The sequence below is a fragment of the Cupressus sempervirens genome, chromosome 5 (genome assembly GCF_028749045.1).
Source record: "Cupressus sempervirens isolate cs-2001-9-10 chromosome 5, ASM2874904v1, whole genome shotgun sequence".
Classification (NCBI taxonomy): Eukaryota; Viridiplantae; Streptophyta; class Pinopsida; order Cupressales; family Cupressaceae; genus Cupressus; species Cupressus sempervirens.
In genome coordinates, this window is record NC_143122.1 from 505,089,554 (window position 1) to 505,233,732 (window position 144,179).

Here is a 144,179-nt window from a genome sequence, read left to right on the forward strand (position 1 = left end):
TGAATGTCGTAAAAGAGCTGGCAAAGGAACATGCAAAATGGCTTTTGAGATTCACCAATATACATGTGCCCAATCATGAGGAGCTAATTCCAATCATAGTTGTCGCCAAGTCACATAGAGCAAAAACAGAAAAGGGGAAGAAGCCTAAATGATTCATGCGATGCCCTCTTTTTATTTTCTTTTGTAATTTTGTAATATGAAAAATTGGCACCTTGCCATTTGTCGCCTTCAAAAGATGAACCGATTAAACTTCCATTGTAATGGTCATCTCAAAAATTGTATATGTATGAATCGAAAAGATTAATGAAAGGTTGGCAAATTTTTGGTGTGAAGTCCTTTATGTTGCAAAGACAATTGAATGGTATTTTATGTCAATCATTTTCTATTCTAGTAAGCATTGTATTTAGTTCATGTTTTCTCTTTCATTTAACTTGGAATAAGGGAAGAACAGAGCTTTACATCCCCTATTTTGAGGCAACAGATGAAGATGATAAGTATTGCTACAATTCATTTGATGAAGAGATTCTACTAGTATTTCCAATTTATTAGTTATAGTTTAGATTTGAATTTTCTTAGTTCATCATCCATTAGTTATATGGATAGAATTTATGGATTCATAAGATATGTGGATGCATGAATCTGTTTCAGTGTTGAGAAGCTTTATCTGCCTGAGTTGGATTTTATCTAGGTCTAGCTTGATTATCCCTCTACTATTTTCATGTCAAGAACATACCCCAAAGTAGTTTAGGGAGAAAAAAAAATTCATTTCAAATCTATTTTAGGGAGCTATACCTACCAATTCAAAGGAAAGCTAAAATATCAATAAAGAGCTTTCCAACTGTTTATGATTAGATATTGTTCCGAATTGGGCATTAAAGAGTAATAATCTGAAAGAACAAATCTATTTACCAACAAAATAAAGATTTTCTTTATTAATATAATGTATTTGCATCTCTTTGTAAAAGGCTAGGTATTTTATTTACTTCTACCCTAAGTTTGTGAAGAATAAAATACATGTGGAGTATAGGTGATGTCTCTCTTGATATTTAATAAAGTACTATCAAATTTGATTTAGGGTAATATTTTCATTCTAAAAATTATGTACTTTTACCCTAAATTAGAAAGTCAATATTAAAATCTCATTATATTCTCCATAAGCAATATTTTAAGGTCAAATATTTTTAAAGTGCTTATATATGGGAGAGAGCTTTTCAAAAACCTAAATTAAATGCAAGACTATAATTTATTTACTTATTAAAGTCTCTCATAGATGATTTCTTGTGTGAGGTTTATTAATCAAAAGATAATCATTATGGAGCAAGAAGTATTAAGGAGATCAAAGAGGCACTAAAGATTAATTATTTTGTTAGCCTTTGCATTGTAAATAAAGTGTTCACTTACATTTAGGTAATCATTAGGAAGCATCACGATGATTTGAAGCTTGTATGCATCCTTTGAATTTCTATAAAGGATACCAAGATCATTGAATATCAGAATCATTCACGATCACCATAATTATAACATATATTGTCAATTGAGATCAGGGGAATCTTTTAATCATTCTGGATTCTATTGTTATCTGTATGCACCAACAACAAAATTTTGTGGTGAATAATATCAAAAGCAATACAAGGATTTGATATGCTTGTTTGATCTTTTGGTGATATTATCTATCTATTATTTGATTTGTTCCTTAGATAAAATCTAGAATTTTCTTTAATTGCCTTCATATGTATATGCATGTGTTAAAGTTCTTCAATATTTGTTAAACAAAGTTATTGTGTTGATTGTTCAATCTATATCTTTCTCTTATTGGGTTCTTGAGGGGAATTAAATTCAGTAGGACTTCGTATTGAAGCTATTTTTATCTATAAGTCAATTTGAAGCATTAAAGTGATAATAGTTATCTTAAAGTGATTAGTGATTGTCTCTAAGGGTTACTTTAACATTTCAAGTAATTGATAGTAATATGATAAATATTCCATCAATTAAGGTACTCATCTATCAATTATTGGTTGACTTTTCATGTTGATTATAGAAAGGGAAAAGATCCAGTGATGAAGATCCATGATCATTGCACATCACACATATATATACACCTGCAAACTTGTATTCACCGTTAACCTTCATTTATATTTTTAATCAACACCCAAGATTCGCAAGTTATCTTCTCTAAAAAAGCCTCTAGGGTGTGAGGTATAGGCCTACCAGCCTTGGTTCTGCAGAGCTAGAATTAAAGAGGTTCACATTCATTTGAGTAGAAACTATCAGTTGGAAAAATTGCAATTAGGAATTCCCATAATTGGATCATCATTCCATAGGAAACCTAATCTATCAATTTGGTCCACCAACAAGAGGAACGCATACCACATGCATTTATAGTTGTAGACTTAGTATAGAATGCACTTTTGGCATTATGTGATTTTAATGAACTAGTTGTACACTCAAAAGGTGTCACATTCTAAACTCTTCTATCTAAGTGATTCCGTGAATAAGAATGCTTGGATGTTGGCTTAGAGCTCCCTATCCATGGAGTGCAAGTATATGAGGGCTCTCAATTGAGTCTTAGAGATAGTTTTTTTGCTAATAAACCATGCAATGAGAGGTTTCATTGAGACAAGATGCAAGAATTCAAGTGTCAATAATGAGTTCCTCAAATATGAAATGCAAGCATGAATCTACACTAGAATGAAATGAAAAATGTAGCTAGATTAAGAAAATGAGATGTGTTACAAAACTAGCCTAGTTATGTAATGTGAGCTAGATTATAGTAAAGTAAACTAAGCTATCATGCAATATGATTTTTAAGCTAAAATAGTATGGATTTTAGAAAGTAGACAAGAAGTAGAAGTTCTCCACAAAAGCTCTCAAGAATTTGAATGGTAAACCTGCAAAATAATAGTACTCAAGAGTGTGGATCCTTTAATAAGGGGAGAACTCTTTCTTTTAAATATGTATGGATGGTGGAGATCAAGATCAAATGATGGATGATCAAGGATGGAGTTTGAAAATGGGATTGATCCATGTGCACACACACTAGTCAACCAATAAACAAAGAGTTGACTTTGCATGTGAGACAAAAAGAGTCTTTTCCTTTAGTTTGCAAAATAGAAATAATGCTTTATGTCTACACATTGAGTGGGTTAGAAGAATGGGGGTTTTTATTTAATTAAAAGGGGACATGTTCTTTTAATCAAATAATGAACTTAGGATAGTATAGCCAAACTATAGGTTATAATAAAATTAATTAATGTATAGCAATTTGGTCTAGGTAAATTATTAATTAATTAAGCCAAAATTTTGAGAAGGGGGCTAATAGTCTAGGTGACCATTTTTAGGTGATTAAATTTTCTCCTCTTTCTCCTCTTTCATTTTTAGGTGACCATTTTTAGGGGGCTAATAGTCTAGATTGATCTAGGAACACATTATGTCAAAGAAAACATAAGCCAAGTAGGCAGCAATAGATAGAGATATCTAATTCTAAAGAATGAAATACTGAAAAAGATAGCAAATATTGAGTGTACAGACTAATAGTGGTAATATTGAACACTAGGAAAGAGATGAAGTCAGAACTCAAGAAGAATTCTAACACCAAACAAATTAGATAGATCAAAATCAAATGAAAAGATCAAACATATGCTCCTAAGAAATAGATAATTGTAGCAAGCAATGATAGAGTATTTTTGCCCCCTAAGGATCGAAATCAAAATGAGATAAGGGGAATGCAAAAATGAGTTATATATGAGAAAATTGAGATATAGAAATTTCAATGATGACAGATGGATGATTAAGACCAAAGAGTGACCATAAGGAAATGATAGAATGCCCCAGTTTGACTAGAGTTGACCATGAAGGATGAAGCATAAAAATTATGTCAAATCAAGTAGAAAGGTGATTTAGACATGAAAATGTGAATTGGAGTAGATATGAAGTGTAGAAATGATGAAGACATGAAGAAATCAAGATGCCCCTATGAAGATTCAAAGATTAGACCTTAAGAGGTTAGCTAACTATACAAAAGAAGGTAGAATTTTAAAAAGAAATTTTGACTATCAAAATGAACTTTGATTTTGATTTTGATCCTAAAAATGGACCTAGGGTGTTGAAATTAGCTAGGGGTGCAATTTTTGCAAAATTCCAAGAAGTTTGAAAAATGGGTCAAAATTAGGTCAAAAGACTATATAAGGGGTCCAAGTGTCATTTTCAAATCATTTTTTCTTTTGTGAATTTGGAGAGCCTAAAGTGAGTTTGAGAGAGAAAATGGCTTTAGATAACATTCCAACCCATCGACTATTTTGAGTGTAGTCGATTGCACAACTGGCCTCCTAGCTACGAGGTGTGGATAAGTCATTAAGATTTTTTTGCTTTTAGTGTATTTATGATATTTTTTTGCATGTTTTAAAGGTTTAAACATGGCATATCATGTGATATTTCTAAAGTATCACATGGGTACTTTGAGAACTATTGCACGATATTTCACATAAGAAATTGTCTCGCACCTTTGAAAAACTATGTTGTATCGTCCATACCCAAATCTCACATTGGCTAGTGCAAAATATCGCCCAGGCAAAAAGTATTGCCTGAGTACTATGAAAAGTATCGCATGACACTTAGACAGAAAAAAGTATCACCTGTGTATAGAAAAAAGTATCTCATGGCCTATATTTTGAGCATTTCATTTAGATTTTGCTTTTTTGAGCATTGTTTTTTGATTATACTAATGCTTCCTTGTCATTTTTTTATAGAACATGTTCCCCACATTGCTTATTAGGGCTTCCAAAGTGGTGGGGTTGCACATTATGGTATGCCTTACTAATGGTGAGACAAGCACCATATCGAGTATGGGGTTGAAGTGGGTCACACAGATGCCCCATATCCATGCAAACCATGGGTTGTTGACTACAATGGCAAAGTGAGTACAACACCTTTCATCTGCCTACTAGAGAGGTGACTATCACTTTAGAGGATGTGTATCACATCCTTCGAGTGCCATGGTGATCTGATGAGTTCTAATGTTTTGATCTCTCATTTGTGTTTGTAAGCTTTTGATATCTGTGTGAGACATACTGAGGCAAGGTTGTTTATGTGTCACATGTGTACTATGATTAGACCCCGACAGAGGGTAGACCAACAATGCAAGATATGTTCCAAGATGTCACCATCTTAGATCAGCATTTGAGTTGGGAGTGACTCATTGATGAGTACGGTGATCAGTATCCTCTACAATGTTTGGTATGTTCTCTAGTTTCTCAAGCTCTAGTTACCGATAGGGGCCAGAAGGGCTTCCCAATTGGATAAGGCAGGTTAGTAGTGGACCTAATTGAGTGGCCATGGAGGATGGCCTGGGGATGGCCATTCTTTTCTACATGTATCATGAGTTGCATGAGATAGTATACCATGAGGCACACTCTTTGGCATGCGAGGTAGTGTTAGCATATATATGGGCTTGGTATCACATTATTGTGATCCGATGATGGGTGCAGCCACTAGAGCATAGGTAGCCCTAGATTTTTAGATATACCATAGACCCATAGTGGAGATCTAACATATTATTAGTGGATTTTAGATGATCTCACATCCTTTGTATGGTGGTCATATCAATAGTTTCATAAGTAGTCAAACTCTTGGGAGCTAGGGTATATGTGTTATAGTCAGCCCCTACTCAGTAGGCATGCAAATATTGTTGAGAAGTTTGTGATTAGCCAAGTATGGTGGAAATTTTCAAAGTGGTAGGTGGTCTCAGTGGAGATGACCTCCTATGTGGGTTCCACAGAGAGGAGTCACAAGGTTGGCTTCCTATGCTAGACTATCAAACAGCCCTCTAGGAGACAGTAGCATTGGTACATGAGCCTTGAGATTATAGGCCAGAGGTAGTAGATGTAGGTGCAAACCCAACATACCTATATGAGATGCAGACACATCCTTTTTTGAGGTTTACATGGTTGAATGCCCCACTTGTAGTAGTAGGATAGGGAGGATGCAAGAGATGGTGGCAAAGGCAGAGTTAGAAGCAAACAGATGGAAGTCGAGAGCAGTTCTCGATCCAAGAGGAGGCGGATGTGGGCCCAAGCCATGAGGGAGGAGGAGGAGGGAAGAGAGCATCCACTAAGATGTAGGAGACTTGAGTGGGTGAAGGTATAGATAGAGAAGCCAGCTATAGATGAAGATCAATATGTTATATTACGAGCCATGGAAGCAAAGTTGTAGGTATCTCGAGTGACTATTGTTGTATGGGACCGACAATTAGTGGATGTGCAGGCAGAGGCAGACAGGTGAGAGCAAGCTTTGAGACATGATTTAGCAAAGGCTCGGCAAGAGGTGGAAAGATAGATAGCTAAGAAAGCCTACTATAAATTGGTATACATTGATGTAGTTATTGTAGATTGATGGGTACCTATGTACTTGGAGAGGGCTAGTAGATTAGATCAGCCACCATTAAATGCACTAGTGGCTTCTCCCCTAGCACAACCAACTCATAAGGGGGGAAGTCATTCTTAGGTCAAGGTTGATGTGTCATGATAGTTTTTGTTTGTACCTCATGTATTTTGAGACAGATATCCAAATTTTGGATCTCACATTGTATATGTATTGTGACATATGATTTGATTGATAGTCTCGTGTACTTGTCTCATTTTTATTCAGCATTTTAAGTTTCCATGTGATATTTCAGCTTCTTGCTCATGTATGTGATGTTTTATGCTTATGTTGACATGCTTATGGATCTCTCTCATGTATGTTTTTAGCTCTTGTGTGTATAATATAGACTTATGTTTTGAAAGATGTAACACTTGGATAGATTAGATGTGATTTCTAGATTAACCCCTTCTGATGATAGGATATCAAAGAAACAAAGTGAAAGATCAAGAAGATGAAAAGAAATGATTAAGAAGAAATCAAAGAAGGTATAAAAATAGTTAGTTGACATGTCTGAAAAAATGATGAAGAGAGAGCTCTCCCCATATGCAAGAATGCAAGACTAAGCTAGAAAATGAACCTAAAATGCAAACTAAAAGTGGTTTACCAGCAAGAAATGTATAACATTTAGACTCTAATTTCATCATTGAGAATTTTTTAGGGGCATCATTAGATCATTCAACCATCACTAGTATAACTATGAGGATATGAATATGATCAATATAAGATAGGAATATGAAAATCCAATCTAAGCATCAAAGATATGTAATTCAATATGGCTACACAATTATATTCCCTAAGTCTAATATAGAAATATTACACTTGTATCAAGGGATAAGTGCCAGGATAACCCTCGAATATGGTCTTGTGAAAATAGTCAAGGATGATACATTGTGAGTCAAAGTGTCAAGTAGGACAAGCATGAATGCTCTAAACACTATAGACTGAAAAAGTATACCACAAGAAGAAAGCAAGTAAACATGCCCCATGCCCCCAGTCTTCTAGTCTATGACATCCTCAAAAGACTATTAGGGAGGGAACACATAGCAAAAAAATCATCATAGACAGCACACAAAGTAGATAAAGTTCATCATACTCAGTTAGTTAAATGTTTAGTGCATGTGTCTAAGTCACTTGGTCGTTTCTTCAAGACTTGATTTTGATAGGGATAAATATCTCAACATCAAAGACTATAGGTAGACTATCTAAAAAGTGTCGAGAAACACTTAATGTCAAAGGGGGTAGTGTTGAGAAATATTGTTTTGTGAGTTTTGAAAGAAACCCTAATGCATAAGGAGACCTCAATAGGCTAAGAATTCGTGCCCTCGAGATGAGGACAAGGAACAATTCCAAGCTAAAAGATGTGTTGCAAAGTGGATGATTGAGACTGATAGACATAGGTACATGGGTCTCAAGTAGCACCTATTTCCAAGCTTTCACCACTTGGCAAATTTTTTTAGGACTTTTTCAATTCTTTTTATTTTTTTATTTTTTTATTATTATTTTTTTGATGATACATCAAAGTGCCTATTGCTAGGTTTTCACTAAGATGATCATTTTTCAGGATATTTTTCTAATTTTTAGGATTTTTAAGGATCAATAAATATGTACCAATAGTTGAGCGGGGAGCCTTTAAGCATACAACTTCTTTAGATGAGGGACAATGAAAGGCTCTGCCATTTTTTCCCCTTTAGGAGTAGAAAATCAATAAGCACCAGACCCAAATGTTGTTGTGATAATGTAAGGGCCCAACTAGTTAGGTTCAAACTTCCCTTTTTGTTCTCTATTCTTCTAATTTTTAGGGTTTTCTTTGCATACAAGCTCAACCACTTGAAACTCATGGGGATTAACTTTCTTGTTATACTAAGTAGACATGTGCTTTTGATAAGACCTCATATGATCAAAAATAACCTTGTGGTGTTCATCAAGAGTTTCTAGTTCATGTACTCTCATAGCCGTATGGTCTTCATCGATTATCAACCCATGTATGGAGACTTGAAATGAGGGGATCTCAACTTCTAAAGGGAGGACAACCTCAGAGCCATAGACTAAAGAAAAGGGTGTAACCCTTGTATGAGTATGTATAGTAGTTCTATAGGCCCATGGTGTCAGATTAATCTGGAAGTGCTAGTCCTTCCCTGATTTGTGAACTATTATGTGAAAGATCTTCAGTAATGTTTTGTTAGAGACCTCAACTTGGTTATTCCTGTGAGGATAGTACATGGAGGACCAATGTTGTTTGATTCTAAATTTCTTGAATAGTTGTTTGAGGTCCTTATTCTTGAATTGTCCTGGATTGTTAGTAACGATGGAGGAAGGAATGTTGTAGTGACAAATGATGTACTTTATTATAAAAAGGGAAACATGTTTTTTTGTTGTATAAGATAGTGGCATAGCCTCAACCTATTGGTGAAATACTTAGTCATTGTGATAATGAACTTGTGGCCACAAGATGAACTTGGATGAATTTTGTCTACCAAGTCAAAGGCCCATTGCTAAAATGGTCAGTATGTCATAGAGGGTATAAGCTCATGTCCAGGAGCATGAATCAAGTTTCCATGAAGTTAACATTTCTTACAAGACTTAGCATAACAAACAATGTCAGCTTGTATGGTGGGCTAGTAATAACCTACCCTAATAAATTTCTAAGCAAGTGTAAGTCCATTTGAATATACCCCACAAATATCATCATGGACTTCAGCTAGTGCCTTTTTGGACTCTTGTAGTTCTAAACACCCAAGCAACATTCTATCTAGACTCTTCCTATACAAGCCACTAGAGACCAAAGTGTAATATTGCGAAGGAGTTGGCATTTTTGGTTGCACATGAGGGTTTCAAGAATAACTTGATCAGTAGGTAGGAGAAGGCAGTAAATCATGACCTATAATGGTGTAGATCACATGTTTATCTGAGGAATCATAAGTAGGATGATGTAATTCTTCTACAAGGAACTCAAGTCATAATTCATGTTCTTGCAACTAGAGGATAGATGCTAGAGTAGTCATAGCATCGACAGCCTTATTTTTTGCTCTAGGAATTTGTTGGAATGTCACAAAAGTGAAATAGTTCCTTAGAGAATCAATCAAATTCTTGTAATGTATCAACTTGTCATCTTTAGTTTGATATTCATTTTTGACTTGATTGGTGACAAGTTGGAAATCTCCATAGATATGCAATTCTATGATTCTCCATTCAAGAGCCATTTTGATCCCATTTTTTAAGGCCTCATATTCCACAATTTTGTTAGTGCAAGGGAGTAGGAGTTTGTAGGATTTTGAGATTATTTAACCATGAGGTGAGATAAATAGGATGCCTTCCCCAGTCCCATTTTGTGTATGAGAACCATAAAAAAACATTTTCCAAGTTCTCCTAGTGATGTACATAATTGAGGCATCTGGAAACTCAATATGCATAGGTGTTGTATCTTCTAGTGGAAAATTAGCCAATTGGTTAGTTATAGCCTACCCCTTGATAGCTTTTCATTTGACATACTGAATCTCAAATTCTAAAAGAATCATCATCCATTTAGCTAGATGGCAAATAAGCGTAGCTTTACTTAACAATTATTTTAAGGGATCAATTTTAGCAATCAAGTGAACTATATGTGCCAATATATAATGTATGAGTTTTTGAGAAGCAAAGACCACTGCAAGGAAAGATTTCTTAATGTTGATGCAGTTCATCTCATAGGCCACCAAAGTGTGACTAATGTACTATACTGCACGTTCTTTTCCAGTCTCATCATTGTATGCCAATAATGCTCCTAGAGAGGAAGTTGTGGCTAAGCTATACAAAATCAAATTTTTCCTAGTATGGGTGGCATTGATATGAGAGGTTTAGCCTAGTACCCTTTGATTTGGTCTATACTTTATTGATAATCTTCATTCCAGATATGAGTAGAGCTTTTATGCAAATTCTTGTTAAAAGATTGAGCTTTATCATCCAACTGAGAAATTAATCTTGTAATAGATTACAGACTTCTAAGTTGACTAATATTTCTTGGAGGAGGCATTTCCATGATGATTTGTACCTTTTTAGGATCAACCTTAATGTATTTTTATGTTATAATGTAGCCTAGCAATTTTCTAGATGTGACACCAAAGGCACACTTTTTTGGATTCAACCTAAGTTGAAATTGTTCCATACTGTCCAATATCAAACTAAAGTCATCAAGATGTGTGTTTCATTTTTTATATTTTTCTAGTGTGTCATCAATGTAATCTTTCATATTTTTATGTTTAATATCGTGGAAGATGGTGGTCATTTCTCATTGATAGGTAGTGCCAACATTTTTGAGCCCAAAGGGCATGACATTCCAGTAGAAGGTACCCCATGCACATGTAAAGGCTATCTTTTCTTGATCAACATGAGCAATTTTAATTTGGTTATACTCAAAAAAGTTGTCCATTAAGGAGTACATTTCATAACCCGTTGTCATATCCACTATCATGAGTAGTGGAAAGTCATCCTTATGGAATGCTTTGTTTAGGTTTCTAAAATTAATACATACCCAAATGGATTTGTCATGCTTAGACACAAGTAAAATATTGGAAATCCACTCCACATAATCAATAGCTCTGATAAAGTTTGCACTTAGGAGTTTTTCCAACTTTTCTTTGACCAAGAGCGCTACATGTGGATGCATCTTTCTCAGTTTTTGATTAACAGGTTTTACATTAAGAGAGATAGATAAATGATGCATAATTATATCTATGTCAAGCCCTAGCATATCTAAGTAGGTCCATGAAAAATTGATCTTCTTGTCTTAAAAGAACTTGACAAAACTCTCCCTTTCTTCAATTGATAATGACTGAGCCACATGGATAATTTTAGGAGATTCCTCGGTCCCCAAGTTGATAGGTTATGTAGGTTCAATGAGAACTAAAGATCTATTTTGAAAATAGTTTAGAAGACTACCAAGTACCTCATCTGTAGGCACCTCAAGAAGGTTTTCACCATTGGATACATCTTTATTTTTACTTTTTTTAGATTCAGATACCGCCACAAAGTGATTTTCACCATCTGGCTGCTTATTTTTTCTTTTAAGTTTGTGACTAAGGTACTTGATATCTGATTTGATCATGTTAACCATAGGTTCACTGGTGGAATAAGTCATGAGTTCAATGTTATTTAGGTAAAAAATGATCTCATAGTCATTCTAAAAAGATGGTATTTCAAGTCTTTGATGTTGAACCAATGAATCTATGAGATCTGGGTGAATCAAGGAGAGGGATATGGAAGCTTCAATGTTATTGATACGAAAGGAGTCATCTCTAGTGACATGAGAAGTTGAGCCTATAGAGAAATTTGCAAAGGAATCCATATCAGGAATAGACCTAGATGGACCAACATGGTCCACTAAAGTAGTTTGTGAACGAAACTCGTCTGACCCTACACCAGACTCTTTGACTACATTTGGTTCAGTTGCATAGGTGTGAATGACATCCACCCCTAATTCACAAGATGTGTTTGATAGGATTTTCCATTCATACTCATGAGAGTCTTTACTCTGATCCCTAGCAATTAAGTGAGCAATATTTTTTCTAATTTGTCCTCTATTTATGTCTTCATGGTCAAACTCATCTTGTTCTCGTTGTCTAGAAGTAGAAGCTTTAGCATCATTGTGGGTAGTTAGTGTTTCTTCTCCCCAAAGGAGAGAAGTGAGAGGCATCAAATCCTCATCTTGCAAAGTGGTAGTAACAAAGGGAGGACCATCATCTTGTGATTCGCTAGACATGGGAGCTCTTATGTCAAATGTCAGTATTTCATCTTCTAGCCCAAAACCTAGGCCAATAGTATCTTCAGTGTTGCGACCCTTAGTATGACTTAAAGGTTCTATTAGAGCTTTTTTGTTAGCAGTTAAGGACCCATGGCCCTGACAGCCCATTTTTGCAAGAAGTTTATATCCTTTGTCATAGCATTTAGGAGATATGAGAGTAGTGATAGTGACTTTCCCCTCACCTTCATCTTCACCATATATCCAATCTTTGATTGCTTGTTCTTCTTTTTCTGCTTCTAAGGGAACTGAGGATTGAACAAAGGTGCCAAAAATAGTCATTACAGAAGCTTAAGGCTTCATTTTTGTAGAATGTTTCCCATAAAACTGAAGGAAAAAAGGTAAAGCATCAATAGAGTCAAGAGTGTATTCACCCATGCCTAGGCTCATCATTTTTAGTTTCTATTCACAATTTGTAAAGGATGGTGTCAGTTCAGAGAAAAGCAATTATGTGAAGGCAATGTTTCTACAAAAGATAGTGTAATGATAGAAATTGAGTTCTCTTTGAGGACAACTATCTCATTACCATTGAAAGGGAACTTGATACACTAATGATACATGGAAGGTATTGCTTGCATGTCATGGATCCATGGTCATCCCAGCAATAAATTTCATGTGAGTGGTATGTCTAGGACTTGGAAAATTACATCTTTTTCAACTGGACCAACTCAAATTGGAAGCACAATGAGACCTTTGGAAGGTCTTTCGACCTCATCATAGGCTTTGATAGTAATCTTACACCTAGGGTTAATGGAAAATTTAGACATGCCTAATTGTTGGATGATGTTCAATCCTGCACCATTGTCTATCAAGACTTGGTGTACAAGTATGGAATTTTTGGACTTCAATGTCGAGTGTAAAATTATGGGGATGACTGGAAGCTCTGTCATCTTCTTCAAAAAAGGTGAGATAGTGAGGTAAAGAAATATGGTTCACCATAGCCTGAAATCACTCTACGTCAATATCTATGGGAATGTTAGTAGAACACAAGGATTTTTCAAGGATGTCCTTGTGCATAGAGGATAATTCTAAAAATTCAAAAATGGATATTTGAGTCAGGGTACATTGTAGCTGGTTGACAAGGTCATAATTACAGATTGTTGAGGTAGTTGCTTGTTTGGATGATGAAGTGTTCTTAGGATCATGAAAAAATTTTAGAACAACTTTAGATTGCCCCCTAGTGATAGCATTAGGTAACTCATTTGAGGAGGAGGAAGATTCTGACACTCAAAGGACCACCTTAGTTTGGGTATTCTTATGTATTTGAGGATCATTTCTTTTTTTGAGAACAACCTTAGGTCTTTCATCCTCGGCATCACAATTGGATTGATTGTCAAAATTAGAATTCATTATGCAAATATACTCAATAGGTTCAATCATGTTTATAGCATCATCAATGTTAGCGTAGGCATAGTTAATCTTAGCATCATGATTGTTCTTAGGAGCCTTGGAGGATTCATCTTTCTCATTTTTAGGTAAGGGTTGCTTAAAATCTTTGTGTTCATAATTTTTTGTGAGGCCATCTGTGTCAACTTTACCAGCCTCTATCATATCTTGAATAATGTCTTTGAGCTTAAAATTATGTCCAGTGTTGTGAGCTTTGCTTCTATGATAGCTGCAAATATGATCCTCTCGCCACTAAGGGGGTCTAACAAGTGGGTCATACGAAAGGGAATTGTTTGGTAACATCACCAATTTGTTTACAATTAAGGTCTTTGAGACCACTTCATAAGTTTCAACCATTGGTGTATAAACACATCATTTTTTAGTAAACTTGGTGTTCTTGTCAGATGTTTGTGGTTTCGAACCTTCTTGTTGTTTTATAGAATAAATAGCATTGGAAAGATTAAACACGGGCTCCTTGGTCTTAGGAACATCCACTATTCCATCATTGACAACATATTTGTTTTTGTTCCAAGGTTTGTTTTGTCCTTGTCATTTTTGTTGCCATTTGTATCTTTGTTCACAACAATATCGCCCCTCTTGATAGCAACATCCTCAATATGATATGCACTCTCAACCATTGCATTGAAGGATGTGAACAACTATTTTCTTAAGCCAAAGTATAGTTCTGGTACAAGTGCATTGACAAAGATGTCAATTCTTTCAACCTCAGGAACTTGTCGAGAGTATCTAGAGTATAAGGAAAAATTTCTCCCTTTTTTTTTGATGTTGCACAAGTCCAACACAATTATGGGATGTTGAATGTTATAAGAGTATTGTTGGATAAAATTTTGTGCAAGCTCGTCAAATTTTTTGAGAGGGGGATTCAATTTTGTGAACCACTCCATAGCTTGCCCTCTTAGACTCCTAGGAAACAATTTCATAAGATAGGTGTCTTCATGCATGAAATCCATGCTAATAACATAAAAATACCTTACATGATTGTGAGGGTCACCATTTCCATCATAGTTTTCATGCTTAGGAACCTCTGTATCCTTAGGAAATGGAATCATGTATAAAATCCTATCAAATAGGAGAGCACATTTTGATTCAACAAATGAAGTTTTAGGTGGCTCTTTGGAAGTTTGTAATTGTAAAAGTTGTTTCCTCAATCCTTACATTTCTTCCCTCGAGATTTCAGCCTATGTGGACTCTCACTTTTTTATTATTCATTGCACATCAAAATCTTAAGGGAGTTTCCATCCCTTTGTTGTCATATACTAGAAGTATTGGTCTCCATTTTGCTCCAAGGCCTTGAGCATCAATTTTTGAGTGAGCTCGTATTGTTGAAATCTAATGACATCTTCATTAGTGATCTCATCATCACTTTCATGATGTGATTGTGATTGTCTCTAGGTGGTGATGGGCATGCTCTCAAGTTGACTCTAGGAGTCCTTGGAGGTGTGTGGTTTCAATCATTGCCACTAAGGGGAATGTGATCAAATGGATTTCAATAATAACCTCTTCTACTTTCCTCATTGTGTGTATGAGTGTTATGCTCAGCTTGTTGATCATCTCTTTCTCTAATGTGGATGGCTTCCATAAGTCTTTCATTTTCACGTGCTTGCTCTTCTAAGTGCCATTTGATTTATTTAGGATGCATGTTGGTCAAAATGTTTTCACCCATGGGTGTATCAAAGGGTGTACCAAATGGGTTTCCAAAGCTATAAAGAGAATTGTGTTAGATGTTGGTTGCTTGTGTTTGATTAGAATCAGGATCCTGCAAACAAGGTTGTCTGTGAGGGTGCCTAGGTGGAGTCTCTAATTGTGCAAAAACAAAAGAGGGACAACTATCATTACCAACCTGGAACCTAGTTGTGACCAGCATGTAAGGATGTGTCTTTTCTTAATAGGAAGACAGAAGTGTTTCAAATTTGAAGCTCATATAATCAAGAATAATCATTTGTCAAAGTAAAAAAGATGGCTTGTGAAAAGTGTTCAAGGATTTACAACACTAGTGACTCAAGCTGAGAGAGCGAGCAAGAAGCCTAGTAGCAAATAGCTAGCATAGAATAGTAATAGGATTTTGACAAGTGATCATCAATGACATTTTGAGACTTACATCTGATGGACTAAACTCATCTTATCAACTTAGGACAGTACCTAACATATAGATTTGAGACCAGACCTAGGAAGGAATGAAGCAACAAGACCCTAGATAAGTTAAAATGCATTGTAGACTCTATTTTGATAGTAAAATGACCCTGGCGATATTTTTCCAGAAGCCCAACGATAGTAGGATAGAAATTGTATGACAAAGTTTATAGTAACTGGGTGACACTTTTCTCTCAGGCAACAGTTTTCCTAAATTAGGGCCAAAAAACTTAGTATAACCAAGTGATAGACCTTAAAGTAGCTAGGAGATACAATTTTAGAAAAAAAAAAGTATCACGTGATATTCCTCCACAGACCGTGCAATAGTCTGCCAGTGAAATGTGAAAAAAGATAGTTTCAACTCAAAAAAATTGTGTTTTAGTTGGTCAATCAAGTAGTTTTCAAATCAGACAATTTAGGACTTCAGTTCGTGTCAAAGAATAGCAAGGTTTGCAAATAGTAAGGATATTTAGCATGTCTCAAACAATTGAAAGAGGGTCAAAACAACCTTTCCAATATGCATTTGTGATATCAATAAGACCTTCCTTCCAATTTTATCGAGATGTTTGATTTGTGAGAATGTTTACATAGGTCAATACATTCAAAAGTACTTTTTAAGCAATCTACCTAAAAGTCATGGTTCATTACTCAACAACTTGGCCCATGCTAAGTGCTCCTTCACCTCACACTAGGTGATTTCCCACAAGAGATATTGGCTTTGTCATGGAAGTTCCATAAGCACAACCAAGGGAACATAGATGGTGAGTGTAAAATCCTGAGGTGATTTGAGTAGTCCACTAGGATTGATCCTTGCACCAAGAAGTTAAGAAACAAAAAAGGGTAGCTACTAACTTAGAGTGTTTAGAAAGGGCTTTTGTTTGTAATGTTCCTCGTGCACCCAATTAAGGGACACCCCACCTCGCAATGGGTAACAGACGTTGCAGCCACAAGAGCACCTTAAGCGATCTTGCTTAGCATTTTCCTCATGGTCCCAATCCCACAAGTAATCCCACTAAGCAAAGAGAAACAATACATCTACCAAGGTTTTCTGTCCTTGATAGTCTTGAGTTTATAGTGAGTTGGAATAGTCGGGTTCACTTATCCCCACTTGGGTCATTCCTTTTGGTTGCCCAAGAGCAAGCCCTCTAAAGGATTCTAACTAAAAATAGATTGGATCCACTTTCAAGAATCAAGATTTCTGATTCATCACGAGGGTGAAGAGCATACTCTCATATCTTGATAATTTCCCCCAACCACTCCAAGAAGTTTCAATTACCCTCTTGCTTTCAAAATCCAAAGGCAAGTCAAGATTTTTGGTTCACCACAAGGGTGAAGAGCATACTCTCCTATCACCAAAGAATCCCAATCACAAGTTTAATGTGCCTACGAAATGAAAACAACTAGTAGAGTGTCACACATGGAATAAAAGAAAATAAGAAAGTTTGGTTTTTATGCTTTGGGCAGCGCTACAAACAAGTGTTAGTAGCCCTTGTGCATTTGGAGCTTTGACATGCATTCTTTTCAAAGTAATTATGTAAGCATTTCAAGGAGACAACCTACAAACACAACCGTTAGTCTCACAAGTTAGTCACAAAATAGCCTAAAATTTGTAAATAAACCTCTGTCAAATAGCCACAGACCTATAGAATCCAACAAACATCAAGTAGAAACTGAGTGTAATCACCTAAAAATGGTCATCTAGACTATTAGCCCCCTTTCCAACATTTTGGGTAAATTAATTTAATCATTTACCTCGACCAAATTGCTAATAATCAATTTATTTGATTATAACCTATAGTTTGACTATGCTATCCTAAGTTCATTATTTGATTAAAAGAACATGTCCCCTTTTAATTAAATAAAAGAACCCATTCTTCTAACCCACTTAAAGTGCACACATAAAGTCCTTTTTCTATTTTGCAATTAAAAGAAAAGGCTTTGTGACTTTTGTCTTATATGGCAAGTCAACTTATATTCTATTGGTTGACTTGTGTGTGCACATGGATCACTCCTCTTTTCAAATTCTACCGTTGATCATCCACCATCTTCATCTTGATCTCTACCATTCGTACGACTTTAAAAGGGAGAGATTTTTCCCCCTCAAAGCATCCTTTTTTTTGAGTATTGTTATGCAGCAGGTTTTCTAACAGGTTTCTTTGGAGCTTTGTGAAGAATTTCTCACTTCTTGTGTACATTATCTCATTCCATCATATTAGCATAAGATCATATGGCAACTTAGCATAGTTGCATGTTAGTTTAGCTTTCATTTATGCAATAATCTCACATAGCTTAATAGTTGGTTTTGTAACACTCTCATACATGTTTTAGCATCATTCTAGTGTAATCTTCATATTTGCATTTGTATCCTTGATGGATTCATTGTAGACACTGTATTCTTGCATCTTGTCTTTGGAACCTCCCATTACATGGTTTACTAGCAGGAAAAATATTCCTAAGGCTCAGCTGAGAGCCCTTGAAATTGAAATACACTCTCTTGCACTCCATGGATAGGGAGCTCTAAGATGGCATCCAAGCATTCCAAACTCATGGAATCGTTGGGATAGAAGGGTTTAGAGTGGGACACTTTTGAGTGTACATTTTTGGCGTCCACCATGGGGCTTGAATCAAGTTTCTAGCTTCATTTTTTTTTATTTTTTATCTCTGATTTTTTACAGTAGCATATTGGATCTAATCAAGTGCTTTTGTATAATTATCACTTTGGTTTTAAGGCCAACCCATAAGTAGATTGGTTTGAAGGCCAAAAATCTAGTCGGTTTAAAGATCTGATCATATCTTTTAAACTGCTTGGAGTTTGGTTCTAAAAAAAAAAATTTAAGGTTGGGTATGTGTCCAAAATGTCTCAGTCTGATTTTTAGATTATTTTGATATGATTTGCAAAAGTTATGATTTTTTCTTTATTTTTCATAGAAAGTTGTTTCTGATCACAAATCAGCGTATTTTTCAAAAAAAATTACATTTTGAAAAAAAAAATTGAATTCTAAGGGAGGTACTTTATTTGTGTTTTGACTTTTGAGATCTTATTAGGGATCAAAAACTCGATTTGATAAATTTGGCATGTTTTGACAAAATGGGTCTCTAGGGCACAAATGAAGAGATTTTTTTGAATTTCTTGCATTTTTCAAAAGCTCTCTAGTTGATAGTAGGGGTCTCTTATTTCCATTTCTATTTTTGGGTCCAAAATCATAGCAAACAAGTCCAATATTGTTGACTAGGTCAAAATCAAAGAGTAAAAATGAGAGCATTTGTGATTAACTTGCACTTTCTTTGCATGCACTTGGTTGGAGATAAATTGGATTTTTTAAGCAACTAACCACTTTTTATTGCAGATTTTTGTGTTATTTCACACTAACTTTTGGTGCTAAAAAGTTGTGATTTCAGGTTGCCATCCTTGTGTAAAAATTGAAACATTGCATAAAAAGAATGCATGTCAAAGCTTCAAATGCACAAGGGCTACTAACAATTGTTTCCAGGGCTGCCCAACGCATAAAAACTCAATTTTTCTTGTTCTTTACTTTTACATGTGTGGCATATACTAGTTGTTTATTTTTAAGCACATTAAAACTTACAATTGAGATCTTTTGGTGATAAGAGAGTATGCTCTTCACCCTTGTGGTGAATCAGAAATCTTGACTTACCATTTGGTTTCAAGAGTAAGAGACAACTGAATCTTCTTGCGTGTTTGGGAGAAAATGATTGGAATAGGAGAGTATGCTCTTTATCCTTGTGGTGAATCAAAAATCTTGACTTCCAAAAGTTGATCCACTCTTTGTGTAGTTTAGAATCCTTTAGAGGGCTTGCTCTCAGACAACCTGAGAGGAACGACCCAAGTGGGGACAAGAAGATTACTCAACTCTTCCAACCCACTATAAACTCAAGGCTATCAAGGACACAAAACCTTGGTAGACATAGTATTTGTCTTTGCCTAGTGTGATCGCTTATTGGATTTTGACCATAGGAAGATCACTAGGCAAGAATGCTTAAGGTACTCTTGTGGTTGCAAGATCGGTTACTCATTGCAAGGTGAGGTTTCCTATAATTGGGAGCAAGAGGAACACTATGAATGGAAGCCCTATCTAAACTCCCTAAGTTAGTAACTAACCTTTTTAGCCGCTCAACTTTTTGGTGCCAGGATCGATTCTAGTGGACTACCTGGATCACCCCAAGATTTTACACTCACCATATGTGTTTCCTTGGTTGTGCTTATCGCATTTCCATGAAAAAGACAATATCTCTTGTGGGAAACCACTTGGTGTGAGGCAAAGGAGCATCAAGTGTAGGCCAAGTTGTTGAGTAATGAAAAATGACTTCTAGGTAGATATTGCTTGATGTGTTCTCGAATGTGCTAGACCTATGAAAATCTTTTGAACATACAAATGACGATAGTTCTAGGGATTTCTTTTAAGATCATGCAAGGTTTCTTTGTCTCTTGCTTGATTGTTTGAAGACTACTCCATGTGTCACTATCTTTCTTGGAAAGAAATTATTTTTGAACATCAAATTTTCTATGCTATCAACTATTGTCAAACTTTGTCAACCAAGTCAAAGCATCAAGTCTTAACATGTTTCTTGTGTTTCTTGCTAAGGGGAGTCTCATCATTTGATTTTTATTTTCTATGTCTCTAGTTCTTGAACATGCTTAAAGTGGCTCTTTGGTCTTAGTGCTCTTGGTCTTCTTGTCTTCATGGTCTATGTCCGCTTGCTAGTTATCCTTTTACTGAAATGGTTACCTTGATTTCTTGACTGCACTCTTAGGTTTGGAAATTTGTTCACTTGTCACCCCACTTGCTCTATCTACTTGGCTATTGGCTTCTTGCCTAGCTCTTGACTTGAGTCACTAGTGTCGTAAGTAACTTCAACACTTTCTTGACAAGTCACTTTACTCTATCTTTACTATATTGGCAAGTGAATAATCTACCTCTCTAGTTTGGACATCAAGTTATCTTGTGTCACCTTATTAGCTTTCTCTAGTCTCCTTCATGCTTGATTATCTATTTACCACTATGGAATTCAAAGCTTGTGCTACCAAACCTCAACCAAATCTAGATGATCATGATATCCTCCATGTCATTAAAGAGTTTCAAAATCTATATGCACAATACAAAGAACTAGAAGAGACAAATGATCTTTCTTACCTTCATCTCTCTAAGCGCATGACAGAAATAAAGTCTAAACTTGAGAAAAGGTTAGAGGAGAAGATTGCATCATTATGTGAATCTTCCTTAAGGTCTTTACATGCATGTGAGTCACCTTCTTTGAGGTCATCCTCTTCTTCTAGGTCTACATGCTCTACTTCAAGACATCAAATGTCTTCATCTTCTAGCTCTAAAGACCTCTTTAGAGAACAAGCAAGTGATACCTCCTTTGAGCCTATGCTATAATTTCATGATGGACCTATATTTGACCAAGATAATGATGAAGACATGGATGCATAGCATTCACTTGAGAAACAACAAAAGGACTCTAGACATACTTCTAATAGAACTTTTTCTCCCTTGGAAGATTCTTATGATGACACTTTGCAAAAACTTCTTAGCAATAAGATCATCATGCTACCTAAGTCTAGCTCATATGGAAACCCATTCTTGGATATCTATTGTGCTTATCATGAACATAATGAGCATAGTACTTCAGATTCCATTGAGCTAAAACATAAAATCCAAGATCTTATTGATAATGGAATTATTGATACCTCTAATGATTCATGTGATGAGGATACTTTTCTTGAGAAAGATCATATTAATGAACCTATGTCTAGTGATGGTTTCCTTGATACCTCCACTTCTTCCAACACTCGTGCATCTCCCAACACTTCAAAGCTTTCCAACAAGCCTCCATCAAATAAAGAACCTAATGCTTTCCACATTGACTACATGTATCCTCAAGGGCTACCTCTAAAAGAAACTCAAGCTAACCTTCACTTGGCTACAAAGCTTTTCCATGCTACTAATCCTAAACATTCTCAACCTTCATGCACTACTATGCCTAATCCAAGAACTACTCCATTCACTCTTCATTCTCCCTTGTCCTTAGAAGTGGCTCCATGTCAAGAGGACTCTCAAAAAGAAAAAGCTGTAAATGTCAAGAAAGATCAAGATCAAGCACCCTTTCATCTCTTTCAAGATTTTTCCCCTCCATATCCTATATCTTGTCCACCTCCTAAGTATGATGAAGATACAACTTCCATTATCTCCCTTGAGCTTACTGAAAATTATGAGAAAAGTTCTCTTCATATGCTATCCAAAGCTACTTGTCAAGATCAAAGCATCCCCTCATGTTCTACTTCTCCACATCCACTTCAAAATTGTGCTCAAGCTTCAAGTGCTTCTATTAAAAATGTTGTTCCTATCAAAGGTATTCATGAGTCTATTGATGACTTTGACCATGTTGCTCACTCTAATGATGTTGATATCTCTTCCCACTATCCCTTTGCATCTTCTAAATCTATCCTTGGTCCTTATCCATCTAAGCTAAAGCATTCAAACCTTCCATCCATATTGGGGCCTTATGTTCCTCCATCTCCTGCATTCACTCCTAGCTCATTCCCTAGCTCTCCTATAATACCTCAAGATCAACAAAGACACTCATCCTTGATGACTTTTCACCCATCTATACATCTAAACCAGTCATATCATCCTTATTCACCCACAAATCCAAAGTCCTTTGGAAGTGAGAATAAACATAAGAATCCATTGAAAAAGAAAGATCACTATGTCCCATCTAATCGACATGTGAATGCTAAGAAGGAGAATGCACAAAAGAGATCGCAAAGGTCCACTATTAAAAAAGCTAAATCAAAGAAAATATGGGTTCCTAAACCCATTATTGAAGAAATGTGTTTTAAAGTATCCAAAGGAAAATCTAAAGCTATATGGATTCCCAAGTCTCTTTTAAAAGACTTGAATATTGAAAATACTTCAAAGTTGACATTCAAGCTTCCAAAGGCTTCCATTCCATCTTCTTCCAAAAATCTTTCTAAAAATATTCCAAAGCCTTCCACTCCACTTTTTTCCAAATCTCTTCTAACACCTCATGCATCTAAACCTCAAGCTATTTCATCCATGATTCCTCCATCATTCCAATACCCTTCAAGGTGTGTGTCAACGTTGATCTTGTCCAATATTTTAGCTACCCTCATGAAATCCTCTAAAGCTTACACTTATTTTCTATGCATGTACTCTTATCCTCAATATATTCTTCCTACTACCATTTCTCTTCCATCACCCTATCAACATCTTTGAGCATACATTTCTATGGTCTTGTCTTATCATGACTTATCTTTCCTATAGGAGCACTATCTACATTCAAAAAGCTTGAGCTCTTTCTAAAAATGAAAAAAAAAAAAAAAATGAAAATGTGCCTTGGTGAAAACCACTTCTTGTGGCACCTTGGATAAGTACCATGATGAAAACCTAGCAAATAGGTGTCATGCGTAATTCTTCCATCATCCATCTATCCCCTCTTCTCTCTTTGATCTTGACAATGTTGAGCTATCTTTGCATATTGGCTATCTTATCCACAAGATTTTCTATTGTGCACTCCCATTCACTCATAGCCTCTATCTTGAGCTTTATTCTTATTTCTCTATCCCATTACTATACTATCTAGTTGACCCCTGAGTCTTGATCACAATAAATAAAACATGGTTCTCATAGGCCTCTTGACATGTCTACTCTCTTGGATTGCATGCTTTCATGTTATCTTTCTCATTGGCTTCCACTACTTATCCTACATGCTATCTTACTCATTGGCTTCCATCGCTTATCTTATATGCTATCACACTTGTTGTCTATAGTGTTGTAAGAATTTATGCTTGACATATTCAACATTTTGACTTACAAATGTATCATCCTTGACTGTTTCGCAAGACCGCACTTTGGGTTTATCATAGCACTTATGCCTCGATATAGGTGTAATCTTGTTAAATTTAAATTAGGGAATCTAATCACGTAGTTATCTTGACTTACATGTCTTTGATGCTTAGATTGGATTTCCACATACCTATCTAATATTGATCATATTCATATCCTCATAGTTATACTAGTGATGGTTGTATGATCTCATGATGTCCCAAATAAATGCTCAATTATGAAATTAAGAGTCTAAATGACTTTTCATATTAGCTTGCATTTTAGGTTCATTTTCTACCTTAGTCTTGCATTCTTGCATATGGGGAGAGCTCTCTCTTCATCTTTTTGCAGACATATCGGCTAACTCCTTTCATATATTTCTTTACTTTCTTCTTGTTCATGTATTTTCACCTTCTTAATCTTTCACTTCATCTCTTTTCTATCTTATCATCACATTATATAAATTTTTGACCTCTTAAATAATTTCAATGTCCTAGATTCATTTTCGGGATCGAAATCCAAATTTGAGTTCATCTTGATGGTCAAAATTGTCTTTTAAAGTTCTACTTTCTTCTGAGCAGTTAGCTGACCTTTTGAGGTCTAATCTCCAAATCATCACTGGGGCATCTTCATTTCTTCATGTCTTCATCATTTTCATACTTCATATCTACTTCAATTCACTGTTTCATGTTTAAAATCACCTTTTTACTCATTTTGACCTAATTTTTATGCTATATCCTTCAAGGTCAACTCTAGTCGAACTGGGGCATTTTATCAGTCTCTTATAGTCATTCTTGGGTTCTAATCATCTATCTGTCATCTTGGACATTGCTATATTCTAATTTTCTCATGTCTAGCCAATTTCTACATCCCCTTACCTCATTTCAATTTCGATCCTGAGGGGGCAGAAATACTCTATCACTGATTGCTACAGCTATCTATTTCTTAGGAGCATTTGTTTGATCTTCTCACTTGTTCTCGATCTATCTACTTTGCTAAGTGTTAGCATTCTTCTTGAATTCTAACATCATCTTTTCCTAGTGTTCAATACTACCACTATCAAGCTGTACATTTAGGACTTGCTATCTTTTTCTACATTTCGTTCTTCAAAATCAGATATCTATATCTATCACCGCCTACTTGGCTTTCTATTTTCTTTGACATAATGTGTTCCCAGATCGATCACGCATTAGTCAAAGAGGGGAAAATGTAATCACCTAAAAATGGTCATCTAGACTATTAGCCCCCTTTTCAACAATTTGGCTAAATTAATTTAATCATTTACCTAGACCAAATTACTAATAACCAATTTATTTTTTGACTATGTTATCCTAAGTTCATTATTTGATTAAAAGAACATGTCCCCTTTTAATTAAATAAAAGAACCCATTCTTCTAACCCACTTAAAGTGCACACATAAAGTCCTTTTTCTATTTTGCAATTAAAAGAAAAGGCTTTGTGACTTTTTTCTTATATGACAAGTCAACTTATATTCTATTGGTTGACTTGTGTGTGCACATGGATCACTCCTCTTTTCAAATTTCACCGTTGATCATCGACCATCTTCATCTTGATCTCTACCGTCTGTACGACTTTAAAAGGGAGAGAGCTTTCTCCCTCAAAGCATCCATTTTTTTGAGTATTGTTATGTTGCAAGTTTTCTAACAGGTTTCTTTGGAGCTTTGTGAAGAACTTCTCACTTCTTGTCTACATTCTCTCATTCCATCACATTAGCATAAAATCATATGGCATTCTTAGCATAGTTGCATGTTAGTTTAGCTTTCATTTTTGCAATAATCTCGCATAGATTAATAGTTGGTTTTGTAACACTCTCATACATGTTTTAGCATCATTCTAGTGTAATCTTCATATTTGCATTTGTATCCTTGAGGGATTCATTGTAGACACTTGCATTCTTGCATCTTGTCTTTGGAACCTCCCATTGCATGGTTTACTAGCAAGAAGAGTATTCCTAAGGCTCAGCTGAGAGCCCTTGAACTTGAAATACACTCTCTTGCACTCCATGGATAGGGAGCTCTAAGCTGGCATCCAAGAATTCCAAACTCATGGAATCATTTGGATAGAAGGGTTTAGAGTGGCACACTTTTGAGTGTACATTGATAAACTGACCGAAACACCCAAACAACAAGCAAATCCAAGCCAAGCGATAGCTTTTTGCTAGAAGACTATCATACGATACTTTTCAATATACCTGTGTTATAGTTTTCCTTCGTGTGATATTTCTACTTAAGTCGGGTGATAAAAATTACTATGCTAAGGCAATAAAGTATAGTAAGAGTGTATGATACTTTTACTAGAAAATTATCACATGACAGTAGAAACAAATTTTTCCGGATACTAGAATAGTATCACCCAAAATCTACAACTATAAAAAAAAATGCAGACAAAATGCAAAAAATGCAAAAAATGTAGCAAGATAAAGAGAAAAACTAGGACGTTCTGCCCCATGGTGGGTGCCAAAAATGTACATTCAAAAGGTGTCACACTCTAAAGCCTTCTATCCAAGTGCTTCCATAAATTGGAATGCTTGGATGTTAGCTTAGAGCTCCCTATCCACAGAGTGGAAGAAAGTATATTACAAGTATATGAGGGCTCTCAGTTGAGCCTTAGAGGTATTTTTCTTGCTAGTAAACCATGCAATAGGAGGTTTCTTTGAGACAATATGCAAGAATGCAAGTGTCAATAATGAGTTCCTCAAATATGCAATCCAAGCATGAATCTACACTAGAATGAAATGAACAAATGCAGCTAGATTAAACAAATGAGATGTGTTACAAAACAAGCTTAGTTATGCTATGTGAGTTAGATTATAGTAAAGGAAACTAAGCTATCATGCAATATGATTTTTAAGTTAAAATGGTATGGATGCTAGAAAGTAGACAAGAAGTAGAAGTTCTCCACAAAAGCACTCAAGAATTCAAATGGTAAACCTACAGCATAACAATACTCAACAGTGTGGATCCTTTGACAAGGGGAGAGCTCTTTCTTTTAAAGATGTATGAACGGTGGCGATCAAGATCAAATGATGGATGATCAAAGGTGGAGTTTGAAAATGGGATTGATCCATGTGCACACACAAGTCAACCAATAAACAAAGAGTTGACTTTTCATGTGAGACAAAAAGAATCTTTTCCTTTAATTAGCAAAATAGAAATAATGCTTTATGTTTGCACATTGAGTAGGTTAGAAGAATGGGGACTTTTATTTAGTTAAAAGGGGACACGTTCTATTGATCAAATGATGAACTTAGAATAGTATAGTCAAACTATAGGTTATAATCAAATTAATTGATTTTTAGTAATGTGGTGTAGGTAAATGATTAATTAATTTAGCCAAAATGCTGAGAAGGGGGCTAATAGTCTAGATGACCATTTTTAGGTGATTACACTAGTATATTATTTAACATTTTAACATTCAAATAAACTTGGAAAAGACTATAGTTAGATATCAGTAATATTCTACACAAGCTTACAAAATTGTAATACTCTATTGGACTCACCTATATTATCCTAAAGTTTTTTCCTTTGGTTCTTATGTCACTTAGCCTTATACTAGATCATGTGCACCAAGAAAACATTTCTTTTGACTCCAATATAATTGCACACCTTTAATAAATTGAAAAAGTGTCTTTTATTTGTGTTCAATTTTGTTGTTCTAAACAACAATCATTATTGAGATATGAATCCATGCATCAAGATATGTTATTGGGAATATTACTATATAATATTGTCTCCCCATTACCTATAACTAAAATACTCATTAATACCATGTGACATTAGTGTACTATGAATAAGAATTTTATATAATTGGTCAAGTTATTAAATAGTATGAAATCATCAATTATTCTGACTAATACCTGCTACAACTCACTGAATAAGAAGTTTGACAATGGGTGGCATATGAAGTGGATAGCCTATCTACAACAAATTATCTTAGTGATAAATTATTGAAGAAATGATAGTAAGAATTTGTTTGTTTGGTGGAACTCAAAGGGACTTGGAATTTTTTAATGTTGGAATTTACATTTTCAATGATTATTTCTAAAAAATGAAAATGGAATACATTTTTGTGTATTAAAATTCTACCCCAAAACTAGCATTATTATCTTGCACCCTAAAGTTGGAAAAAAAAATTCAATTCCAATCAAATGTCTAGTGAAATTCTTCCAATAACCAAGTTTCTAGGACTCCAAAATGCATAGGTAAGAAACCCCCAAGTAGAATAATGGACACTTGTAAAGACAAGTTTCACAACCCTTGTTTGCATCCTTCCCCCCATGCTATTATAGAAGCTTTCAAAAGAAGTGTATGTACGTACTTAAAAGTATAGAGAAGAAAAAATTTGTCAAAAGTTATATCATCGTCCAACTTGATATTTGTGCATAGATTATTTAGACTATACACAAGGTCGCAAATGCTATGAGAAAATTCAATCAAGATGAGTCATTTTAAAGGCATTAGAGGATAGAATATTTTCTATGGCACATGCATAGAAACTTTGCAAGCATATGCACTCCTAAAAAATACTTCACAAAATTTATTTGAGAATTATTGTTTCATTTAGTTCCAATGGTCATTGGATATGAATGAAATATATTTGAGTGTAACAACTTAGAAAGTCTCAAGAAAATAAAATTTACAAGTGTTCTACCAAATTCTACAACCTTCTCCAATTGTCATATATTTGTGTTGAAATGGGAGCTCTATGATAGTATATGACATAACACTCGGGTCCTTAAATCACAAGCCACACTACTCTCATTCTCAATCTCTCATGTTCACATAGGTATGACCTAACCTTGTTCCTTCTCTCTATTATTTGTTTTATTTATTATTATATTTTAACTACTGGATTAAGGAAGAGAATTGGGAATCTTCGACTCACTCATCTTCCAAGTTAACCAAATAGGTTCCAGATATATTTCAAAATTTATTTTATTAGATTTAAAACTTTTATGAGTTTCAAATTCCAATATTTGTAAATACTAGCATTCTTATTTTCCAAAAAACAAATTAACCCTAGGTAGCCATCTCTATAGCTCAATAGTTGGTCCACACATTCACCACCATATTAGAATCATGTAGATAATTTTTAAATGGGACCACTAAACACAATAAAAAAGGATTTCTTGTAACCATTTATATGATATGCATCGAAATTCTCTACATAGCCTTAATATATGCAAAGGAATTCACACTAAGCTTCACCATCTTCATATAGCATTGGGCATGCCTTAGCAACATGTAATCTAGGAAAACAAATTTTCACAATAGAGAGAAATTTTGGAATTGCCAATACCACAAAAATATCATACATTCCTAACTAGGCATGTACAGTAAGCGGTACATCAAATATCACATGCCCAATTGCATTGTTAAGCCTCAAAAAAAGGCCTTGGGACTTCGTACTCCCTTAATGATACCTTTTCACTATTGGTAGTCGAACAACATTTTTCTACTCAATAGTTTTCCAACCACCAAATCTAGAATGGTCATGTATTTGTTCTGGTTGAAAAGCTCTCAACAATAGTTATCATGGTCGCTTGCAAGAAAACCATCATTGTGCTAGATGGTTAACCATGTTTGGCTTCATTTTTGGCTTCCACATCCATTTCTCAAAATATGACCCAAGATTTAACAACTTTTAGCTTACATGAAACCATTTTTAGTCCACATTTAGTTTTATCTACAACTTTTTTCACCCATGAACTAACACATAAACCAAATTGACAACCACACGGCAGTTCACATCATACACAATCATAAAGTGCACATCTATGTACATAGCATGACAACCTAATATACATCCATCCTTCTTAAAACATAGCTCTAAATGTGTCTAGTAGTATAGATATCTTAAACAAATGTCGATAGATATCAATTATAAAATACTTAATATAAAGATGAAAAATTGTTATAATATAAAGGTAAAAATTTGTTTTATATATATGTATATGTATATGTATATGTATATGTATATGTATATGTATATGTATATGTATATGTATATATGTATATATATGTATATGTATATGTATATATATATGTATATATATGTATATGTATATGTATATATGTATATATGTATATGTGTATATATGTATATATGTATATATATATGTATATATGTATATATATATGTATATACGTATATATATATATATGTATATATATGTATATATGTATATATATATATATGTATATATGTATGTATATATGTATATATGTATGTATATATGTATATATATGTATATATGTATATATGTATGTATATATGTATATATGTATGTATATATGTATATATGTATGTATATATGTATGTATATATGTATATATGTATGTATATATGTATATATATGTATATATACATACATATATATATATATGTATATATATACATACATATATATATATGTACATATATACATATATATATATATACATATATATATATATATATATATATGTATGTATATATATATGTATGTATATATATATATATATATATGTATATATGTATATATATATATATGTATATATATATATATATATGTATATATATATATATATATATATATATATATATATATATATATATGTATATGTTATTATTATTTTTTAAATTACACTTTTTAGTTGTTTATCTAAAATTTAGAAATCACTTAGATAATTAATCTCAGAATAATTCAATTGAGTTTATTTGATTATAACTTTGTATTTTAATATATATCTAATAAAATAAATCTCTCTTTAGTTAAAAATTAATTATTCATACTCTTAAACATGCATTAATTACTATTTTTAATTATTTATTTAGAATAGAGAATTCATTAAATAATTTTTTTGGTCTACCAATAAAATTTAATTTATTATACTCAATATTTATATTTCGTTGTATCTATATATTTTTGGACTAGCTTAAGTTTTTTATCTTAATATTTTAAAAAATAATTATTTATATCTTCAAGATTAATAATTTTAGTAAATCTTATCTTTGTCTATATTTTTTATGTGGTGTTAATTAAGTTGTTTTTTTTTAAATATTATGTTTATAATAAATAATAAAATTTTGTTGTGTAGATGGTTGTTAAATTTCAGCTAAAAATTTAATTGATAACAATAATATGCTCACACTATCATAGTCCACCCTTCCTGCCATTGTAGAATGCCTATCGGCATTAACAAATCATGTCTTCAGTTTCAACCAATCACACCCCACATCTCCTATAATGCACCATCATCAACTAAAATATTTACCAAAGAATGAGAAGTGGATAAAGTGCATTGATTCGTTGAACATTTTTTTAAATGTCAACAATAGCAATGCAAGTATTATGACACACAAAAAGTCAAAGGCAAAAGCATTGTCAGAAGGTGCCCAATCATGAGATAAGATAGAAAGTTGGCTTTAAGAAAGGTGCCATCTCACATGTAGGTGGAAAAATTTTACACATGGCAATGGGAACTTGGTAGATCTAGTTATGCACATTGAACATTTAGAAGTTAAAATGTGAGAGTAACCTCCAAATGCATGTGCTAGCAGTGAGAAATAGATCATTGGCGGACAATAACAAGGCCCTAAAAGTACAAGTTACAACACTACAAGAAACACTTTGGACAGGAAAGCTAGAATCGAAAAGCATGAAAGGAGAATGGTAGAAAATGAAGGTTGAATAACAGATCTTGAAAGATGCATGGACAGTGAACAAAGTAATAACTAATCTTGAAATAGCCCACAACAAGGAGAAACTGATATATCATGGTAATTTGCAAGAAAAAAGAGAGGTTGAAGAAAGCAAAAAGAATTTCTCAGAGGTTACTAAAGCATGCGATAAACATAACAAATATTCAAATCAAGAAGAGATAGAAACAAATAAAGATCTAAGTAATGCACACAATAAGGAAGTTAGAGAAAGGAAAATTAAGGCAGCAAATATAATCATAAAAGGGGTAAAAGACTATGGCAAAGGGGAACACACTTTTGAGCTAAGGGGCTTCTTAAAAGAAGTGATGCTCTAGAAAGGCCAAATCTTCCAAGCTTGGTGGCTTGGTAAGATATTTGAGGAAAGGGATAGACCAATCAAAGTAGTTATGCCTAGTATTCAAGACAAACAAAATATCTTCGAGTAAAATCAGATCTTGAGGGGTGCTCCCTTCTTCTTGGAGGAGGATCTAACGATGAGACAACAAGAAGAGAAAAGTGGGGAAATAACAAAAATCAAAGCCAGTAGAGAGGAAAGAAAAAGAGCTTGGATGTTCAAGGGAAAAGTAGTCATTGTTCATTTTGGTCACTTGCCCAATGTAGAGAAGCAAGAAGGCAGGAAAGACTTTGCAAAAAATTATGCTTTAGGCATCCATGCAACAAGTTTCATAGTCGTTTCGAGGTATAAAAACCTAACCTCGAACCTCACATATGAAAACAAATAGCAATCAATTTCAACATGGGTCATCATAAGTATAGTTTGCTAGAACTGCAATGGGTGTCCTTGGAGGCGCAGCCCTAGGTTAGGAACTATTGTGGAAGGAAATGGCATTATTTGTTTAATACAAACACATGAACACGAGGAGAGGATAGACTCTTTTGTTTGAAGAATACTAGAAGGCATCAGTTTGGAATGAGGTAGCAAGCAATGGTAAGGGTCGTAGAGGAATCATGATTCTAGTAAAAGAAACAATAGGATGCATCATCCAATTGGAAAAATATAGTAACAAGCATTTCATATGGTTCAAAGTCATGGAAAAAACAATCTTCTTAGGATCATTCCATGTTACGTTGCTCTACAAGTTTCGAATATCTATAAGAAGTGTGGTTTGGATCATAAAGAGCCCTATAATACACTAAAGAAAGATGTAGCAATATTTTCGCAGCAAAGGGGATGTTCCTATTAGGGATTTAAATGCTAGAACAACAAATTACTAGGCTAGCATATTTAGCCACAGTGCTTCCGATTTGACTCACATAAAAGAGTAAATACCAATGGGAAAGAGTATCAGATGAGGCTAGAGGCTACAACCATTTTGGAGAGGAATTGATTACCCTATGTGGTTCTTTTGATTTAATAGTTTGCAAGGGAGTGGCTAGATGGTCAAAATTGGGCATTTTCACTTGCAATACCTACAACAGGGCAAGTATTATTGATTATGCTATTTGTTCGCATAATTTATATGATAAAATTATGGACTTGGTGATTAGGGAACCCATGTGGGATCTTAATTCAAATCATAGACCATTGTACATAAATTTGAGGTGGACATGGGTTGGGCAACCTAAGACAAAAGGTCATTGTTCTCTTCAGCCACCCTCATAGGGGCAAAATTTTATTGACTCTTGAAAACAAGGACATCTTTTAGACTACACTTGAGGGATTGTACAAGGCGAAGGGAAGGCATGTGCATGGCATCAATAACCAATCATTATCTAATCTCATTCGTATGGCTCTCCCCAAGTACAAAAGAACAAAGCAGCAAAACTCTGACACAAATTATTTTCTAGCCAAAACGTGGATTGATCAGGAATGCAAAGTGGTCAGGAGAAAGCTAGAGAGTCTAACAAAACAAGCCTTGACATTCAAGTCTACAAGAATACTCTAAAGTAGGAAAAAATTGAGTTTATTATCACAATGAGAGAAGAGTTAATCTTTCTTAGTAAAAATAATCCCAAACTTTTTTCGAGAGAATTTCAACCAAGAAAGTAACACACTGAAAATAATATTACAGTCACTCAATGGTTTGAGTATGCCAAGCAACTTAATGAAAAGGATGATGGTGTGGACTCACCACCCTTGATCAAAAATATGGATTCTTTTGTTACTATACATGAGGTTGAGAGCGGTATTAAGAAGTTAGGCATCGATAAGGCAAAGGACGTGGCGGAGCCTTACCGTACCCATCTACAAGAGTGGTGAGGTTAATAATAACTCTTATTACAAGACCATAATGATCAACCCCCTATTTACAAAACTTTTTGGCAGCATGGCAAAAAGCAAAATCAACAAATGAGTTGTGAGGAGAACCACAGACATGCTACTGGTCAAGCAAGTTCTAGACCAAAGCCTTCAACTATTGGCCATGGCATCACCCTAAAGCATGGAAGGAAAAGGATGAGGTTTTCTACTTTTTTGTTGACTTTAAAAAGACTTTTGATAGTTGTCCCTAGGGAGAAGCTTTGGACCAAGATGGAAGAATTGGGTTATCCCTGTAAATCTCAGAGTTATTCATAAGATGTATGAAGAAGTGAGTTAAAACCAGAACTTGAAAAGGCATTTCAGAGTGTTTTAAAAGTGACATTGGGTTCAAGCAAGGTTGCCTGCTTTCACCAACTTTGTTCAGCATATACATTGGAAAACTTGAAGAGTGGTTAGAGATGCAAAATGGTGAAGGTATCCAATCAGGTAAGTTTGTGATAAGGTTGCTCCTATATGAAAATGATCTCATTTTGGTTGTCAAATTTGTTTGTGGTTTACAAGATCATTTGCTTTTGCTTGAGGACTTCTGCAAAATGGTTGGGATGCAAGTTAACATCAACAAAACTAAAGTTATGATTTTTTCTAAAAGCAAAAAACATCAGTTTAAGTTATATTTTGAGGGTAGCATCCTTGAGGAGGTTACGAAGTATTAATACCTCGAGATCAACTTCAACAAAAATCTAAGCTAGAAAGGTCGCAGAAGAAAAGTGTTTTGGGAGGTTGGAAGGCACTCTATGCTCTACCAGATAGGTATCGTGATGTTGAGGTTTGGGACTAGAAAATCAATCAAACTTTGTTTGGGTTTCTTGTGTATCAATGTTTCTATATGGCTATGAAATTTGGACCATTAGTATTTTAATCCTACAATGGAGACAAATTGAGATGATCCAATAGTGTTATATTACAAGAAAGTTTAAAATTAAAAGCACAGTCCAATATGATATCATGCTTTGTAAAGTGGGAGCTATTGAGGCCCATGCTATGACCCACCTCATTAGCTATCTTTAAAAATTTGAAAAAATTGATGCAAGTAGATGGCCTAGAGTGGTCTTTAATGATATTTTGCATAAACATAAAAAGACTCGGATGCAAGAAAACATCAAGTGGGTGAGCTAATAGGATATCCATTTCAACATGTGTCCCACAAACAACAAAAGAAGAAAAGAATTTGTTACGAAAATTTACATGAGAGAAATTGGAGAAAAGGGCTTGGTAGGAAAAAGATTTACTACCTTAGTGAATTCAATCCCACATGTGATCAATGCCAAAAGGAGTATGCAAATGCCAACATACCCTAGAGACCTGAGACTCTTATTGCACTACTAAGGATCAACTCTCATTGACTCCGATGTGAGACCGATCGGTAGAAGAGACCAAAAGAGCGTTGGGAAGAGAATCTACACATTTTCCAATTTCGAAAAGGTGGAAACTGAACAATACTTCATTTTAGAATGTGAAGCATATAGGGAGAGTAGGGTCAAGTTTGTGGATTTCCTATCTGACAACTCATAGTACAACCTATTTGACAAGGAGAACATTGAGGAGTTTGATGCATTCATCATCAATCTACACAAAAAGCGAACCGAAATGATAAAATTGGTGTAGTGAGAAAAGTGTCCCATAAACTATGTTCAGTCTCATAGACATTAAAATCCCATCCATCTATCTTAAAAACATGTTGCATATACTTATTAAGAACAAGTCTGCGGTCTTCATTACAGAATCAAACATTGGCATGTAATTGATGAGAACACCTTAAATGTGATGTTTCATGGTATTTCAGCTTAATTGCCATCTTCTAATACGGACCTACACCAAGCCCTGATTTCGTCAATTCCTTTGTATAGTGCAATGGAGACGACCGCTTCTCATAAGCGTGAAATGAGCACAGCCTAGTTGAGCTACTGGCCTCTAGCATGTCTTATGCACGTGTATTCCCTTGGTGAAACCCAATCCTTAGTTCAATTTTATCCATCGTTAATACTTCATACACAAGTAAAAATTTTACGTACATTTCATTGCTATTCGTCACTTTATTTCAGTCCTCGGCATGAATGAATCTACTTATACTCCCATCTTTATTCATTCAAGTTCGTATGTTTATAACAAGTAGCCTCAACTGCACTCTTTATCATGCCAAACTATTGATGCCATTAACATTTAAAATTTGACACTCCTCATCTATTCACATGGAAGGTGGATACACACAACACCTTTCAACATATTGTTAAGGACTTAGTTGATGGCAACCTGTATGAATTTAGTAACTCCATACCAAATTCAAATAACCATCTGGCCACCTACTCGACTACACAATTCATCATATAATATGTATTCTGTGTCTCGAAAAAATTTGCCTTCTGCAGACGTGCATTTGTTTCCTATTTTAAAGTTTCTAGTTCCATACTCCGCAATTTATACATGCTTGAAAATTTTGCCCTTAGTTTGCATTAATATCGAATCAGTTTGGGTGTGGAGTACGGTATAATCCAGTCACAGCTAAAATCATTGTCGTATAAAATGAAACACTCAATCAAAATTTCATTAAAATTTCCCTCAATCAAAATTGGATTACAATTACCAATAGACATGTCAATTAAGAACTAAATACCAAAAATTTTAATCAACTATTATTAAAATTTTAATTTTAATAATAGTTGATTAAATTTTTTGTTATTTAGTTCTTAATTGGCATGTTATTAATAAAATACTATTTATTAATTTATTAATATTAATTACTAATTTTAATAATATAATAATAACAAATTTAATCAAATTTAATTTAATACTCAACGCAACTGCGGATGGGTTAAGTATCATAATAAATCACAAGTCAAAACATTGCATGCTCACATATAACAATGCATCATTATGAATATAAAATTGTCGCCAAATCATATGACATCATGAAAGCAATCACAATCACAAGCACGAATGATCATGTCATTAAACAACACATGAAATGCAATCAACTAGACAATTTATTACCGATATATCTATAATCCAACTTATGAAACAATACCATATAAATGTAAATCAAATCTCTCTAAGAATAATTAATGCATAAAATAAGCCTAAAAGAGTTTGGCAATCATAACAGAAAACTGAAGTATGGGTGAGCATTACAACTGCACCCAAAAGCTTCTTGTTCTCTATCTTAAGACTTAGCAATAGCAATCAGAAGACCCTTCTCCCCAAAATCATGCTCACAAGGATGTACAAGAACATATTTGTCGACAATTAGATTGCACAAAAGATTCAACATCTGAGTCCACTAAAAACAACTCAATTGTCAAAGCATGCAAGCAATTCAAAGGACCAAACATATTTTCTCATGCCAACAAAGGAAAGGAGCACCTATATCAGACAAAAACCTAAATGTTGCTCACTATGAAGCAATAGTGTTGCTAAGCTCTGCTACAGACTGCCTAAAATCATTAACAATTGCAACTTGTGAACAATTGGCCGGCAACAAACTGCAAGTGGTAAGCATGACCGTCGTTTCCAGATCTATGTTGAGTCCAAACAAAGCAAATAATAGGCGCCAAATAAATGTCAAATAGGTGTTGAAAAACATATAAATTGAATTTAGTTCAAGGAGAACTTGCCTAGAAAAGCCACCACAGTTACCAGCTCCTTGTGATTGATGATGTTCAACTCATTGTTCTCGTATAATAATATAGTACTTTTCTTTTATTTTAACCTGACCTATAAATTTTGTTTATAATAATTATGTACTATTAGCTTTTAAATTTAAGATTGCCCGTTATATCACATTTGTGAGTCGATATTTTTCCATCATATTAAATGCTCTACATGTAAGTGTCTACCTAGGTTTACTTATATAAAACACCCAAAGATTAAATGAAACGTGGAATTCTAATGACTTCTAGAGGGAAGCATTGCGGCATTCGTATTAGAGATCAACGTTTGAATCGAACTGCACGTCACACGTGTTAAATGCAGCAATGTTAAATTTTAAATCAATTGAACAACTACATCCGACACTTGGATGTGTTATGTACCTCGATGAAGCAAATTGTAAATCCCAGTTTGAACTTCGAAATAAGACCACCACAATTTGGCAGAAGAGATAACAGGCAAGGGACAGTACTCAACAGCAGCCCACAGAAAAACTACCAGATGAAACGAAAAGTCATCCTGAAAATAATAAATCTCACACTTTCCTGACTGCATAATTAGCAGGCAACCTCTAGCAAGATAAATGGAAACCAGACTGCTCTAGATGCTACTAATCAAAAGTATTTAAATTATAAGAGGTTCAAATTACACAAATCTTTTATCTGGTATATGTTTCTTAAAGGATGGCCACTACATATAATTGTAAAATGGCTCGACACCAAAGGCATGGGGAAAGGTCAAACTCCCATTCCAGAATCTCATATTTTTGTGGTTTATAAGCAACATATTATCATCTCATTCTGTGAGCGAATGATTTGTTTTCCTCATTTCAGGCGAACCGATCATTTGATTGTGCGCATTAGATATACCTACAAGATTGGAAATCATTTACGGCAACTAAAAGGCGGCATTGTATTAAGTAAAATCTACAATATCTTGTCTGTTCTGATCAAACCAAGCTTATGCCAACCATACTGCTTTGGAACCAAATGTCATAATGACTTGTTGCAATTGGTTTTAAACACATCCCAGATATGAAAACAAAATAATTAACAGAGCCTTGTATTGAAATATCAAAAAATTTGCTCAACGCATATTTAGACAACAATTTGCTATAAGAAGATTACAGAAGTGACCATGATTTCTGCTTTTTCACCTTGTACATATTTAAACAGATTTGCAGCATTGCACTTTTTGCTTGCAGGGGTGACAAGCGGTATACATCCGTAATTAATGAACGCATATATCCACTACATTTTATCAGATTCATGACCACTATCTTGAAAGCGCTCCCTCTAATGTCACATCCAATGTGGATCTCAAGCCAAAGAAAATATAAATTGCTCATCTCCACATCCCATCAGGGGCAACTTCAATGTAGCCGCACCCTCCAATGGGCAAAATCAAATTTGGACGACTTCGCCAAATGCATAACAAAGAAAACTTGTAGGATATGCTACATGTCAAAATGATCCAATACTTGCTCGATCAACCGTCACCATCTTCTTGTCTTATATTATCACTGATTTGACAATGGAAAGTTATTGTTCCAAAAATTACATCAGTGCAACCTTGCACATAAAAAATTTACATTTCAAACCACTTGAGCTGGTATAGTTGATGTCAAAAGTGTCCCTTTGAATCCTTCTTCCAATTGCTCATTTTCCATTTCCTGCTCTGATAGCTCCTCTGCACATGAAATCATGTAGCAAGAAGAATTAAATTATAATGCATTCCGTTGATGAAATAGTAAATTATGTCTTTTATTTCTGTCTAAGCATAAAGAAATGTATGAATTGTGTATGTTTACAAGGATGGCCCTATTAATATAGATGAACAGTTGTTGAGCCTGGTATATAACAGAGTGTGCCCACTAACCACTATTAAACTTAACAGAAATGCAGAATGTAATATGCTAACAAATCTTAAGGTGCATTTGCTTGAACCAAGTAGTGATGAGCAAATAATCATCATTAATGTATCTACCAAATATGTTATACAAGCTGCCTTGCTAAACATTCTGTGCACATATTTGCTTGGGCTCAGTAATGACGAGCAAACATTACCAGCAATATCTCGGTTTTCATAAACTTCAGTATCCATAACCCACAGACTATCCCCAGGAAAAACATTGAAGTCAGCTAAAGTAGCCAATTCGTTGACCAGTTCCGTTGTGCCTTTATGAAGTTTCTGATTTTCCTTTACCACCTGACAATAACAAATAATACATTAAACTGCACAATTATGAAGTACAGATAACTCCACTGTTACTGCAACATAATCTATAGATATTCTTAGATATTTAGATATTTCTTGCCTGAAAAATAAGTTCTGGAAGGCAATCAACCTTAGGACAAGAAAGGGAATCATAAAGATATGAAATTAAAACCACATGGATGAAAAACAAAATTAACATTGAATGTCCACAACTTTGCTCAAGTGCAAGTGAGAACTTCATTGTGCCAATAAAATGAACCTTTTGAGTGGGTTAATTGATGTTTTTGAACAATTCCTGACCATGGATGATCAACAAGACTAAATAAACTCCCAGAAACCAAAGAATACAGGTGCACATTAAAAGGCCTGGAGGCTGAAGTGACTTTATGCCAACTGTTATCATCTTGGCGGCCTGCCCAGAATCACCCAGGGAATTGCAAACACAACCAGACAAATCCAGAGTCCAAACAAGTTGGCTGCCCACACCCACAAGGAACCATGTAATCATAGCGGGAACAGATCGGACATGGATCCAGGGTTTAAAGTTGGCAAACCAGCAACTTAGCTGAGAACTACAGTCCTTGAAAGCGTCCACAGATCTATTTCTGTTCACCTCCCAAAACATTGCCAAATCTTTTTAAACACAAGAAAATGGAGAAATTTTGAAAACCACACCACCAAATAAAAATTATTTTGCAAGACAATACTAAGAGAACCATACAAGGAGTAAATCATAATGGCAATCTCCTCAAGACCTTATTGATTCTATTTCTAACTATGCCTTTATAATACACTGGGCATTCAATTTCTTCTGGAGTGAAGGACGCTCATTCAACTGTAGCATAGAAATCTTACTTGTTTGCATTAGAAAAATCCACACCACATGCTGCTGCTCAAAAATCAAAAGAATTTCCCTTTCATAGAACTAATACTAATCAGTACTTGCAGTACAATGGAATCAGTCCAGTACAAATGTTAAATATCTTATTATTCCAACAGAGTTTGCATACACGGACTTAGCAGACCAAAAAAATTCAAATCGATGCAAAAAATTATTAATTTTCTTTAAAAGCAATAAATTTGATTCAAATAGCAGTTAACAAAAATAAATCAAATGTGTCTACAAATTGCATTCCGACTTGGCAGACCAAAAAAAATTAACTCCGCAGCTTTAAAGTTTTTATTTTCTGAAAAAAAAACATAAAATTGATGCAAAATACAGTTATAAAATGAGTCCAACGAGTTAGTAATATTTGCCCAAGGCATATTTTAAATCCATGAATTTCATCAATTATTATTTATAGCTTATATATTGATTTTGAAGTGTTGCTAGAAGAAAAAAAGTGAAAATTACTTACTCCAAGGGACTCCCAGACCATCATCTTCAATTGATAAACTGTTGTGCATCCAGAAACTTTCAAGTTTATTGAGCTACCATTTGTCGATGTCTTCCGAGACCTCTTTGAAGTGCGTCGTTCCACATCAGCCAAAGACCCAGAGGAAGTTAAAAGGGACTTGGGAGGTTCTTTTCCTCGGAAAAGATGTACGCGAATCTCCTCATTTCTATATTCCAATTTACGCATAAATTCACTGCTTTCTCTGTCCTCTATACACTCTTTACAGATCTAATCAAACACCAAAGAAATCACAACCAAGATGAATATAGATCCAACCTAGACTGTCCTTCAACATCACCCAAGACACCATGAAACAGTCACCAAACTCTGTAGTCAATGAGAAAAACTAGAATAAACTAATTACGCTAATTAAACGCAAATAAACTCACCTCTGGTTGTGCTCTTATAGTATGTATTTTGCTCATCTTACACTCCTGATCATCAACATTTAATTCATCCTCAGTTATTGGTGCTTCCTTGCAGCTTCCACAACTATCATTTGATTCAGAAGCTTGAAATTCAACAAAAAAACTAATGCCTTTTTCTGCAGGTACATTCCACTCTTGGCAGAAAACCTCCCAGTCCTTTTCTGTAATTATTGTCAAAGCATCTGCCTGTACATAACAACTTAAATTAAGAAGCTTTCCTTACAAACTTAAATTGACTTACAACATCAGTAATACAATACTAAAAATGTTCAATCCCAACTAAAGAGCCATTTTAAATCACTAGAATCGTGAAAATTATCAAGTGAACTACACGAGATTCATGATTATTTGACATTTCAGATGAAGATTCCATTTAAAGGCATTGAACAAATTAAGCATTCACTGTGCTATTCCCAAAAGAGTACAAAATTTGGGTTTCCTCTCCCTTAAAATCTCCTAGTTTTCAGCACCAGTATAACAAATGAGTGTCCAATACACAAAAGAATTGTTGGTTCAAAGATAGATCATGGAGCCATCTGTCAAGGAGTAGATACTTCAAGGAAATAAGAACTCTCTTTCCTTGTATATACAACATTTGAACCTTAAATCTTGTTACGGTTAGTTTGGGGAGGGGGTCAGGTCCCCAGGGCCCGCACAAGTTTCTAGTGCTAGTGAGCCAGGTGTGCTTCCCACTAAATTTTCAGTGACAACAGCACAAAATCTTATAAATGATGACCCAAAACATTATGATTAGACTACAGATCTCAATTAATCTGTGCTAGAGTGTAGCACATTATATTTCAATTCACACCTAAAACGATAAATTGCTATAAAATTAGAGACAATTTACCCCACCGCAACATTCGCCATCACAAGCATGAGGTAAAACATCTGTCCACATGCAACAAAAAGAACATACATGCACAATAAATGGAACAAAATTCTGTTAAAAGTGCCATGATACATTATCATGAGATGATCCTTATTGATTTCTACAAGAAACTTTGAAACATATTCACAATCTATTATTAAAGAACAAAATGGCTGAGTTTCAATTATGTTTGCTTCATAGGTTTGATTAAATTTTCTAATGAAATCATAACTAATACTAAAAAACAACTCTTTAAGCAATAGCAAGAATCCATACAGCAAACTTGATTTCCATTAGTCAGTTCAAGCTTTAACCCACTCAGAAATCACATATGCCAGAATTACCTGTAAAGATCCATCTGAAATCACATATGCCAGAATTACCTGTAAAGATCTATCTAACCTCTTATTTGCATCCGCCTGAGAATGGAGTTTACAATTGATAAAGCTTATAAGTCTGTGTTTGATGGCACCAGAATTATAAACAGATTTCAAACTTGTTACTCCAGAATAAAATCACACTAGAGAGAAATTATATCAGACCAAGAAGATATACATTCACCTGGAAATCCCCAAGCCACTGAGAGAATGGAAACCCATGCAAGGTTCAGCAATCTCAAGTCCATCCATTGTGGAAACTAGACATTCCATACAGACCAAACTCAAGTATTCTTCCACTTCAAAAGCCACAGTCTTGCTTAAGGAATTCACACATTCTGAAACTACTATCTTCACTCACGGTAGGCCTGATAATTCTCACAGTGATAAGAATGTCTCCAGCCTAGCCAGAAGAAATGTCACTGGAGAACCAAGCCGTCAATAGGAATTACAGTCCACCCCAGAAATCACACAGGAAAGGGGACTTGGTTTTGCTTTGGACTGTTGCATTTATCTTTTCCCTTCGACTTTGTATTTTCTAATTCAGGAACATAAAAATTTGATGCCTATCCACAATACAGATTTCAACCTTTGGTCTATACTATTCCGCAACAATATTAATCCCCTAGGTCGAAAAAATCCTTCACGATTATCAATAATTTAATAATATATCTGCCTCCTTCATTAGTTCGTGCACAATATTGAAACATAAACAAATATATATAGCCTTCACTTCATTGGAAATAGATATCAATATCAAAGCTTCTTTCTTAGGATTTCCCAAGCTTGCATTCCCTTATGAAGTCATGCCCATACTCAGTGTGCAAATGTCTTTATTACTGCAGATTTGCCTCTATTAGACACTTCACAAATTTTGCCTCAAATGTAGACTCCATCATGACTCCAACCCTTAGGAAGAGCTAGGTTTTCATCCAGCCCTTCTGTAGAACTCCTGAGATTCTCGCATCCAAAAGTCATTAAACATGTATTAAGAAAGCTTGCAAGTGGTAAAGCTCAGGATATTGATAGTTTGCACACAATTTTTTAAATGGGGGGCAGAGCTCTTGGCTCCACACATCAAGAACATTTTTAAAAAGGCCACGCTGGGCAGCTTCCCGCTTGACTGGACCACCAGCATGGTTATACCTCTTCACATGAGCAGTGCCATCAACTTGAGGGGGTTTCTCCCCTCTTTGAAACTAGTTTTACCATAGATATTGCCCCATCACATTTGTCTTTGGAGATTGATTTTGATCGTGGTTATGTGATAAATTGTTTGTGCTTGGAGACATCTAATCTCTGAGATTTCTATTTGGGGACTTTCTTCCTCCCTCCAGTTGAGTGGTTATATGATAAATTGTTTGTGCTTGGAGACATCTAATCAATTTTCTGAGATTTCTATTTGGGGACTTTCTTCCTCCCTTCGGTTGAACATGGAATGGCTTCTTCATTATCCAGTGGATTTGTTTAGGAAGATGTGTTACTTGTAGCCTGTAGGAATTGGATCATTTTTTGTTTCCAGATATTCATCAGCATTGGAGCTTCTTTATTATTTTGGGGAGTGGGGGGCTATCTTATTGCTCTTTTGCCTTCCTATAAAAGGACAATATAAATTTATGATGTATGTAGCCCTTAGGGGATATGATTGAGTCATTCATGCATCATTTTGTTTCTTTCTTTCCTCTCTTTAGGGAAACAAGTGGTTTCTGCTTTTCTCCACTTTGTGAGAAATTTCTGTCTTCATTGCATTTGCATTGTATATGAGTACCAAAAATGGTTTTTCTGCCAGGACCCATCTTGCATTTTGCTCACTTTTGGATAATAATCTTCTCTCTAAGTTACACTTAAGGGAGTCGTTCGAGTAAATTGGCTTATCCTAATTTGCTCTTGCTTAAGCTTACCTAGGTAGATTAGTTTTTCAGTGTTTTTCCCTGTTTTGGTAGTTTCCCACTCTTGCCTTGCCTTTAGAGGCAGGCTATTATGCACTACATAAAGTCGATCATCAATTAAGCAAGCATTAATTTTGTTTTGCATCTCATTCATCATCTCATGGTTGCTTTCTCCTGTTATGAACCTGAACACTGCAGCATTGTCATAATTTAATACCATCTCCTATGGTGACAGTCCTTCTTTGTCTCGTTGCTAGCATCCATTATGAATGAAACCCATGGACTAACCACCTCACATTCCTTAAAACATGAAAAGCACAATCAAAGTGATGAAACCGCAACTAAGAACTGCCATTGTCAGTTTTTCGTCAAATGCACCTGGCCATTTGACTAAATAGGAAATTCCTTCCCCACTGCTTTCCCGTTATGCTTATCCTCTTTAAGAGCAAGTAAAACACCTATAGACATTGATGTTTTGTTCAAATTCAGATGATGTCTATGCTTTGTGGAATGAGATTCGTCAAGGCATTCAAATGGCATGAATAATAATGCCAAAAATCACCTCTGAATCAAAAAATTAAAATACTACCTAAAAATGCAATACGAGGATTTTCCAATGTGAAATTTATATTCAAATGTGTAACTTGAAAACCATTCCAGATCACCAGCAAGAAGCAAGGGGCAAATGTAGAAACTTACAATCATCATCATAAATAAAAAGCTGTCTTCAATGTTTATCAAGCATCAATGCCAGTCAAGCATCAATTCCATTCATGCTCCATTACTCACTCAAAAGCCGTCTTCAATGTTTGTCAAGCATCAATGCCAGTCGAGCATCAATTCCATTCATGTTCCACTACTCACCCATCATGTTCTTATGGTTCAAACTCTTTGGGAAACTTCATAGGCCATCATTTAATTGATCGTGATTCTTCCATGCAACCAAGTTTTTCCTACCCCTAGCTCTAACAAGTGAAAAATTATCCTATTTGGGCTAACAACTTTAAGGTGGCCGAAAAATTGTCCCTAACATTAGCTGCTTGTCAATAGCTTTACATGTTTTTATCAATTGCATGGTTTGCAAGGAGTTATTCCATGTTTTATTTATATACATATGTTTTACTTAGACAGATACAAAAGCATCGAGCAATGGTCAAGCTTCCTTAAGTATATTTCTTTAGTTTACAATTAGGAGATCCTCTGCTCTAAATGGCACTGATAATGACCATAGAATCTCCTTCCACTTGCATACTAGAAAGAGTGAACATTTTTCATTATCTATAGGCCAAGGAAAGATGATGTTTCTGCTTCATTGTTGGTTCCTTGCTTTCAATTCAATCACACCTCCCAAAAGAAATATCACTTTAAAATATCTGGTGATGCACCTACAAAAGGGGGGAACCCAACAATTCCAAATTTACAAATTCAAACTATTCAATGTGATGACAAAGACATAATATTGTATTCTAATTACATAAAGTTTGAGAATAAAATCTTCTATGGCAATAAATTAGATTTACTTCGGTTTAATGTGAAGCTAGATGGTGCCCACAATTACTTGGCTTTATAGTATGACATGATGACTAGTGGTACATATTTTGTCATATTAATGGCAATCTAAAATTAATCTAAAACAACTAATTAGATGAAAGCCAATGGCAATTTTTAATGGATTAATGACAACTAGTGATACCTTTCTACTTAAATAATAATACTAGTATGTTCTATTAATAATTTAATAGATCATAAATGACAAATACCATCAACTATTGGAATGAACTAAACCAGTGGAGTCTATACAAATATAATTATCAACAAAGCTAACTATGTGACCAGATGCACCCTCCTCCCATCTTAGATATGTGCACTGTAATTTCTGAGATGGATGGAGAAACAACCTATTGGATCTGGTCCAGAAACCTATACTGATTTGGATTCAGTGAAGTGAGGCAATTGACAGATGAAAAACAGTTGATGCAAAAATCTGAGCCATATCAAAAAAAATTATATTACTTCTTTTCATATATACTACCCATTGGTCTGGTAATACTTGAGACAGATTTGCGTAAAAGTTTAGATTCTAATTTTTTTTAACTTTCATGACAACTTTTCACATATGTTTTGTAATAACTTAAATTGGTTCATCTCAGACATATTACTTGTATGTGTAATTTTATCCACATCCACATAACTCAACTATTAGTATTCAATAAAGCAATGAACAACTTAACCTGCCATATATAAAGAAATAAAAGCTTTGCTTCTTGGTGCCAAATGATCTACAATTTGTTCTTCTCAAGTATATCCTGTCTTTGTAGTATCATAGCCTTTTTCTTGCACAATGAAAGGAACTGATTACCATCCCATAAATAAGTACTGGTTACTCTAACAATTTTTATGTATGCAAATAATATTTTAACAATCTGTGATCATATGAAGATGTGTAGGATAATACATGCCAATGGAACAATGACCATATAGCTACATTTAGATTGTTATTTCCCAGTACCCAAAGCACCATTAAATATTTAATGACTGCCACTTCTACTTTCAAAAAAAAGCCATGTCGTAAGATCCAGAAAACTGTAAATGCCAACAATTCTTTAAAAACTAGCAACTAAAATGGCTGTTTCAACACCCGTAGAGATGCCTTGAGTGGCAAAATGTTGATGTTCATAAAAATCTCCTAATTCTTTATGTCAAGAAGAATTCACCTTCAGGACACAATGAAATAGATTCCGTTGGTTCCCATATTTGGCATTTTCATTGGCCTAAAATTGGAGGCTGATGGCCTTTGTTATATACCAGAATCTGAAACTTAGAAAGAATCATGAACTTAACAAAAGAAAATTAAAAACTTTGGGGAAAACTATTCTTTATTGAAGAATAACCCCTAATAGAAATGCAAAATAAAAGTATGCAATAAATTAATAGTATCACAAGTGAAATCTAGAAAAGAATTTAGGAAACTGCATGCAATCAAACTTCTGCTCTATACAAATCCCAAACACCTCCAATAGTGCAAATAAGGAAAACAATACAACAAATAATCAAAAAAACTCGAGCATTATCTCTTAGATGGTAGAATGAGCTCTTGGATGTGGATGACAGATTGAAATGTTGAAACGTTGGTTGCTCCATGAGACATTCCCAATTCGATGACATGTACCTCTACATGATCTTTCAAGCATTTCCACATATGTCAATGTCTTTGAAATGTGGATTTATACAGAAAATTAGCTAAAGAAAAGGATGGTTGAGATCATGACTTAGATTGAACGGCTACGATTGGTTGGCACTTAGGGCTAGCTAGGATTGGTTCAAGTGGAACAATATGGTTAAATCACGTTTATGAAGCACTAGGAATATTACGAGGTAATTGGTAAATACTTGCTTATTAATAACAGAGACCGAAAGGTCAATTTATACAAAAGGAAGAGACGATGTTTCCTTAGGAAACGATCGTAAAGAATAGAAACATTCTATTCCAGAGAAAGCAAAAAACGAAAGCAAACTAAAGCTAAAGATATTTACAAGATAACCATTAACTAATAATAGACGTGTTATCTATTATTGTAATACCCTCCCTTAATGGTTAATCTATCTAACACACCAAGCTGTCCTCTGAATTTGACAAACTTATCAGGACCAAGAGGCTTGGTGAGAATGTCTGCAGTCTGATCTGAGGTAGGAACATACTGCAGATCTATAGTCCCGTCTTCAACCAGCTGTCGTATGTAATGACAATGAACATCCACATGCTTGGTTCGTTCATGGAAGACTGGATTTCGTGCTAACTTGATAACGCCTTCGTTATCAACAAACAGAGTAGTCGGTCCTGCTAGTGACATCTGCATATCCCCAAGCATCCGACGAAGCCAGACAGCTTCACATCCTGCCTTAACAGTCCCTCTATATTCAGCCTCTGTAGAAGAGAGAGAAACTGCCTGCTGCTTCTTGCTGGTCCATGTGACTGCACCGGATCCCAAACTGAACACATATCCAGATGTTGACTTTTTATCATCAACAGAGCCTGCCCAATCTGAATCTGTGAACCCACTGAGTTTAGGATTAGAACTCCGAGAATACAGAAGTCCATAATCAGAAGTGCCCTTCACATAACGAAGCACACGCTTTGCTGCCATCCAATGATCAGCCTTAGGAGCTGTCATAAAACGTGAAATATAGCTGACTGCGAAGCTGATATCAGGCCTAGTAGCAGATAGGTAGATCAACGGAAGGAGAATCAGACTTGGCTGATAACGTGAGACCTTTCTCCATAGGTGTAGATGCAGGTTTGCAATCCTGCATTCAGAATTTGTCTAACAAGGCTCTGGCATATTTGGACTGAGAGATGAATATACCAGAAGACTGTTGCCAAACTTCAACACCTAAGCAATAATGCATGAGCCCAAAGTCAGTCATATCAAAAGACTGGCATAAGTGTTGTTTGATTCCCTGAATCAAAGATGTTGAACTGCCAGTGATGATCAGATCATCCACATAGATAACCAAAAGGATGATGTCACTGTCAGTAGTCTTGATGTACAAATTTGAGTCTGAAGAACTCCTCTTGAAGCCTTGATCACTGAGGTACATATCAATCTTGATGTACCATGCCCGAGGGGCCTGCTTCAAACCATAGAGAGCTTTTACCAATCTGAGAACCTGATGGTCTTTACCAACAACCTTGAAACCAGGAGGCTGCGTCATGTAGACCTCTTCATGGAGATCACCATTCCGGAAAGCACTCTTTACGTCCATCTGATGGACCTTCCAGCCAAACTGTGCTGCCATGGCTAGGACTAATCTGATGGTGCTCATCTTTGCAGTAGGAGCAAAGGTCTCATAATCAATGCCCTGACGCTGAGAAAAGCCCTTTGCCACTAAACGAGCTTTGTACTTATCCAAAGTACCATCTGATTTGTATTTGATTTTGTAGACCCATTTGCAGCTAATGGGTTTCTTCCCTGGGGGAAGATCAGAAAGGACCCAAGTGTTGTTCTTCAGCAAGCTCTGGTGTTCAGATTGCATGGCCTGTTCCCACTCTGGAATTCCTTTAGCCTCGGAATATGTTTGAGGTTCAAACACACTGTGAATGTTGGCCATAAGAGCAAAGTTAACAGAATCTATAGTTTTGCTCTTTTTCCGAGTAGTTCTCCCATCAATGAGCTCATCATCATGAAGATCAGCAAGTGTCTTAGCCCACCACTTAGGCCGAAGAGGAGAATGACCAACAGTAGTACTAGGAGATGATTGATCAACAGGATCCTGATCAGAAGAATCTGGATCAAACTCAGGTGAAGCATCTTCAAAACGAGGTGATCCTGCAGGAGAAGCCGGAGGTGGCTGTACAGGTATCACTGGCAGGACTGGAGCTGTAGGAGCTACTAGAGCCCTCCCATCAGGTGGACCTAATGGAAGCCGAACTCCCAAATCATGAACCTGCATAGGCTGGTCTGCTGGATCAGGAACAGGAGAAACAGGCATGAATGGTCCTCGCTGCTCATCAAAGACTACATCGCGGCTGTATATGAGACGAGATGTCTCGACATCAATAAGGCGGTAGGCTTTGTGAAGACTGCTATATCCAGCAAGCATCAGTTTCTGACTTTTGGCATCCAACTTGGTGCGTGAAGCATCAGGGATCCAAACAAAAGCAAGAGAGCCAAAAACCTTCAGGTGACTGATTCTGGGCTTGCGACCTGACCAGGCCTCTTCCGGAGTTTTACCTTTGACCGCCACTGTGGGTGACCGGTTCAACAGATAAATTGCAGTGTTAACTGCTTCTGCCCAAAAACGCTTTGGAACATGTCTGTGTTCGAGCATGGAACGAGCCATCTCGGTGATTGTCCTGTTCCGACGTTCAACTACACTGTTCTGTTGTGGCGTGTGGGGTGTGGTGAACTGGCGTTGGATGCCATATGTATCCAAGAAGCTGGAGAAAACATTAGAACAAAATTCCCCCCCATTGTCTGATCTAAGAATAATAATAGATTTCCCAGACTCTTTTTCAACTAAGGGTTTAAATTTCTGAAATACAATAAATGCATCGAATTTCTTTTTAAGGAAATACACCCACATTTTTCTACTGAAATCATCTACAAACAACAGAAAATACTTGTACCCAAGAACAGAAGGAGTGGCCATAGGGCCGCAAATATCAGCATGAACAAGCTTAAGTACTTGAGAAGCTCGCCAAGAATCGCCACTGGGGAAAGGTGTGTGATGTTGCTTCCCAGCCTGACATGCGTCACAAACTCCAAGGTGTTGGGTTTGAATCTCTGGCAAACCAAGAACAAGCTCATCCCGAGCAAGTTGTGAGAGATAATGCACATTTAAGTGCCCATATCGCTGATGCCAAAGTGTGCTGATGGAAGATCGCCGAGCAGCCATAGCTAAGTCCTGAGAATCACCAGAATCGGTAAGTCTGAAAAGACCATGATCCTCAAGACCAACTGCAATAGTAGACTTAGTCGCCCGATCAGTGATGGTGCACTGATGTGAACTGAAGGTGACTGCCAAGTGTGGAGAATGTCGCAGCAACTGACTAACCGAGAGTAGATTTAGTTCCATCCCTGGAACGTAGTACACATCAAGGAATATGAGCTTCCTCCCAATAGACTGAATTTGAATGTTGCCTTTACCAACAACCGTGTACTCTTCTCCACCACCAAAGATAACAGAATTTGAATAAGGCTGGTAGTCAGTAAACCAGTCTCTGCGGTGAGTGAAATGTCGAGAGGCACCTGAATCAATGTACCAGGCAAATGACTGTACATGATCTGCAAGTCTTTTAGCCATGAAGGCATAAAAGGCAGATTCCACCTGCTCAGTGTGCTCTGCACTGTTCGCTTTGGGTTGCGAACCCGATTGCTTAGACTGGGCAGCTAAGCGTTTCCGACATGCAACCTTCATGTGACCATACTTGTGGCAATAGTTGCATTGAATGTTCTTCTTTTTGGTACCATCGGATGCTGGAGCAGAAGACTTCTGCTGAGATGGTTGCTGAAACTTGCCCTTATCCTTCTGAAAGGATTTCGCAGCAAAGGCTTGCTCAGTGGAGGTGGAACTGGAGCTGCTACCGAACTGTTGTTTCCACCGATCTTGCTGAAGTAGCAGGGTGCAGAGATCAGTGAACTTTAGATCAACACCAGTAGATGTGATGTTGAGAGTCTCGATAAAATGCTCACAGGAATTTGGTAAACTCCGAAGAGTGATTACCATAATATCCTCTTCCTCCATCTTGCGACCGATGGCAAGTAACTGATCACGGATTTCCTGAATCCGATTCAGGTGAGCCTGGAGCGAGGTGCGCTCATCCATGACAATAGAAAACAGAGTGTTTTTCAGAAAGAAGGCTCTGCTCTTGTCGGAAGTCTCATGAAGACCTTTTAGATGTGTCCAGATTTCGGCCGCTGTCTTGCCGGATGGAATCTGAGAAAGCTAGTCATCAGCTACGGAGAGTTTGAGAAGCATTACTGCCTCTCGATTGTTCAGATCCCATGTATCTTGATCAGGACCCGGAGAAGTCGGACGCTGCTTAACACCCAGAACAAGTTGATCGGTGTTTCGATATTCGAAGATTGCGATGATGCGCTGCTTCCAAGTTCCATAATTGCGACCATTGAATTTGGAATTATGCTCGAGCAAAATATTTGTCAGAGATGCCATGGCACGTTTTCCAATGAAAAACTGTGAAAATCTGTGAAGGCACGTTCTTCGAGGCAAAAATACGGAAGACCCAAAAAAATCAGAGAATGACCCAAAAGAGAGCTCGAAAAACCCAAAAGGAATCTGCTGTCGTTTTCTGAATCCGCTGGCTCGAAAATCGAGGCACAAAAATCGAGGCACCCAGAAAAACGGACGACAACCCAATTGAGCTCTCGAAAAACCCACCAAGAATTTGCAAACAAAAAAAATTTCCGACCCCAAAAATTAGGGTTTCAAAAAAAAACGGCCCTAGCTGAAAAAAGCTTGAAAAAACTTCAGATTTCTTGATGAAAAATGGTCGAATCTGCTTCCCAGAGCACGATGACAGACTGAGACGGCTAAGAGCATGAAGATTTGATACAGAAACATGCAGATTTTCACCCCAAAAACGCGAGTCTTCAAAAAATGGCCACGATTTCCATGCGATTTGCAGACCCGTAATTCGGGAATTTCTCCAAGCAGAAAAACCCTAAGTGGGTTTTGGAGAAATTAGCTGAAATAATTTTGGAAAAATTTAAACAAATAATTTCAAGAAGAAATTATAAATTTTTCCGAAAAAATTTAAGTATTTAGCTCTGATACCATATTACAAGGTAATTGGTAAATACTTGCTTATTAATAACAGAGACCGAAAGGTCAATTTATACAAAAGGAAGAGACGATGTTTCCTTAGGAAACGATCGTAAAGAATAGAAACATTCTATTCCAGAGAAAGCAAAAAACGAAAGCAAACTAAAGCTAAAGATATTTACAAGATAACCATTAACTAATAATAGACGTGTTATCTATTATTGTAATAAGGAATGACTCCTGTTGCATGGAAAGATGAGATGCAAGCAACTGGATGCTTATGATGAGTGCAAATGGATGTGAGAGACTAAGGTATCTGATGGATGGCAAAGATTTGCTTAATTTAAATGAATGGTCAAGCTGTAAAAGGTTTCTTTTCGACCTATCTAGTGAAGTGAAAATTCTTTCAATTTTATTCTGTAAGCTACCGATTCGCCCTAGCATGGTACTATGTGATTTCTGCCAATTTCTTACCCACAACTGCTGGGTTCAACCCAGAAAAATCCAAACCCAAACCGAATTTCAATCCAAATGTGTCCAGCCAGCAAATTTAGATGTTCTATTACCAAAAAAGTTGACTTTGAAAGAAAATTTTACTTTTGAAAAAAAAAAGGTTTTTTGAGGTGTTCATTTATTGTAGTGGTAAAAGTATTGTAAAAATCATGACATCAAGCAATAACCACCAGTTTGCTATGCTAGTACAAAGAATATGGAAGGTCTACTATAAATCATTAACCCTTGCATATTCAACTCTCAATCTCTAATGCTATCAAAACTGTAACAAACCATGAATCGTGTTTCTCGTAAGGACACTGGATTGTGTCTAAAAGAGCATCACAAGACTGCCTTCAGCACTCTATTGGGTATGTAGGGGTGATGATCTTTAGATAATTGTGAGCAAGCATTAGAACCATGTTAAACCCTTAAGGCCAGTTCATTACTTTAAGGATAACTTTATCCAAATCCTTGACAAACTACAAGGTCCTATAAACTCAAAATGTAGCAGTCTTTATTGTTCAATTTAGAACCAGAAATGAACTTAAGCAACTTCTCGAAATATTAAAAGCACAAGTACAGATAAACACGTGAAATGTTGTCCAGGGAAAATCGTCCAACTGGAGGGGAGAACCCCAGCCACACTTAAAAATGATTCTTCACTGAATATTCAAACGTCTAGATACGGTACTCACAAAATCTGGAATGACACTGAGAACAATCACTCATGGAATGTCCCCTTTATAATTATATATACAATACCCAGTATATACTGAATATAAAATGCCTTTCTTCACTCACGATGCCATACACCACAGAATATAAAAACATGATAATCACAGAGGTAATATCAACAAAGAATGTCTGCCGGAAAACTTGAGCACTTGCACATTATCTTTGAACCAGAATAACCCACAAATAATCACACTCACAACACAGAAATGTCCAGCCTAATAATTGCATAACCGCTGAATCCAAAGAGACCATGAATAGAGCACTTTTGAGTACCATTAGGAATGAGAGGACAGGAGTTACTACAGCGAGCCGTCACATACAAGGTGCCCCTACATAAGTTGAAGATCCTCCATCGTCTTTAATGAATTGTCCTAAAATACATCATCCTTGAATACACGATGGTGGCACTACTAATGGTATGTCCACCTCAACAGCTACATACACATCTGGCACAAAGCTGGACGACAGTTACAAAACTTGGGATACTACATTGTCTTAACCACAAACACAGCAATTACCATATCCTTGATCTCCAATGACCAACAGTAATGCAACATGCGAATCTTGGCTTACCAAAAAGCCATGCAAGAACTCTTTAATGGCCAGCTGCATATGCCCTTTCGTCTGCTGAAGACTCTTCATAGGCTTCAAAAAAATATACTTCATATAAGAAATAATTCACCATTAGACTCTTTGCAGTCTTTATTAAATAACTGGGGACCAAAATGAATGAGACTTTCAACAAGCAAACACATAAAGCATCAATGCTGATGAAGATCACATTCTCTGATAAACAAAACCATCGCAGGTAAGTAGATATCTCTCTACGGTGACCAAACTTCAACATTAATATGCTAAAAGACCTTGTCATACAGCACCAAACAAAGGCATTATCAAGAAAATGGTAGTAATCTACCAAATGATAGTGGTGTCAAAATAGAGTATTGATCTCTGAAGAGTATACTCTCCCAAATGTAGTAGTGCCGAATTAGAGATCATATTGATCCTTGAAGAGTATGCTATGTATCACAGTATTCTATAAAAAGCCATGGATATGATAGTCATCAAGTTCTTATCTATGAAAATGTTGTGTATCACAGTATTCTATAAAACGCCATGGATATGATAGTCACCAAGTTCTTATCCATGAAATGCCATCCATAGTCTATTGAGACTACAGTCTATAGAGGTCATAATCACAAATGACTGTCATGTCAAGTAAATCCAATTCCAATGGCCTACCGTACAATAGTCATCTAATATCGATGCTGATGATGATACTTGTTATGATCCATATGATATTTGATCAATTGTAAATGATAAATGATCATTGCCATTATTACTTTTTTGACTTTAAAGTTAAAATGTATATCATAACATTCTAGTTTATCAAATATTTGACTAGTACTATGGTAGCGTATTTTGCTATGTTATTTGACTAGTAATATAGTGATGTATTTTGAAATTAATTACAGCTGCAAACATGTCGTGTTCCCAATGCCTTATTATTGTTATTATTTTTTTTAACTTCAAATGTATATCATAACCTTCTATTTTAATTAATATGCTACTATAGTGATGTATTTTGAAATTAATTAATGCAGCAAATATGTGAACGTTCCTGATTTTAATATGCTTTTATATTGACAAACCCAACATAAACTCAGCCCCCGAAATGTTTTGACTGAGCCCACAAACCGAACCATTTACGGACCAATACCTTAGTTTTCTTTTAAATGTGATGAATGAGGGAAAAAAGCATTAGCCTAATTAATAACATAAGCATTTCTCAGATTAACTAGCGATGGAGAAAAGTCAGTCTAGATAAATTTAAAAAGGTTTAAATAATTAATTAGTGAAGAGAAATTAATTTAAAACTGTAACTGATTAAATAAATATGACATGACTACCGAAGGAAGGATGAAAATTAATTAAATCATCTATTCAACTAATTCGGGAAGAACTAATGTAGGACTAATGATAGTTGTTAGAGATCTGGATATGTTAGGTTAACAATTAAAATGCAAAAGCAGATTTGTACTATTTCTCTACATATGAGCAGTTACTGAAACTCATGATGATTAGTTCAAGACAAACACCTCTGCTGCCACAACTCCCATTCAATCCTTTTTTGTACATGATGTTTAGAAATTCTTTCAAGTTCAATAGCCAACATTGACCTGGGAGTGCTAACACACATTATTAAATTCTTATCCATGAGTGTGTTCCTTGCTACAAATTACACAAGCAAATACTAGGAAATGTCACAAGAAATCACAGATCCACAATATTGAATTTATAAACCTGCTCTCTAATAAATTTCTCAAAATGGAAATGATTTGAAAATAACAGTCGACAAAAATTTGCTCAAAAAGCCCCAATATTTTAGTGAAATTTACCTAATTTATCACAATATTTTTTGTCCTTTAGTTTTTCTCTAAGTTGCCAATTCAGGTTCGTGGACGGATTTGGGTTCAGGGTTCAGGCAAAAAAAAAAAATCATTTGTGTTTGTGGGTGGATTTGTGAGTATATATATATATGCAAAAAAAGAAAAACTCGCATAGTTGTAAAACTAAGTAAGTCATTTCATAGCATGAATATATCAATGTTACTTGATTATTGATCCATGCCAAATGTCAAAGATAAACATTAAATACTCACTCATTAATCTATGTTAATGTTGTAAATAAAATCATACATTGTATGCAAAATGGAATTTTAAAACATAGACTACTTCATCAGATTGATAGATAATAATTTAATTTAATAAAGTTTGAAACATGGTGATAAACTATATTCCCCCCGAGTTTCTGAAACAGAGACAGCAGGGGACAGCAGGACGGGTTTCCATAACGACCAAATTTTTTGCTGATTTTGGGGATGAGGGGAGATGGCAAATGGGGACGGCTATATAACAATAGGGAAAATTAAAATATATAGAGAAATTTAAAATATTTATAAGAAAACATGGATACAGCATGTACTTATACATAATAGAACCTTAAAATATAAGAATCAGCAAAACTCATATGCCAAATTTGTGTTACTTTTGAGAATCAAAGTCTAATTTGTTCTAGAAATCAAAGTTGAAGTCCCCTAGGTGTCCCCAAGTCTCCGAGACGTTTCCGGGATGGGGACGGCTGAAAATATGTTGGGGACGCATCCCAAGGTAACAAAGCTTATAAATGGGTCAATGACAAATGTTTAATAGTTTATCAATGATCGTAGACTCATAGTATCAAAGATGCAAATGCCCTTCAAAGGTCAAATGGGTCATCAAAATATGAGGGACAATGGCTTCATCCTCATCCATATCATTTTCCTAGAAAAAAAAAATTTATTAAAAAACTCTTCTTCTTTTTTTTTTGACCACTTTATGGCCCCACAAGCCACAGGTCCTCCCGGATTCGCCCAAGCCAGGACCCGGATGAATCTGGATCCGGACCCAAGCTCCAAGATCCGAACCCAGTAACATAGGTTTTTCTGTTTACACCCTTGCACTGCAAATTTATCCATATTATGCTTGTTCTTTCTGCAATTTTTCTATTTTAATTTTAGCATTTTTCTAGATTCAATTTTTTGCAAACATTCTAGTATTTTAGTCCAATTTGAGGGCAAATCAATCAAATCAACAACAGCTAAATTAAAATCGATGCCACCTTTGGGATTGGCACCTGAACATTCCGAATCCTGATAAGGGTTTAAAACTTGAACTATTTCTTTTTACGTGGTTGAAATACTTGCCAAGTACTTTAGCTTTTTTTTTTGCTTTTTAGACTCACTTCTTGTTCTTGCCAAGACTAACTATTCAAGGAGTTATTAGTCCCTTGCAGAACGCTACAGAAAGTTTGATGCAGTTTGTATAAAACACATTTTTGACCCTGATAATACATTGCTGTCTTTTTTTTAACTCTACATGCCCACAGCAAAAATATCACACTGGCATTTGAGCATTTTTAAATGAGTTTCTAGCAGATTCAAAGACCGAACTCGAAGAATAGATCACCTCCTGAATTTCATTAGAATTGGCAAGAAGAAAATGTAAAATCTTATAATTTGTAACTTGCATGTATATGCAATTTATGATGAATATTCTTAATGGCAATCATCATAACTTCATATTATTAAAGAGCTTGTATTTGTGTGATGATATGATTTTATACTTTTAACTGTCTTCAAATCTAATAGAAAACACTCTCCCAACATTTTATAATCTCATTTGATACATTTTGCAGTAAAAAAATTATCTCTGAAAAGAAATTTTAAATTTCTTTTAAGTTGCCAAGGTTCACCGAGCGGAATTTTTGTTCTACTATGTCCAAGTATGCAAATAGTAATTTTGAGTATCCATTTTGATAGCAGATAAATATATATATATATAAATGTTTTTGTATCGCATAACCCTAACCTTAGTTTTTAAATTTCATCAATAGTAATCGTAAAATTGAATGTTTTCTAGTGTTTAAAGGTATGATTAGGAGCTTTAAGGTTATAATTAGGATGTTTACCAAACTATAGTAAAATATGACTTTCCCTAAAACTAAATCCATTTTTAGGGCTACAGTTTTCTTTGAATGCTCGAGTATGCCCTAACCCTAACCATAAACCGTAAATTTTCCCCTACAGGCAATCCTAGCTCTGGTTGAATGGTTCAATTCACAGATTTTGACAAAATTAATCGGGGGTTTAGTTTGTTTTATGTTCATACAACCAAAATATAAAAAATCATGAATATATACATATTTACAGTTTCAGCCTAAAAACAAGAATTTAGTTCAAAATCCCACATATCACCATATACCAAACGAAACCATCAAGAAGTTAAAAAGATTACTTCAATGGTCAACAGTCAAACTCCAATGCCATGATGGATATTCAATACTCTATGTTATAATTAAAATAATACTATAAAAATGATATTATAAAACAAAAGTCTACAAATAATTAAAAAGTTGTTTTGGTCCCCCTTCTCCCATCCTATTTGGCAAATACTATTAAAAAGCTCTTCATTTACATTTCATCTATTTATTTATAACTAATAAATCAAGTCCACAGCTATGCACCCTAATAGATTTTTTTATAATGGCTATAGTACCAAGGTCAACATAAGGCTCTACCAACACCTGTATATCCTAGTCTACTAGAACCCAACCAGAAAATCACAGTAAACCTTCACCATTGCATAGCACCTGCTGAAGAACATCAAGCAGGCCCAGTGTACTGCAGGATTAAGAACACTCTATATTAGACACATTCAACACACAACTTTACACGCAACCAGTGGCATTACTCCATGGAAGAGCTCCAACAGTTGGTGAAAGAAGACAAGCCATTCACTAATCCAACAATGCACAGCTTCCAAGGCATTCATGACAGCCATAATTCCATGCTCAAATGCTTCTAAATACAACCACAGAAGATGCACAGAAAGGTCAAATGACAAATTTCTTTTACAATAGTCATCTGTTCCCCAAGCACGTTTTGCTCTGGGTACCATCGCAATTGCTTGGTTCGTGATGAATTTGTCCAACATTTCCAAGAGAAGCCCACAGTCATCTGTGAATATCTGGCAGAATCCCCTGATATTGCAAATCTGAATCCAGACTCTATATTGGAATCAGCTAATACTGGGTATAAATGAGTAGCATAGTTTTTTCCAGGGTTATTCAAGGATAGAATTTTATTGATGCTTTACTTGGTACTACACCAAACAAACATTAAAATGGAACACAAATCTCGACTTATTGTTTTTGGTTACTCTTTAGTGCAAAGACACAAATGAGATACCTGATCTACTTACATTTGGGCTCCTTTGCATGTATTCACCTCGCTTTATTACAAGGTCTGGAGGCCTATAAAGCAATCGAAAATGCTGCACATGTTACAAAACGCTTCAATCCGTTGCACGAGATAACCATGGTTGTAAAGCATAGAGAATTGTATAATTATTTAAGTAAATGTAAAGTTTACTGCTGGAGCAATCATGTCGTTTGGTATGTACAGGTTATAAGAATAATATAGACATCAAAGTTCCGTTATATACATTGAATCATAAAATAATCCGTAACGATGCCAATAGGAGGTAAAACAATTATATTTCAACTAGTCTATAAAATTTAAGTATCAGATGAGAACGAAATAAATACAATTACTTGCACCATTTATACATCATCTTTAGTGGATTTTAAGAATTAACATCAACTACTTTTGTAAATACTTTGAATGGCAAATAGTTTACTAGTAACAAGAAATAATTTAATAAATTCACATACAGAGTGTTGCCACTGATAGACAAGAATATCCATAATTATAAGAAGGCATAAAAAGTTAATGGAAAAGGCCTGTTAATGAGCCAAGATGGGTTAATCCATCATCTAATAAGGAAGTGCCTTCAAAGTGGAAGGAAATGGAGGAAGGATGGGTGAAAGTGAACTTTGATGGTGCATCTAAAGAGAATCCAGGTCCCTCGGAGCAGCGTATATTGCTAAAGATTGTAAGGGCCATGTTTCAGTGTGATTTAAACAACAATGGCCATTGGTACTAATAACAATGTCGAAGCTTGAGAAGCTCTATTGGGAACGTTAATGGCTAAATGTAAAAGTATTCACCACCTAAACTTGGAAGGAAATTATGGCATCATCATTAATGCGATTGTTTAAGGCAAAGCCAAAGATTGGCGCATTGTCAAACAAAATAAATTTATTCAAATCTACTTGTAGCGTTACGAAAATTCAAAGCCTCCTATACTCAGCACGAAGGCAACAACGAGGTGGACGCTCTATCCAACATGGCAGTGATGTCAAAAGGTGAGGAGTTGATTGAATTTCCCAAACATAATCAAGGACATGTTGGGATCATGATTTTGATGCAAGAGCAACTTGGGCTTGTGGCAATCTTGCATCGTCCAAAATTATTTCTTTTTGATTTCAATTTTGTTTTGTTTCTCGGTCGTAGTGTTTTAGGTAGCAAACCTTCAATTCGGATCTATTGATATTGTGATCTTAAGGTTACTATCTCGATGTCATGCTCTATCTATCCCTTAGATCACATCGCATTTGATTTTATCTTGATCGAGTTATGTTTGATTCTTCTCGAGTTACTAATGTTCTTGCTAGTCTCTCAACCAAATTTTGTTTTCCAATCTTGCGAAGATACTTCCTGATTGGTAATGTGTGTTGGCATTTATCTCGATGTTCTTAGATCATGTGTGCACTTATATCTTGGATCACAACAAATTACAAAACTTATATGATAAGATCCATGTAGTTTAGGTCCGACCCTAACTTGTAATATGTTTTCCTGATTCTTGGAGAATGTAACATGTTCTAGCCCAACCTGCATGTCATGAAGCCTTTATATGGATTTACTTAAACTCCCTAGGCATTGAGTAGTAACGAAAAAGGAAATAGGTCTTAAATCAAAGACCAAGAATATGACTTTTGTTGTGATCAGGCATGTTTGCCTTGAATATAAGACTACATAATGCAAATCCATTGTAATTGAATTTGTGATAATTAAAGGTTGATCATGCATATTAGTCGATTATTCCTTAATGCTTCTATTGTATAACTCATGTTGCACAATTGGACCAATCTCTTTGAGGTCTCTCTTTTCATGACTGCACCAAGCACTAAGATGTTTGAGTAGAGTATCAAATGCAAGCATAAATGCACCCACATTTATCTTGATCCTGAGTGTTTGTGTAATGTTTCCATCATAAAATAAATAAATTATTAAAGCCTTTATTTATGGGCTGGTTAATTTAGAATATTTTCCCAAGTCCATTATTTTGCAAAAGTCACTATTCTGCTAGTGTATCCAATTCTGCAAATTCAAGTAGCTAACTTTGCAAGTTTGCCAAATTTACTTGATTATTCGTCATGAGCCCTAAACGCATATTTATACTCTCCATATGAGAATCTACTAATGTCCCAAGTTTCATCTTCCCAAGTGGTCGTTTGACCTGTTTTCAAAGTCAGAACCGAATGCCCTTTTCTATTTCTGATGCTTTTGATTGCACAACAACTTGGAGGCAACTTAATTAGTTAATATTTTTTTACTGAATGATCATCATAAGGCGAGGTTTTGCATACTGAAAAAGTTTGCATCAGAGAACATGATTGCAAATGACAGGATTCAGTCGAGTTTATGTCAATTTTTAGAGCCCGCTCAGGGGCCTCGTCGCACAAAACTGCAACTTCTTATAAAAGGTCAAAAGTGAGTTTCGACTAGTTAGCCAATGATTTAATTCAAATTTAGTTCACATAGGCAGATCAATTAGAGCGTAATTTGGAAGTCAGTTGTATGAAATGCAAAAAAAATAGCCGGACCCACTCTGGGGTCCCAACTAATCTCTTCAAATTGACAAGAAACACGATTGAAGATATTTTAGGGATGAGATTACAGTGATTTTAAATCATTACAACATTTTAGCATGTGCACGTATAGTCCGAGGTCAAATCAATATATATAATTGTGTGCATAATGAACATAGAAAGGAATTGAACCTACCAAAAATGTTCCCGAAGCCAACATAGGTTGAGGTTTATTTTAGTAATGATCATGAAACTATGGCATAAGGTCGTGAGCATAGGATATGATGATATGAAATTTTCATTTGCTAGGTAGATTGAAAAGCCAAAGGGTAATTGTGCATTGGTCTTGTTCTAACCATGACCCATGAATGAGCAACATAATTTTAAAATGCAAATAGAATTTGTGTACTAATGCTTCTGGGTTGGTCGAAAATAGTTGAGTTTGATTATGAGCTCAAAGTTGATTTTTAGTTAACCATATCATCGTTGAGTGTGCGCATGAAGTTTTTCCAGAGCAAATGAATGTGTGAGATATGCATTTGAGCAGAGGCCATTTTGGCCATTTTGAGAATCAACAAGAGAAGTTGTTGCAGATGTTACCAGAGGAATACACTATTTCAAGTCGTCATAGGAGTACTCCATTTTGGAATGGGCCATGACAGTAGAGAACTAGACATGCCTGGCTAGTGTGGGTGGAAGCCAATGCAAAATGGGGATAAAAACCAGTTTGGGTATCACGAAATTGCAATATAGTGAGGGATGCCAATATGATGGGCAACTCTAGAGAATTTTGCATGATGGATATTGAGCCCAAATCCTAGATTGTTCTCAAAACTAAGAGCCTCCTCTATTGAATCCTTTCCAGTTTGCCCACGCAAGCACTTGGAGAATTAGTGGATTGCTCTAGTTGAATAGTGTTCTTGTCCAAACTGATAGAGGTACAATCACATGGATTATGGGTTACCAATGACCTTACACGTGTGAAGAGCCTACACTTAGATCAAATGAACAAATGAACAAATGAAAGCCTGATTGGAAGTTGAAGAAAGATGAAAGAACAGTTCAAAGATTGACTTAGCTCTAGTAGAAATTTGAGTGTGATTAAAAAAGGCATTGTATGAATCATTTACAAAGTAGTAAGAATGGCGTATGAATTGCAGAGTGGCACAAATTCTGAGATGAGATAGGAGGGGTTCGATGTCATAAAGAAATTCTTCAATCACAACTTGTTGCTCTGCTAAAGATTAAGCATAAACAAACACCAAAGCCCGATACCAATTGAGACATCGAAAGACAAATGCCATGATCATCCACTAATGCATTAGAGGCATGTTTTCCACCACTTACGCAAGCATTGGGGAACTTGGAAATAATGATCAAAATCGGATGCTCCTCCCAATTTGCGCAAAGCAAAGATCTAAATACTATTCAATCTTCCCATAACAGACTATAATAGCCAAATTAATCAAGAAACCCATGGAATGGAGAATCAAAGAGTGTTGGAAAAGCCTTCCGTCTCATAACTGAATAGACTTCTCCTTGATGTTCGCGAAGGGGCCTTATTTACCTAAATGCACAGAGTTGTCGTCTAGATGCCCACGGGCATGGTGAGTATGGAGATAGGACAAGTCAAGGTGAAATAGGGAATAAAACCTTGTTTTAGTTGTGAAAGGAGTTTGCGGATATGTTCTCAAGGAAACGCAAAATGCATTATCCCACATGCTTTGAGAAGAAGTAAATTTTCACTATTTTAAAGCATGAGGACACAAATATCTAGTGTGTTGAAGCAAAAGCCTTATGGACAACCACGCAAGTGTATGGTGGGGCATGTGATGAGACTTGGAGGTGTAAATAAAAAATTTGACCAATCACATCGGCGATGACAACAACTCTAACGGGCGAATCGGTGATTGCCACCTGGCATGGTGATTGCACAATCCCCAGTTGTGTGCACGGTCACAAGGTGTAAAGGTCTCTAACTACGAAATTGGTCGCGAAGTTATGCAAGTTGTTAAAAGGGTAATGGATCATAGCTTTGCAAGTTAAATCTTGCAGTTAGTGGTCAAAAGTCCTAAGGTCGTGACTAATAGCAATTAGTCACGACTTCTCCGCAATTAGTGAGCATTCAAGATAAAGGGTTGCGAGGCAAAGTTATTAGCAGATTTGCAAAACAGGGGCATTCTGAAATAGATTATTTTGTCTTTGCCTTGAAGCATCAAGTTCAGTTTTAAGAACAAACAGTCAAATGGGTTGTCTCTAGATTTAGCAAGGATGTGTCTAGCTGTGGTACTTTACTTTTAAATGTATTTGGTGGGCATTTTGGTGGGCTTTTTAGCAACATATCTAGTATTATATACCAAAGAGGTTTTCTCATCACTTCAAGTATATTTAGATCAGTTTGTTAAATCAAATGATGGGGATTTGATATTCAATTGGAAGAGGACAAAGGAGAGATGCTTTGCAACACCATGTGGAAGAACTTCAAGTGGACATTTCGCACTTCTAGATCAAATCTAGGATTCTTCTACTTTCTATATATTTCTTCTTCCTCTCATTGTAAAGGGTTGGATCTTGGTTCCAGTCTATTGAGTAAGGCTCTAGCTATGATTCCACCATTCTCTCAACATCCTCTTTGTATGAACAGCAGAAATGACAAAGGTATAGTGTTTAGTTCTAATCTATTAGGTGTTTTGTAAGTTATTTTCATGCATCTTGAATGTATTTGTGTCAAATAAATAAATACAAAGGCAACAAAAGAACTTAGTTTCATGTTGATTCTTGTCTCCTATCTATGATGTTTGCAATCTTTTGTGATCTATGGACAAAGAACATAGATCCAATTACATTTGTTTTGTGCTGTATGTCTTGATGTGTTTTGCCTTTGGTTTAAAGAATCACATAAATGCTTAATGTATCTTGGCAGGGTTGCAGATTTCACGGAAGGATCTGATGAGTATGAGATTTAGTTTGAACATTATTGTTTGATTTACAAAGTCAATGGCACTGATCAGTCATAGGATCTGCATGTTTCTTGTTGTTTTGTATGTGTGTTATGCTGATATCAATTTGTAATCAATATTATTTTCCCTTTTGTGTTGAAGAGCTGAAATGATAACTGTCACTTAGCTTGTGAGTCTCATAGGTAATGTTATTAGATATTTCATACCTTTGTTAGCATAAGTGAAGAAGATTCAAGGGTTTTTCTCTGCTTTGTCTAGATTCAGATCTATATTTTGCACTGGTCATATAGGTAAATCTAAGGTCTAGCTGCCTAGCTTTTGCTAGGCCTTGAAGTGAAGGAGTTTAGCCTTATAGTTGGCCCTGATGTCTAAACAGGTGTGTCAAGTATGGGAAGTAGCTACACCCTAAATGTATTTGTTCTTATCATTGGGTTATTCAAAACTTGTTAATTTGGGAGCCAACAGGCTGAATTGTTTAGGTATGTGATTTGGATTACTTTCTTTGCACTGCAAATTTCTGTTGGAGTTCTTTGAGGTTCGCCAATTTGAAAGTGAACGATTTTCCCTACTTGGTTGTTTTGGGTTAGGTGGGATTAAACCCTCACTACCCTATTATGAGGCTTTGTGTTACTTTGCTTCAGATCTAACACATTTGGAGCACCATTTACATTTGCAAATATAATGAGTAAATATCTTGAATATTTGTGTACGATATCCATTTTTATGGGCATTTACCCTGTGCAAATCAATGTTCTAAATACTATTTTTAATTGGTATCTCCATCGTTTCGCAATACACTCATTTCTATAGCACAAATTCAAGTTGGGGTTTATTCCAAAGGACTGAAACTAGCCATGTACCATACCCAACATATACCTTTCGTACACACACAACACATTGTTCCTTGCTAGCATACGAAACAATACCTCCAACCTTCACATTTCATCATACGATCAAAATAGGATCTCATCAATCGTACAATTACCCCCAGCTCATCTTGTGTATGATCACTCCTTGTTGTATGACATCCAACACTCCATTGTACGGACGTGTCCAGCCAACACTCATTGTACGCACCTCACTTACCATACAACCAAATCATCATTCTCCCCACACAGCTAGCCTATATCATGTGTCCACGTTGCCTCCCTCTTCTTGGACCATACAACCGATTGCTTGTCACGTACGGACTTGTCTTCACCATTGAGTGAGGGACATTATTCCTTCCCCAATTTCCATATCGTTGCATCAAGAACATTATTGTGGTATCATAGCTAGTGATCCTACCATCTATGGATAGTGAATAAAAGTTTAAAGTCGACAATGAAGAAGATCCCACTGAGTAGATAGAATGGCAAATTCGTAAGAACCCACTCCTACTAAATTTGTGGCACTACTGAGGGATCTTTCAAGGAATCAAGGACAATTCGTCTTATGGAAGACACTCTTTGGAAACTAGCTAAAAAATAAGATATCTAGCGAACAAAATGAACACAATGCCAATTCAATTTCATGAAAGGCAAATCCTCATCTCGCCCCCTCTCAACCTTCCATGCCAACTTTCCCTCCACGGATCAAGGTATTGCACGAAGGAAGGCAACCAACCTTTGAGAAAGTTCAAAAATAGTTGAAAGAAGACTAGATGAATGCAAACTTGGAAAAGAATATCCTACAAAGATTGCGCAAAATTCGAATGTGATATTCTAGAAGTAGAAACCGAGGATATTTTAACAATGATCTCAGAAGGAAGCTAAGTAAGTGAATCTATCACCATTTGATGGATCTAGATCCAGAGTTGCTCAAGCATGTGTAATGAAGGTCGATACCTACTTCCAACTCAACCAAATGGTTAAAGAAGCAGCAATTGAATTTGCAGCACTCCACTTAAAGGGACTGGCCCATGAATGGTGGCATCATGACACCATTACGCTAGGACATGATCAAGTCAATATTTATGCTGAATTCACTAAAAGGTTGAAAGATCAGTTTAATAGTAAAAACCTAGAACTTAATTTTAAGGAACTGGCACAATTAAGGCAAACAGGATCGATCAACCAATACATCACGAAATTTCATAAACTCTCTTTTGGTTACAAACATTTCCGAAAGGAGACATAGCATTTTCCATGGATGGACTAACAAAACCACTAGGGGTTGTGTAAGAGTTTCAGTCTACCACCCTCTCAGAGACTATCAAAAAAGCACAAGTATGGCATCATCATCGGCATCATCCTCTCAAGGTTTATCCCACTCCAAACCGCTATTGGTTCTCAAGGACGGAGATAACAAACCTTTGGCTAAGACGCCTTCCTTGGATGAAGTTATCTAATAGGAACTCTAAAGGAAAAAATTATGTTTCAACTATAAGGAACCATGGGAATTTGGTCATAGATGCCTCAGTAAGAGAAAATGCATTACATCAAGGTTGTATCTAATGATGAGGATGACTGGTAAAATATACCCACAGTGCAATCACCCACAAAAGGACTCCAAAATTGTCATCATTAATTATACAAAAAAGATTGCGACATTGGTACGATGTGGAGGAATCATTGCCCTAGCCAATAGCCTAAGAAGTATGGCACTCTGAGTACAAAGAACCCTTCAAGGAGAAAGGATCATTGTGATGTTGGATAGTGGAGCCACTATAAACTTTATAAACTCATCATTGGTGAAACAATGAGGTCTAGCTAGAGAGGCGCATGCAAGATTCCAAGTCAAGGTCACTAGAGGAATACACTTACCATGCACGCACCTTGTTCCCCAACAATGTATCACCATGGCTAATCACACGGTAACAGAGGATTTCTTTATAGTAGACCTAGATGATATGGAAGTCATTATGGCCATACAATACATGGATTCATTGGATGAATACACACAAAGCTTCAATCCAATGGTCTTTCACTTTATGGTCGATGGAAAGAGAGACGACTAAGGAGGGACAGAGGGAAGTCTTCAATCAGCAGATGGAGGCCATTTTTTGGCATGATGACATTTCTTGGGCTGCACATTGCTTTGTTTCGACAATACCAAGACAAAGGCAACAAGTGTCCTATCAAGATGATGAGCTATAGGCCATCTTGAATACACATGATAAAAGTTTTTGCAAGCATTCCTCCTAAAATACCACCCCCTCATAGTTTCGATCACATCATCGAATTGGAAGTTGATGCCAATCCAGATATCACTACACTGTACTGCCATCCTAGAAAATTTTAAAATTTAATTGAGAAGACAATACAAGAGTTGCTTAAGAAGGGATGTATCATCATCAATGGTCTTGGTGAAAAAGGACGAGATGTTACGCATGTGTGTGGACTATCGTGTGGTAAACAAGAAGACAATCAAAAATAGATAACCTATTCCCAGAGGATGAATGAATTGTTGGATGAGTTGCATGGTACAATTTATTTCTCTAAAATAGATCTTCCTTCCGAATACCATCAAATCTGCATGTGGGAAGACGATGTGGAAAAGACGACTTTCCTTTGTCACTACGGGCATTACGAGTTCTTGCTCATGCCATTTGGATTGACAAATGCACTAGCTACTTTTCAGTCCTACATGAATCGCATCTTCAACAAACAATTGTTGCAAGTTCTTAGTAGTATGCTTTGATGATATCCTTATTTGCAATAAAACATGTGAAAAACACTTGAAGCATTTGGATGAAATCCTTGGGATCATGGGGCTCAATCCTTGTTCGCCAAGCAATCCAAGTATGAATTTGGAATGATAGAAATATTATACCTAAGACATATTGTCAATAAATATGAACGGCAAATCTACCAAGAGAACATTCATCTCTACTTGTTGCAAGGTTTCTTTGGATTGTGTAGCACTACAAGAGGTCTGTAAGAGGTTTTCTCAGCTCGACACACCTTCAACCAATCTGATGAAGAATGGTTCGTTCCAATGGAAAGAAAAGGCACAACACATTTTTTGACAAGTTAAAAGAGAAGATGACCACTTGCCCTGTGTAATCACCTAAAAATGGTCATCTAGACTATTAGCCCCCTTTTCAACATTTTGGCTAAATTAATTTAATCACTTACCTAAGCCAAATTGCTAATAATCAATTTATTTGATTATAACCTATAGTTTGACTATGCTATCCTAAGTTCATTATTTGATTAAAAGAACATGTCCCCTTTTAATTAAATAAAAGACCCCATTCTTCTAACCCACTTAAAGTGCACACATAAAGTCCTTTTTCTATTTTGCAATTAAAAAAAAAGGCTTTGTGACTCTTGTCTTATATGACAAGTCAACTTATATTCTATTGGTTGACTTGTGTGTGCACATGGATCACTCCTCTTTTCGAATTCCACCGTTGATCATCCATCATCTTCATCTTGATCTCTACCGTCCGTACGACTTTAAAAGGGAGAGAGTTTTCCCCCTCAATCAATCCTCATTTTGAATATTGTTATGCTGCAAGTTTTCTAACAGGTTTCTTTGGAGCTTTGTGGAGAACTTCTATTTCTTGTCTATATTCTCTCATCCATGGCATCATGGCATTTTAGCTTAGCTTAGCTTTCATTTTTACATGTAGCTTAATCTCACATAGCTTAATATTTGGATTGTAACACTCTCATCCATGCTTAGAATAGCTGCACTTTTCATATTCATTCTAGTTTAATCTTTAGTTGCATTGCATTCTTGAGGAACTCCTTGGGACATTTGCATTCTTGCATCTTGTCTTTGGAACCTCCCATTGCATGGTTTACTAGCAAGAAGAGTATCTCTAAGGCTCATCTGAGAGCCTTCTTATTCTTGAAATATACTCTCTTGCACTCCGTGGATAGGGAGCTCTAAGCCGGCATTTGAACATTCCAAACTCATGGAATCGTTTGGATAGAATGGTTTAGAGTGTGACACATTCGAGTGTACACCCTGTACTTGCTTTGCTTGAGTCCATTCAACTTTTCATTCAGGAGTGTGATCCATCCAAATGAGGCATAGGCAATGTACTAATGTAGGAAAGGCACCTTGTCTATAATCCATCTATAACAAAGAGATGTTGGTCGTTGCGAAAACCATGACCAAATTTTGGGAATGTCTAGTGGGTGCTAATTTTGTCATCTATACCGATCATAATAGCTTGAGGTACTTTTTGAACAACAAGAGGCAACTAAAATGGATAAGAAAGTTTCAAGGTTTTGGCTTTGACATTGAAATATGTGCAGCGAAAGAATAATGTAGTAGTAGATGCTCTAACAAGAAAATGCACTATTTGTTCAGTCTCAATTTTTTGTTGATGGGAAAGCACACTTATTGGTAGAATACTCCAAGAACACATTTGTGTGTAAGCTAATGAATGGTGACAATCAAGACGATTGATATAAGGTGGGTGATGACATCATCTACTACAACGACAAGATTTACTTAGTACCTAAGTCCAATCTGAAGCAAAGGAAATGTATGCCTCACCATTGACCGCAGACCCTAGATTTCTCAAGACCTATAAACAACTCATAGAAAGGTTCTCATGGAAAGGACTTAAGGATGATCTACTGCAGTATGTGTGGGAATGTGTACTATGCCAACAAAATAAATTTGAGCACACCTTACCTGACAGACTATTAAAACCCAACCCTTGCCAGTACCAAATGAGAAGTAGGACAGCACCTTTGTGGATTTCATCACTGAACTTTCGAGGGTAAATGGAAGAGATTGCATTTTCATGGTTGTTGACCAATTGACTAAGTAAGCACACTTATTTGCCATCTCCACAAAGTTCTAAGCAGCCCAAGTTGCCGACCTATACTTCAAAGAAGTTTTCCACCTACACGAGCTTTCCCAAAACATTGTAACACAGATGGTCACTTTTTTCAATACCTTCTAGACAAAATTATTTCGATTAGCGTGAACAAAATTATCACCAAGTACCACCAGCTACCACCCCGAGACTGATGGACAAAGGGAAATTGTCAAAAAACCGTTGGAAGGCAACCTACAAAACTATGTTTTTTTCCCAACAGCAAGCATGGGTCAAATGGTTGCACCTCAACGAATATTGTTATAATACAATGTATCACATGTCAATTAGGATGGCTCCCTTCAAAGCACTCTACAGGTATGAGGCCCTTTCATTTGAGGACATGATTTGGGTGGCAGCCGCACACCTAAGGCAAAAGATTGGTTAAAACAAAGGGCAGGACATTCTATAGATTCTTGAAGGAGAATTTGAAGAGGACACAAAATTAACAAAGGATATATGCCAACAAACATCGAATCGAGAGAAGTTTTGTGGTGGGCAACCTAATCTAAGACTCGAGTTGTATAGATAATCATCATTTAAGGCAAAAGGAAAGGAAAAATCGAGACACCATTTTACAGTCCTTATCATGTAACTTGTTGCATCGATGAAGTTGCCTATGAACTTGAACTACTAGAGGGAATTCACATCCATAGCATCTTTCATGTATCATGACTGAAGAAAGTTGTGAGACAGAACAATACCATAACCACGGATCTTCCACCTCTCAATGAAGAAGGAAAACTTGTGTTAAAACTGCTCGAAATCATTGACGTACAAGAGAAGACACTATGGCATTGTACCATCAAGGAATACTTGGGAGGCCGGAAGCACTTATTGCTCAACGACACCACTTGGGAGGGGGAACACATTCTTAAGCATCTGACATTGCATTTTCTTCAGAACAAGTGAACTCTAGGATAGAAGGATTGTAATGTTCCCATCATAAAATAAATAAATTATTAAAAATTGTTTATGGGCCAATTGATTTAGCATATCTCAAACCCTTTTTTATTTAATTTTTTTGATAGGTATTTGGCATGCCTCCTATCGACACTTGGTTTCTCCCTCAACGAGGTATTTATGTCTGTGAGGTTGAATTGTTTAGGTATGCAATTTGGATTATTTGATGTACAGGATAAGACACTATGGCACCGTCCCATCAAGGAATACTTAGTAGGCTGGAAGCACTTATCACTCAACAACGCCACTTGGGAGGTTGAATGCATTCTTAAGCATTTGATGTTGCATGTCATTCAAAACAAGCAAACTTTGGGACAGAAGGATTGTAATGTTCCCATCATAAAATAAATAAATTATTAAAAACTGTTTATGGGCCGATTGATTTAGCATATCTTAGACCCTTTTTTACTTAATTGTTTTGATAGGTACTTGTCGTGCCTCCTATCAACACTTAGCTTCTCCCTCAACGGGGTATTTGTGTCTGTGAGGTTATATTGTTTAGGTACGCAATTTGGATTATTTTCTTTGTACTGTGAATTCCTGTTGAAGTTCTCTGAGGTTTGCCATTTCGAAAGTTAGAGATCTTCCTTACTTGGCTATACCAATTTCAATGGAATTAAACCCTCAACCTTTTTGAGGCTTTGTATTACTTGGCTTCATAAATCTGGCACATTTGAAGCACCAATTTCATCTACAAATATAATTAGCGAATATCTGGAATATCTGTGTAGCGCATCCATTTTTATCGGCATTCACCTAGTGCAAATCAATGTTCTAACTATTACTTTTAATTGGTATCCATCATCAGGCAGTACACTCATTTTTATAGCACAAATTCAAGTCAAGAGTTATTCCTAAGGACTGAAACTCGCCACATACCACACCCAACCTATACCCTTTGTACCCACACAACACATTGCTCATTGCCACCATACTAAACAATACCTCCAACCTTTACATTTACATGATACATAAATTTGAGAGTGCTTGTCTTAAAAATGGCACAGAACCAAATGAATGAATGTCAGATTTTAATAATGTCCACGAGGCTAAACCAGCCAATGGAAACAACAAATAGCACACACCCCAAAACAAGGCACCAATGCTTACAACAATTTGTAACTTCCATTTAAAATCTGCCCTTCAAGAGTGAATTTTGATCAATAGGTTTTATGTTTTGTATGGTTGTGTTTCTAGAAATGAAGTCCTTAAATTGTCCACATTAAAATATCCACATAGCTCGAACGAATGCCATTGTATACCAGAAACTTTATGACAAAATGCCACTCTATCTCCACCATGCCGATGTTGCAAAATAGGTGCATTATCTTTTCACATTCTTCCTTAAGCTTCATTCATCTACCTATCTCACACCTCGGATGGTGAGAGCTACGTCTTGGTTGAGCTACTATCATTTTCGATGTCCCTTAGCATTTTTTCCTATTTGCGTTTTTTCCTAATGGTCATATATGGGATTAAAATCTTTGATATGATAAGAGTTTTTATGGCCATTTTTTTTACCATATGATCACATTTTTTCCCTCAGACTTTTTTATTTCTTCATTGCTATTCAGACATTCTTGTATATTAAGTTATTTACATCATATTTCTTCATCCATTTGTCTTTTTGCTACGTCCATGCATTCTTTCTTTTTATCTAGTTTTTCCTCCACAATTATCTTAGGCCAACAGTGCTTTTCCATATTACGAGTCCTTTTTAGGTAACTAAACAACCAGACCAATGCTGATGCTTGTGAAGTACCTATTTCCACCAACAAGATCTCATATGGAACAGCAGTTTTAATTTTGAGATTGCTGATAACTGGATGTTTTTCAATTCTTTCTACTTCCCTTCTTTTCAAATCTGACATGCTGCTGCCCCAAATTTCACAACAGTTTTATTTGAAATACCATATGTGGACAACAAAGGGCTCAAAACAGCATATAATATCAGACCCAATGCAGAAGAAGAATATGACTTTACCATGACAAAGATAAGGTGGCTGGATTTTTATAGGGCATCTAGCACAAAGAACAAGAAAAATCATTGTCCAAATCATATTTCTGTCCATGATTCACAAGTCTGCCATATACAATAATCGTAAAGTTCTCTAAACATTTATTAAGACTCGAGTTACTCTAAAATCTTTTTAAGGCTCGGGGTACTCTAAAAGCTCAAGAAACCTAAAATTTCCTAGTATAGTAAGACCCAGGAAGAAATTGTAATACAATGGCATTTACAAAGCACTATCAAAATTATCTAATCTAATTAACTAAAACTAGAAATTTAGCTATAATCAATTAGATTGTTATCACAATTTTACCTTTCATAGGCAATTAAACTCAGTTTACAGAGTCTTGGCTATAGTTGCTTCTAATTTATAAACGCGAGTCTTTCAATGACATTATTGTTAGTCTGATAGTAGACACTTCAAACAACTGCACATCAGGATTCTGTTAAACTGTTGTTTATTCTTAGAGAACATTAATATTTAATTATTTCCAATACCTTCCTGCATAAAACAGAATCAATGCATTGCTCCAGATTTCCTGGTTCTTCTACTGTAGATGCATTCTTCCCACTTGCTGTCAAGTAGGCCTTCCATTTTGCAATCCATAATGAAGGAACCAAATAATAAACATGTCCAGGTAAAACAGCAATGCCTTTACCCAAACACAATTGTTCATGTCTTTGCCGCTGTTCGATCTTGGTTACCCTATCAGATGCGAAAAGAAGTAACTTTACTAAAACATTTGATCTGAGTACACCCTACTACTTACACACTCCTAGATAAAAAAGTGAAGATGTGTAGACTTACCTCAGACGGTCTTGTACAGTTGCAGCTGTAGATAATTCCAACTCACAAACGGCACAGGATTCTGAATTTGAATCAAAGGACACATGACCTTCAGGATTCTCAGGTTCAACTTCCTCAGCATTTTTCAAAAAATAAAACCAGATTTTCTCAGGCACTAATTGCCGTTTCGCACCAGATGCATGTTCTGGCAACAGATTCCCATGATGACATCTAAGTGATGCTGTTGGCCCAGCATCACCGTCACATGGTGCATCAACAATTTTCCGCCGCAGCCATTGCATCAACCTAAAAACATAAATAACTAAATAAAAAGAATATCATGCAATACTGTCAAACTTATGTGCTTAATCAAAATATTCAATTCATCAGGCAAGGTTTTGGGCAAAAATGGAACACAGAAAAAAACTGGATAAGCACAATGTAATTCAAATTTTGCTCTCATAATTTAAGGGTAAAAAGGAAGCAGAACAACAGTAAAAAATCAAGTCTTCAAAGACCTTGAAAAAGGCATAAAACATTGGGAAACAACTATTACCATGTTCTGGAAACATAATACAGATTTTCATCACCATAATGCCCTGATAGGGAAGCTTCCACTGCCTCTTTCATAGCTGTTCTGTTATCTCGGTAACTATTAGCCGAAGCTTCTATTTTGGCTTCTTCTTTGATGCAATCAGTACAGTAATCATTGTCTGACAACAGTGGACCTCCACCATACTACATGCATGCAATCAAAAGTTCACCACTTCAGAATATTTGCAGGATTTGAATAATGAATATTAAATAATCCAGATACTTAGAGAAATAATGACACTTAAAATTGTGTTAGATAATACTCGATATAAGACAACTAAAATTTCTACACAGGTACACATTTACTTTAAGATAAAAGTCAAAAATATGTAAAAAGAAGTATATCAAATTATGGTACATGAATTTTTTCTATCTTCCAGAGAAATCTAAATGTTTTTAGGGTAAAAATGAGAAGCGGACTATATATTGCCACATTGAGACCGCCAATATTTATAAAAAGAAGACAAAACATTTGGTTAAAAAGTTGAGAAGCACAGAATCCAAACCAAAATCCTTCAGATTCACACTGAAAATCACCAGTACAATCATTACAAATTTATAAACCCAAAATCACAGCCTAAAGTCAATCCATTACCATGTCTTATATAATCAGAGATAGAACAAGGTTAGAACACTAATAAATGCTTCGATGGCGAAGACCAAAGTAGCATTAAAAATAAACAGATTCAAAAAGAAATCAAGACATGTTTTCTTGGTGAGATGACCCATTTAGAACAGTGGTTGAAACACCTTGTTGGTGAGGCCACCACCAAGGCTCAAACCCCAACTGGGCCACTGGGCTCACAGGCCTTGTGCCTAGGCTGGGTCCCAGTAATCATAGGTTGAACCGTTGAACAACTGGTGTGTTTGGCAGCTTAAAAGGCTGCTGTCAACCAATCTAAAAAAACATGTTTTCTTGATTTTATAGTCCTGGCAGTCAAAAGCCTTCTTGAACGGTGGACCAAAATTAATCAAATCTCTCTCTAACCTCAATTATAAATTGAAGCTCTAAAAACTTAATGAAATTTTACATATCGACATTATTCTAATCTCTCTAACATTAATGCCCCACATGCTTTGATATATTCACTCAAAAATATTTTTGTGGCTTTTTCCTGAAATATATTAAGCAGTACATATTGATTTTTTACGATTTTTTGAATTCTAATTTTTATTTTTTAGTGACACTCGAAACCATGATCCAGACCAAATGCACTGAAGTTTGAAGAGTTGGTTATTTAGTGAGCAATTCTGAAAGCAAATAAAAGTATGTAATGAACTTAAAAATGGTGATCAACTTCATTGAACATAAACCAATTTCAAAATAATGGTTGAGAATAAACCTAAACCATGTAAAATTCATTGATCGTTTATTGGAGAAGACTCACTAATTATATTTTACAATTTGATGTAAGGATCTTGAGCAATCTTTCACTCTAATTCTGAATATGAGTTTATTTATACATATCTTTATCCAAATAATATTTTTTGTCTTATGTATGCAGACCTTCCTTCTACAGTGCTGATGCAGATTTATTTTTATCCACGTATATGTTTAGTGCATAATCTACAGACTGAGAGCTTTATACCTTATATTGATTTGATCTGTGGTTGTAAATGATGCATATTATATATGCACTGAGACATGATTACATAGGGGCATGACCCTCAACACATATTCATTAAGCTCCAAGAAGACACCGTTTAGAATACTAATGGTGAATATCATAACAAAACAATGAATCAGCACAACCACAATGACCGATAGTATATAAAGTATGATGCCCAATAAAATAGTGTTTCACAAAATACAATTGGTGATAACCATAATGAAAACCAATACATATTAAGTGTAATCGATATCAATACATGATGCCCAATAATCAGTAATCAGTTTATAACCGATACAAATTGATCCATTATGGTAATTTTCATACATACATATACATATGTGTGTGTTGTGTGTGTAATATGTGATATATATGTATGTGTGTGTGTGTGTGTGTGTGTGTGTGTGTGTGTTGTGTGTAATATGTGTGTGTGTGTGTGTGTGTGTGTATTACACACACACACACACACATGTATATGTATGTATGTATGTATGTATGTATGTGTATATCTATGTGTGTGTGTGTGTGTGTGTGTGTGTAATTATATATGCACACATATGTATTACAACCAGACCTACATAATTTGATCAATCATGTAAATTATCATATATTATATTTGCTTCAATTTCTTAGAAACAAATATTCTCAACAAACCAGTAGTGCCAGAGGAAATGGGAACCTTGACTATTGTGCTATTGATCAATGTAACCCGGGTGCGCGCACTCGGGTCAAAACCCCGGTGCACCCGATGCGCATAAGCACCGATGCAAGTGCGTCACACACCCGAGTACCCCCGTCAGGAGTTTTTCTGCTGCCGCACCAGTCAATCACCCGAGGGGGACGCGGTGCTTGGGTGCTTCCAGGGTGCGCGAGTGCGCGGGTGCTTCCTGGGTCCTCGTGGGGTGCTTCCTGGGTACTCACTTTGATATGGCTATGATACATTATTATTATTTCACTGTTTCATGCTATTCGGCTCATTGTCATCATGAGCATCTTTATGATATATGATATTCATAGAATCATATTTAAAGAATTAATTTTGAATCTTGCAACTTGAACTAAGTTAATTTGTTAAATGGTCATTAGTAATAGTTATGAGGTTTCAAGTTTCAAGTTTTAACTTATGGTTTGTGAATCACATTTCAATTTTCTCTATTCATTGTATTCAACTATATTTGCTATGTTAATGTTATATAATATATTGAAGTATCATTTCATAATTAGCATTTTTACTCATATATATTATATATATACTATGCAACCCCCTCCCTCCACTCCCCCTCCTCCCCTACCCCCCCACCCCCCTGTTTGGCTCCCCCACCGCTGCACCCCCGCCGTCCCCAAATTGAGGCTTATTTTTTCCCGCACCCGAAACTCGTCCCGACATCCCCCTGCACCCCCGCGCCGGGGTAACATTGCTATTGATCCAACTCTCACAAGGACGGAATAAATATGAAGCCTGAAATGTCTAAAAGACCAAATTGAAGTTACTGAGTTGAATCCTAGCTCAAAAAATATATATATAACTAAGTCCAGCAATCCCCAAACTACATAAGTTTACACACCTCCCTAAGTTGAAACTCAAACAGACTACTTCCATGTCCTCACTTTGCACACTCATTCAAATAAAATAACTCGTCAACCTACAAAAATAAAGTTTTAACAGTTGACCCAAAAAAATCAGAGTAAAAATATGCATGAGAAGTTATGGTACATATTTATGATGGGACAACTAGACTTGTCAAACATAGCAGGCAGAATGTCTCAACACACCTTTGCACATGGTACCCAATATGCTATTTGGATAAGCCTCAAAAAGGGAACTGCATTGACAGTGATGAGGTAAATCAGAGCTAGCATTTCTGTTGACAAAATGTTTATTGAGTAGACCATGGAACTTCAAAGCAATTTCTGCAGTTGTCAAAAAATAACAGTCCTCTTAACAAATCCGATGACATAAAAACAAAGAAGAATTGATACAGACCAACCCAACTACTAGTTTTCTATAACTCAAAGAAACTGGAAACTACAATGAGTCAATCTGTTGAAGTTTAGGCTGCTCAACATGTTAATAAGGCAGTCACAGATCCTTCAATTAATTAGTTGAGGCATCCCAGGCATGTTTATATCATCTCAAGGAGACCAAGCATGATACCAATGGTGACATGTTTAATTTATCTATTGCCAGACAAAACTAAAAGGAACAGTGAACAGTGAACACTGGGGTCTTGCGGCTCAGATGGTAATGCATTATTTTACAAGCAAGAGGGCACGATATTCAATTCCCGTCTGTATACTACCAGATGGTGTGTCACGGCAGCATTGCTAACCACATTAAAATCTTTAACCAGCACACTGCAGTTCATAGGAGGTTAGGCCAATTCCTATAGGCTTAAAAAAGGAACAGAGAATACAATAGAACTATCCTTTCAAGTTAGGGGGGAAGCTCCCTGAGATCAAATTAAACCTATCCAATATATAGACAGTTTACTATTATTAACACTGCAAGTTGTCAACAGGGACTCGCATTAATTGTGATTTTCTAACCTATCGTGTTTTTGCCAGTTGCCCTCAATGCATGTGTTGGATTGTAAGTCAAGCCTTGAAAATGAGATATGTTAATACAAAGGAGGATATCCAATTGACTATGATTCAAGTATTAGCAAACACAATCTCATAGTGGGTAAAGTGAAGACAACTATTTGGTTGCTAACAATGATTTGAAGTAATAAAACTAGTGAATGTTGAGCACTAGACAAATCAGCAACACATAAATTTACAACAAAGAGAAAAGTCAACCAAGGAACGCCACAGATATAAAATAAAGTGAATAAAACCCTACAATTTAGGAAGATAGACCTCTCCAATACAAAACTTCACTAAATCTATCTCCCTAATATAGCAACTTCTCATGACGACAACCACCAGATTAGGTTATGCTAGAAAAGAAAAACTTCTGGCAGATAAGCGATTTTACACAAATCTAAAGCAACTTTGACTTGGAAAATTGTCAAAACTCCTGAAAAATGGAGAACTTTTTGGAACCTTTCAGAATTGTTGAAACCAGAAATTTTACTGCAAGTCTCTGCATTTTACTTGGATTGTGATGAAACATTGATTTAAAGATAAATAAATCCTTTGTGTTTAAAAACTTGTCACACCATTTTCCAACCCTTCTGTTAATCAGTTCCAGTCAATCCATCTGGAACCTGGAGTATGATCACTGGAGGCAACACTCTGCAATCACAACCATCATCAATTATAGTTCAAAGTTCAATCTCTTTGATTGAATTCCTCTTGGTGACAATTTACTGTAGCAGGAAATTTGAAATGTAAGAAATCTCAACAAGTACCCTGCTGGAGATGAGAGACAACGCATGGAAGTGGAATTTGAATCAAGCACTAGCAATAGAAGATGAGAATTTGAACAATAAGATGACATAATGCTGAAACCCTTCACCTACAACATAAATCCTGAAGAATTTTTCAGTGGCACTTCAATCAGCCTTAATCCAATAAAGATCAGCATAAAGGTGCTTTTTTCTGCCATGAACAATATAGCGAGACTTGCTTCTGTGTTATCTGTCACCATCATTTTCATAATGTTTATCATATTCTGTGTTCTCTGCCCATGCCGTGCTCCTAAGTCATTTATATATAATGAAGAAAATTAGAATTCGCATCCTCCAGAAGGTTACATTCATCATGTTCAAAGGAATTGTCCTTAGACATTTACTGAGTGTTGCATTAAGTTTTGGCAATAGGGAGAAGTGAGGATGAGTAAAAGCATATCCCAGCACACCATGTGGCTTTGAAATCATAATACAACAAGGAATAGGTAGATTCTTTTTGCATCCATGAAAATGCACATGTTCTGTCTAGTATATAATACATGTTAAGCTAAGTTACCGGATTCGCACCCTGGAGCTCGGGTCCGGGTCCAGATTCATTCGGGTCCAGATCCAAGCCCGGGTCCGCGACCGGTCCGGGCAGGGTCCGCATTTTGGCCTGCGGGTCCTCCCGGGTCCGTGCCCCGCAGGCCAAAATGCGGACCCTGCCCGGACCGGTCGCAGACCCGGGCGAATCCGGGCGGACCCGCGGCAGGTGGGGCCAAAAAGTGGCCCAAAAAAGCAATAAAATAATATTTTTTTCATTATTTTTTTTGCCAAACCCTAAAGTAAGGCCTATTAGATGCATTTCATTCATCTAATCTCTCATTTGCTTTGTCATTTTGCTCTCTCATTTTGGTGTGGCCATTTTGCAAGTTTGAAGAGAAGGTTTTAGAGATTATTTGTGGAGTTTCAAATCCTTCAAATAATCAGTGTTGAGTGTTCCAGGCATGCATTTGATCCTTCCTTTTGCTTCTTTCATAGTTTGTTTTTAGTTTTTTTAATTTTTTATATTTATTGTTCTAAATTTTTATCAAGTTTTGTATAAGTTTTGAAATATTTTTTTAAATTTGTTTTTATAGATTGCAAGAATCCAAGAATGAGTAGTCAGGGTTCAGTGGGTGGGGTGGGATCCCAAAGATTTAAAATTGATAAAGGCTCTCCTTTGTGGAAGTATACAACAAGAATTGAGCAATGTGCTGGTGGGGGAGGGTATATATGGAAATGCAATTTTTGCCAAAACCAATATAGAAGCTCCTATTTCCGGGTTAAACATCATTTGATAGGTCCACCAGGTCAAGGGATTTCCATGTGTGAGGGGCCCCTTGAGGGAGGTAAAAAAGGGTTGTCAGCTCCTCAAATAGCAAGCATGTTAAAAGAACAAGAAGAGGCTGATAGGTTAGTGTCAAAGGTAAAAAAAGATAAGTCAAAGCAAATACCACCAACACCACCCTCTCAAACAATTAGTAAACCACATCCCTTCCTACCTACCCCATCTATGGATGAAGATGAAATAGAAACACCCGCATCCCGCAAGAGAGGCCCATTAGATACGGCATTTGAAAATGACAAGAGAGAAATTGCTGACATAAAGGTTGGGCGTTGCCTCATTACAAATGGTGTTTCATTCAATCTAGTGAGATCCCCTTATTGGAGAGAGATGGTGAAAGCAATAAATGATGCACCTCATGGTTACCAATCCCCTAGATATGAAAAGTTGAGAACCACCATATTGCATAAGGAGAGAAAGAATGTAGAAAACCTCCTCAAACCAATAAGAGATTCTTGGATCCAAACGGGGGTGAGCATTGTCTCTGATGGATGGAAAGATTGCAAAAACCGTCCATTAATAAATGTGATTGCTGTTTGCCCCAAGGGGGCAATGTTTTTGAAGGCGGTTGATTGTGAAGGGCAAGTAAAGGATGCAAATTTTATTGCCCAACTTCTCATTGAATCCATAGAGTCCGTGGGAGTTGACAATGTTGTCCAAGTAATAACGGACAATGCTAAAGTTTGTAAGGCTGCAGGTGCTTTGGTAGAAGCACGATATGAGCATATCTTTTGGACACCATGCACTGTCCACTCCTTGAACTTGGTGATGAAAACAATGGGCAGCCAAATTGAATGGATGAAAAATGTGTATGAGGAGGGTGAGCAGATCCAAATGTTTGTGACAAACCACCATATGTCACAAGCAATTTTCAGAACTTTCTCCTGCTTGGAATTATTGAAGGTAAATTTTCAACTTTATTTAGCTTCATTTATCATATTAATTTTTGTGTCATACTTTACAAAATTTAATACATATTCTTAAATTTTTGTGTTATCATATTAACTTACAATTTGAATTAACATGGTAATAGGTTGCTGAAACAAGGTTTGCTTCACACACAATCGTCCTTAGACGACTTGTGAGGGTGAAAGAGGCATTGGGTCAAATGGTTATTAGCAACAAATGGGGTGGATGGAAGCAAGCTGATACAGAAAAGGCCAAAACTGTAAAGGATTTGATCTTGAGTGATAATTTTTGGAATAGGGTGGAATATGCATTAGAACTCACCGAGCCCATCATGTCTATGCTTCGGTATGCCGACACGGATGAGCCTTGTTTGGGAAACATATATGATGCCATGGACTCTATGCTAGAAAGAATGAAATCAGTAAGTTTAAATTTTTATACGATACTTTATCCTTGTTTATTGAGAGATTTTGATTTTTGATTTTAATTAAGTTATTAACACTACATCAAGATAACTTACATGTACATCATTTGACATCCCAGATCATTCAGAGGAGAGAGCAGGATCCTGATACCTTGTACACTAAGGTGGAGAAAATTGTTCTACATCGTTGGAACAAGATGACTACACCTTTGCACCTCTTGGCATATGCACTTTCTCCTAGATATTATAGCAGTGAGATACTTGCGATTCCTGGTAGAGTGGCACCATATAGAGATCCTGAAGTTGCTGTTGGGTATAAGAGGGCACTTAACAGGCTCTTTAGTGATCCTGATGTGGCATCAAATGTTAGGAGAGAGTTTGTTGATTTTGTCTCAAGCAAAAATGCAGAGCCTGATGCAATCAATGACCAAAGTAAATTGGATGCCATTGGATGGTGGTACTTACATGGGGAAAGTTACATGTACCTCCAACCTCTTGCCATTAAGATCTTGTCACAAGTATGTATTTAAGTTTTTTTTCCTTTTCTTATGGCTACTTAGCTTGTCGAATTAGCACTCTTAAATTCCTATTGTATTGTAAAATTATTTAGCTAATTTTTTAAAATTTGTTGGTTGTCTCTCTAGGTTGCAAGCTCTTCTGCTGCTGAGCGGAATTGGAGTACATACCCCTTTATCCACTCAGTGAAGCGTAACCGGTTGGGTTCAAAGAAAGCAGAGGACTTGGTATTTATTCACAACAACTGGCGCCTCTTATCACGCAAGGATCCAGGATATAAGAAGGGACCAGAGAAGTTGTGGGATGTACTACCTGAGACTTCTAACTTGGATATGACTGTCCAAGATATATCTAGAATTGCCTTGCTAGATGTTGAGGAGGACAAAGAGGAGGATGTGGCTGCATCTGGGGCTAGTGGAACCGGTTTGGGTTCCAATGATGTGGAAAATGTCAATGATATAGATGAGGATGAAGCCATTGATCCCTCATATTTTGATGACCCATTTGACCCTTGAAGGGCATTTGCATCTTTGATAAACTATGTTTAAACATTTGTCATTGACTCATTGAGTCATTTATGATTTATCACTATGTTTCAGAGTTTCAAACTTTATTAAGTCATAATTTATTATCTATCAATCTGATGAAGTAGTCTATGTTTTGAAATTCCATTTTGCATTTTAGTAATTCAATGTATGATTTTATTTACAACATTAGCATAGATTAATGAGTGAGTATTTAATGTTTATCTTTGACATTTGGCATTGATCAATAATCAAGTAACATTGATATATTCATACTATGGAATGACTTAGTTTTACTTTTACAACTATATGAGTTTATATTTTTTTTGCATATATATATATATATATATATACACTAACGAACCCACCCACGAACCCAAATGGGGAAAAAAAAATTGCCCGAACCCACGAACCGAACCCCGAACCCGAACCCGTCCCCGAACCCGAATCGGCAACTTAGATGTTAAGTATTGGATAGTTGTAAAATTCATGTGAACAGAAACGTATTAAAATTAATAAGATTTCTTATGCATTAAAATGACCCCGGCTGAAAGTTCAAAGAATAACTACATTATGACTGTGTACAATGATTCAACGAATGGAAGCATTATACATCTTGTTGGCCATAAGACATTGTATTATTGAAGCATTAAAATCAAAATTCACAAAGATGCATGATTCCCAAAAAAGTTATAGGACAAAATGCTCCAGAAATTCATCATTGTCAAATAGGGCACAAAGAAATAGATGCGTACTAACTGCAAGAATTCTGTAACTTTGTACCTTCAGACCAGCAGTGAAGAATATGTATGTACTACAGCATATTAAATGTCTAGGTGCCATACCTTAAATAGCAGTTTAGCCCAAGCATTTGTTGATATTCTTTTCATGGAATACAGCCTTGCAGGGGGCACTTTCCCATGCTGACATTGAAGATTTGAATTGTCCAGAGAGCTGCAAGGATTGTGTACTTCAGAAAAACCCACATGCTAAATGAAAATTGGACTTGAAATTCTAATCTATATCATAGAAAATTGTAATTAATTACCTATGTAAATTTTAAAATAAAGAATCCACCAGGGCAAACAAAGAATCAAAAGTCTTCCAAAGTAAAGTATATTTCACATCTAGTCCAGGAAATAGAACTAGGCAATCCAATAATAACGTACAGAGCATTGCCTTACAAATTTTATCCTGATATTTGAACACTTGTAAGGAAAAAAAAATCAATACCAATTTGACTGTGCAAATACAATAATGAAATGGCATATGCCACTAGATAATGGACCAAAAAAATACTCTAAACAGGCCACCATGGAATACACAGGGCTGAATACTAACACAGATGTCAACAAAAATAGGGTAAATATAACAAAATGCCCTTTCTGGACCAGAACTCTGCTGTTGAAATTAGTTAATAGCACACTAATGACAGAATCTAAGCACTGGCAACTTTCTAAATTGTGGCTTAGGGTTATAAACTACAACTAATGAGCTGTGTCACGAGATATAAGTTTTTTTTATGATGATTATACCATACGTCACAGAGAAAATTGGTCTGTTTAATCACATTCATACAGTCTCTTAGATATAAAAGAAACGCACGAAATCCAGTTCTTGCAAATTTTTTATGTTAACACAGCTAAGTTGAGAAAATTTAAAGCTCAAAAGAATCAAATTTTTTATGTTAACACAGAAAGTGATGCCACTAATCACAGTGTCTCCAAAAACAAAACAGTTAAACATTCCGAATAACCAATGACAATTTAAGAGCAAGAATAGCAAAATATCCAAACTTGAGCAACAAAAACAGATGAGAATCAGTAGGAAAGGCAAGAGAGTCAATCAACCCTTCTTATATAAAGAGATTAGATACTGTATGAACTATACCATGGCATCACAAATGCAGAATACAGATTCTGCACAAAAATATACATGAGCAATCATTAATCACTCTTAAGGACCGAATGAAGACATGAGATTCATAACAATTAAATAATCCATTTTTTAAAAAGTTGGTGCATGATAGCTACGGGAGTGAACAAGAAAATTTAACTCATTAGTCTTACATTCAGTACAGTCATTTATCTGTGCCATACAATACAAAACTGGAAAATACATACATGTGTGTTAGATTATCAGCCCACTGGCGAAGCCAATCTGTTGAGATCCAGAAATATGGTTCATCCGGTGAATTTACAGATGCTTCAGAAAGAATTGATCTTACTTCACTTTTGCGCTCTGCAACTTTATATAATAATTCATCTTTCTTCAATCTGTACTCTTCACAAATAGTGTCATACTGTGTGTTCAATTCCTCTATCTCTTGACAAAGATGTTTTGGCAGTGAAGGAAAACTGATAGATGAAACTTCACTTCCATCAATTGCCATTGGCTCATCCTCTGAAGCTGATAACTTGTGTGATTTTACATCCTCTGTCAATCTTCTCTGACTATACATAAGCATATATGCATCCGCAGAAGAGAAAGTAATTGTATTATTAGATTCAGTAGCGCCTTGTAATAATTGTTGATCTGCCAGAGCTACAGAACCATTCGGAATGGATGATTTGGAATCAGCATCCTTCGCTGGAGGAACAACCTTGCAGTTAGTCGAGGCCGAACTTTCACCAAAGGGATGAAACCCCAACTTTGAGACTTGTTCATCATCAAACTCCCACCATATTCCATTTTGTTCGTCTTTAATGTGAGCTACATAATGACCACTATTTACTGTTGCTCCCTTGTGTATCAATATAGCTGATAAATCATATATAAGAGGCTTCAGATTTTGGTTTTCACTCAAACGTGTCCCCATATCCAATGTTCCTGGAAAGCGGAATTTTGAAGTCACCTTTTTCTTTGATGTGGTCTGCACCAAGAGCATGTCATAAGGAAGTATTTGATGAGAAATTAGTAACCGGCTCAGATTGTTATCAGACCACCATACATTCAGTTCTGTTAAAAATGTGTGCCTATAGTATCACTTCTCAAATACAGAGTACAATAAAATCAGTTAAAATTTATACAATTAGTCATCAATAGTACCTTTGCAAGGAAAACATATCGTTTAAGCTGAAAATTAAGGACTGGAGGAAGGGTCCGTAATTTAATACAGCGTGTTGCATCTGTTCTAACTTTACAGGATTCACAGAAGTATTGATTTTCACCTTGCAAATTCTCAATACTTAAATAATCATCTAAACTCTCATCCAAAGTATTTAAACCTTTGACATTCAATTCTAACTCATAGAAGTCCTCAAGTTTACCAGAAGCCTCAGAATCTTTCCCACACATGGAACATCTGCAAGATATAAATACAATTACATACCAGAAAATAATTTTAAAACAATACGAAACTTTAGATTAAAATACAAGTCAGCTGCACAGTGAAAATTAATTTTGAGACAAATTAAAAGCATAAATTACTTCAACACACACTCAAACTCCAGTGACATCAAGACACAAATGAATGGTGTATATTCAAAACTCTTTGTGAAGAATATAAGCAAATAACTCAACAATTTGATCGCACAAATAATATCAATAGTAATTTCCTCACAAGGGAATTATTTGTCTTATAATGCACACGCCATCCTTTAAGCAATGAGACGGCCAGAAAAGCATACACAAGCCACTCAAAAAACGCCCTTATAAAATAATAGGGCCACCTCATAGAAGAAAGACATACATTTCTTACTCAATCTACCATGTATTCTATTTTATGTTCATTTATAGAATATACAATATATTATATCAGTCCTATCAAATAAAGGTGCAGGCAATCTCTTGCTACCTTTCAAAAGGGCTTAGATATTAGCCCTACCAATTGTTGGAATCATTTGCCTTTGCACCAAAAGCTCAAATGTAAATGTCAGATTTAACCAGACCCACGAGAGGCAATTAAGCTATGTCACATATCTCTAAGAAGGCGTCGACCACCAAATCAACAGACAAATTGTGAGAAAAAGGTGGTACAATCCTTACTAGTTGTGCATTAGAGTTCCCACAGTTGTCACGAAATAGATTTAATAAAATGTTGATTTTACTGTCTTTGGGGATTTAATTTTACTAATCGGCTAATTCATCATAGGTGAATTCCATTTGATTGGAATTGATTTAATTTAGTTTGGGAAGTCTATAGTTTGTTTAGTTTTTTATTTAAGTGACTTATTCAAGTCATTTTCAGCCCACTAGCAAAAAGTAATTTACATTAGAGGAACTAGACTTATTCCTCATTTGCCACTTTTAAGACTTCGTGATTTTGCTCCAAATTTGTGCAGAGTGAATCAAAGTTTTACTCATTGGGTTTGATCTGAACATCGGATCCATATGGGTAGCAACTTGTTGGAACCATGTTGCAATTGCTCTAGTTCTTATGAAGCCATTCGCATTTCCCCAAAGGTTTTATTTTCTTCTACCAATTTCAATGTCTTTAGCATGGTGAGAAGTAGGGATTTTGTATTTAAATCATTCTTCATATGTTTCAATTGATTCTTGTTTGTTTTGCCTTGTGGGATGGAATTTAGCATTTCCCCAACTTCACTTAATGCTTTTAGTATGTGAGTGGGGTTTATGCATGTTATGAGATTAGCAATTTGAATTTTTCCATGGTGAAATGGCTTATTTCTCTTACGATGTTGAAGTGAAATTTTATTAGATTTTTGGGATATTTAGTTCATAAGGGAAAATGGGTTTGAATTTCTTAAGCTCAACTTTTGAGTTTGATTTTTAGGCTTTTTCATCGACGCATCATTTTGGATACCATCCAAAGCCTATCAATATCCATGTTTGGCATGTCTAATTATTGAAGTTCATTAGAATTGTTGAATCAGAATGATCATCGGATATTTTGGGTATTTTTTATCACTGGCTGAAGTGCACTTTCAATGCTAAACTGTTGATTTTCATACCTTGTCAAATTTTGTCGAAGTTTGAGTTCTTGATGCTTCCCTCAAGTTTTGTGAGATGTATGTTGGATTCTATTGAATTCCAGCTCTTTCCATAGTGGACAATTGAGCCGTTTGGAACTTGAGCCTCCATTACATTTTTACTCGATTTCTTCCTTGAGTGCTTTGGGAGTTGACTTATCCTCCTACTATTGTCGTAATTGCTATTGTATTGCCTTTTGTGATGGCACCCTCAATGCTTGCAATTGAACTTACATGTGACATGTTGATGTAGGGTGTTGAGACTATATCCAAACATGTAGCTCAACTATGCTCCTATGCCAACTTCTAAGCGACTCGTGCTCTTAGTGAGACCAATTGAGCTTACCATGTTCTTTTGGACTTTTGACTTTGAGAGCCTTGCTTTGCATTGTACTTATATTGCTTTATGATTTATACCTCATAACGAGATGAGACGTTTGGTGTTTGCATAGTGGAGCATAGTGGAGTAGAGTAGATCTTTAAGGCAAGTTGGGACACAAAGGGATCCTAAGGTATCCCTTGATTGAGTTCTTAATAAATGAACAGTCTTAAATTATAATAACAAGAATAAATGTACCTTGCCGCCATTTGAGGACATTGAAATGGTTTATCTTTGCCTTGTCATTTGAGGATGTTGATATAGCATCGTACCTTTCCATCTACAAATATCATTATGGTAAAGATAGCATTGTCAACTATGGATGGTAAAGATAATACTCCCACTCTTGAGTCTCCACACCAAACCTTGGTTAGTACTAAGCAAAGTAACAAGAATCGGAATCGGATCGGAATCGGCAAGGCCGAATCAAATCGTGAATCGGCCATAAATCGGAATCGAATTGGCCATGAATCGGAAAATTTTAAAAACCCTTGAAATTTAGTAACTTATTTCATAAACCCTTTATCGCTGATTCGATTCACCGATTCACAAAAAATCGTTTGGCTTGAATCGAATCGCCGAATCGCGTGAATCGCATGAATCGCCGTGATTCTTGGAACTATGGTACTAAGTAATGACCCTAGTGTATGATGGATACATGATTCCTAGTTATTGTTTCCCATGTTGAGTATCCTCCATGGATTGTTGCATTTGTACAAATATATTACATTGGACCTCTATAGCATCCTCTAATTCTATGCACCTACTTGGCATGTGTGTACTTTCCTTACGTTTGTGGTCAGTTTGTTATCTTCCAAGCACAATGGGGTAGTCATAAGGGTTCTAAGTGGTAGGGTATCATTGCACTATACCACTACTAGGGACAAGTGTACAAAAGGTGGACTGCTTCCAGTGGTGAAGTTCTTAAGCATGATTGGCTCCTATCTAGCCCTTCTTATCATTACATGTGTTACAATTGTGCTTGCTTTAGATCCATTGATCAGTTAGATTTTGATGTTGTTCACAATTTCAAGAGTGTATGGCCTCAAAATCATGCCTTCCACTACTCCTCAATGTAGAGATGTATTCATTTTAGCCGCGCATTGGAGACACTAACTAATAATTTTTCGTTCTTATGGTTTTTATAGAAACTACACATGTCTCTTTTTCTATGCATAAGTACATTCTTCCTACACGTGCTTTTTGCGCATACATTACCTAGAACTACACATTTGTTCTAACTAGTAGTGATTCTTTGCTCTTGGGCATATTGATATTTTACATTCAGTTATTCCCAAAGGTCTCTGTAACAACAAATTTCATGGCTGAAGTCCCCATGTTTTCAGAATCCCTTTTATATATTCACTTTATGTTTTCCATTTCGATTGTGTGGTTGAACTCACTTTTTGATTTGGGTTTTAAAATGAACTTGGCATTGCTTTGCATAGAGGGTAAGTTGCCTCCTCAATTAGCAATTGTGGACATTGGTCCAATCTCATTCCGCAAGGTTAGCACACTCTATCTAGACTACCAAAAGGTGGCTTGAACATATTCATTCACTCTTCCTATGTGTTTGGATGTCTTGGAACCCGTGGAAGGTCATTGAATCTTCTACTTGTGAACAATCAAGCAATAATTTGTGCTTTATTTCCAATCTGGCTATCTTTTATCACCGTTAATTGATGCACATGCATACTTAATGTATATCTTCAATTCAAAATAAGTTATTTAGTGCATATTTGATCCCAATTTTGAGGATTCCTCGATGGGGCATTACATCATCACCATCCAAAAGTGGACAAAGTGAAGGTTTGACATGTCTATGACTATTAATTTATCTTGAAGGTTTCTTGTCATCCTCATAATCCCACAATCTGAGGAAACATTGCATGCCATAAAAGAGAATTATTTAGATAAGATCCTAACATATGTAGCTGAGATTATACAAAATTTAAATTACTAAAAAATATGTACATCATGCACAACCCTGACAGTTTCTTTCAGCCAAATCATTTTCCCAAACAGTCCAGCCTTCCACAAGAGCCACCCAGGCACAGCAAATGCTATGGAGGAGTTGATATCAGATACTAGCAGTTCACAGGTAACCCCATCTATGCATGTAAGAATCTTAATTTAATTGTGGATAACTTAAATTTCAATTTCAATTCTTCCTCAAAAGCAAGAACCAGCAAGCATGATAAAACTTTGTTCACAACTATTCGTTGAAAGTAACCAGCAGTCATCACATATTTTCATTTACAACTCTTCCTTAAAAGTAACATCCAGCAACCAAACTATATCTTCTTTATATTGATAATTGTAGGAAGTAAAGAATAATTCAATAATCCTTAGTAAACAACATTTTAAATATATAATGAAGGTGTATTGCAGGCATGGTATATTTCATTACAATTCTTTCTCAAAGGTAAGAGCCACTAGCTATGGCACATCTCCCTTGTATCGATAATTGTTGGAAGTAAAAATAGAATCTTAAATAAACAACTTTTTTAAATATATGTACCAAAACAATTTGCTAAGACAACTTACCGAGTTACATGTGATAGACTTCCACGAAACAAATCCTGCACCACGGTCTTTGCTTGAGGAAATTTTGAGTGACTAAGAAATTGTTCCAATAAAGAGAGAAGTAATGTCAGAAATTCATGACTATCCTGTTGGACTCCATTATCTAGTTCCAATGTTCTTGTAAATGCAGCTGAGTCTACTGCAACCTTTTTGCCTGAATGCAGCTGTGAAAACAGTCGTGAAAGTTGGCATAAAACTGGCTGTTCTTGCAAAAGTTCAGGTTCGGCAGAAAAGAAACCATTTCTGAATGATGTATTCATGTAAAGGCACTGAAGTATGCTATTAGCATAACATGTTGCACCCAGATTTGTCAGACCTGAAGGAAAATCCAAACTAGAACGTAATGATTCATGTGGGTCTGTACCAAGTGCTGTTATGGTGTCTGCCACTTTTTGCCATAGCCCCTGTTTTCGGACTCCATTGGGTGGTGGGATCAATCCACAAAAGCAATTTGGCGAATCTTTGGAGTTGACTCGGCAACCTTGGCAGATAGGTTTCCCAACATGATATAACTGTATCATATCATCTCTAGTAATCTGACCGGTCGAATTAATTTTCCTGCACAACCAACTCTGTTAAGATCAACATTCAATGATAATTTGAACCTTGCAGAAATGATCATCGCTCAACTTTTGTAAGATAGAACTCAAAAGCTTGACAAGAAAAATTAATTACACAAAATGTGAATTTTTTTTTTTAAGTTCAAATCTCAAATATACTACATATTGCATACAATACCATTTTTGCAAGAAGTCTGACATCTAGTATAAAATAACTGTATGCTATCAATGCAGCAGCTTGAAAAACTTAATAACAAGGCCACACATCAAAGTTCACACTAAAAGGTAGAAGTTACTTGACAGATCAGACAAAAAGATGGCACACCTTAATATTTGGCAGCGGGTATCCTCGACATTTCCTTGTCGTTGCCTTTTGCTCTTGCCTCGTGTATTTGTCCAACTCATTTTATACCTGCTAATGTTTGTACAGTAACAAACTTAAGAATCTCTTCAATTTAAAATCATCCAACGCTCTGAATGATTATTGTCAACTGTGTTTAAAGGAATGAATAAAGAAATGACCAAATTTATGTACTATGTAAGAAAAATCTGTCCTCTTTAGTTCAAATTCAGGTATTGACAGCTCCTAAGGCAGGATCAAAACTGTATTAATATGCAAACTAAAAAGAACATTTGAAGCCAAGAAAAATCATTCCAAAGCTATTTCACTTGTGCTTCGCTAAATCTCAAAAGACCAATTAAACATTACTTAAAAATCTCAGTACACCAGTACTGCAACTATCTTGACATAAAAATGAAACATTTCATTTTCTTTACAGTTACACTCTCTAGCATTCAAAATGAGGTATCAAAATCTACTTTATTAAAATAGTACTACCCTCTTCATTACAAAAAGTGATCCTCAAGTAGAACGTAAGGATCCTTGAACTCACGCAAAAAACTAAAGAGATCTTTTGCACTTGATGACAATAAATTGGTAGAATGCATGCAACTTACTGAATCTGGTTGGAGCAAAAAACAACGAGATTCAAATTGAAGCCATAAAACAGAATCCATGCAAAGATTTAATGACGGTGAAGAAACATTTCAATGGGAAGTCGATAGATATCCCATGTCACACATTCCAAGAGAAGGCAAAAAGATGGCATAAAAAATTTGAAAACTGAAAAAAGACCAAGATTAAAAGATCACAACATATGAGACAGGTAACATGAAAATTTTATGAAGGAAGCTGTAATCATTGCAGAGATAGAGCAAAGGATTGACTCACCTCCTCTAACACTAGTATAAGCTAGTAAAAGGTAAATGAAAACGAGACTCCTTGTGCATCATCCCACAAAGCATCAGCCGGGCATTGGCCTATCAATGGTCAAATCAATAACCATTTCCTATAATGCTCAGAGATTTCAAATTAACATCATTCTCCATGAAGAGCGTACTGGAGTTTCTCCATTAAATCTGCTACCCAAATAGAGAAAGAATGGACGATGCTAAAGACAATGATTTTAGAAATGTCATTATGGAGCTGACTTGACGAGACAAAAAAAATCTTGCAATCATAACTATAAGTGTAAGTGTGTGTTCAATGTTGGGAAAAAAGCAATGAAAAAAGTATTCACACTTCAAATCTTAATGTCCATCCTCCTCAGTAAAGAGAACTTGTAAATAAGTTGGATGAATAATAAGAGGACTCCGACACTTCTAAGACACAATAAATTATCTTAACTTTTGGCTGCAAAAATGAGATAGACGACAGCAAAGGTGTTTCTATCACTCTCCCTGCAAGAGCAATAAAAATATTACAGCATCAAGATGACTCTATGAACTTTAGGAGGCAATGATGTCACACTGCCCTTTCTATGCAGATGCCAAACATTGTTCAAAAACGCTTTAGGAAAAAATTTGAACTTTCTCCTATTCAGCTTCGCATATATAGTCGACCTTAAACAAAAGAGGCATTAACTCACCTAAAAAGCAACATTAGGAGCCAAACCCATATAAATAAACAGCTGGTTTAACTTGATCTGGTGGACAAAGCTAAAGACCTGCAATTTAAACACACAGATTTAGTAACCGAGTGGGAAAATAGCCAAATGTTTGATAATTGAGAATCCTTTGCAAAGAAGAAGAAGAAGCTGTGGCAGAAGTAGAAATAGGGGAACGATTGATTTCTACTCATAAATCAACAACTCAAGGTACGTTCAATTCCTCAAGTTTCAATCTAAAATTGTCATTAAATCCCTTGCTTGCTGATGTAAGTATAAAATTTAAGTGTCACGGAGGACTTTTTCAGATAATTTTGTATGTTCACGCGTTTCCTACTTTTGCTATGTAATGTCCCTTTTTTTGGGGGACATTAGAAATACCAAGAAGGGATGTATTTACAATATTAAGTTTGATTATGTGAGCTGAAAGATTTAATATTAAAGGTCAAATTAATATTCCTAGTGGTCACAAGGGGACAAGGAGAGAGAAGACGAAAAGCCCAAAAAGGAAGTCGAAGGGTCACCATTGTGAGAATAAAAGGAGAAGAGACCCCTTCCTTTTGATATGCTTGATTTATTATTCTGATTTTCAATTCTCTCTTGTGAGGGTCATTCAGAAAGCTTCAGCTTTCAGCCAATTTGAGGACGTAGCCCCTCGTGCAAGCAGGCAGTGGACGCAAACCCATTGTCTGTAGAGATATCATTTCAGGTGCCTCATTTATGCTTACAAGTTCTTCTCTTGGTTTCCAATCTGACTGTAAAATCTATGGATTGTGGTTAGCTGGTTATTGTATTGCTGTTGTATAATACAATAACATTTTCGAAGTTAGCTGGAAGTTGTTGGTTGTTATATTGCTGCTATATAAGACGATAACATTGTTTAAAGAATTATAAGAGTTTGCTGGTTTTATCTTACCAGTTTGTAACTCATGGTTGTATGTTCGACATTTTGAATGTTATTGTGAAATAACGGGTTATGTATCTTGTGGAGAAGCTTTGATTTTATTGTTGTCTCATATTTCATTTGCTTATAATTGAGTTTGAATATTATATTCAAGAAGAGGCCAAATAAATGCCGGTTGGCATTCTTACTGTTTTCAGTTGTTTTCGTAATACACCTGCAATATTCAATTCTGAATATATTGTAAAAAGGGAAAGCAAGAAAATATCCGATTAGGGATACTACAGTGGTATCAGAGTTGTACATCCTGTCACCCTGTGAAACATATTTTCAAGGAATATCACCCTATTGGGTTTTATTGGAGGTTTCAATTACAGTTTGAGTTTTAACCTATTTTGGAAAAAGGTTATATTATCAGAATTTCTTGAATAATTGCAGGTCTGAAGTTATTTGGAGAGTGAGATTTGTTAAGCTGCAAATCATATTACCATGAAATGCTATGTCATTCAAATATTTGAGAAGAAAAAGTGAGTCTGGACGCAAAACTAGCACTCACGTGACACTTTCAGAACTAAGGAATGGAATGATTCATCAATATCCAGAGGTTGTAGCCCTAGTACAGAACTGGTGATTAAAGTTATTGAGATTCAACACACACAAGTCGATATCTACATAAGATAAGGCTGGGACAGCACAGCAATAGATAAACTCTTCAATCTCGGCATAGTGGCAGACGTATCTCCATATAAACCAGTTCTGATTCACGGGTTGCACCACAGTTGAACGCGTGTTTCCCATCATTTCTCAGGGCACCGGCAGTAGTGTGACTGCAATCGCAGGGAGTTTAGAAAGCATGAAAGGGAGTATAGAGCAGTAAAGTCTAGAGAAAAATATATAGAGTTGCCGATAGCTAGCTGGTGTTTGGGTGAAGGCAAGATACATCCTCCTTTCAAAATGGGACCACCTTACCAACACACGTCAAACAAGTCACAGGGCACATTAAGGAGCAAGATTGTTACTAGGCAGCTCTCCATTATTCTATTGCCGTGAAATCTTGGGCAAAAAGATCATGTTAAAGGGAGCCTTGTCACATTCAATAAATTATTCAATTTCCATTCCGATATGCATCACAAAGGCAATTGTTGAAGATGGCAAAGGTCGCTTTTAGTGTTGTGTCGGGTTAGATCGCATGACCTTCATTTCGACCTCTACCATTGTGAAAGCGGGAATTCTTACAATCCATTATACGTTTGAGTAGAATCCCACGAGTCATCACGTGGACATTAAGGCAGACGTGAACAGCACCAAAATTGTAGCAGGTTGTCAGCATTGAGGGGACATTTGGAGAGTAACGTCCCTATTACCATCATAGGAATATATTTAACCGAAGCTGAGCTCTGAATCGCATAACTCAGGAGCACATGGTGGTCATTTGGAAAAATCAGATGCAAGGGAAATAGTTTGGAAGGTGTAGCATCATAGAAAGCATCGTTTCTGCTAGGTGTATCCTATATTTTCAGAAACCGTTGGGAGGAATTTAGTTGATTGTTGTTGTCCTCAGATATCGATTCGCGCCAACAGGGCCTGGCTTCCGCATCCAATGCCCGAAAGCCACCCACAGGCATCTGGATGCGGGTGGAAGCTGCCACCCGCATCCGGATGCCTACGGGTGGCTTCCGGGCAACACCCGCAACGCATCCGGGCGCATCCGGGCACATCCGGGAGCATCCACAGGGCTTAGCTGGAAAAGCAATAAAATATAGTTTATTTTAACTTAAACTTCCATAACAACATGTGACTAAAAGCATTTTTTAAGTGTTTTTTCACAATAAAACCCTAAAACGACCCTAGAAGTCAACATAGAAGCATTCACAAGAGCCATTTTAGAATTTTTTTTGCACCTGCAACCACTCCTTCATTGTGAAGCTAAATTCAGCATTTTCGAAGAGGATCGATTGAAGAGGGAGAGATAGCTTTCTCAAAGAAGTTTAAACCATTCAAGGTAAGTGATCAATCCTTTTCTTGAGTATTTAGATGAATTTTTTTGAATTTTTGATAATTTTTTTCAAGTTCTTGAAATTTTTTTAAAGTTTTTTTTCAAGTTTTTATTTTTTTTGAAAGATATGCAGAAGCAACTTTGGGTATCTATTTTAGTAGTTTTTCTCACTTCTTTCCACTTGTATGCATGATCATTGATGTTCATAGTTGTTAGGAACTAATTAAAATTTATTTATTTTCTTATAAAATAGGTTGCAAAAAACTAAGCAGGAATGGATACCAGTGGTAGTGCTAGTCAAAGTTCAGTGGGGGGCCAAGGAGGGGAAGGGACTGATAATTTCAAAATTGATGTAGGTTCTCCTTTGTGGAGACATACAAAACGAATATCACAGGTTTCAAGAGGTGGCTCATACTATTGGAAGTGCAATTATTGTCAAAGTAACAAAGGAAAACCTTTCAATAGCTCATATTCCCGAATGAAGCTTCATTTTATGGGCCCTGTTGGCAAAGGATTTGGAATGTGCAAAGGCAAAAATGGTACTGGGATGACTAGCGCGAAAATACTTTCATTTGTAAGAGAACAAGAAGCTTCTGATGCATTGATCAATAGATCAAAAAAAAAAGCTACTATCAAGGTCCTTCCTCAAAGAGCAAGCCACAGACACCCACTGAACCTATTGCATCCTCCCAACACCCATTCTTGTAGGTACCTATGCTAAGAGAGGATGAGGAAGAAGTGGAAATTTCAACCAGCAAAAGAGACCCATTGGACACTGCATTTAAAATGGGGGTAAGAGACCGCGCTGATGAAGCTATTGCACATTGCCTCTATGCGAATGGGCTTTCTTTCAACTTGGTGAGATCACCATATTGGAAGGAAATGGTGGCAGCAATCAAAGAATCACCAGCTGACTACACAAGCCCAAGCTATGAAAAGGTGCATACAACTTTATTGCAACAAGAGAGGGCACATATAGAGAGAGACCTTCAACCAATCAAAAAATCTTGGAAAACTTCGAGTGTAACTATTGTGTCAGATGGTTGGAAGGATACAAGAAACCGGCCACTAATTAATGTGATTGCAATTTCCCCCAACGGGGCAATGTTTTTGAAGGCCATTGATTGTGAAGGGCAAGTGAAGGATTTGGAATTCATTTCTAGAATTCTCATTGAAGCCATCGAGATGGTGGGTAGTGAGAATGTGGTACAGGTGGTTACTGACAATGCCAAAAATTGCAGGGGTGCGGGTGCTTTAGTTGAGAGTCGGTATGACCATATTTTTTGGACTCCATGCACTGTTCACTCCCTTAACTTGATCATGCAGAGGATTGGCACTCAAGTAGATTGGGTGAAGAAAATATATGAAGAGGGGGAGGACATACAGATGTTTGTGACCAACCACCACATGTCACAATCCATTTTTAGAACATACTCCAAATTGGAGTTGCTGAAGGTAAATTAATTTTTTTAAATTACTAAGTTTCCTGGTTTTGTAATTTAGTTAAAAATTAAAATTTATAATTATATTGTCAATTGACATATTGTTAACTTGCTTAGGTTGTTGAGACCCGTTTTGCATCTCATACAATCGTTATGAGACGACTCCTCAAGGTAAAAGATGCATTAAGTCAAATGATCACCGATCATCAATGGGGTGTATGGAAGATCTCAAATTCAAAAAGAGCACAAAGGATCAAGAATTTGATCTTGAATGAGAGTTGGTGGGCTCGTGTGGCATATGTATTGGATTTCACCGAGCCCATCATCACTATGCTCCGTTTTGCTGATACAGATACACCTTACTTAGGGGATGTGTATGATGGCATGAACACCATGGTTGAGAAGGTAAAACATTCTATACAAGCACATGAGAGTGACCCCACACAATGTGAAGCCTTATGCAAACAAGTGCAAGCAATTATCAACCATCGCTAGAATAAGATGACTACCCCATTGCACCTCCTTGCATATGCCTTACCTCCTAGGTACTATAGTGAGGAGATAGCTAGTATGCCGAGTAGAGTTGCACCATTTGCGGATGAGGAGGTTGCTGAGGGGTGCCACAAAGCCCTTTCAAGACTCTTCCCACTGGAAGAAATGCATGAAAAAGTGAGGGAAGAATTTGAGTTGTTTGCTTCGGGGTTAAAGCATTCTCCATTTTCACTAAAGGACCAAAATAGAATGGGAGCTATCACATGGTGGTACATGTATGTTCAACCTTTCAAGCATCTTCAACCTCTTGCAATCAAAGTCCTATCACAAGTAAGTTTTTCATTTTGTTTTGTAAATTTGTTTTAAAATTTTATGTTTACACTTGCATTGTAGAATTTAGTGTTTCACACATTCTATAAAATTAATTTGCTTTTCATTTGTATGTTTTGTGACAACTATATAGGTTGCTAGTTCTTCTGCTGCTGAAAGGAATTGGAGTACATTCTCCTTTATCCATTCGGTGAAGCGCAACCGGTTAGGCTCCAAGAAAGCTGAGGACTTGGTCTTTGTCCACACCAACTTGCGTCTTTTCTCACATAAGAATGATCATTACAAAGAAGGGGCAACAAAGCTTTGGGATGTAGCCCCTGAGTGTGCAGATTTGGATGCAACACTTCGTGATCTTGTTACAGTTGTAGACGATGATGATGTTAGTGTGGCACGTGGTGCATCTAGAATAAGTGGAACCACGCTTGGTTCAAATGATCTTTCAACAGTTGGAGATGACAATGAGAATGTGGATTTTCTTGTAAATCTCTATGATTCAGAGTCAGACTCTGATTGATTGAATCTTCAGACTTCAATCATTTACCATGTTTTTAAATTTTATTTTGTTGGAATCTTGAACATGACCTATTTGAACTTATTGTTTAAGAGTCAAGACTAAACGCTAACGTTGGACAAGCACATATTGATATTGATATATGAATATCATATGAATTTTGAAATATCTTGAATTTTGTTTAAGGGTTCAATTAACTGTTAAGTATCATAGATTCATAGTCATATTATGATTTATCAAATGATTTGTTTTTGTATATTTCTTGCATTTCTTTGCATATTTTATTATTATTATTATACGTTTCCTCTCGCATCCGCATCCAAAAAAAAAAAAGAATCCCCGCATCCTGTATCCGCTTCCAGAATCTGCTTTAAAATCCGCATCCGAATCGGTAACTTAGTTGTTCTCTTATACACAATACTGGTGGGTTAGCTGATGTGGATCAATCACAATTCGAGTGCCAATTCAGAGAACAAATTGGTCATGTTGTCGAATATGAGCAAAGTCTAGTGCAAATTTTACAAGTATTACAAGTTCCAAACTTTCGCTTTTATGATGCAACAAAGCCAATATCCACTTCACCTCATTTTCTGCCACCAACTAAAATAGAGAAATGTCAAGTACGAAATTCAATCATTTCACACATGTGTTTTCTTTGAAAGTGTAGTGAAGTCCATTCTATTGTTGGAATCTGCTCAAGATTGCAATCAGGGGTTAACTTGGAGGATGCCATGGTTGTTGGCGCTGATTACTATGAAACAAAATCTGAAATTGCATCATTACTAGCAGAAGGGAAGGTTCCTATTGGAATAGGGAAGAACACAAAAAATAACGAATTGCATCATTGATAAAAATGCAAGGATTGGGGAAGCACAATTGGTGCGAATGACATTGGTCATGTTCAATAATCTACATATTGTTATGAATATTATGAGCCACAAAGGAACTTGGCAATAGTTGTGATAGAAGTATTGTCCCAAGTCACCAGTTGTTTGAACCACATCCGCACAGCTCCATTTTGTTAACTGGCAGTGTTTAACTATTCCTGGTCCATTAATTTTGATTGGAGAATTGAATGCTTATTCAAAAGATCATTATCGTTGTACTGGATGCTATAGTAGAGTTTGTGTTATTTGTTGCTACCAGTTGCCTTCCTATTGCTAACTTAGACATACAGAGGACTTCCCAGAATAATTGAAGTTATTGCTACGTGGGAGAGTATGGACACCAACTTGATATGGTTGGTTAAACTTATAATAAGATAGCAGGTTGTGGCTATTGAGATACTAAATACAATTCGTCGAGGAGTCTGTAATTTTAATTGTGCAACTTCCTATCACCACTAGACAGAGTTTTTAAAGATGTGGAGTTGTGGTCAGAAAAGTAGTAGTGCAAAGAATGTCCAAGGCAATCTATTCATTGCTGAATTTGAAGAAGCCAGAACGTGAGGTTTTGCTAGTTGAGTGACATTAAGCTTTCCTGAAAAATAAATCCTATCTACAACAGTGATAAGAAACTTACTGCAGTAGTCACACATCTTCGAGGATTCTAATTTTTTTCCAAAGCACTGGACAAATGATTACCATTGAGGATTCTAGAATAATTTGCAATTGAAGCATCCAGGTTGCAATTGCCAAATGAAAAATTGGTTATCGAAATTAATGTTACTGTATGAGCTGCATATGCTTGGGAACAAAGTGCTAAGAGACTCCTTGTGTAGGTGGTCCTATCTCGGAATATAAGTATCTAGGTAGGAAGTCAGTAGACATATATGTAACCTTACCTACCTTTATTCACATTAAGAATGCTGCTATTTCCAAATATTCCGGTTTAGACTATAAGCAAGATAACAACTTTCAGCAATAGGAAAAGATTTGGATAAAATCAAGAAAGGTACGATGAAGCCACAAGCATTGTTAGCCCATGATTTTGAAGCTAATGTAAGGGCAAAAATACTCGACATTTACAAAGAGTATAAAGAACCTCCTAACCAAATCCAGAATGATTTATCATTAAATGACTACTTGGATTTTTATTTAGGGCAGCAAAATATGACTAATAATGACAAAAAGAAAGTATATGGAGTTGGTCCAAGATCTCTTTGCAAACAAACAGCACATAGGGGTGTACGAAGAATTTCCAATAGACCAAAATTATCATTTGAATGGTCTTGAAATAGAAGAGCAAACAACTACCAATGATTTGCAGCCTTCTCGCGATCATGTAGAAGATGTTACTCAAAGTGCAGGTTTTTTCATTGATGACTTGGAGGTGAGCTTTGTCAAGCAGAATAATGAAGCAGATTGCACACAAGGTAATAACAATTTGGGACCTTGGTATCATGAACCATTTATTCATGATACTCAGAACATGAATTTAGAAGAAAAACCTAAGATGACATTGCAAGCCAATGAACAGTTTCAGCAAGGAGATAATGAAATACATACCTTACAAAATCAATTGAAGGTTAGTAAAGACATGGTTGTGGCATCCTTGGTGCACTATGACAGTACCCACGAGTTGGTTGAGGAGCTCTACAAGAAGGTCCCAAGGGAAGGGGAAGGTGACTGGCATGTGGCCAAGTTACAAAAGGTCAAAACAGCCCTTGATATTACGAAATCAAATTACTTATATCTACTAGCCGACAAGGATTATATTCTTAAGGTTGTTGAGATTTATGCAGCACAAACAAATGAGGAAGAGTATGAGATTGAGGATTTGAACAGGACCCTTAAGTATGTTAGAGAGGCACTGAGTGAAACTCAATTTTCTCTACAGAGAGCAGAAAATCAAATCAAGCTCATGGAACACTCTCGGGAACATGAAAATAGAATGAGGCAAGAGTTCTTCCAGGAAGTCATTGACAAACTTGAGAGCATTCAGCAGACGTATGACTTGGATAGCTGCCCCAAACTGTTAAGTAGCAAAACTTCAGAACACTTTCAACTTGTTGACAACCCTTTGTTTGAAGTTGTTGCTGATTGGACATCCGACAATCCTCTTTTTGTGTTAAATGAGAGATCATCTCTTGTTTGCCATGAAGAGGAAGAGTTTAATTTCAGACTTTGGGATCATAGCTCAGATCTTGGCAGTGAATCCGGATCTCAGCATGGGAATGATGAATCAACTTCTGTTGCTTATCATTTGATCTGCCTCAACATATTTTGCAATTTCACCCCATTCAAGAGTTGGGTGAATTTTCTTCATTAGCCTCTGAACAGTTCTCAATGGAGTATTTATGTGCAGCTTGTGGTTAGATTCTCAGCACCTTTCATATTCATAGCACTTGTGCAATTGGGAATTCTCCAAGTTTATGCCGACAGCACGAATTTTGATGTCCATGGGATGGTGCTTTCAGCTTTTGAGCAATTCATTTCTTACATCATCCATTTAGGTCAGGTCTTCACATTCTATTAGATTATACATGGACCCTGGATATATTTCTATATCATCAAGCAATGAGGCAGCATAACAGAGTTTAGGATCCGAGTATTGGCAGATTGTATCTATGGTTGGACAAGGATTTTATTGTGTTCCTATTCAATTTGAGCTTGATTATGGTGATGATCAGTGTTGATCAGTATACGAGCACAACGTTTCTTCGAAGAGTAATATGGGATCCAGGGATCTGATTGATAGGTGGTTTGTAGAGTGGTACTGTGCTTCACAGTTTGGCCGAGTTTGTTATCAGTTTAGGCTACTGGATTAACTACAGTTTTATATGGGATCCTAGTACATATTGCTTGAGGGCAAGCAATCTCCAGGAGGGGAGATTTGTAATGTCCCTTCTTTTTGGGGACATTAGAAATACTAAGAAAGGGCGTATTTACAATATTAAGTTTGATTAAGTGAGCTGGATATTTAATATTAAAGGTAAAATTGATATTCCTAGTGGTCACGAGGGGACGAGGAGAGATAAGACGAAAAGCTTAGAAAGGAAGTCAAAGGGTCACCATTGCGAGAATAAAAGGAGACGAGACCCTTTCCTTTTGATATGCTTGATTTATCATTCTAATTTTCAGTTCTCTCTTGTGAGGGTCATTAAGAAAGCTTCAACTTCAGCTTTCAATCAGTGTGAGGCCATAGCCCCTCATGCAGGCAAGTAGTGGACGCAAACCCATTGTCCATAGAGATATCATTTCAGGTGTCTCGTTTATGCTTACAGACTCTTCTCTTGTTTTCCAATCTGACTGTAAAATATGTATATAAGATTGGATTGTGGTTAGTTGGTTATTGTATTGTTATTGTATAATACAATAACATTTTATAAGTTAGCTGTAAGTTGTTGGTTGTTATATTGCTGTTGTATAAGACAATAATGTTGTTTAAGGAATTATAAGAGTTTGCTGGTTTTATCTTTCCAATTTGTAACTCATGGTTGTATGTTCGATATTTTGAATGTTATTGTGAAATAACGAGTTATATATCTTATGGAGAAGCTTTGGTTTTATTGTTGTCTCGTATTTCATTTGCTTATAATTGAGTTTGAATATTATATTCAAGAAGAGACCGAATAAATGCCGTTGGCATTCCTACTGTTTTCAGTTGTTTTTGTAATACATCTGCAATATTCAATTTTGAATATATTGTAAAAAGGGAAAACAAGAAAAATATCCAATTAGGGATAGTACATGCTATCTATCTATGGCTTCGACCACTCCATTTTTCATCGTCAAAACCTCGAAAAGTGAAAAAAATCTCACATTTTTGTTATCTCTCTTAGTGTGATATATGTTTAATAGGGTTGCTTCAAGAAATGTATTACAAGTTAGGGTAATTTGTGGTCCTCAACAAATGCTAATCTAATTTTCCGTGATGCTGTCCCCATCATATGTTTATCTACATCACTACCTTCTAAAGTTCATTGAGTCATCTTGTTACTATAATATTTTTACTGCCCTTGCAAGGAGAGTGATAGAAACACCTTTGTTAGCTTCTTTCTTATTTTTGCAACTAAAAGTTATTGTGTCTTAGAAGCGATGGAGTCTTCTAATTATTCATCCAACTTATTTACAAGTGCTCTTTATTGAGGAGGATGGACATTTAAGATTTGAAGTGAAAATACTTTTTTTTGAAGTGTGAATACTTTTTTCATTGATTTAAAATCATGAAAGATTCGAGAAACACAAGTGGTTTTGGTTGGAATGAAGCCACGCAATCTTTGAATGCTAAAGACAGCGTCAAGAATGAACTTTTGCAGGTAATATGCTATTTGGAGTTCATTTGAGTTAAGTAAAATTTTATCTTGTAAAGTTAGTATTGAAAGTGAAATAACCATTTCATTCATTTTGCCAACATGAAAGGAATTTAAAAATGCAAAAGTCTATAAAAGACAACCATTCCAATACTACAACGAAATAGCCTTTATTGTGGGAAATGACATGGCAGAAGGTACTACAACTGCCACAACTCCAAAAAATAGAAGAAGGGCACATGATGCATAAGGCCTCGATCTATAAGATGATGGGGATTTTCGTATACTAGTTGATGATAATTTGGATGATGACTTTGCTAGTCCCACCAATCAACAGCACCTACCAGACAAAGAATATCCCCATTCTCATCAAGGAAGGGGAAGAGGAAGAAGATGAGCATTGTTGGCTCTATGGATAGTGTTTCTAAAGCCTTGAATAAGATTCATGAGGGGACATGTCAAAGCCTTACATTATCAAAGTGGATCAAGAGGATTCCGGAACTTACAGAAGATACAATGATAAGGGCATATGATGAATTTTTGGTTGAAACGACAAGAGCAAAAGGGTTTCTAAGAATTACCATCCCGAAGAGAATCAAATACATTTGCTGGTGAGAATCAAATACATACTACTTAAGTATGGAGGTCTCTAGAAACAAGACGATATGGTTTTTATTAAAACTATTTCAATTAAATACAGAGTTACTGATTTTTACTTATGTGGAAATTCAGTTTCATGTATGCAAAAGATTTCATTAAAAATGCACATTCAATTCATGTTTACAATCAAATATTTTTGCAATTCCTTTTATTGTAAACAAAAGATGTAAAATAAGTTGAAATGTCCTTTGTATTCCTTATCAAAAGATGAGTACAACTAACATATACATTTGATGAAATGCAACTAATATGCCAAATGAATACACATCTCTCACACAAAGGACTATAAGAGTAGCCACTACTATGAACCTTTGCTAAGTTCCTATCTATTCTATACATAGGTAATGAACATGGGAAAAGAAAGAATAGATATGCAAAGGTCATAGGTAACCAATCATTGCCTGTGACGAATGACTGGTTAAACCTCCTCCTGATTGCTCCCTCTTGTCAATTGTTCCATGCCTCGCATCCAAAGCTTCATTTGTATTGTCCTACAAGAGAAAATAGAATGGTTTAGATCGAAAGATCTAAGCAATGATAGTACCTCTTCATATGCATACTTATCCTATCTTAATATCATCTCATACATTCGCATAAAAAGAAGCATCTCAGCAAAGGATCATAAGTAATATGGGAATATCAGAAATACATGAAAGGACCAAATATAAGCATCAAAGGAACATGCATCATTATCAGCAAATATATCAGAAGGTGCTTCTTAAACAAATGAGCAGCTGTGTTACATTGAAGAGGAATGTAAAAGAAGTGCATGGAAATAGCAAAGGGTGCTGCTGTAGCCGTAACATGAATTCAAAATAAGTATGCAGTCATGAAAATCGTAAGTTGATAAGTGCAAAGCAAGCTACAAACAAAAGTAATGTTGAGACAAAAGGAATGATAGAACTTCACGGATATCATGGCAAAAACTGAAATTGATTACTGAAATTAAGCTTCAATATTGTCTTGATCATTTGTAAAGTAACAAAACCTGTCAAAGCATGTCGAAAGGGTATCCAACCATAATAGTCTAAACAGCGGTTCAACACTCACACAATGTAGGAGCTTCAGAAGAAATTCTTCAAGTTAAACTATGTATGCTACAGATCAGATTGCTTAATGAAGGCGTCTAGAATAGCAGTATTTGAAGCCATCACATGCAGCGAATAAAGAAGCAGCATCAGTGGTTCGATCCATGAGCAAAATAAAAACAAAGTTTCAGCCGCAGCTGTAAATGGAAGGTTAAGAAAACAAATCTATGAGCTTATCTTCTGTTCAAAATCTTGAAAGAAAAGAAACCTATTTGGGGTTCGAGGTCTGATACTAAAAAGAGCATTTATACGCTAGAAAAGAGGGGAAGATCAGTCACAGCATGAAGATTGAAACTCTTATCAGAAAGTTTCAAGGGAAAGAATACCCATATCCAATGTCTCAAAGAGTAAAGTCATGGCGATTATAGCTGAAAATAAAACACTTCATGTTCCTCTCTAATGGCGTCTCCATAACAGAAAAACCAAGTTCAGAGCATATGCACAAGAAAATCAAACAGAAGAAAGTGAAGAAATAACCTTGGCATTAAAGGAATATCATAACAGAAGTGATTCCATAAACTCCAGTCACGACTTTGTGAGCAAAATGCCCAACTCCATCAAAATAAATGGCAACGTCTACCCAAGTCACGGCATCAGCATCAGAAGAAATCAAAAGAAATGATAATTCGCGTATGTCAAAGCCACAATTTATTCCAGACAGAAACTCATCCATAGCAGGAGAAAAGAACTTCAAAACGGCTTCCATAATAAATGAAAATACCTTCGAAGCAGTACAACTCATGCCGTGAGAGCTCTCCTTTCATGTCGGCCACGCAAAAGGACAGCAGACCCTAGCTGTATTTGCCTTTCGAGCTCTACAAAAGTGCTTAGCAAAGAGCAACAGGATAGACAAGGATCTTCTCAAAGGCTGATAGGACAGGAGAAATGCTCAAAGTCATCAATGGCGATTGAGGAAAAACCACAGAAACCCTATGCCTTCAATCCCCTCCAAACTCTACAGAATGCTCGCGCCAAAAATAAAAGGCCAGAATGAATAATAATAATAATAATTTGAGGGTTGAAATGCGTTAAAACTTGGCCTCAATTCCTTCTCATTGTCTTTTGGAATCCGAAGATATATATGGTGGGATTTATTTCCCATTTTTGTGTATTGGTTTAAATGCATCGTTGATTTTAGTAAACGGGGAATTGTCTTGGGATTATTTTTTCCTAAGCAAGATATTTGTTTGCATTTGATAGTGTAGTGGCAATTACACCCAAAGGAGGTGCAAGAGATATATCGATAGGAAAACATTTGTATATTAATTTCATGGAAATCTTGGGATCTATGTTATGTAAAATTTATTTGTTCTTATTCTTAAATTTAATTAACTACTCAAGGGTTATTGTACTAGGTTGTTGTATTATGATCAATGCATGATTTAGCATTACTTGATGAAGAGTTGGCTTGTATGAACTAGGATAAAAGAAAAGTAATTTAATTATAAATTATATCATTAGAGTGCTTATTGAATTGGGATAAGAGACATAATAAATCAATTGGGTCCATTTATTTTATCTTATGTGAACTTATATTTGATTGATAAATGATGGAGAATCTAAATTATCAATTCCTAGGTTATTGCAATTATTTTAAATCATAAGAAGACTTAACTTGTAATAGTAATTAATAACTTTAACAAGTTAACACTAATAGTTTGTGGACAAAAGCTTCACACAACCTATTATCTATTTTCAATGGCAACTTTAGTCCTATGAAGCTCAACATATCAATAAGGAGGTATTTTATGCGTCTTATGTCTTCTTGAAAAATTAGTAGTAATTGTCCCTTTGGTGGTTGCATTTATCATATTGGAATCTTAAGGGTAATATGTATAATTGACACATGTGTGTTGAATAATGTTCTTTAATGAATGATCGGTATAATGTTCTTTGATAATGGTAAATTGTTCTAGTTCTTATTTTGGAGATGGTATTCAACTCAAATGTGGATTGGTCATCTTGTGGTAGCATCTTGCTTGTGCTCATGAAATGTTCTACAATATGGTGCAAATGTGGAGGTATATGAAATTCATCCCATGTGTTCATATTGTCAAATTCACATCTAACAATAATTTCAAGGACATTTAGATTCCTACTAGTAGCAAACTCCATCAGTGACAAAAATTCTTGTTCATTCATTTGAATTGTATTTCTTATATCAATGTCATTATTGATGTTGTCATCCTCTTCACGGTTAACCTCTATATCAATTAGGTGATGAGTATGTCACACAAGGTATTTGTGTACATTCATTTGCTTCCAACTCACAACAACATTATCTTTTGTGAGACCAATATATGTAGAAATGATCCAAAAATAATTGTACATAGAAGTAGCTTGCTTTAACAGAATATTTTAACTTGCTTAGAATCCTCGTTCGGAATAGCATAAGATCAAGGAAAATGTTGAAAATTATATTTTTCCTATCTTTCCACTTTCCAACTTTGCAAGTGGATGGAAAATCAAAAGGATCAGGAAAACTCAATTAATTTTATTGATTTCATGTCAATGGGTCATTGTATACATAGGAGTGTATATCGCTTAATTTCAATGCATTTTCATCTCCTAGGTTGTTGCAATTGTTTGAAATCATGCAAGAAGATTTAAAGTAGCATCAATAATTAATAGCTTCAAAAAGTTAACACTAATGGTTTATGGGTGAAGGATTCACACGATTTATTTTCTATTTATAATAGCTCAACTTTGGTTCTATGAAGTTTATCTCATCGACAAGGAGGTATTTATGTCTCATGTCCTCTTGGAAAATCAATAGTGGTTGTCCCTTTAGTGGTTGCATTTCTCGTATTAGAATTTGGGAAACATGTATCTAGCTAAAATGTAGGAGCAAGGAGTGAATTATAGTTTTTTAAAGCTAATATCCAAAGTGCATGTTTGATGCAAAGTATAAGTAGGATTTTCTTGTACTGGCTATACCTTGTATGCTCGTATGAAAGGGTTTCTTTAATGAATCATCTATATAATATTTCTTTAACACTAATTATTTCTAGTTCTTATTTTTGAGATGGTGGTTCATTCAACTCAAATGTGGATTGGTCATCTTGTGGGGACGTCTTGCTTGTTGTTATGAAGTTTTTTGCAATGTTGTGCAAATGTTGAGGTATAGAACATTCATCCCATGTGTTAATATTGTTAAAGTCACATTCTAATAAGTATTTCAAGGAAGTTTAGATTCCCACTAGTAGAAAGCTCTATCTATGACAAAAAAATCCCATTCATTCCTTTCAATTATATTTCTTATATCAATCTTATTATTAATGTTGTTATCATCTTCATGGTTAGCCTCTATATCAATTAGGTGACGACTATGCCACACAAGGTATTTATGTACATTAGTTTGCTTCCACCTTGCAACAATTTTATTTTCAATGAGACCAATACATGTAGAAATGATTAAAAAATGATTGCATAGGAGTAGATCTCTCTAAAAAATAATCAACTTGTTTAGAATCCTCATTCAAAATTGCATAGAAACAAGAAAAATACTGACACTTGCATTTTGTTTATAGCTTTACACTTGAACCGACCTTTGCAAGCAAATGAAAATCAAAAGGATAAAGGAAATTCAATTAGTTTTACTAATTTCATCTCAATAGGTCATTGTATGTATGAGTGTAGATAGCTTAATTGCAATGCATTTTTAAATGGTTTTCTTTTGATCAAATAGAGTTTTTTTTCCCCCAACATTTATTACTATAAATAAATGATTGCAAACAATAGCATATGGCATGTCTCTTGTGCAACATGATATCAATAAGCAATGATCTCAACCATTTATTTTTTATATGTTGTTAATGCTTGATCTTTTGCTACTTGATTTTTTACACATTTATGTAGCGTATTAAGAAAAGTCTGCAATTTTCTTTCTGTCATAGATGTATAATTGAAAATGTATTTAAGATCAAGTTCTTTTTTTGATAGAGATAGCTGGCAACTCTATTTTAGCTCTCCGTATTGAAATCATTCATGGGTTGTCTATGTTTAACCTATTTCTATTTTGCGTAGGGATGTATGTTTTCTTTGCAGAGTTATCGCACAACAAAGAAGAGCTAGCATATTTGATCGAAGGACCCATGTAACAACACTCTAAATCTTGACCACACTTTCATAAACATGTTGCTTTGATATATTGTGTGTGCCTTTGGACACAACTTTTCAAATCTTCACAATCATCAAGTGTATTTCTAGAGAATATATTTGTTGTATTCAAATTATAGATGGCAGGTAAAATATTATTGCTATTTATTTTCTATCATGATAGCATAAATTGAAACTTGAAATGGTTGAAGGACATCAAGCTCAAAGCAAGAAGCCTTCATCCATGTCTTCCAATGCTTAAAATAGGTACACAATATTAAATTACTTAAAATATTTCATATGTATGTGAAAAGAACATCCCATTTATGTCTTGAATATCTTGTCATGTAAATATATCCTAAATGTGGTAAATCAAATAATTGGTTGAGGTAAAAATTTAATTTGAAATTTAAAAAATCAAAGGGTACTTAGAGAAGTGCCCATTATCAATAAAATTTATTCAACTCATTATACCCTATAGATACCCTTTCAGTTTCCTTATTTTAAAAAATTATTTGATTCCACTCTTATACAAAGATTTGACAAGTTTTTTAAGACATGTTTAATTTCATAATTAATTTGGTGGATTCGCCAATAAATGATTTTTTAAGCAATTTTATAAAATGTGTAAATTTTGTTTTGAGATTAGTATGGTGGATCTACTACCATCCATTCCAATTAAATAATCATATGATCAATTCTTTAATTGCTAAATAAGTTGTAGTATTAGAAATCAAATCATTGTATTTAAATATTATATAATATTAATAATGTTAATAACTTAATATTATATATTTTAATTATAATATATTTAATTCATTTAAATAACAAATTTTGACAACATGCAGGAAATGGGGATGAACCTCCTTAACAATTGCTTGCAATAGTTTGGTGGACAATTTTTAGTCCATTAAATGGATCTTCCATGAAATTGAAGAGATTAAATTTAGGATATAGGGGAAGGAAATCCTGGAAGGGGGGGACGGGAATGCCAGAATTAGCAAGCTAGATGCAAGGGTTTCTGAGATTGAAAAAAGAGTGGAAAGGATGGAGAGCTCTCTCCAAATCTTGGCTAACTAGAGCCTTAACATAATAAAAGGTCTTAATGATAACATTGTTCAACTGCACGCAATGATGGAGGAAAGCAAAAAGGGGAAGGAGGAAAAGGACAAGGAGGAAACCAGGGTAGCTGATGATGATGATTCTTTGCAAGCTGAGAGCTCGAGCAAAAAAAGGAGAGCGAAAAAGAGGGAGAGGGAAGAGGAGGTCTCTCTAGACAATAGCCAATCAAAGACCGATGAGGTTGAGGCCATGGGAGAGCTAGAGTTTGAGAAAGCGAAGCTGGGTAAAGAATTGGTGCCCTGATTGTTGCTCCTAATTTTTTGTTTGTACCCTAGCTTTTGGCCATATGTTTTTTGTTCACGTCTGATGGCCAAGTATGGTCTATTATTTTTTCTACTGCTTGGTTTCTAGACCCGAACTTTTAGTAGAATTTTGTAGTTAACTAGTGGGTTTTAGGAACCCCTGTAAAAAACCTATCTTACTTAATCAAAAACAAATTTTGACACGAGTTAATATAGTTTAAAAATACTAAATATTCATTTCAAACAAAAAATTATAATCTTAACCTTTTTTTAGAAAATGCATCAATTAGTTTTAAAATAACTTAATTTTAAAACACTTTCATGATGAAAACTTAAGAATTTTTTTTATGAAATATGATGTCATATGAAATAGAAAACAGAACATTATTAAATATAATTAAATTTTGTTTAAAAATCATAATTGATATTGTTTATTTTATTAATAATTTTATATTTACAAGATTTATTATCTTATTAAAATGTAATATAATATAAAAATAAAATAAATATAAATTTATGAAAATAATTTAAAAATATAAAATTTTATTTAAGTTCAACAACAATTAGTTGTAGTTTAAAAAATTAAAAATCACAGTAAAATACAATAATTTATCTTTTTTTATTGGTAACATTATTATTTATTGAAGTATTGGGATCACATGTGGGGGATCCCATCCCCTTGGTAGAACATTACATTTCAATAATCCATTGAGAGACATTAACACCTTAATACAACAATAAACCACAATACACAACAATTTATCTTATACCTAATATCAAAAGTCTAAATTATTTTGCTGATAATAAACACCAATTTATTCAATCTAATTTTATTTATCTGATTTGAATAATTATTCAAATCATTATTTTGTATATTGATTAATGTTATTTTAGAGTTGCATGCCTAGTGCTTCCATGCCTGTCTCGACGACAATTTCAAAAGAGACTAAAATTTGGATCTCCCCATATAGTTGGGATTGCAATTTATGAAATAATAAGCTATTTTTTATTTGAAACATGCAATTATGAAATATTGATTACCAAATATTTTATTTGATTGTGGACTTGATAAGTGGATTTGATCATATATGAATGGAAAATTTGATATGATTTCCATCTTTGAAGTTTGTAGTGCCTCTCGTGTTTGCAGTCTGAACCTTATCAGATTTTGATTTGAGAGATACTCGTTACTCTTATTATTTGTACTTTGAGATGACCTAAGGGTCGAACGTTATACTTGGATTTCAATATCATAGATGTTATACTACTATGTTGTTCATTTTATCATATTTGCATGTTGATGTCATTTTGAGATGACAATAGGTCTATGATAATGTTTGGTTATTTGGTATTTTGGACATATCTCTGATTCTGTTATGTGATGGATTTTATGCTATGGTTATTTACTTCATTCAATCTCATTATACTTTGTGCGAACATGAGTAATGTAAATGGATTATTTAGGTATAATTGAATAAATGGTTAAATTAGTCATTTAATGCATTTGTTGCTTCGACTATAATATTATATACAATTGCGCTTGATCATGTGTTTTAGTGTGCAGGAATTATATCCTTGGTAGTGGCACATGGAGTTAGTGATTTAGCTATTCATATTTTACTAATATTGTCCTTGTATGGTCAACGTATCCTTATTTAATTATTTAAATTAAACCTTTCAATGATTAGTAAATTTGAACTCATCCTCATTATGTGATTAGACCAATGAGTGTGTTTGTGCATTTAGAGGTTTGCAATGTTGCGAAAGTTGTTAAGGAAATTTCTCTTATTTTGGATTTTCAAGCTTTAAATTTTATTGAATTTAATTTTTGGTAGCTTTGTCTTAGATGAATTTCTATTTCTAGGAATAACCTATTTTCATTTGGGTAGATTCAGAGTCTAGCTAGTCTAACTGGCTATTTGCCCTAATTGATCATTCACTCGAAAGGTGAATAAGTATGAAAAGAGGAATTTAATTCCTCACTTCTCACTTTCGCAAAACACAAATTTGAGAGCTTTTTTTGAGAATCATCTTTTGGAGGATCACATTTATGTTCATTGTGAGAGTTGTGGGCATGGGATCTTCATGAGGTCAGTCTCATTGGATCCGGCTTGGGTAGATCTTGCTTTGTCGAGATTTTCAGCAGTTTCAGTGGGCAATTTATTTTACTGTGTTGTTTACTATTTCAGCTCCTTTTGTTGTTAGGTAGGGCTCCCCCATTTTCTTACTTCAACTCATATTTTGTATCTACTTTTGGTAGTCATTTGTCTAGAGGCTGAGAAGTAGTGTTTACCTCTACTTGTGTTTGTTGGTTTTGCCTAGTTGGTTGGGTATGAATGTTTTCCCTATTTTTGGGATGAGGGTTTAGGGTTTTGCATCGTTATGCTGGCCATTTTTGCATACGGTGTCTGAACCCAAATTTTATTGGGATTTTTAGGCTTTTGTTCCCTAAGACCAAATGGGGTTTAATTTTGAAATTTTCCAATTTTTGGGGTTTTTACCTCATTTTGTGTACCACTCTATTTTCTCAAGTTTTCTTGGCATGATGTTGGTCATGGACCTAGATCATTCGTTTAGATGTTAGTCAAACCATTGTTGCACTTGTATGTTACATTGGGATGTGTGTCACATCCATCCTCTCAAGTTGTTTCAGTTGAGTGATATTTTGCTTATGTTCTCATCTAGTCCTTATGTTATGATCTTCATGATGGTGGTGCGCCACGCACAAGTACGTGCCTATACATTGTCGGGTGACTTACAAGGCCTGATCTCCCATTTGTACTTTGGTGGAGTTATGATCATTTAGGGGTTGGATTTGGAATATGCATGCCTATGAGCACTCATCGTTGGATGAGCATGGGTAGGGTAGGGTAGCATATGGAGGGGGCTTCAATCTTGCAACCTAGTGTTTATGACACCGTAGGGTTGGTAAAGGAAGTTTTAAGTAAGTAATAACTAAATAAAACACTGGGTGATAATAAAACTTAAGATAATAAAAATGCTTCAGTGTGAGAGCCTTCCATTGGGAGGTTGAGTCCACATAGTTCCAAGGTTGGGCTTATGGATGCCAAGCAACTCTCCATGATGTCAGTCCCTACATAGTAACCCATTGAGTGTCTGACTAGGACCTGTAGTTTATGCATTATCTCTGATCTTGGTTTCAATCATCACACTGTTTGGCGTGAGTGTTACCATGGACATTTGCTTTATGTGTGTTTATGGTTGGATCATTATCTCCATCAGCATGGAGGGGGTTCCACGTGGTCAAAGGCATAGCTACCTTCACCACTGCTAGGGACTACTACAAAGAGACAATTATTTATTCTAGTACGACCATTGCTTGTGTTTCACTTGGTACTTCAAGTTCCAAAGTATGTTATCTTGTGATTTATGCTTTCATTAGAATGCTTGGATATCATGTTAGGTGATGCTAGTTTAATTGTCATATTCCTACATTATGATATTTAGCATATGTTAGATGATGAGTTTGATTTGTAGGATTATCTTATGCTTTACTTCTAGCATGTTAGATTTCCTTATTCTTATGTTGTTGCATGTTTTAGTAGTGATGTTCTCATAAGATAGCTTTAACGATCTGGTCGGTAGTTTGAGATGTTATGCGCGGGGGATGGCTAGGACCCTCTAGGTCTCATGATGTTATTACGGTTGGGAGGAACTGCGCACTTAGTTTGTTTGTTTAGTATATTGTGATGTTGTTTTAGTACATTGTGATTTTGCTTTCAGTTCTTTCCCTTCACTACTATGATAGATGGTTAGATGCAGTTTTTGTCTTGTAGCTATTGTTTCAAGTGTTTTTGCCTTGACTATGGATCTAGTACTCCCTGGTGTGGAAGTTTGATTTCCTATTTTATCTCTTGTTTTGGTCCTTAGAGTGATTCTTTCTTTCTCTGGGTGACTATGCATTAGCATTGGGCGATACATTAAAGTATCGCACACTTGAAGGAGAATAATCATGCAATACTGGAAAGTGTTGTATGCCCTTATAAACTCTATTGTGTAACACTCTGTTGTATCACACGCCTCTTGAAGAAAGGTCATACAATACTTATGAAGTATCGCACACCTTTACAAGAAGTGTCGCCCAAACCCTAATTATGTCACAAACCTTCATTAGAAAGGTCATACATTGTGGAAAGTATCGCACAATGTTGATTTAAAGTATCACCTAGGTTTTGGAAAAACCTATCTAGGTGGATAGCAAGCACTTTTCGGTTTGACCAAAAGTTTTTTTGAGGTGTTTTGGATACCCTTCATGGTGTTCTCGAATACCTTGAAATTGCATGTTGAATTTGGTATGGTTTCAAATTTACATTTATTTGCGTCCTTCCATGGTTAGTCATTTTGGTTAGTAGTGGCGTTTGGAGATCCGTTGGCGTTTGGATGTTTGTTTAGTCTTCTATTGTGATCTTTGTGATCCTCATATGTTGTATGTCATGTGCATCCATACTTGTTCAAATTTTTATTTTATTTTATTATCTTGGCTTATATTTATCCTTGTTTCCAAGGATCTCCGGGTGGGGCACTACAAAGTTTATCAGACAACAATAAATAAAACTATAAACCGCACTACGAATGCCACATATTAGTGTGAGATAGGTTTTACTAAAAAGCTAAAGCAATACAACCTATCGGCTAAAAATGGTATTATTAATGATAATTTAATAAATAATTTAATAATCTATTATTTTAATGCAATTTTTTAGTCTTTCTCAATTTTTGAATGCCTTTCTTCTTTAGTAATGTAAGTGTCAAAGAAGATAAAAGGTGTTTTGAGCTATCATTAGGGTTGACTTAGTGTTGCAAATCAGTTGGAGTCATGGCGAGAGATTGTAGGAGTTAAGTATGGGATCGAATTTGGACTTTGACTAGGCAGTTTGGGGATCTTTATGGCCAGTTAAAGTATTTTATGGGTATATATGAGTTGTTAGAATCTGAAAAGATTAATAACCCAGAAAACTAGTGCAAAGAGTAAATATCTAAACTATGAATGCAAATGATACAAAATCAAAATAGCATCATAGAGTTAGTCTCCAAGAGAGTAATGCAAATGCTGGAAGCAAAATAGCATTAAGAGGACGCAAAAACAAGAGATACAAATACAAGCCAGGTAGCATGCTTATATAGGCTAGGAAGAGGGAGGAGGTGGCAACACCAACCAATGAGGAGCAACCATCTATTGGACTAAAGATAGCAAAGTATCTTCCCAAGATAGCTAATTGATGCTCACATGTAGGAAGGTGACACGTCACAACCATTCACCTAATAAGACATGCTTTATTAACCTAAGCGAGATTATTAAAAGTGTAGGAAAAACCTAGCAAAATAGGAAAATTAAAAAAACTACATTAACACGAGTGAGTCATAGGTTCCTTTATGACTTAGTGGAGTTTATAAGGTAGATAGTCATCAATTTTAGTGGTTTTGACCCCTTTTTTAGAGGCTTTTTTCATGAACTCAACCCCAAGGGGAATTTGTACTTAGTCTCTTGGACTCATATTGTTTTGGTAGTTCTAATTATGCAAAGGAAACATTTTTGTATTAGGTATTTATCTAATATATTTTTTGTAACTCATTTTTGGGTTTTTGAATACATATTAACTAAATCATTTGTGGAGAATCTTTCTTAAAACTAGTCTTCTTTTCTTTCTTCATCTTTGTGTCGATATATGATTGATGAAGATAATAAAGTGAATCTTAGGATTCCTTATTATTTTGTCTAATTTTTACCTAGTTGTAGGAGTGTTGGCCCATGTTTGTTAAAGATCTTGAACACACAACAAATCCTAGACGTAAATTTTAGTGTCGTCCAAATAGGAAAAAGGTTATTAATACAATTAGTCTTGTTAAAAATTAGTATAATGAATAATTTATTATTATACTAAGAATTAATGAAAATTTTCTATTGTAGGGACATGATGGGTGTGGATTCTTTGGTTGGGCTAGTGAAGCACAAATAACAAGTATAGTGTGTGATGAAGAAAAAGATTGCAAGTGTTGCAAGTCTCAAAATGCTGAAATTTACTTTTTACAATGTCTTCTTTGTCTTTTAATTGCACTTATTTGTTGGGAACACATGCAAAAAAGCACATAGCTGGAATTTGTATAAGGGCTTTTATAAAATGACAAAAAAACTAATATCATATTTGATATTTTTAAAAAAACTTTCTTAAAATTATCTTTACAAATTAATCTTGTCTATAATCTTCTACTATAAACTATGTTGAAATATGACCTTGACTTATTTGAATATTTTCTTTTCTTTTAAAAATAAAATCAATTAAGTTTCAATATTTTATTCAAATTTAATTATATTACTATTTATAATCAAATTATTAAAATGTAATCAAATAAAATTTAATTTAATATAAGTGGTGCTATTTAAATAATATTCTATGCAAAGTAGTATTACTATTTTATTAATAATTTAGGAATATTGATATTTTATTTAGAGTGGAGTTAATATTTTAATGATAGAGAAATTATTATATTATTGATATTTTCCAATAAATAGAACTATTTTTGGTCATTTTAAGGGAAGAAGAATTTGGAAGGAAATTTTGGAGAGAAATTATGGGCAAATTTGAGTGACAATTTTGAAAGGGTTATGCTACTGAGTTTTTACTTGAAGTCTTATGCTACTTGAATTGTTATGTTGCTGAAATTTGCTTGGAGTATGCAACTGAATTCTAAATATCTTTCTTCATGGATTCAACTTCTCTCTTTTGTCTTACTTTTGCTCTTGCCTCAGAGATATCATCTCAATCCAAATTTTCAATTGGTGGTTTTAGGTAGGATCTACTTCTTGTTTATTTTTGCAAAACTTTCATTTAGAAAAGCTTGTATTCTTTGTACTTGTTAATTTCTGAGATAGATTTATTTAGGTGTAATTATGAATTGAATTTTTTTTAGCTTGAGTTAGTTTGTTGGAGAATTTTTATTTGAGAGAATTCTTTTTTTCTAAAAAGACACCCTAAACTACTGTGTTCTTGAGAATTTGGAAGTTAAGTAGAAAATAAATGGATTGAAACTTCTCTTTCTAGAATATCGAAAGTTTATTAACATTAGATTTATAAATATTAATGGTTTTGCTTCGTTTAAGCTTTTGATTTTTGTTATTAAATGTTAGGGAGTGGAGAACTAGTATTCCCCTTTTTTATGTCTTTCTATCACTCGGTTGGATGGGGAGGAACATTTTTATTTTGTAGGAAATTAGAAATGCATGTTTAGGCATTGTTATGCTATCAATTTTTATGTGGTTACATGAAAGTCAAATTTTATTTGATATTCCTTAATTTGGGCCTATTATTTTCTAAATGGGTTTTTTTATTTTGTCAAATTCTGAGATGTTTTAGTTTTGGGTGTTTTTGGCATTGTCTCGTTTTGTGTGCCAACTTGTTTTCACCCAATTTTGCATTTGGCTTAATTAGAGGTTAGATCTTATAGTTCTTGCCTTAGCAATTAGGATTGTGGAATCAAAATGGCTATAGGACATTCCAAAGTATTTTAATTCCTGGTCTAAACTCATGTTTCCATATTGGATTTTGTGGACTTGTGCATTTTGCTTGGATTTGATGGTTTGTGAAGTTGAGCCTGTTTTGTGAATTCCTTTGGACCTTTGGTCTTGTGACTATATTCTTGAGAAGAGGTTTCAATTTTGTGGATATCTGAGAAGTTTAAATTTTGGGCTTTTGGTTGTTCTCTCATTTTGCATGCCCTCTTGGACTTGTCATTTTCCATTTTTGGCATGATGTAAATTTTGAGGTTGATAGTCCTTAGAGAATATGTTGGTCAATTCGAAATGGTCATAAGAACTTTCTAGTATTTTAAATCTTGGGTTGAAAGTTCCCTTTCATGTTAAAATGTTGATTTTTGGACCCTTGTCGACTTTTTTCAAAAAAAATTGATGTTTTCCTTTTGCGATCTTTGAGCCTTTTCATTAAACCAATGTTAGTATTAAGTAGCGGCCTTGATGTGCTATGAGTTACTGTTATACACTATAGATTTTCTCATGTTGAGTATTCTCCATATTTCACTATTATTGGCACTTATATGTATTATATTAGGTCATGGTACTCTCCCTTGAGTTTATGTGGTTTCTTAGCATGTTTACTAGTTGCTTTATTTTGTCATAATTTATAATGATGGATATTATTTCTTAGTTATTGTTCCTTACCAATGCTATGAATTAGTGATGTGATTGATAGATTAGCATGTTGGACGTTTCATGTTTCTTTTGTTATTCCTTCTTTTTTTTTGGTCAGTAATAAGTTTGTATTTTATTAATAAATTAGGTTTACATCGAAGACAAAAAGGTCCATATTTCTATCTTAGAGGACCATCATATACATTCTGTCTTATTTATCCATTACATACATTACAAAAAAGTGTCTCTTTATAAGGCTAATATGTTTTAATTTGCACATCCTACAACTATATCCTTTTCATCTTCTACTATAGTTATGATGACCTCGACATTTTAAAAAACTTTCACTATGGCGTAAATAAAAATATATATATTTTGATTGCTCTCGGCTTCTCGAGTTTTTTCCACCATTTACAGATCCATTTAAACCTCCCTTTTCTCTGCCTTCCGCTCCAACAGTCCTTCATTCCTGACAAACATGGCTTTGTTTTTGTAGCTGCATTTTGTCGCTGTCGTAAAAAAACCTCCCTCATGTTTTGCCATCCCGCAAAAAGGGTTTACACTATCTTCATAAAAAATGGGTGCCCACCTTTGCTTTAAACTCTGTGGAAATTCCCAGCCAACCTCTTTCCCTTTGGGAAATAAATGGGGAATGTGGCCCACCTCTGTTTATCTTGATAAGACTGAATAGCAATTTTTAGGCTCTCCCATGCTTGGTTACGTTGATTAGTATAAGTGTCCCTGTCAATCTGTCCTCGTGGCCAATTAACAAAAGGGAAAACCCCTTTTTCCCTCCCCTCGTCGTCATCCTCGTAACCTTTGTTGAAATTAAAGGCCCACCCAAGGTGTGCCCACTCCAAAAGTGTCTCTAATTTTGGAATTAAGGCCTTTTCAAAGAGAGCCTTCATTACCCAGGCCACATTTTGCTCATGATCTCCCACCTGTAGACCCCAAGTCATCAACATCGCCACGATATCCACTTGAACTTTCCAACGATGGTCTGCTTCTTGAAAGAGGGGGCCTAGAGCTTCTTACATCACTCGGATGACTTCTTCTAATGAGTATTTCACCATTTGCTTTAGATGTCAATCTGCCACCTGCCCAAACAAGCTTTATGTTGCTTCTCCATCTTAAAGGTGAATGTCGACTCTATTGAAACTTCACAATTTTCCTTTCTTAATTTAGACTTATGCTTTGAAAGGCTACACCCCTTGCTTATTTTAAGAGCCTCTCGCACGCTTTGTTGTTGTGGCTTTGTCAAGTTTTAATGCATCGACATTCTTTTTTTAAAAAAAATTTCCTTTGTTGCAGCACATTTCCATTTTCCACACGATCTGCAAGGACTAATCACTCCTTAAAAAATCTATCTAAATCCTCCTTTTTCTGACTTACTCGTCCTTTGAGAGCTTTCATTTAAAGTTGCCTACAATCCATAATCATTAGTTGTGTGATTCAAATCCACTCCATCATTTAAATGTTCAATCCAAACTATTTCATCATTTAAGGATATTGCCCATTTTGACAGGATGTTCACCTCCATATTACCTCCACATTTGATGTGAGTAATCTTAAAATCTTCAAAGTGACTTAATTCTTGCACAAGTGAGTCAATTACCATTTGGAGATGCCATGCATTAATTTGCATTTTTGAGATAGCTTGCACCACTATGAGGGAATCCCTTTCTAAATACAGCTTCTTGATCCCCCCTTTCTTGCTAACCTTATTACTAACAAGCTTGCTTGACACTCTGCTGTGTTATTACTGCTCGTGGGTAATTTTTTTTGCTCCTTTCAGTAAAATGCAGCCTGCACTATCTCTCAAAACAACCCCAACACCTGAGATCCTTGGGTTGCCACTCACAGCTCCATCAAAATTTGCTTTTACCCATCCTTCCATTGGAACACTCCATTCTATCTTTTCCAGCTTTACCTTTTTCTTATTGGTTATCAGTACCCCAAAGGGGGATTTAAATCTTATCCCTAGCCATGATGACTGTAACACACTATCTTCTTTTGTTTAAGGTATTTGCATAGCTTGTCTTTTTGTGGCTGAGACACTTGCTGAGACACTTACTATCTCCTCTATTGTATTAATAATCCTATTTAAACATCTTCTCATATTCTCCTTTTCTCCTTGAAAGATGCTTCTATTTCATTCCTTCCACAATTCCCAAATAATCAATGATGGGGCAACTAACCAAATACTTGAGAGAGTTGTTTTTCTCTACTTCCTTGGCCATCCATCAAAAAACTCCTCGAGGTTTTGGGATCTTAGACCTTGCCATCTCAATTTGAATTGAACCATATCCCAACATTTCCTTACATACTGCCATTGAACCAGAAGGTGATCTAAAGTTTCCTCATTCTTCTCACACAAAGGACATGTTGATGGTCTTATTATGCCTATTCTCCTTAGCTTTTCCATAGTTAAAATTCTACCATTATAAGCTAGCCATGCAAAGGCACCTGCCTTGGGTAATATATCCTTATTCCAACAAAGATCTTTTGAGGTAAAAACTTCACTCTTAGATTCAACCAAAATATTGTAGCCTGATTTCACCGAGTAATTACCTGATAGAAATCCACACCAAATAATTTTATCCTTCTTTTTGCTCACAAGCAAATTCCTTTCATTTAAGATGCTTTCCATTTGTTGCCTCTGCTCATTAGTCAACTCCTCTCTTGAAACATCTTTCCAGCACCATTCTTTCCCTGCCAAACCTTCCTTTTATGCCATATAGTCAAACACAAAATCCTCCCATCTTTCTTTAAAGTATGTTTTTAACTCATTACAACTTTCATCCTTCCCCAAAACTTTATGTCCATTCCAAGAATCTTCCCAAAATTTAGCTTGTTTCCCATCCCCGATACGCCATGAGATATGCTTCACAATAATTTGTCTGCAAGAGAGCATGAAATTCCATATTGCTGATCATTTTGGTGGATCTCACACCAAGATCCTTTGGTCTTCATTCGAGTCTAAATATTTACCTTTCAGGATTCTCACCCAGTAGAGCTGTGGATTTTCATACATTGCCCATATTACTTTAGCTCCCAATGCTTTATTCATAAGTTGTCAATTTCTAATCCCTGCTCCTCCCTCATCCTTGGGTCTACAAATCTTTTCCCATGCGAGTAAGGGTATTTAATCACCTTCATTAGATCCATTCCAAAAGAGCTTTCTCATCTTTGGCATAGCTAATATTACTATTTGAAGCATAAGGATTCGGCTTGCTGAAGATAACTATTTTCTTTTCCAACCCTCGATCTTCTTTTGGCATTTATCTATCAAATTATTCCATAGTTTTGCTTTATTTCTACCTACAAAAAAGGTATCCCTAGATACTTACTTGGCATCAACCCAATTTTTATATTCATGATCTTGTAGATTCTAATTTTAACACATTGTGGGGTATTGAAAAAGAATATCTATGATTTATTCCAATTAATGAACTGCCTTGAAATCCTTCTATAGAGTTCTAGAGTGTGCTTCATAACCTTTGCTTCTTCAACACTTGCTATACCTACTAAAAAGGTATCATCTACAAATTGTGAGTGAGTAAGGGCTTCTACTATCTTTGTTATTTTGATCCCTTTCCATAGTCCCTATTCCCATTGTTTATGAATTAGCCTTCCCAGAACCTCTACCATAATGATAAAGAGAAAAGGGGATAGGGGGTCATCTTGTCTGATACCTTTCTCTTGTTCAAAAAAACCTTAAGGGCTCCCATATATCAATACTGAGAAACGAGGTGTATATAGGCAACTTTCTACCCATTGCACCCATTTCTGTCCAAACCTAAACCTCCTTGATACATTTAGCAATAAACCTCTATCAACCTCATCATAGGCATGTTTTATGTCTAATTTAACCATCATATTTTGCATTTTTTAAGCTCAAATAGTGTCACGTGCAACAAGAACCCCCTCAAATATGGATCTTCCTAGTAAGAAACCACTCTGTTCTGTTGAAATGATTGAGCTTAAAACCTGTTTGAGTCTATTAGCCATGACCTTAGAAATAATCTTATAAATGATATTACATAAAGAAATTGGTCTAAAATCTTCAAATATTGATTGTCTAGCTTTTTTTGGTACAAGAGCTAGAAAGGTGCTGTTGAAATCTTTAAGGATGAAGCCCCCTTGCCTTGATTCCTCAACCACTTCCCACAATTCTTTTTGAAAGATAAACCCTAATTTTTGAAAGAACATTACTGGAAATCTATCTGGGCCTAGAGCTTTATCCCCCCCTAAACCTTTTAAAGTTCAATAACTTCACTCTCCATGACTGGAGCCATTAGTGCTTTATTTTGAGATTCTATAATCAAAGCTAGAATGACATTCAAAACATCTTCCACCTCATTCTGGTTTTGTTCCTCCTGCTATCTTCTATGAGAAAAGAAATTCACTACTTCTAAATTGATCTCCTAACTATCTTGGATGAGAGCCCCTTCTGAATTTTGAATCTCAAAAATTTTATTTGCCACCCTTCTATTTTTCACCAAATTATGAAAAAAAGAGTATTCCTATCTTCCTCTCTTAACCATACTTCTCTTGATTTCTGCCTCCAAGAAGTTTCTTCTTTGATAAGACACACATCAAATTCCTTTCTCAAAGATTTCTCTTCCTTAAAATCCTCTTCAAACATGCCATTTTCAATGACTCTTAGGCTTAAAATTTTTAATTTCTCCTCTATGTCCTTTTTCTGTTAAAAAAATTCCCAAAGTGCTTTCGATTCCAAATCTTCAACTGTTCCTTAAGATATTGTAATTCTTTGAAGAAAATGAAAGCTTTGTTACCTTTTCTTGTTGGAGCATTATTTCACCATTCCACAATCAAATCAACAAAGCCTTCAATTTTAAGCCACATTGCTTCAAATTCAAAAGGGCATCTATCCGGAGTTTTTTCATCTTTAATTCTAAAAAAATAGGGAAATGATCAGAGCCTTGAAAAGGGAGAATTTCTACAGAACATGACCAATTTGCCTCTGCCCAGTTGCCCACCACAAAAAAAATTGTCCAACTTTTTAGCTATATGCACAAAACCCTCTCTTCTATTAGTCCATATGAGTTCCCCTTTTTGAAAAGGATTTCCAATAATCCACTATCATTAACAAAATTACTGAAATCTCTTTGGCTTTCTGAGCTCTGACCTTTCCCACCTTTTTTGTCTTCCAGTTTCAAAATAGCATTAAAGTCACCACCTACAATTGCCACTTCATTGCCTAAATCTTGCAATTTAGCTGATATGGTTTGCCATAAAATCCTTTTTTGAGCATTACTGTTTGGACCATATACATTTATCACTGAAAATGAATAGTGTAATTGTTTTACATATACTTTGATCCATTGCCAGTTTGTGTCCAATTGGGTAACAATTACCTTAAGAATATTTGATCTCTATAAAATGGCCATGTCCCTGAAGCACCTTGAGCTCTTGTTAGCAAACATTCTCATTTTCTAAATTTATTCTTGAAATTGGTGAAATCCTCCTCCTGAATCTTTGTTTCTTGTAACATCACCAGATTTGATTTTGATTGATCAAGACATCTTTTGATCAATTGAATCTTGTCAGGGGCATTGTAGCCCCTGACATTCCATGATAGTGTTTTCATGGCTAATAGGAAAAGGCTAAACCTTTTCCAGATCTTAAAATTTTGGATTGACTTGCTGCATTGCCTGCCAATTCTAGTTTTAACTTGATAGATTTGGGGCCCCTTTTCTTTTTGCTCCCTACATTTGGTTTCTGCTTCTTAGAGCTTGTCTGCTTTATAGATCTTTCATCCAAGATACCTGGGCACTCCAATAAACCTAAATCATTTAGGTTATCCTCCCTCCCTAGAGCCTCCTGAGATGATTCTCCTGCTTCCTTCAAGCTACTACTATCCATTGTTTCCTCAAAGGAGTCACAGAGGTTTCGACTTGGGGAGACCTCTGTATCCTTAAAGACATTAGTTTCATCTCCTGGTTAGTTACCTGTTAGGGTTTTGATCTCCTCTATAAGGATGATCTCTCTTTGTAATTCAAACATTCAATCAATATAATTACAATTTATTTTTTGCACATCAAGAATGTCTCATCTGTGGATCTGGGAATTCTAGCCTCTGTAACTTTTGCTTCTCTCTTTCTGTGATAGGTGTTTGCATGTAGGTGATTCTTGGGAGCTCTAGGGTTGATATTTCATCAACTTCAACATGGTATCAGAGGTCTAAATCTTCATGCCCTTGTTCTATTTATGAAAGATTTGGCATCGATTTTCATATATGTGGCTTTTAGAGGATTTTGTATTCAATCAGAGGGTTCTATTTTTTGGAGCACTTTGAGCCTAAATAGACATCAATGTTGAGCTCATAACACTTGAAAACCCCCATTTCCATATAAAATTTGTCTAGTTTGGATGCTGTTGAAATTAGAGGCAAAATAGTTTTGCACCCATGTCATAGAGACTTAGGCATGCAAATCAAGAAGAAACTTATTTTTTATTTTAAAAAGAAAATATTGAGGAGGGGCAGTTTTTTTATTATTTTTTACAAAAATTCATGTGTATTTTTTAAAGGCGTTGGTTTAATGGAGTGCCTACAATTTTTGGAAAATGCATGTACCAAAAGTTTCTCTTTTTTAAAAAACTTTGTGCTTGGGAGCATTATTTGGAATTGTTAGTTAATGCGTTGGGATCTCACGTGCTTTTTTTGTGGATTCCCATGGTACCCTCATCTGTCAATGAGCCTTTGATCATCTGTGGGCTTTATTTTCTTGCCTCCACCAACGATTTGACAAGGGCATGCTAGTGGCCCCCTCATTGGTGGTTTTCTATACTTCCCAAAACAAATTGGTGTAGAGATAGAGGTTTTATCAGTGGTTTCTTGCCCCACTCATTGAGGACCTTAGATTTTGTGTGTGCTTGTAATGGATGATTTATTTTGTGGGACATTACCATCGTCAACTCCTCTTTCTCACTTCATGATTAGGGATCTATGATTTGCACTCCCTCCATTTTTTGGTCAATCCCTAAAGGCCAACAAAGATTTGAAGGTGAAGTGGTCATTTTTCAAATCAAGCTTGAAGGTTGGCGTCGATTCCACCCAAGTTGGTGAACCTTTAGTGGAGGTATGGTGGAGTTTAGTTTTTTGATGCTCCCACCAAATTTGGTGTTTCTTTCTCCTTTCTAGTTTTGAGATGTGATATTTGTCGGTCTCTATTTATGAGTGGTAGTTTATGGTTTATAGCTACTCCCCCATTAGTGGCTCCAACTCAACAACTTTTTTTGCGGGTCTCCACTTTGTGTGTAATTGGAATCTCTATTGTACTACATGGTCAGCTCCTTGGCCTTGTCCATCATTGACCACAAGCCATTTTAAAAGGGAGGTATGCTTATTGGTACACTTGGGATTCACATGCACAATCTCCAATGTGAACTTCCCCTAACTTCATCATTGAGTGGTGATTTTACCTCTTAAGAAGATCCTCCAAAGATCTTTGATCCTCAGTTGACACGTGACTACCCTTTATGCATAGACTTCGTGCATCTATCAATGATCAAGTTATTATGTTGTGGAGGTCACAATTTTGTGGGAACATGTCACCCTACATATAGGACCACCCTTCATATAATTGAGCTCGTGATCAAGTTTCCACATCAACCTAACAACTCGTGATCAATTTTGTTTGAATGTGTTCTTTCTTCATGCACACAGTCCTCTCATTGATCTTCACACATTTTTTAGGGACCTCTCCAAATGCCATGTGGTCAAAGTTTAGGCCACAAAAGATGCACATCTTCTTTTTGGTATTAGTATTTTTTTGGCTTGGAAGGCGGTTTTGTCCTTACCTTGGATGGTTTTGCATGGAGAGATAGGCAATGTTTTGAGCTTCTTTAATGGCATGTTGATGTGACAACCAATCTTGCTCTTAAACTCCAAGCTCTCCCAAGGTCTCCTTAGATCATACACTTGACCAAATAGAGATTCTACTCACCCTATGCTCCTTAGGATTCTATGCAATAGATCACAACCCTTCAATTGGTGCACATCAACAAGGTAGAACAACTTGTTTACTAACTCCCACAACACAAGTAACTCTAAATGCTCATTAGACCTCTCAAATGGTTAGATGGTCACCTAGGAATGTATTTAGACTCCCTTTAAGGTCCTCAAACAAAATCAATCTTGAAACCCTAATTGAGTTCCAACTTTGAAGCAAAATTGCATCAAAAAGCTTGAAATATGGCTACAAGAATCAACCCTCCAAATGCATAAAAACCCAAATCACTTGCAAAAATCCTTAACAAGGCCTAAAATAAATGGCTATTCTAGATACCCTTTCTAGAATTCTTAAGGATTTTGAAGTTCTTAAGTGTTAGAAATGCTTTAGAATAACTGAGAAGGGGGCTGAATCAGCTACTCAAGGTCCAAATGTCCTAATAAAACTTTTTCACTAAGTATAGTGAGCCTATTTAAACTAACCATGCATTCAACATAAACATTCTTCTTAGCAAGTTATTGATAAATCAACATGCAAGAATAAGACATGAAAAATCAACACAAAACATAGTGATTTACATGGAAACCCAATTTGGGAAAAACCACCAATAACATGCCACTCCTTTCTCACTCTTCTGAAGTGTTGCCTTGTGAAAGGCTTGCCCTGTTAAATGCGACCTAGTTAAGGGATTTCAACCACCCTATTAGAAGTGGGCCTGGTTAAAGGAATTTAGAACATTCACTTGGAATGTCACCTTGTTAAAGGATTTCTCAATGGCGTTTAGACCAACCTAAGTCCATAGGATTTTACACTAATTGATAAAATTGCGAGAGAGTAACAATAAGGGCTTTTGATCTAATATAACTCACAACATAACTTGTAGTTTTCAAATCTAAATTCAACTCAAAAATTTTCCTGGCTTTTAGTCTTTGCAGCTCTGACAGTTTGTCCTCCTTTCAAGCTTTATCTCCTTGAGTCTCCATGCTCTTTGTGCCAATGCAATCACCTCTATGGTCACCTATCGAAGCAGAATCTCTGTACTATGTTCTTCCCTCTCAATGCCTTCTCCTTGACACCATGCACTCTCTCCAATCTTAGTCTACTTCTTGACTTGTAACTTCTTATGTAAGAGTTTGGAATATTTTTCCTGCTCTAATCTTACTGCTCTTATTTTGGGTTTGAATGGATTAGGTAAAATATGATGCATCTTCCCCTTATCTTGTTTCTTCTAGAAACATCATGTGGAACCCACCTGTATTCACCTAAAAATGGTTAACCTAGAATTTTGTACCACCAACTCAACATCCTTATCTTCCATCTAGTTCACAAAATTCAAGGTAACAAAATTATCAGCTCAAATCTGGCGAATCTTTGACTTTTCAAATAATGTAGTAGCTCAAAACTATTGACTTTTTGATGCTTAGCACATACTGTGTTACTCGACACCTACTGTGGATTCACTCGGCATCAACTAAGTTTTACTAATGCTCAGCACCTATTACATTTTTTCTAGCTCGGCACCTAAACTTGCTCGACACCTTCTATTTCACTTGGCACACACTAGATTTTACATTTGCTCAACACTTACTGATAATTTTCTTGGCATGAACTAACTTGCTTAGCACCCACTAAAGAATTTAGTCAAGCTTTGTAGAGAGTTTTGTTATAACTTATTCTTCTAGAGTTTCTAAGTGTAGCCAACCTCTGTATCTTCAAGTGTATTATCAAAACATCATTTTACCATCATCTTATCTGATCCTTGTACTTCATTACAAAATCATAACTCAACCTTTCCCTTAGGTGTTTTTGTTACATCTTATTGATTAAATCCTTTTCATCAATCAACTAAGTGATAGTACTTGGATCTTATAAGCAATTGTCATTCCAACAAATAACAAGTTTGACATCAATGACAAAATAATGATTGAAAACATTCTTTATCAACAATCTCCCTTCTTCAATAATGATATTTTCAATTAGATTTCAACAATCTCCCTCTTTGGCATTGATGGCAAACCAAACTGATCAACCAAATTATCAAAATGCTAACTAGGTTAAAACAGTAATTCAAATGCCAAAAAGAAAACTTTGTATCCAAAATTATTCATTCCATCAGCAACTTTGAATTTCTTATGACTCCCTCTAGATTCTGTAAGTAACTCCCTCTTTCAAAGTATTAGGGATATCTCTTTTACTGATACATTGTCTTCATTCTTTTTGTTCTGCTCCCTCTTTGATCTTCTCATTGTGATTGATTTTTGTTTGTGTTGTTTTCTGTCTCTTACCTACTATTTCCTTTCTCCTTCCTTTTTGCTATTTCTTCCTTTACACATTTGATCCTGTAGATTTAATCAGTTTCTGTTGTTTCTCCCTCTTTGACAACAATGCTAAAGACATATTATTTCAGCATCTTATCATGCGAGTGTAACATTTGTAGGAACTCCAATTTCTTCCTCTGTCACCTTGCCTATGACTTGTTTGGAATTTCAATATTTTGATTACTTTAGGCAAAACCTAAAGTAAGTATCCTCTACATCAATTTATATCATCTCAACAATCAACTCATTTGATGCAAGGTAGTCTTGCTTTTACTCAAACAACCTTGGATAGGGGTATTACCCCTAACTTACCTCTAAGATACTTAAACACATCTTTAGGTAATGGTTTTGTGAAGATGTCAACAATTTGTTCCTTCGAGTTGACATATTCCATCTTCACTTGTTTGTCTTCCACCAGTTCTCTTACATAGTGATACTTAATTGCAATGTGCTTTATTTTGGCATGCATCACAGGATTCTTTGATATGTTGATGGCACTTGTGTTATCACAATAGAGTATCACAAGTTCAATTATCTCTTCCTTCATACCTTTCAATAGGTGCTTGATCCATACAATATTTGTATAGTTTATGGCAACAACAACATACTCAGCTTTAGCTATGGACTGTGAGGTACAACTTTTCTTTTTACTAGTCCAAGTGACTAATCTTCTACCTAAGAAGAGTGCACCTCCATTGGTACTTTTTCTATCGTCTATATTACCTCCCCAATCTGCATCAGTGTAGGCATTCAATTCAAACTTTTCATTCCTCTTGTAGTATAAGCAAAAGTCATCTATTCCTTTTAGGTACCTCATTATTCTTTTTACTGCCATAAGATGATTTTCTCTTGGGTTTGCAAAAAATCTTGCCACTATTCCAACATATAATACAATGTCTGGTCTACTATGTACAACATATTGTAACTTTCTAATCATTGATCTGTACATTGTTTGATTTACTTTAACTGATTCATCATTCTTGGATAACTTATGTCATGTTGCCATTGGTGTACTAACTGGTTTTGAATCCTCTAAGCCAAATGTTTCGAGTATCTCCTTGATATATTTTGAGTGGGTCACAAATATGCCATGTTTCAGTTGATGTACTTGCAATCCAATAAAGAAGCTGATTTCCCCAAACATTGAAATCTCAAACTCATGTTTCATCTGATCAGCAAAATCTTTGAATAGTGCATCTTTTCCTCCAAATATTTTATCATCAACAAAGATTTCAAATATCAAAATGTTTTTACCTTTTTTTGTCTTAATATATAGGTTGTTGTCATCCATTCTCTCAAATCCTATCTTCACAAGATATTTGTGAAGTCTCTCATAGTAAGCTCTAGGCACTTGTTTCAAACCATAAAGTGTTTTATGCAATTTGCAAACCATATCCTTGTTGTTATCATCAACAAATCCCTCTAGTTGTTCCATGTGGGCTTCCTCTTCTAGTATACCATTTAGAAAAGTATACTTTACATCCATTTGGTAGACTTTAAAACCTTTATAGGAAGCATATGCAAGTAGAGTTCTTACTCCTTCCATCTTTGCAACAAAGTCAAATGTTTCCCCATAGTCCAGTCCTTCTTCTTGTGCATAACCTTTATAGACTAGTCTGGTCTTATTTCTTGTGATCTCACCATTCTCATCTAGCTTGTTCCTAAATACCCACTTGGTACCACTCACATTCTTATCAGCTGGTCTTGGAAGTAAAGTCCAAGTTTTGTTCTTCTTTATCTACCCAATCTCCTCTTCTAAAGCTTTACACCAATCATCATCTTGTAGTGCATCTTTCACTATTTTGGGTTCAATCTTGCTTAGCAGGCATGATTCATTTCTTAGTCTATTCCTTGTCATTGGTCTAGCTTCCTTGTCACCAATGATTTGCTTAGTAGGGTGATGTCTTCTCACATACTTGGATAACCTTAGTTCTTTCCTTGTTTCCATGTTTGGTCTTTCAGCTTCAGAGTCACTGTGCACATCTCTTTCAGGTAACTCATAATCTCTTTCATTTATACTAATTTCAGAGTCAGATTGTGCATTATCTTCATTCTACAACTCGGCTTCTAAATGCAACTCGGCATTCATTGATTGTGACTTGATTGATACTGAAACTTGTTGTTGATTCCCAACTTGATTGGCAGCTTCTTCAGTAGGCATTCCTTCATAGAAGTATACAAAGGATCTATACTCTTTTGGTTTCTTGATGGATTCATCAACTTGAACTTTTGTATGCTCATCAAAGTTTATATTTGCACTCTCCACAATTTTGTTAGTGTTAGTATTTAAACACTTATATGCTTTACTTCTATTGGAGTATCCAAGGAATATACCTTCATCACTCTTTGCATCAAACTTGCCATTTCTAGAATCAAGAATATAGCACTTACAACCAAACACTTTAAAATGTTTTACATTGGGTGAGTGATCATACCATAATTCAAAAGGTGTTGCATTTGTACCTTTCTTAATTTGTACTCGACCCAGGGTGTAGACAATTGTACTTACAACTTCTCTCCAATACTTTAAAGCAACATTCTTCTCCATCATTAATGCTCTAGCATAGTCCATCACTGATCTATTCCTCATTTCTGTAATTCCATTCTGTGGGGGAGTTCTAGGTGTTGATGTTTGTCTCTTAATTCCTTTATCATTGCAAAATATCTCAAATTCTCTTGATGTGAACTCTCCTCCTCTGTCTAATCTTAGGCACTTCAAACTCTTCCCTGTTTCTTTCTCAACCCTAGTCAAATACCACTTAAACATTTGAAATGCATCATATTTTTGCTTTAAAAACATGATAGTCATCATCCTAGAGTAGTCATCAACAAACAACATTATATATATGTCTCCTTTGTAGCTTTGCACTTCTATTTCTGCGACATAAATCAGTATGAACTAACTCTAGTACTTCTTTGGAAGTATAGGTTTTTCTTTTGAAACTTGACTTAGTCATCTTTCCTAGCTAACACTGTTTGTATTATCAGGCTTCTTCAGTTTAGGCAAATCTCTGACTTTCTTCATAATGCTGATGCAAATTAGATTATCAAAGTTGACATGACATAGCCTTTTATGCCATAGCCACACATCATCAAATCTTACAACATGATAGGCAACATCCTCCATATCTAGGTAAAACAGATTACTCCTAGTTTGGTCTCTTTTTCCTATCAGATTTCCATCAGTGTCATAGATTTTGGTAGTTTTATTTCCAAATTCTACTTTGTATCCTACATTGGCTAACTATGACACACTCAGCATATTGTAGTTCAATCCTTCAACATAGTATGCATTATCACATGAAACTTTCTCTGTAAGCATAATGAAACCTTTTCCTTTGATTAAACATGGAGCATCATTTCCAAATCTAACACTATTTTCATCATATTGAGTTAAGGTTGTTAACATCATAATGTTTTTGACACTTGAGTGCTAACACACTTAATCATATTCCACATTGGATGCTGAGTAACTTCAAGTGTCGAGTGAAGTTCAGATGTCGAGTAACTTCAAGTGCCGAGTGAAGTTCAGATGTCGAGTAACTTCAAGTGCTGAGTAACTTCAAGTGCCAAGTAAGTTTAGATGCCGAGTAAGTTCAAGTGTTGAGTAAGTTCAAGTGCTGAGTAAGTTCAGGGGCCGAGCACCAGTATAAGAATGATGAGTTTACTAGCCGAGCACTAGTAAATCAATAATGCCGAGTTGCTGCATTATTTAGGAAATCGAAGATTCGCCAGATCTAAGCCGACAAGGTTGTTATCTAGAAATTTGTGAATTAAAAGGAAGATAAGAATGATGAGTTGGTGGCACAAAACACTATGTAGAACATTTTTAAGATACAACTGGCAAAGTTTCAAGAAGAAAACAAGATATGGGGTAGATACATTGTATCCTACCTAATCAATTTTGAAACCCTAAAATTGAAGAGGGAGAATTGAGCAGTAAAGGCAAATCAGACTTCTATATAGGAAGACAAAACTTCATTGTAAAAGGTAAGAGAGATAAGAGGTATGAGAAGATATACAAGGGTTCGCAAGGAAGTCTATTTTCAAAAGTGAGGATTATCAGATCACAAAAGGATCCAGATCGGAGAAAGTAGAACAAGTGCCTACAATCAGCAATCAAGGATTGTAATCAGTTAGGTTTATTGTACCTAATACTTTCCAGCAATTTTATTAGAATAAAAATCCTATGATGATAGGTTAGCTTAACAGCTATTTCGATAAATCTTTTAACAGGGTAGCACTTCATGTTAAGTGTTTAAAAGCCTCTAACCAAGTCACTATTGACACAGTGTAAAGCCTTTAACAGGGAAAACCATCAGAAGTGGTTGAACAATATTGCTGCAGTAATTTTTGTGGGTATCATCCCGCCCCCAGTTTTACCTTCTTATTTCTAGAGGGTTTCTAGGTTACCAAATTCCAGTGTTAAGTGTTATTGATGCATGTGTTTGGTTTCATGATTATTTGATATACTTACATGCATGCAATTTACTTTCAGTTAAAAGTTTTATTGCCTAAAGTATGATACTTATGATTCACCCCCCCTCTCATAAGTACTCTTTCCATATTTGAATATTCTAACAATTGTTATCAGAGCTTAATCCAGGTTCTCTTAAGGAAAAGCCTAACAGCTTGGAAGAAAAGATCTAAAGATGGAAGCCTTCAAACTTGGAAAGATCATTGAAAATCAAGTGATAGATGTGCAACTTGCTTTTCATAGCTTGGAGGAATTCAGAAACAAGTTGAGAAACTCATTAAAAAAGAGGAAGGATCTAGCCATAGCTGAAAATGATATACACTACAAGGAGATTGATACCACCAACATATTTTCCAATGGAGACACTAAAGAGTTTGATGCAGCAATAGCAGAACTGATGGAGAAAAATTAAATTCAAGCAGAAGAGATAAGAACTTTCAAGATGGAACATGAATCACAGGCTATAATGATATGTGAAATTACTGAACAAAGGAAAAGAGCAGTTGATGATAAGGTCATGATGGAAAATGACAAAAGCAATCTTGCAAACAGACTTGAAGAAAAATGTACTGAATTGACAAGGATCTCAAACATGCAGATGGATACACTTGCCCAAATGATGAATCTTCATCATGAACTCAATGTAAAGGATATTGAGATCTCTACCTTGAAGATACAAAATGAACAAATGCAGAATGAATTGAATAGAGAAAGAGAGGTAGCCGATAATCTCAACAAATCAAGTGAAGCAATCAAGTATTTTGAACAGTTGCTGAAATCACCAAAATCTGCCCATGATACATCAGGACTAGGATACAACAACACTAAAGTTGGAGAATCATCAAAGAGTGCTGAACAAAGAAGTGATAAAGGTAAGAATTCAAAACCCACTTGTCATTTCTGTAATAAGAAGGGACATACAACTAATGTGTGCAGGAGTAGAAGATTTAATCAATCAAACATACCCAAAAGTTTCTGTCACAAGTGCAACATGCAAGGACATATGACACAAAATTGCAGATCCAATGTCACAAGGACTCAAAGATTTGATGGACATTGTTATAATTGCAAAAAGTATGGATATAGGGCATTTGAATGCAGATCAAAACCTATGTGGACATTAAATCAACCAGTAAAAATAGAAGGAAATGAAAGTCATTATCATTGGGATTACAACACCAGGTACAGTTGTCACTATTGTCAAGAATATGGACATATACCACAAAACTGTATAAGAACACATTTCAAAGGAAACTACAAAAGATGGTTGAATCAAACCACATGTTTCAGTTGCTTAAAAACTAGTCATATCAGCAAGAATTGCCCAACAAAATCAAAGGCACCCAAGACTGAAGATTGCAAAGAGAAACAAATAATTGATGTTAAAAAGATAAGAGGGCAAATGAATAAGACTTGGAAAAAGAAGGAAGGGTGCAACACATCAAGTGGAGAGATCACCTCACCCAATGGGTTAAGTGATCATACTTCATCAAACTAAGCACAAGAAGTACACAGGATACAAAGCTATATCATACATCAGTCCCAAGAAAAGGAAGTTAAGCAAAGTATAAATCCACATGAAACAAGATGTTAAGATAAAACTAAATGTTGATGCCGAACTGCCTTTGGATGCCGAGCTCCCAACAGCGACCGAGCTGAAAATTGATGCCGAGTTGGATAACTCCAATAGAAGCTGAGTAAAATGGAAATAATGGAAGCCGAGTTAGGTCAATTTTTTTTTAGAAGTCAAGTTGGCAGTTGAGCATTCAATGCGATAAAATTAGGGTATATTATCACGATTTCAATCAGTTTTTCGCATCGCGATCAAGAAGCAAAGGAGAAGAAAGAGAGCTGAGCGACTTCATAGCAAGAATCCAGTATTTCAAGTAGATTGCAAACTCATTCAACACGTTTTTCATTGATCTAAAAGTATTTTCGTTTGTGCCAAGCTACACAGTTTTATACCCATTTGTTGTATAAACCCTAGTTCGCAATAATGGCATCAAGTTCAAAGAAAACCCAAGAAAAAGATTCATTTGAAGTCCAGTTAGTTTCAAATGAAGTGAAGCAACCTGATTTTCGCCCTATTCCTGAAGTTGCCTACAAAAACGACCTAGCCGGAGCTCTCTCCCACATTCCCCCAAAAGTTGTAATGGTTCAAGATGTGAGGAAATGTTACAATTGCAAAATTGGTGCCATAGGAGACTTAGAAATTCAGAATGCATATGATAAACTGTGTGAAAACAAAGTACTGAAAAATGAGTTTTCAATAGTAGAAATAAAAGGATTGACCAAAACTCTAGCTTTTTCGACTGTTTTTAAAACATAATGGGTACGGATAATTTTGAGCTGAATACATGACGCAATTTTTTGGTTAGAGTCAGGGCCAATAAAATTTACCAAGAAAACTGTTCATAGGGTTACTGGTATTCCAACCATAGATCGGCCAAAGACCCTGCGAAGTGATAAAAGAGAAATAATAGAGAAAAATACAGGTGCCAAATGGAAAAATAGAGGAATGACTATTGACACAGTCACAGATCCCCTACTAAATTTTGCTGTGAGAATTATTTCACACAAATTCTATCAATCAAGCAGGTTGAACAGTGTACCTTGTATAGCAGTTGATGTTGCATACAAGATAATCAAAAGAGATCACACTTATGATCTGGCAGAGCTCATGTTTCAACAGATTAATGAAATTTTGGGAGCCATAAGGAAAAGCAAGGGAGCTCAATGCAAATTTGGATCAATTTTGATGTGTATGTTCTTCTATCTGATGAAAGAATTTCCTTCTATAGGGAAAGTAAAATGGAATCCAGATAAAACAATTGTTGAACAAATTAATGGATATATAGAGCAAATGGGTGAAAATTTTGATGCCCAAATGACAGGTTATTTTGAGGATTTCAAGAAACCCATGAAGCAAAGGTCAAGGATACCAGCTTCATTAGTAGAAAAGCATACAAATGACATATGTTTCTTAGTTGACATAGATTTTACTTACATTCAAGCAGTAATTCCAAGGGTAAGATGGCTAAGGCCATTTGGATATGAAATCAATATTGACAAGGCATCAGCAGCAATAATTGCATTATTGGCAGAGGAAGCAGATAAAAATGCACCACATTTTGGCACTTATGATGTGGTAAGATCAAAAATAAACATGGAATTAAAAATTGCTTCTACATTGAAGAAGAAAGATAAATTAGTCAAGAAGATCAAGAAGAAGTTTGGCAAAGAAATTGAGGCTGAGGCAGAAGAAGAAGAAGATGACAGTGAGGATGAAGATGAGCAGGAACAAGGGCCAATAGAACTAACCCAAGGTCTTGGAGAAGACAAGGAGGAAGGTGCAGAGGAAGAAGAAGCCAAGGAAGCACCAACTGAAGTCGAGCCAAAGAAGAGAAAGGCAACAGAACAGACTTTAGCCAAGCTTAGAACGAAGAAAGCTGCCACTCCATCACCTCAAAAGCCAACAACACGAGCATCAACAAGAGCCTCTACTCAAAAGGCTAAAGAGGAAGTTGCAAAGAAAAAACAAGTCAAGGAATCTCAGGAAGAGCTAAGGAAAAGAAGAAAGTATGTGGCTCAACCTGACACTGATGACGAAGAACAACCAGAAGAGGTAAGCAATTCATCAGTTGATACCCTATGTAAAAGGATTGCAAGTGGTGACTTGAATAATTTAAATAAAGTTGATTTTAGTAAATTTAATAAAGAAGAACAAAATAAGATAGAAGAAACAATGTATGGAATGATGGCACAGTTCAAGTACACCCCACTTGAACTAGGTGGTCAATTGCCAAAGGAGCTGTCAAAAATTATAGAAGACAGATGGCATTTTTGCTTTAAAATGGAGAAGGAGATGAGGGAATCAACCCTAGCCAATGTATTGCTAGATTTGACTAGAGAACAATTTAGCAAAGTAGTCAAAAGGCATAATAACAGGTTCACACCCAAATACAGGGCATTCTTTATACTTCAAAATAGAATGGAAGAGATTGTTCAAAGAACAACAAAATCGTGGAAGAATTTGTATAAAAAGATTGAAGATTTTCTTGAGGAAGAATATAAGGAAGAAGCAACCATACCAATAGAAGAGAAGAAAAAGAGGAAAGAAGAAGAAGAAAAGAGAAGAGAAGAAGAAAAGATAGATGAAAAGGAGGAAAAGACACAAAAACAGGATACAATGGCAACAACTGAACAAGAGGAGCAACTAGATCAGAGTGTGCAAGACACACAATTGCCACCCCCTAGCCCTCCACAAGCATTTGTTCCACCTGCAAATACTATAACAATTACTGATGTTCCTGATACTTCTGGTCAGAATGTCAATCCATTAACTGCAGAAGATCTGAAAAGGATTCTTGACCAGTCAACACAACAAGCAATATTATGTACAGAACCAGTATTGGTTAGTATAGATGAGTTACAGAAACAAGTAGAAAGTATAGTTAAAGATAAGGTGAATACACAAGAACCACCTTCTATCACAACTACTAGTAGTCAATTTGAAATAGCAACTAGTATAATTGATGCTGCAAGACAAAAACAAAGTGCAGCTGTAGAACAAGGAAAAGAACAAACAAGACAGACCATTACATCTGATCCTACAGCACAAATACAAGGCACACTTCCACAGATAACAATAATTGATCATGGTAAATAGAAAAAGGAGGAAATAGTAAAAACCCCTAAAGAATAGGTGGCAATACAAACACTAATAAATTTGCCTACCTCGGGGACTCCTTCACACAAGCCATTACAAATTTCCGTACCATCATCCAACACCACCAGAGTTGCAAGGGTACTTCACTATGGAGACCCTGAATTAGATGAAGAGATAGTCATACCAAGTTATGACTCAAAATCAATAACCATTAATCAAATCAATGAAGTGCAGGCTGCACTAAATAGAAGGAAAAGACAGGAAATACTCAGGAAAGAGTATAAAAATAAGGAAACACTTTATGAGATCAAGGACATCTTTATGGATGCCTTCAGTTTGCACTCACTAGATCAGTCAAAGCATATCACAGAGCAATTAACAGATATTGTTGACTAGGTGACAAATGAAGACCTAGAAACCAGTGCAAAACTTATGGAATGGTCAGAAAAGAAATTTCAAGGGAAAGTGAACAAGAAAATATCAAGACAAATCGCACTTTCACAAGTAGAATTGGCAAAGCTCATTGATAAGGTGAAGAAGGTACTTGAGAATATATTCTCACTATACAAAAAGTTGTGTGATTTTTCATATTTCACACAAGAAACAAGCCAAAAGATACTGAGCTTGGAAAGAAACTTAAACATTTCAAGCATGCAACTACCAAGTGATCCAGCTCAAAGTGAGAAGCATTTTGCCCAATTGCTTCACAGAAACAAAGAATTAGTTGTATTAACAGAAGATGAGGCCAATATTAAGGCCAAAGTAATACAACTCCAGTCCTCCATTACCCCACATTTAGAGATACTCCATAAAGAGCAAGTATATGTTGAAAATGTACTCAAGAAAGATCCAAATCTTTCTACATTAGATGGACTTGTTCATCTTGCTGCTGAGACTGCCATCCAACATAAGTCACTAGAAATTGCTTTGAATAATTGGGATGCAGCTCTCAGAATGATTATGGAGGTAAATAGCACATTCTTGGCCAAATATGGTCTTAACCCTTAAACACTCTTTGACATAAGTGTCAAAAAGGGGGAGATATAGATTGTAAAGGAGGAGATACAGATTAATAAGGGGAGAACAGATACAAAGGAGGAGCATTGATATACAAATAATATACAGATAAGGCACAATCAACTCAGGGGGAGTTACAAAATTTTTGAGGTATATATTGTAAGATTGTAAGACATAAATTTTGATCAAAGTTTTCAATATGTACATACCAATCAGATTAGTAAATGTACTTAAAAGGTCAGTTAAGTGTTTTTGTCACTCATGTCAAAAGGGGAGATTGTTAACATCATATTGTTTTTGACACTTGAGTGCCAACACACTTAATCATATTCCACATTGGATGCCGAGTAACTTCAAGTGCCGAGTGAAGTTCAGATGCCAAGTAACTTCAAGTGCCGAGTGAAGTTCAGATGCCGAGTAAGTTCAGATGCCGAGTAACTTCAAGTGCCGAGTAACTTCAAGTGTCGAGTAACTTCAAATGCCGAGTAACTTCAAGTGCCGAGTAAGTTCAAGTGCCAAGTAAGTTCAGGGGCCGAGCACCAGTAACTCAATAATGTCGAGTTGCTGCATTATTTAGGAAATCAAAGATTCACCAGATCTAAGCCGACAAGGTTGTTATCTAGAAATCTGTAATTAAAAGGAAGATAAGAATGATGAGTTGGTGGCACAGAACACCATGTAAAACATTTTTAAGATACAACTGGCGAAGTTTCAAGAAGAAAACAAGATATGGGGTAGATACATTGTATCCTACCTAATCAATTTTGAAACCCTAAAATTGAAGAGGGAGAATTGAGCGGTAAAGGCAAATCAGACTTCTATATAGGAAGACAAAACTTCATTGTAAAAGGTAAGAGAGATAAGAGGTATGAGAAGATATACAAGGGTTCACAAGGAAGTCTATTTTCAGAAGTGAGGATTATCAGATCACAAAAGGATCCAGACCGGAGAAAGCAGAACAAGTGCCTACAATCAGCAATCAAGGATTGTAATCAGTCAGGTTTATTGTACCTAATACTTTCCAGCAATTGTATTAGAATAAAAATCCTATGATGATAGGTTAGCTTAACAGCTATTTCGATAAATCCTTTAACTAGGTGATAAAATCCTTTAACAGGGTAACACTTCATGTTAAGTGTTTAAAAGCCTCTAACCAGGTCACTATTGACACAGTGTAAAGCCTTTAACAGGGCAAACCATCAGAAGTGGTTGAACAATATTGCTGCAGTAATTTTTGTGGGTATCATCCCTACCCCAATTTTACCTTCTTATTTCTGGAGGGTTTCTGGGTTACCAAATTCTAGTGTTAAGTGTTATTGATGCATGTGTCTAGTCTCATGATTATTTGATATACTTACATGCATGCAATTTACTTTCAGTTAAAAGTTTTATTGGCTAAAGTATGATACTTATGATTCACGCCCCCCTCTTATAAGTACTCTTTCCATATTTGAATATTCCAACAAAGGTAACAAACTTACTTTTGTCTCTTGTCATGTGATGTGAGCACCCACTGTTTTGTCTCTTGTCGTGTGATGTGAACACCCATTGTCTATGATCCACCTGTCATTCTTGTTTACACAAGTTACCAATGCTATTGCCTCATCTTCATCTCACTCATCCTTCATGGCTACATAGACTACCTCATCATCATTTTCATTAGAATTATCTTCTTCAACAATGTAGCACTTTTTGCCTTTGTCTTTGTAATCTCTGCTATCATCTTCTCTTCTATTTTTATACTTGTTGCCTTCTCTATAGTTCTTCTTCTGTGTACACATTGCAACAATATGTCCTGCTTCATTGTAATTAAAACAAATGATAGGCAGCTTACTTTTGAATTTACCTTTACCTCTGTGAAATCTTTTGGCCAACAATGCTTCCAATTGTTCCACATCTTCTTCATCTGTGTTGCTGTCACTGGATGCATATTTTATCTTTATTTTCTTCTTCTTTGGTTTCACCTCTTTAGTGTCTTTCAATAACAACTTGGCCTTGAAAGTAGATTCAAGATTCTTAGGTCTGTAGTTATCAAAGTTGGATAACTCAAATGTAATAAGTCTTCCCACTATACCTTCAAGAGTTACTTTGTTTCCTGGTATGCATCTCAACTCTTGGATGGCTGATACTCTAATAACATAGATGGGGAGAAAGGTTCTTAAAACTTTTCTCATAATAGTTTCATCATCTAAATGACCAATCACACTTATTTCACTTACTACTTCCTTTATTTTAGAGGCATATTGACCTATGTTCTCACCTTCCTCCATTCTCATGTCATCAAACTTTCCTCTGAGGCTTTCTGCTTTAACTCTTTGGATGTTCTTATCTCCTCCATAAATATTTGTCAAGGCTTCCCACATCTTGAATGCAGAGGTACATCGTTTGATGTCATCAAATTCATCATAGTTGAGGGTAGAGGCAATCTCCAACATTGACTGATTGTGCTCCTTCTTTTTCTTCATATCTTCTATAGTAGGGACACCAGCTAGATCAACATGTTCTACTATGATTGAGGTTTGTGCATGATCACCTATTGATCCAAGGTGCAGTTTCATTAAGCTTTGCCATGTAGTGAAGTTATCTCTGTTGAGCTCGGGAACTTATCTCTTAGATTTCTTGATCTTTCTACTTCTAGTATCTTTAAACCAAATTAGTAGATGGCTCTAATACCAATTGTTAGAAATGCTTTAGAATAATTGAGAAGGGGGGGGGGGGGGGGGGGGGGGAGTTGGGGAGGGTGAATCAGTTATTCAAGGTCCAAATGTCCTAATAAAACTTTTTCACTAAGTATAGTGAGCCCATTTAAACTAACCATGCATCCAAGCTAAAGATTCTTCTCGACAAGTTACTGATAAATCAACATGCAGGAATAAGACATAAAAAATCAACACATAACACAGTGATTTACATGAAAACCCAATTTAGGAAAAACCACTAGTAACATGCTACTCCTTTCCCACTCTACTGAAGTGATGCCTTGTGAAAGGCCTGCCTTGTTAAAGGCTACAAAACACACTATTAAATGTGACCCAGTTAAGGGATTTCAACCACCCTGTTAGAAGT

General features: G+C 35.6%; 1 protein-coding gene across 8 annotated transcripts; it reads right to left on the reverse strand.

The window, feature by feature from the left end:
• Positions 1 to 38,268: 38,268 nt before the first annotated feature.
• LOC149556927 (ubiquitin carboxyl-terminal hydrolase 26-like) lies at positions 38,269 to 108,078 on the reverse strand. Of its 8 annotated transcripts, none has more exons than XR_016364813.1 (17): positions 107,749 to 107,888; positions 107,505 to 107,603; positions 106,341 to 106,430; positions 94,396 to 94,473; positions 92,793 to 92,879; positions 91,869 to 92,465; positions 87,060 to 87,315; positions 86,135 to 86,883; positions 84,857 to 84,965; positions 75,272 to 75,453; positions 74,737 to 75,021; positions 74,427 to 74,634; positions 59,703 to 59,787; positions 41,226 to 41,450; positions 40,798 to 41,064; positions 39,289 to 39,430; positions 38,269 to 38,911 (listed from the first exon to the last, which is right to left on the reverse strand). XR_016364813.1 is itself a non-coding variant. In XM_089831553.1 (17 exons), exons 4-17 carry the CDS (start codon positions 94,407 to 94,409, stop codon positions 38,817 to 38,819), a joined length of 3,288 nt encoding a protein of 1,095 aa, XP_089687679.1. In that variant the 5' UTR covers positions 94,410 to 94,473; positions 106,341 to 106,430; positions 107,505 to 107,603; positions 107,749 to 107,888; the 3' UTR covers positions 38,269 to 38,816. The 8 variants fall into 8 exon arrangements, 6 of the variants coding, with proteins under 6 accessions (XP_089687679.1, XP_089687681.1, XP_089687683.1 ...); XM_089831553.1 differs by having other exon boundaries at positions 59,716 to 59,787; XR_016364814.1 differs by lacking the exon at positions 94,396 to 94,473 and having other exon boundaries at positions 107,749 to 107,999.
• Between the last annotated feature and the right edge of the window lie 36,101 nt (positions 108,079 to 144,179).

Coding starts and splice junctions, on each gene's coding strand:
- LOC149556927 (XM_089831553.1), bottom strand. Junction 87,316..91,868: donor AGTCTATCACATGTAACTCG/GTAAGTTGTCTT, acceptor TATATCTTGCAG/ATGTTCCATGTGTGGGAAAG. Junction 41,065..41,225: donor CTATAAGAGCACAACCAGAG/GTGAGTTTATTT, acceptor GTGTTTGATTAG/ATCTGTAAAGAGTGTATAGA.